The 124,309-nt window shown below is 38.6% G+C and overlaps 2 protein-coding genes and 2 long non-coding RNA genes across 17 annotated transcripts; 3 read left to right on the plus strand and 1 right to left on the minus strand.

The window, feature by feature from the left end:
• LOC110400469 lies at positions 8,311 to 38,876 on the plus strand. 4 transcript variants are annotated; one of them, XR_002439873.1, is made up of 7 exons: positions 9,317 to 9,545; positions 12,498 to 12,751; positions 19,841 to 19,923; positions 22,199 to 22,246; positions 23,077 to 23,139; positions 27,561 to 27,652; positions 37,863 to 38,876. It is a non-coding gene; the product is annotated as an uncharacterized LOC110400469 (long non-coding RNA). The 4 variants fall into 4 exon arrangements; XR_002439872.1 differs by lacking the exons at positions 27,561 to 27,652; positions 37,863 to 38,876 and adding an exon at positions 8,311 to 8,424 and having other exon boundaries at positions 9,427 to 9,545; positions 23,077 to 23,200; XR_002439871.1 differs by lacking the exons at positions 27,561 to 27,652; positions 37,863 to 38,876 and adding an exon at positions 18,597 to 19,742 and having other exon boundaries at positions 23,077 to 23,200.
• On the plus strand, positions 53,546 to 56,674 carry ATP5G3 (ATP synthase, H+ transporting, mitochondrial Fo complex subunit C3 (subunit 9)). 2 transcript variants are annotated; one of them, XM_021398164.1, is made up of 5 exons: positions 53,546 to 53,705; positions 53,778 to 53,859; positions 54,731 to 54,793; positions 55,169 to 55,362; positions 56,429 to 56,674. In XM_021398164.1, exons 2-5 carry the CDS (start codon positions 53,821 to 53,823, stop codon positions 56,541 to 56,543), a joined length of 411 nt encoding a protein of 136 aa, XP_021253839.1. In that variant the 5' UTR covers positions 53,546 to 53,705; positions 53,778 to 53,820; the 3' UTR covers positions 56,544 to 56,674. The 2 variants fall into 2 exon arrangements, with proteins under 2 accessions (XP_021253839.1, XP_021253838.1); XM_021398163.1 differs by having other exon boundaries at positions 53,547 to 53,705; positions 54,731 to 54,808.
• LOC110399455 lies at positions 58,861 to 60,063 on the minus strand. The gene is made up of 2 exons (XR_002439213.1): positions 59,912 to 60,063; positions 58,861 to 59,049 (listed from the first exon to the last, which is right to left on the minus strand). It is a non-coding gene; the product is annotated as an uncharacterized LOC110399455 (long non-coding RNA).
• Positions 60,074 to 109,393, plus strand: ATF2 (activating transcription factor 2). 10 transcript variants are annotated; one of them, XR_002439212.1, is made up of 14 exons: positions 60,074 to 60,208; positions 64,328 to 64,374; positions 70,758 to 70,832; positions 71,511 to 71,580; positions 73,947 to 74,043; positions 76,594 to 76,712; positions 78,760 to 78,888; positions 84,652 to 84,830; positions 85,135 to 85,249; positions 85,414 to 85,500; positions 93,821 to 93,970; positions 94,959 to 95,165; positions 95,582 to 95,654; positions 101,674 to 101,779. XR_002439212.1 is itself a non-coding variant. In XM_021398153.1 (14 exons), exons 4-14 carry the CDS (start codon positions 71,533 to 71,535, stop codon positions 106,827 to 106,829), a joined length of 1,464 nt encoding a protein of 487 aa, XP_021253828.1. In that variant the 5' UTR covers positions 60,074 to 60,208; positions 64,328 to 64,374; positions 70,758 to 70,832; positions 71,511 to 71,532; the 3' UTR covers positions 106,830 to 109,255. The 10 variants fall into 10 exon arrangements, 9 of the variants coding, with proteins under 9 accessions (XP_021253828.1, XP_021253833.1, XP_021253834.1 ...); XM_021398153.1 differs by lacking the exon at positions 95,582 to 95,654 and adding an exon at positions 106,603 to 109,255; XM_021398156.1 differs by lacking the exons at positions 60,074 to 60,208; positions 95,582 to 95,654 and adding exons at positions 60,317 to 60,464; positions 106,603 to 109,393.

Consider the following 124,309-nt stretch of genomic DNA (forward strand, 5'->3'; position numbering starts at 1 on the left):
GTCAAGATAAGGGATGGACGTCTGAATTAATGCAAGACTTGTTGCATGTTGTCTGTAACAGGCAACCTGGTGCTCTGCTAAAGCAGACAGCAATGCTTCTGCTTGGATGACTTTCTAGGGTGTGTAACTGAAGGAACCTAAAAGAAACTTGAGAAAACAAATACTGGCCTTCACAGTATTCCTGGAGGCAACTGCTTTGGTTTCTTGATGGTGCCGTAAGCAGTTCCTTAGGAGCTAGGAGGTGAAATAATGTAAAGGTCGGATTCTAGAAGAGTTATTGGAAAAAGACATTAACCCTAAGAAGCCACCTATGGCCTTCCTAGAATGAGGTAGTCCAGGAAGAAATCACTGTTGTCTTTGTGGTGAAAAGGCTGCGTAGAGGTCGTAAATCAGAAACCAAAGCTGTGATGCAGATTTAGGTTTGCCTGGGCTGCATACAGCAGCACCTGAACCTTTCTGTTTGTGGCTAGCACTTGGGTTTGCTGGACTTAAATGCATTAACCAAGATTGTCTTAAACCTGAGCTGCATTTAGTGGTAGACGTGTACCAATTATGGACAGTGGAATGGGAATGAATAGAGCTGATTTCAATGGGTAAATAAGCTTGGCTCAGTGTCTGAGAAATTAAAATTAGTATTCTTCTGGTTAGTAACATTTCAAAGAAGTCACTCTCCAGTGCACAAACTAAACTTCCATGAACATGTCATTTCTAAGTGGAAGAGCATGTCTATCCCGCTTTGTTCTCCGAAAATTCTAGCTCATTATGTTTTCTACTTGTGCTTCCTCTCTCTGCCAGAACTGTATTTCTAACACACAGACCTGCTGCCAGCTGCTCGTCTTGCACCATCACATGGAATCTCTCTAAGTTCTTTGTGTACTCCCCCTATTCCAACAACTGCAGGGTTTGGAGCAGAGTTGTTTGCCAACTGGATGCCTTGGTATCCTTGTGCAGGGTTCAGAGCCATTCATGCACCCTTGACCACATCACCAGGGCACTGCAGAGCCCCCAGGCTCCTCGGATGTTGGAGCTGGAGGCTGGGAACACTGAAAGCAGAACTTAAATGTCAATCATAGTGCTTCACCCATGCCATGACCAGCTTCTGCAGCCTTGCGGTGATTGTAAGAAAGGAGTACTGTAGTGCTAAATGTATTTAACTGCTAAATATTCCACTGAATTTGCAGTGGTCATGTACAAACACAGGCAGTACCTGAGTTACGTTTCTCCTAACTTACACTCTTCACAGCTGAAAGCAGGTGAGCTGACTTGCTAACTGGTGCCGTAATTAATCTTCAAGAGGGTAGAAGATACAGCTCTAAATTGGAGCTCAGGTTACAGAGAGGAAATCAAACGAACAAGTTCAGTGTCTCTAATATCGTACCACTTACTCCACAAGCTGTCTCAGTACATCAAGAGATTTAATTAATTCTGAGATCCCCTGATCGGTTGCAGAAAAAAGACAAAACACAGTGTATGGCAAAAGAGCCCTAATCAGAGTGACCTGCTATGTGGTACCAGAATTATCAGTGCACCGTACATGCGCGGTGTCGATGATAGGCTGTCGGTGTGCCAGGCTGTGCGGGAGCACAGGGCTGAACCATGAGCTCCTGTGCTCAGAAGGGCACTGGGAAGAGCATGAGGAGGGCTTAACTGATCGATTTGTCAAGGAAAATATTTCACCATTACACTTAAATACAAAAAAGAGTTTCTGGCAAGAACAAGGCTCCTCCAGCACATGCAGCTGGCTTTTTCAGATTAGAGTGATTTCTGTGCTGCCCACCCCTTCCAGCACCTCTCAGGGACAGACCCCACAGCTCAGGGCTGGAGGAGGAGAGGTGGCTTCTGCAAATGAGTGGCAGGATTTTCCAAGGATGTCGTGTTCAGAGAGAAATCACCATGTGGGGCAGGCCTTGTTTAATTCTCTCTTTCTGTGTAGCAGCTGGGCTCCCTGTCCCATCTAATTTAGGTAGGAAGCTTGTTTTTATTCCATTAACTTGCAGTATGAATGTCACCAGCCCTAGCTGATAGCAGTGACCACTGCCAGAAAGTCATCAACTCTTTTGTGCCTGCACATTTGCAGCGCTCCTTATTATGCCTGCAGACCACATAGCAGCAGGCCTGCACAATTTATTCTAGAGCAGGAGGCACTTAATGCTGCACTATGTTAAAAAGGGAAAAGTGGGAAAAAATGGATCCCACCTCAACTGTTCTGACAGTGGCCATCACTGGAGAAGGACAAATTCAGAGCCCAGGGCAGGGCTTTCTGCTGGACTGCTGACACACCAGGGTCCCCCATCTCCAGTGCATGAGTAAGCAGGACCCTATGTGCTGAACGATGCTGGGGCTTGTTTGCGATTAAGATGGCAAGATGACAAGATTGTGATCTAAATTTTCACTGATCTTTTGATTTTGGAATTGCTGTGGTAGCTCAGAATTTGTCCAGGTTTCTACATGATGTCGGTTGCCTAAGGACCAGACAGAATATTGTTTTCTCTGTAGAGGTTGATAAGTTCAATCCTCTGAAGAAGCTGTTGACTACCATTAGTAGTGGGTTCATTTGTTCTCTGCTGGACACTGTCAGCCAGCAGGGGTTTAGGCTGTTGTGCAGCTCCCAGCTCAATTATTTCTGAGGGCTCTTTGTTTAATATAATGGGGTCAAATTCAGACTGTAGGTGGCTGATGATTTTTGGTCCAATTTAAAATAACCTGTCTGTGAGCCCACCTTGAATGCAGTTAATCTCTTTTGTGAAAGAAAGTGAAAACTCTGCAAAGAATTTGGTGTTTCAATCCAAAATTTAGTTTTTATAATGTGGGCTGATTAGCCATTTTTCTGCTCGGAGTGGCTCTGACTATATTCTCTATGCAGCTGTGATGATAAACTAGTTTTACCTTTTATATTGTAACACACTGCCATGGAAAGTCTTTCCACTGAAAGAATGCAGAAATGAAAATAGATTTAAAACTCCAATATCTACCATTACTTTTCTATGAAACTGAAGTTCACAACAAACTGAACAATTCTGGTCACAGTTAGGAGCGTGATTTGGTCTTTAGGAGGCCTTTAGTGGCTTGGCAGCGTATAGGCATTGTAGACTACCAGTTGGCTTTTTAGATCCTGCATTAAATTGCCACCTTGGCTGACTCTCAGCCATTGGGCTGGGCCGTGAGTTTTCATGCTGCAGCTCAGCCTTGATATTTCTGTCTGAAGAACACAAGGACTTCTGGGTGGCCATGGCAGGCAGAGTGGGACTCACTCTGGGGACCATGCGGAAACCTTTGCAGAGTAAACTGCTTCATTTATCTCCATTTTTTTTGAAGTGGCTGAAACAAAAGTCCTCAATCTCACTCTACCTAAATACGGTTCTGGTGATGGTATTGCTTCTCTTCTGCTGGATTAAGACCATAATCCTGACTATAATTCAGTGCAGAGAGATCCAGGGATCACTTAGTGTTTCATGATTTTAATACTTGGGCAAATGGATGAGACGAGGAGAAGGTCAGTGATGGTGATACAGTATGTGGGATGCACCCCATATCCTGATACAAATCTTGGTTTTCCTACAACAGCAAAATGAGAGTTCAGAGACAATTTATGGCAGATTTTGTAAACAGACCTATTGGCAGACAGCAGTTTGCAAAGAAGAAGCAGGAAGGATGTGCAGTTTTCTGCAAAGTTTTCTGTAGCACCTTTCACTCTTAATCAGTGTTCTTCTCTCTATCACAGTCAAAGTAATAGAGACAACATTGTACTACAGAGACATCTCTGTTTAATCTGAAACTTATCATTCCATGCTTTGTATTGTATCTATTTCGACCCACACGTTTGTTTCTTTGACGCACGTGCAGATCCATGAGCACTTGCATGATACTGCCAGAGACTCAATGGCTATTTATTGTGGTGCCTGAGAAAATGCTGGACATTCTGCTTAAATTAAAGCTATCTGCGTTTACATGCTCACAAACAGAAAGGCTTAATTGTAATGGTTATGTCAGGATCTGTGCGATTTAGAGATGCTTTTCAGATATAAATAAATGAACAAAAACTGTTACCAGAATAACAGAGTAAGTCAGTTACAATGTAAAGTAAAATAATTAGAGAATTCTAAATATGATTGAATTTGTGATAAAATGAAGGCCCACTTGATGATTCTGCGATTGGTGAAAAAGGACAGAAAGTATTTCCTCTTTATTTGTCTTTGTAGGCATAGACACAAGTGTCGATTTTTACTCATGAGATAAACCTTTGTTGCGGCAGAAATGTTTGCAGCTTGCAGCCAGGAAAGGAGATAAGAGGGGAAAACACAAAGCTTGTGATTCAGAAGGAAATCTAAAAGCAATATTTTATCTTTGAAAGTTATCTCATGCTGTATAAATAAGATGTCAAAACAAACTATAGTTCTGGGTTGGTTTCTGTTTGGTTCTTTCTCAAGAAAATTTAATAAAAAGTTGAAAAGGAGTGTGTTTAAGTTATCAGAGGGCAGCAAGCTTGGAAAAACACTTGAGAAGTTTTTAGGTGACTATATATTTGATATTTATACTTTATGTTTCCTCATTTCTTATCTTAATTTATAACCATATTCCTTACTTCCACAGTTCTACCTTGAGCAGTTGTATTTGAGTGACACTCAAATTTCAGAATTTTGAGGAAACAGTATTTCCTTCCTTTCTTGTCCCCCCCCCCTTTTTTTTTTTTGTCAGGTGAGCCTGCATCTGTTGTCCTCTCACTCTGCTCTGCCACAATAACTAAAAATGCACCTTTACTGAAACTGAAACCAAGATGTACATGCAATCACAAACCCTTAGAAAAATCCCAGGTTACTGCCAGAACAGCTCCCACTGTGCAAACATGGGTAAGCATCGGCACTGAAACTAAAGCAGAGCTTGTTAGAGTTTGGCTGTTTTTTTTATGTGAAGGTTTACGAGAATAAAATGCAGTCGTAGAAGCAGAAAACAACAAGGAGCTGGTGGCAGGTAGAAATTCCAGTAAGCAATGCACAAGAAGTACATCAGAGCCTTAAGAAAAGTTGAGAATGCCTGAAAAGTTGTGTGCAACTGTGAGTAAAATGTCTGGAATACACACATCAGTTAAGGATTTGGTATGGTACCTCAGACAGACTTTAGTTAATATTGCACTGGAAAAGGATGATAAGCTGAGCAAGAGCCTGGCTAAACAGAAGATGATTAGATGAGAGGTATGGGGAAGATATTGGAAGGATGGTATTGATAAAAAGTCTGCGGAAATTTGAGAAGCTGAAACAATGTTTTCATGATGACCTTGCTAGAAAACAGATGTGTTAATGAACTCCGCAGCTGAAGCAAATTTGGAAGGGATTGCTGATTTGGAACAGGACTGGAATATTACATAGGAATAATTCGGGGGGAAAAAGATGTAAGATTGAAAACTATTAAAAATAAATGTAACATTAGAAAGAATTCTGGCTACTAACTGGAATTTCATCAGAAGCCTCAGAGGAAGTGAAAGTCATCCCTTAATCAGCTGCCTTATACAACTTTCAGCCACCTGTACTATGGATCTGGGAAGGAGGTAAACAGTTGGGGCCATCTCTAGGTTTTGGCACCTCATTGTATTTCAGAATATAGGCATGCTGCAGGTGTACAAGTCTTGGTTAACCTGGTAATAATAAAGCTGAAAAGGGTGTATGTTGTCGGCTTTGCAAACAGCAGAGAAATAGAGAAAAAGCCATTCTATTTAAAGATAGATGCTAAACAAAAGACCATTTCAGGCCAATCTAAAATTGAAGGGGCTAGTTAGAAGCCTTTTTTTTTAATTGTCAGGCACTTTGAAAAAATAAAAAGCTGTCATTCATCTGAAGCACTGAGTCATCCTTCAGGCACTCAGTGGAGATAAACTCTCAACTGCCAGAAAAACTGCTGGACCTTTTGGTACAAAAGATCATCCTCTTAAGGATACTTAATGGCTGGGTAGCAGTCTCCTGTGTAAATGTATCCTAGTAATTATAGCTTGAAGTTGTACTAATCACTCCTAATAGAGATGGACTGTTCCTCCTGCTGTGTCCCTCACAGCTCTCAGATGAGAACTATCCCAGCAATTTGGGATTAGCAAAAACACTTGTTATACTATTAGCTTCATAACTTTATTAATCTTTGATTATGGAACAGATGGATCAATCTTAATCATTCTACAATGGAAGATTAAATAGCTTAAATTATATCAATCATATTTAAGTCTTTACTTAATAAAACAACAATTTAAGTTGGGTCATCAGTAAGGCTTGAACCCAGGGCCTTCAGATTAGCAGCCAAGACTTCCTCCATTAAAAGAGTAAACCCATTAGCTGCTCGCTGTTGTACACTTGTATCTATGTACACTGGCCATTAAAAGATATGACTCATGCTGTGCCAGTGGATTACACATTGAATGTTGGGATTAAGAATTCCTAGGTTCCATTTGTGCCTCTCAGAAGGAGTTTTGTCCATGAAATAGAGTGGGCAATGAGAAATGGGTCAGCTGGTGACAGCATTTAGCTATCTATTTACGTAAAGTAAGGGTTCTTATATCAAAAGATGTTCTAAAGATGCCTGATTCGGGTTATTTTTGGTTTAAAGACATGTAAGAGCCAAACAGTCAGACTTGGTGCATGCATTTTGAGATCCAGAAGAAAAAGAGAATTATAGACTCCTGATTCTGTCATTATAAGACTGGTGTCACTGTGGGAATACAGTAAACACTGCAGGGATTGATAACAGTTTACTTTTTGTCATCTATTTCAGGTAAACTGGCACACTGTAAGCAAGATGTTTTAGAGGATTTTTTTTTTTTCTCTGCATCGTTTTTGCTGTGTTGCCTAAACCTCAGGTAACCTCAGACGTTCTTTGTGATGTCACTGTGGTCAACACTGATTTGTACTGACCCAGAATCCTAACTGTAGCTTATCAATGCCCTCTATCTGCTGCCTTATCGGAGACAACACAGAACTTTACTGAAGGTGGAAAATGACATTGCTGACTGGAGATAATATGTATTATACTCTGAATATTTAATGAAAGATCCAATGGAGAATGGCTCAACAAATTTAATGTGAAAAAGAGATCCTCAGCCTTAACTCTAAATTTGAATGCACTGTGTTTATAATGCAATCCTTCTGCAAGCTGCACTTCAGTGACTGCATGTAGAGAATGGCTTTGCTACTATTTGCAAAGTGTTGGACTTACAAAAATGAACGGCTATTGCTTGAAACTACCAATTCCTATTGCATCTTTTGGCTTCCTCAGTGGGTCTGAAGTCATGGTGAGCTCTGATTAACTCTGGAAAATTTCCAGCAAAAGGCACAATTGCACAGTAGCTCCACAGCTGTAAAGTAAGTGCTGTAATTCTGCAAACTTTGCAAGCTTACATATCAGTCTTCTTCAAAACATTACCTACATCCTTAAGATTAAAATTTTATTTGGAGATGTCATTTCATTTTGCTGTGAATCAGTACATCAGCTCTTCTATAAGTGCACTCAGTTGCTCCCTGAAGGGAGAGAAACTTTCCAATGGTGTTTATATTTCCTGTTCATTACACTGTGAAAACCCTTGGAGAACTGATACATTGATTAGCACAAGTCAGAAGTGCATCTTTGACTTGATCAATACATTTGTGTGTTGCAGACTGGCTAATGGCAAGTGTCAGAGTGCCCACCTGTTTGAAATAATTGCAGGATACAAGCATTAACCTATTGAAAGAGCGCATTTATTGGGTACAAAGAAGAATTTATGACCTTCAACTGCAAAGTCTGTGCAATAACAGTGACTGCCAAGTCGAGAAGAGATAGTTTAGCTATATTAAAATAGGTAAATCTGGAGTCTGGGGTTTGCTCCAGGTATTTAAAGACCTGAGCAGAGCGTAATGAAGGAACAGATGTACCACTTGAAGCCAGTATGGTACATGAGTAGCCTCAAAGGAGCGCTGGAACATAGAATGAGAAAAGGTACAACAGTGATCAAAACTGGATATCCAAATGCTCAGAAAATATACAAGTCTGCTTACAGACACCTCTCTATGGAGTCTCCAAAGCATGATATAGATGTGCCATAACTTTACTTCATGTTGCTCACTCAAGATAGGGTACTTTTTATGCCACTGTAAATGATTTTATTTTCAAAATAGCTTTTCCAGTTGACCTGCAATGCTCTGTGGACTGTTTTTAAGTACTCTGGTACTTCTGACTGGCAACGTTTTTCATTTTAAGGCCACAAAATCAAAGAGGAGTTCCTTCTCCCACTTTTTTTAATCCTATAAACTAGTAGATAAAATTATCACTAGAGATTAAGTTAGGTTCCCTTGTTGGCATGCAAGAATGAAATTTTTTTCAGAAAAGCACCGTCTACCATTGTAAGAAGATGAACTGTTTTCTACTGCTGCTGATGTACTCCAAATAGCATGTTTCCATCAGTTACAGGAGGTAAGTATTGTCTGGTGTTTCCACATCTTATTTGGTAATGTTCAACTCCTCATACTCCAGGGAGCAAATATGCATGACTTTCAAAGCAGAACAAAGGATGCTCAGAACAGCAAAGGTGCATGGAGCCCTGAGGAGCATAGCAAAGCCAGACCAGACCTTCTCACTGGCCTTGCTTGGAAGGGAGAAGAGATGGTCAAATGTGTCCTGCCACATGGAGATAGAGAGGAAATGACTTCCAAAAACAGCTGGCCTATGTTGGACTGAGCTACCTTAGATAACCACATGTGGTTTTAGGGCTGAGTCCTGAAACTCTGGAACTGCCCAGGCTGAATCACTCAGACCTGGAAAACATAAATTACAGGAAACAAGTCACTACAAGGACGTGCATGATCCAGTGCTTGCAACCTGAGTGTCCTGACATCCTTCAGAGGGCTCTGACCCCAAAATGTAGAGCTATCTGATCTGAATTGACTCCATTTTTGTTGCTGCAAGGGGATCTCTTTCCATTTTGGAGTAGCTAAGCTACTTTCTTTCTGGACTCGTTCAAGGCCTGGCTCAGAGACCATAATGTTTAGTTGTTTTCTGTCTCAGTCTGCTGAATCACACTGCCAGTGTAGAGCAGGAAGACTAGGACTTACCTAATGGTCTCAGTTTTCACTCTGATTAGCATCAGAACTTAGCACCTAAATTTGTCACGTGCTTTTAACACAGGAGTATTTGAGGTCATTCTATAGAACTTAATGTATTGGTATTTTGTACTAGTTCCACGGAGATGGAGGTAAAACCTGAGGTTGAAAGGAGCCCTCTTAATTAGAACTTAAATGCTACCACCTGACTTCACATAGCACCTTGATTTAGTCCTTGAAATAAGGCTAAATGAGGAACAGCAGTCCTAAAATCTTATATAAGAGAGGCTGGTCAGAGGGTTTGGTCTTCCTATTAAAGTGAGATAGCAGTGCTTTAAAAGTGTAATGTAGTCTTTTTCTTGCTCAATTTCTGCAGTGCTGAGCATGCAGAAAAGAGAATGCGTTCTTCTGAGGAGCCTGGGAAGTGCTTTTAAGTGTCTTTCTAACGTATCTGGAAAAGCCTGAAAACATTTTATTTACCAAGGACTAAAACTGGTAAGGGTGTTTTTGGTTTTTAACTTCCATAAATAATCTAATATTCTTTTAAAAAAGTATATTAGCATATTATTCATTTTTAAAGTTTGTTATCATCTTACAAAAGCTAACTATATCAAGAAACAGGAACTGACCGTAATATATCCTCTAAAAATGTATTACAAGGCACTAATGCTGTAACACAAAATCAACATAGTGCCATTATTAACTGTATGTGATCTTGCAGTGCATGATTTTTTAAGTCTTTAACGATGATTGAAGGAGAGTACTGAACTGATAAAGCTGCAAAATGATTTTTTCACTCCTTAGTTCTGCTGTTTGCGCGAAAAACTTCTTAAATACCAGTGTTGATCTCATTTTATTTTCTGTAGCTGTAGGCTGTTGTATTCATTATTAAGCAAAAGCCATCCCTCTTGGAGTGCTGTGGCAAGTGCCCCTGTTAATTGAAAAGAGTCCTTTGGGTCTCATTCTCAGTAGAATACCAACTGGCTGCTCATGATACAAAAGGTTTTGAGGTGTTAAGTGTAAAAATGTTTAGGAAAGTGGTGATAAGTAGCCCAGAACAGCATGTTCTGGTCTTCTCTACTCATCCTCTGATCCATGCTAAGAGGTTTTCCTGTGGATCCAGGAAGAGCAGTGTTAGGTAAGACAGTGGGTAATGTGGGCTCTGGGAGAGCATTTTAGATTCTCTCTTTAGTTAGTGGATCCTGGTGAAGCACTCAGCTTTTGTCCTCTTAGTAGTGCATCTAATACATAAACTGTAATAACAACTTAATTATGTAGTTGTTTATATGTACTTTTATGTTTCTGTTTGGATTTTCTGCCTTATGCTCGTAACTTCAGATGGGAGATTTGTTTTCCCAGTGGACATTAAATATGTGATGCATCTTCTGCACCACAAATTTATTTAAAACTGAGAATGGTTACAGGGGTAGAAAGCTCTGAGTTGAGAAGATGGAATTTGGGGTATGGTGTTTAGTTGCAATGTGCTCACTCTTTCCCCAAATAAGAGGAGCTGGATGATCAGTTTGTCATGTACGTGATTCCTTGGTTACCTCCACAGTTTGGTCTGTGCACGCTGGCCTAATGAAGACCCTGATGGTCCATATTGGGAAGCAGTTAAGTATCCAGGGAAGTGTAGCTTAGAAGCTGAGTTTGGACCAAACAAGATGTAAAACACTGAAATGCCCATTATACTGGTGGCCATGGGTAATATCAGCCCAAGGAGAAGGCAGTCCATGGGTGCAGCCCTTTATGGGGGCTTAGGGGAAGAAGGTGGAAAGGGTACTTGCAGCTTCTTATCAAAGAATCAGAAAAGCGTTGTCTGCTTGGTAAACACTGGCTATGGAAAGGCCTGTTATACACCATGAAACTCTTACGATGATATCTATACTCCACATATTGAGTGTTTGTCTACAGTACTTAGCTGTTCATGTGTACCTGAAATTAGTATACCCAACTGGGAGTTGATGACACTGTAAACTTGACTTTTTTTCAGCCTATGGAGTGTTAGAAAATCTTGCATTACATTGTACTTCATGACACTTTCTTACCTACCTCTTACATGAAACTCCAGTTTCACTGGATGGACAGTTCTTGGGAACCAAGCAAATGCTTAGCGTCAGCATTTAGCCTCACTGCTCACTGTGTGAATCAATGTCGGTCTGCCTGATGTTCATATCCTGGACTGAATGAGGTATCGCTGCCATAGGGGTATTACTGCTGTTATATCCATACTGTAAATCTGATACTTTGGGGCACATCCTATATTATAGAAACTTTGACTACGTTCTCACATAATATTCACACTGAACCCCAATCCCAGTGGGTGGATGCTTCCCAGGAAGTGGAGCAAGTGCTTAATGAAGGAATCATTGCCATCAGAGTTTTAAAGAGTTAGAGCTTACTGTCATTAGAGCACTCAGCTTCAAAATTGCCTTTTACTGTACATGCAGGTAGGCTAAAAGAGAGAGATTAATTTTGAATGCTTCAGAAAGCTCATTCTTAGGAAATGTAGAATGCTTCTCTCTAGGCAAACCTTTGGAAAGACTTAGCCTGTTTAAAGAACTGCTTGAGAATTCATTATTTAAGCTGCAGGATACTCCTGAAGTACAGGTTCATAAGCATTATTTTTCTCAGTTTATATGTGAGTACAAAAAAAAACACTGACTTACTGGGAAGTACACAATAGGTACGCAGCAAAAAGCTCAAAGTTAAAGTTGAGGCCTCCTATTCCTGGCATAGCCTGCGCTTCTTGTAGATCTTTTGGCTCCAATTGTATGTGTAGCTATCACCTTTGGAATCTGCACTATTCACGAACTGGAAAAAATGAAAAATGATTAACAGCAATTTGTGTTTACTTGTGGAGAGCTTTTTCTCTAATGAGTCACTTGCATTGTTGTTGAGCTGCTCCATCTCAGTTTGATGATTTTGTCTTAACTGTGAGACCACGTTCTTCAAAATTTCTCTAGAAAATTTCATTTCTTATGAATAAGTTTTTCTCTAAATGTTGCCCATTGTGCATTTCTGCAGAGATGTCTACCATAGGTCATGTCTGTAAGAATATATACATTCACACTTCCATATTTTTTAAGATAGACTCAAACAGTGCTTCACAGCTTTTCTCTGTAATGATATCCTCTAGGTGGGAGCTGAAGAAAATAAGAACTGCCAAATTAATTACTGTTAAATTCAGTAACCTGTCTCTAACAGTGACTGATAATAGATGCTCAAGGCAGAAATCAAAGAAAAAGGACAGAAATAATCTCATCTAACAAATCAACCAGCACAGGAACTCCTTAAAACACATACTTCTTTGATCAGATACTGCAAAATTCAAAAGAAAATTCAGGTGCCATCAATGAGATCATTTCTCTAATGTGTGCAGAAGTAGATATATCACGTATAAATGGTTTTTTCTCCTGATTTCCATGTTTGTTTGTTTTTTTTTAGCTTCTGAGCCTACAAGTGGTATATGCTTATTCTGAACACGAGGCATGAGCTCTTGGTCAGACTTCTAGATCTGAGGTGCACTCCAGCAGTTACAAGTCCAGCATCCCAAACTGCCCTGAAGTAGGTGCTTTGCCTCTTCTCACTCAGCATCAGTTGCTTGCGTCTTGTGGAAGATGCTGCCTGGGGCCCAGCAGAGCTGGAGGTAGTGGAAGCTTAACGCAGAGGGCCATGGGGTTTGTGCCCTCTTTCACCAGGTGAGCTGCTCTGCCAGGTGCCATGTGATGCTTTTAACATGGATGAGAACAATCTCCCTCAAAGCTGGAGAGTGAAGGAAGTGGGAGGATTTCTTTTTCAGACAAAGATCCTTTTGAAGTTTTCCCTCCTGGTTTTGTTTCCTTTTCCCACAAGGCCATTTTCAATCTAACCTTAGCAACTACAGCGTAAGCTGCTTGGAAAATAGATGATGGCAAATGTTCTCCTGGATAACCTTGGTTGGAGATATAAATTGGCAGTGCTGCTCATGTTGGCAGCATTTCCAGTTGGTGCTTGCTATCGCTGAGAGTTTTCCCCTCAGCCATACTCCAGTGCTACATTTAGTGCAGTGGTAGAGCTCTCAGCTGCAATACTATTTCCATTTCTCCCCAGCATGAGAGAAACAACCAGACTCCTAGCTTGCAATCTGTCTCACTAATGCTTAAGCCGGTGTTCACAGCCCTAAGGGCCTGTAGGCAATTTAATTACATTCATTCCATAATTTCAAGTGATGGTATTTTGTAAACATTTTTAATGTATCGTCATTAATATGCTAAGGAAAGAAATCTATTTCTGCCAGGAAAATGGAAATAAATCTTCACTATCTCTTTGGTCCACTAGTTTACATTTAGAGTAGAACACCTTTTCTGAAAAGCTGTTGGAAACATATGCTCCCATTATTATCTCACAGTGATTTATCACTAACTCTAAAATAAACACTATATCCAAGTTACCCGCTTCCTACTGCACTTACTGTGCCATTTCAGAATATCTTGAAGGACCAGCGTATGAACACTGCTGTGGAATTCTTGTGTTGTTTTTTTTTTTTGTCCACACTGAGTTTTTGTACTTCTGCCATTTGTTTCATTAAATTGTATTAAGAAAAGAGGAAAGCAAAAACAAAACTGCCAACTGCCATCCAAGATAGAGAAGGTGAACTGCTGCATGGAAAGCAGTTCTGAAATGGCCTGGTTAGAAGGATGCTGATTCAAAAAAAATGCTCGTGTTCTTGGGGAAAGGGAAAACTCACTGAATGAAATAGCCTTAGCATAGCACACCTAACAAGGGGACCTTCTTTTCCTGTGTATTTGGGGCTGGCTAAGAAGTCTTCTGTAGCTTGAAGCAGGTACGGTCCATGGTCTAATCTATGATTCTGCTGTAAGCTGCCCAGAACCTCTGTGTGTGATCTGGAGCATCTGCTCTGAGCTTCCCATCCACTTCTGCACATAGTGAATAGCACTGTTCCCAGCAGAGTTGAGAAGAAGGCATTTTCTTGTAGCAGGAAAACTTTAAGTGGAGGTTAAGGAAGAGTGTAGTGAAGAACAGTGAGAGGCTGAGGGAAGCTATACAATTACATGGATATATTTTAAAAGAAAAAAGATGACTAGAAGTCACTTGAGTATTTTCTGAAGACTTAATCTTTTGATACTTTTTATTTTGCAAGTTCTATGAGACAAACCTTCTAGTTCTTTCACCCTGTACTGAATTAAGGTGCAGCTAAGGATTTTGGTCATGAGACATGTTGTCATCCCAACCTGAAAGATGAGGGGAAGCGGGGAGAGAGAAAGGTCACTCCCAGCTGTTCACTGCTATACTCTTTGCTCATTTGTTTCTAGTGATCACTCTGATTAGTAGCTGCAAGAGGGAAGCTAGCCAAGCTGGGGCATCTCTGCTCTTTCGCTAAGAATTTCATCCAATGTCAGTAATTTTCCTTTTGAGCCCTCTTGTTAAATGTCCTTGGTGGTGGATGAATCCTGAGCAATTAAGATAACTGTCTTCCTCTTGGAAAAGCTGCTTTTCAATCACAAATATTTGTCATTGCACAATGCTATTAAATCCCACTCTTGCTATGTTCTGTGCTTCCCGTGGTTGTTCTGAGATTGTGCAGTGGCAAAACTGTACAGAAATTATGGTTATTAAAAAGAAATTAATAAAAAAATTATCAGGTACAAAATGCTCATTGTCTGCAGTGTGGAATACTGCTTTAGAATGATGGAGTAGCACTTCTTGGTTGTGAAGTATTAAGAAAGATTGATTTTTTTTTAATTGTCCATAAACTGACATGTGTAAATTCACAACCTTAAGGATTATAGATAGTTGCTGAATACATTGTAACTAATGTTGCACGATTCAAGAACAACATTGTGTCTTACGCTGTGGAAATAAGCCTTGCAAAAATATTTCCTTCAGATTTCATATTTTTCAACACAATCTCTCTAGTTGATTTTTACTTGGTAACTTTTTAATATAAAACAATGACACCTAGTGCAGACTACCGTGGTATTTTTCCTGACAAAAATATATGTATCCTGATGGAAGAGAAGAGCTGAGCTTAAAAAAAAAAAAAAGCACGTGGCAGTGTAAGATTGGGGTTTGGGGCTCTAAGATCCATTCTAATTATTCACTAGGCCACTATGCTTCTGTCATCTTCACCTATTCAGAATAACACTTGGAAAAAACAAGTGACCCTCACTATCATACATAATGTGGCAGCTTAATTGGCAAGAAGGGGGTGAAAAGTAGGCTAGGGAAACCCTTTGAGACTGATGGAGCGTATTTCAGTGGCTTCATCAAGGTAATGTTCCCCAGGTGATTGGAGGCAGCAAATATTTCATCAGGAGAAATATATAGAGGTGCTTTAGCTACAGAACACAGAACACGTTATTACAAATACACTTTTTAAAAAGAACCTTTCATGTGTACTGTGTGTAGAGGAAAAAATAGGAAAATTGAAAGAATGTTAAATTTAATACCTATAGTTATGGTGTGAGTGTACCTAAAATAACTTGTTTTTGCAGGAAGTGAACTCAAGTAGGTTTTTAGTTGTAAAATGTATATTGAATGCCTCCCCCCGTTGACGAAAGTAGATATGTATTTTTTTGTGCATGTTCATACGTTGCAGCATGCTGTTTTGCATGTGTGCCCAAACGAGAAACAATACTGATGTACCCTTAATTTCCTAGTCACAGAGGCTATTTAGATCCATCTGGCTCACAAAACCTCAAATTTATTCAACATTCAATTTAAGAAATGTTTATAGAATCTAACTGTAAAGTGGAAAGCAATGTAATTGCTGTAGGAATAATTTTGGATGAAAAGTATCTCAAATTGAATAAGGACACTTTTATTTTCTGTTATTGCTGATTCTCTGGAAGGCATACTAAAACCTACAGAAAAGGAGCTTCCAGAACAAATGTCCTCACTCTGTAATGTCAAAGCATTAGAATCAAGAACTCTTAAATAGTCAAAACTTTACTCTGAGGTATCTGTTTTGTACATAATCCATCACTCCCAATATTATGTGTCCCCATGTCAATGTGATGTTTTTTTTCTTGTTAGTCTTTCCTCGGGAATTTTCAGATGACTTCACTTTTTTTCCCTAATGTTATTGGTGCATACCTTGGCAATTAATACAAGCTTCTGTTTTGATCTAACAAAATGTGTAGGAACTGGAAAACATTCTCCTGCCATGATCTGGGCACAAAATATAGGCTGTTATTACCAAGTATCCCACAATTGCATGAACAGACTAGATGCTCTAGGTTAACCTGAGTACAGTTTTAAATTAATCATATTTGAAATGGAAATGTGCTAGTGGTGTATTGGCAGTTAAACCAACTCTTGAGCAGCAGTGACTGAATATACATCTTTGAGGGTAATGGCGTTAGTTCCAGTCTTTTGAACCGTGTGTTCACATCACAAACTCGAGTGTCCTTAGATACCTCCTAAACAGATGCAGTTCAGCAGCTGAATGGGCTTGGCCAGGGTATTGCTTGGTTTCTGAGACTGGAGTGTGGAAGACCTGAGCATGGCTACTGCCTATGCTACTGAAAAAAGAGGAATCTGATCACACATCCATGGAGAAAAAAAATAGTTTATATTTAACAGTAGATATTTAGGAGCGGTGGGCCCAGTACTCGTGTATCAGAAATACAATATTTATGCCTTTTATGACCGGTTGTCATATTTTAATACCCAAAATTTAGAGCTGAAAGAGAGTATAATTACAATGGGCCACGTAAGATCAGTGATCTCTTCCTAGGGTTTGTTGTTCTAGCAGTTGATAATGTTCATTCCTGAGTCCAATAAATAAAAAGCACAAGGGGATGTTTCAATTACCCTAGTCTGTCAGACTCTACAAAGAGTGTAACATTCCTTAAACTGACTGCTGTACTATATGTTAATTATTTATCGCCAGAGAATGAAAGGCTCCATTAGTAGGCAGGTGCATGTGAGATGATGCTAAAGGAGTATATATGCACAGGTTCTTGAGACTAACCATCTTATTTGCAATCTGTTACTGATCTGGAATTTAGTTAAACGTCTTGAAAATGTACAGGATAGCTTGTAGAGGAGGCACTGGCTCTTAAGTAATTGGCAGCAACTCTAGCTCATTAGAATAGTCTCTTGTCTGACATGCCAAATGTGCGGTGTGTTGAGCTGTTCAATAATCAACAACCAATTGTTTCTCTTCTCACATCACTCAGCATGACAAATCAGTGATATTAACCACATGGGTTAAGGCCATTGCCAGTCATTGTTTACATCTCAGGTTAGCCAATTCTCTTTCAATCAATACAATGTCTCTAAGAACACGTTGCAAATAGATCAGCATTGTAGTCTTCATAAAAATCACATGACTTCCCCCACATTTTAAAAAGGAAACAGTAAAGTATAGTCAGGTGATGCGCATAGTTATCTGAAACTAGTTGTGTGTTAGAATGGGAACTGAGCTGTTGAAAGGAACAAGCTGTGTGATACCCCACCTGTAGGGGATACCAAACCAAGTTTCTGTAAAAATGTAATGATGAAGAAGTGAATGGTATTCACTGAAGACACAGAAATCCCAGATGCTCCTTATCACTAGTTTTGTAAGCAAAACCACTAGAAATCTAGAAAGAACTGTGGTTATCACAAAATTAAAATGCTGATAATACACTTGTATGTGCTAAGCATGTTAAATCCTGCTGATTCTGTTGGTTTGTGAAGAGCTTCAGGCCAAGTGGAGCAGTGTGACACTCTGAAGGTATCTGAAGTGACATCAGTTATATTTTTAAAGAGTGAGGCTGGAGAAAAACTTAAGGAAATATAGCTGGTAATATTGGACAATTCTTGATTGCTCTGCTCCTAAGCAAAATGTAAGATCTGACAAAGAGGTGTTTCTCTTGCTCTGCACAGGACGTTTGCTGATCTGCCAAACTGTGGATCTTGTTGCTAAAGCTTGCCTGCTTCAGTCTTTCTCTTTGCAGCTAAAGATATATTTTGCTGTAACTGCAACTGACTGACTGATTAATTACTGGGAATCCCTCACTGCATCTTTGTCTCTCACTTTTCCCTATTCCCTTCTTTTCCGTTATGTACAGTCAGGGGAACTTGATTTCAGAAGTTTTGGTAACATCATCCTTTGTCTGAATCTTGACATTATCTCTTGCTTCATTTGTGGCACTTGATTGTTTTGTTACACTGCTTTTGGCCACTGGATTTATCTTACACAGAAGATCTTAAACATCTAAATATTATATTTAAATTGTACATATTTCTATACTACGGATGCTAGATAAATTAGGAGGCAGGATAAGCAAGATTCAGTGCTCAAAATATTCAATAAATAAGCTTAGTGTCAGTCATTAACTCTGTGTTCATCCAGATTCCCACTGGTCTGTCCAGGCATGGCTAGGCTTTCTTGTGCAGTACGTGCTGTACTTCTCTGGGCCAAAACAGTGGGGGTGAAATTCATCACTTACGATAGGAATTGCAAAATAATTATATCCTGAGATAGTAGAACAGATATGCCCATGCCTTGGCAAGCTTGCTCATTTGAACGTTTAATTATTATTTTTCTTTTAGTGGCTTATTTTACATACAGTACATCATTGTACCACTGACCTTCTCTGTTCTGCCTTGCTCTGATGACATCACAAGAATGGCAAGATTATCAGTAAAGATGGAAATAGGTGCTTATCATTGTACAAATAAGGAGAGGACTGGCAGCTACTGGAACGTGATGAGCAACTGAGTCTGCTTTAGTACACGTGAAGAGACTGCATCCCAACCAGTGAAAACTGGCGATCAGAATTCAGCAACAAAAGGCTGCTTGCCCAAGAGCTGCTCCTTGTATGGAAGTATCTATATGAAAATGTCTAATTACAATCTATTAAAACATGGAGTTAAAACTACTACGTAGCCAATATTTAGCAACTTTGGTAGATAAACAGTATGTTTGGAACAACTAGCTCCTGTTTTAAATGTAGAGCTCATTAATATTTTCGAGGTTATACTTCAGTAATGACTTCCACATAACAACCTCTCCACTTACTTTAATTATTTTATTCAGTTTTACGTTTATAGTAAGCTCTGACATGCTCTAATTGTATTTCACAATGGTTTTAAACTTCTAATAAGCACATAGAGCTTTTATGCTATCGTTTGAAGTACACTGGTATTCCTGAGACCTATAGTGAGTCACAAGTAATACTATTAGGCCTGTAGCAAAGCTTATTTAGTCGATATATACATATTTAAAGTTAAATGTGTTCTTAGTACTATACCGCCTTGGGATTTTGGGTGAATAACTATGCTGATTTACTAGGACAGAGCTACAGATTGACTAAAATAGTTGAATGGATGTCAGCTAGGTTATAGGTATGAAAGATCACGTAGAAATGAATGCTTGTGTAATCACATTGGCTATTATAGAACTGAAAATGATATTTTGGGTTGTTTCTCATATAACTAAATTGGACACTTTTCTGTTTGCAAAGTTGTTTTCTGTCCATTATCAGAAGTTTCTGGTAACTATGCAATAGACTGGGTAGAGATTAGAATACACTGGGTTATTCCAGGACCAGTCAGTTGTAGCAGTCAAGTTGTGATGACTGTAGGTGAAAAAGTAGGTTTTGCTTTTCTTAATAATGACATCGTAATGTTGTTGGGTTTTTTTTCTGGTGGTTTTACACCTGCTGAGAATGATGGATTTTTGCCATTCATGGACAGGTAAATAGCTCTGTAAAATCTAAAAAATAAGGTTTCTCCTTTACAGTTAAGAACAGAATAGCTTTCTTTTTTTTTTTTTTTTTTTGGTAAACCTCAAGACTCAGGCTGATGGATGGAGCACAGGCACAATCATGCGCACAGTAAAAAACTTTGCCTTGGGAAGTCACAGAGTAATAATAAGGTGCGTATCCTTCAATGTGCATTGTGACTTTAGGGGAATAATTCTTCAGGACCATCCCAATTGGCCTTGCATTAAAATATTCTGTAGCATTATTTTGATCTGTGTTCCCACTTCTCTTGTGGATTATGTATGTGGCATTAGCAAGACTGATTGAGTTATTCTGGATAGCTTAATGCTCTGTCTTAATCATCACAAAAAGATGGAAGAATGGAATCTGCTTCCCTGACTGCAAGCATCCTGGTGCTTTATCTGTATGTACATAGCTGAAGGCTATGCTGGATCTCTGCTCTTGTGGCTAATTCCAGCAGCAGGTACCTTTGTCAGTAATTTATATCTGGGATAGTAACTATGATTCCTCTGTGAAGAGGGCATGTCCATTACTATCCACAATTCTTTTACCCTAATGGAATTACTGGAACATGCTTAAGGCGTGGCTTGGAAGCTACAGACTAGTTGACAGCCTTCATACCAGTGTGCCATGCCATGGTTTTCCTGCTGCTTCTGGGTCTTGCTGTAGATACCCAAGGTAATTTATAGGCATCCTGCTTGATCTACCTGGAAGGTAGGTTCATAGCTTCTTAAATTTGTAGACGTATGCAAGGAGGAACAGAGCAAAGGGTTCTTTGGAGACAGCTGCTTTAAAATAGGGAGAAACACTATTTTCTCTCCAATCAGTGAAAAAGGAGATTTATCCTCCAAATTCAGATCCTGTTTCTCAAGTTGTGAAGCAACTGTTACAGGAGTCTCAGTTCCTCCTGAATTTTGTATTTTTTTTTTTCTGAGCAGGAAGCTAAAAATTAGCTAGCTTTGCCTGTGCAAAAAACAATGTATATTATTATTGTTAGTCTTTTTACTAACAAGACTAGTAAGACAAAATGGAATTATCATGAATCACCAGAGTACCACAGCTAAATGCAAGGTAATCCCCAAATACCCCAATACATGATAGCTAATAACTTTCAGAAAATGAGTTCAACCCTGCTCTTTCTGAACTCAGTCAGATTTGCTCTTGGTTAAGGTGCTCACATTTGCATGTATGGAAATCTAATGCAGAGTGCTTTGGCTTCTCGTTCTGTATGTAATGGGAGAAATTTCTGTTTGTGTTCTTCAGCTGACTTAGGAAAAGGGTGGATGTGCTTCTTATGCCATCACGCTCCATCTGCCTTGCTTCTCAGGATAGCATTAGGCTTGGAGATGTCTTGTATTTATGTCTAGTAAAGATTCTATTGCACTGTCAGCACTTAACACCAGATAATAATTCTGGAGCCAGACACTCCCATCATAGGCCAGAAGTCACCTCTATTGATTTCAAATATAGTGCTTATTTTATCTCCACTTCATTCAGGAAAAAGTGTGGTTGGGTCATCCCCACCATATGTATATCATTTGAGTAATTCAAGAAAAGCAACCTACTAAAGGAATATGTAATATGAAGTAACATGCTCGTATGGAGGCAACATTGCTTTAAATTCTTAGAAAGTTAAATGGAAGCCCCACTGAAATGATAGAGATATTGTTACCGTCTTAAATGTAGGTGGGAGATCATACATTTTTCTGTTCAGTTTGTAAGTCATCTGAGCAGCTGGTTAATAGTTACTACCATTCATTAATAGCACCTAGTCAGTTGTTACATCTTAGCCCCAGATTAACTGTATAAAAAGTAAGCAAACAATTTCAGTGAAGACCGACTCTAACTAGACTAATTTGATCACTTAGTAACAAGATTACACACCATGACATGAGTCAATGTGAATACTGAGGAGAGCAGATGTTAGGACTCTGCACCTAGCTTGCTTTTGAACAAAGCTGCATGCAATATTTGATGAGTATTATGAGGGGGATGTTATTAGAATGAATAAATAAAAGCAAACAGAGAGATGTTATTAATTGCATCAGTCAAACCTTAAGTCGCAGGCAGACGTTAGGCATGGCTGCTCGTATCAGGACCCAGATGCCAAACCAGAAAACACTTAAAGTGCTTCCCCTAGCAGCATCTGGCTTTTTGGCAGTCTGCGCACTTGGGCACTGATGACTCTGGATTTGCTTCTTAGTCTTTCAAACTGTTGGACTGCAGCAGCCCTGGGCAAAACGGCAGAACCTTTTCCTCCATAGCACATTACTCATAGCATTTCTCTTTTCCTGAACAAATTTCCCACTGTCACATAAGTAAAAATAAAACTGCCTACTTCATTAATACAAAAATACTTTAATATTGCAGAAAATCAGAACCTTAAATGCTTGTTCCTGTCTTTATTTTTTTGTGTGTGTGTTGCAGATCAGCCACTGATCATGACTGTGTAGAAAGATTTCGGAAATGTCCAATGTGAGTATGCCCTGCCTGTAAATGAGGAAAGGGCTCAAAGTGCATACATATTCCTGCATATCCTTAATGGATTTAAGCTAGTAGTATGTCAAAGTAAAATACGTTACGCTGATATATAATGAAGCTCTCTCTTAAAGCAAGTTACAGTAAAGGAGGGAATTACTATATTTTCATTCTGTACCTTTCACCAAAGGCTTTTACAGTGATATTAAATATTAACTCTGTATAGGTTTAATCCCAAGCCGCAGCAGCAGTCTTAAGGTTAATAGTCCTTTTAATTAAAGGATAAGTCAGTTATTGAACACAGAAGCTAATCACAAAAGGATTACCACTGAAAATGAACATAGTCTGTGCAATTAGTCTGATAATTAAGACTTAAGTACTGGACAGAGATCAAAGTGCTTGTAATCTGCAATAAAGTTCCTAGAGTTGTAAGGATTTTCAAAATGTTAGCTTGTGCTTTATTGCACCTTCCATTTATTGTGTACCCATGATAGCAGCAAACACATTTTCCCAATGGATATCAGCATGTATAACTGCAACAGCTGTTACTACATAAGCCTGGTGTTTCTCACAATATGATTACTCTGTCAACGACTACCATAAAAGGTGGCATCTGTATTCATCAAACAGAGTTATCAATAAATGTAAAGCCATACAACAATTAGAGATCTCCAAGGAAGAACAAATCCAACAAAAAAAATGTCAACTACACTATTTAATTACTAAGATTGTTAATCAATAAAATGCCTTCATAACTTTTAATTAAATTTTTATTTGAACTGGATGTTTAGAGAATCTGATTCTTTGTTTTCTTTTTTTTTTAACAGTTGCACTCCTAAAGTACTGGTGGCATCTGCGAGCAGCCATCCTCGAGGGGACACTTCATGTCTGTAATTGCATTTTGTCACCTACAGAGGGTGTTAAGAATCTTGTTAAAAATAAAGGAAATAGTTAAGAGACATCTCACTGTAGCCATTACTATAGTGCAAATTACCAGGTAGAGCAATCCAGAAGCTGTCAGGAAAGGTTAGTAAGAAAGAGTGTCAGGAAATCAACCATTCAGCAATTCATCATAGCCTAACAGTAGCTCTAAAATGAAAGCTTTAAAATGGCATTGTTTTATGAAGTAACAGACATTATCTTTTTTTTTTTATTTTGAAGCAGTGAATAAAGATAACAAGGAGAGTGGTTCTCTTATGAAAGATATAAAGACATAAGGATGAAAAATGTAGATTACTTTATTGCACAAATTTGCAGGTAAGGTAAAAATGAGAGGGAGGTTGTTAGAATGGAAGGAGGCCATTGCTGTGTTTCATCTCTCCTTCATTTTTGTTTTAATTTTGGAATATGAACCCAGTTTTGCAACCTTTGCTCAGGTGAAAACTGGCAGGTTTTCCAGATCACCAGTCTGGTCTCTGAAAGCTCTGTAAGACATGATGAAAACAGATAAAATTTGCATTTCAGGAAGTCTTACAAGCATAGTCGTGGTGCTGGTTGTAACACAGATTATCTTTGTTAGGAGATACTGCAAGAGCTTGTTAGCATTTGTCTTACTAGCAGATAAGTTGAAGGAAGAGGGAGATAACATTTCAGGACCTAGCTAGTCAGTAAAAATCTTTTGATGTTGGCTAATGAAGGTGGTGCTCCACACGTCACTGGAGCTGAAATCAGTACAGTGCAAAAGCTCTTAACTATTTTGTGCTCTATCAATGTGCCTATGTAGAAAGATTCCATGTTGTGGCTACTGTTCTGCTGGGCTTGTGGAGATGCTGTATGTCCACCGTGAAGTGTGAAACTGTCAGCCTTGGACACTGAACTTCCTTCTCATTTCTCCAAAGCAGCACTAAGGTGTTGAACAAAGCATGGCAGAGCCATATGAGGACAGCTGTGATGCTGCTGTGGCACTGTCTTTTCTGTTTTACATAGCTGTTGGTATGATGTGCTCTTCGAGGAATACCACTGCTACTGGTTTGGGTTTTTTGCTGTCTTGTGTTTTGCTGTAATTATGGAAAATAATGGAGTCAAAGAATTTATGATTATGCATGTACAACAAATTCAAATTACTGAGTCTTTATCAGCATCAGAATGAAAGAAAGGAGTGTGTTTTATTACATTATATTGCTAAAAGGCTGAAAAAAAGAAGATAGATGTAATTAAGAAATTCCAATAAGGCCATTGGTTACATGTGTAGGTGTCTGCTGGATTCAGTCCTAGGAACAGATAGAGTCCTCAAAGCATCCTTCCTGTGGTAGCTCCCAAATAGGAATTAAAAGCAAACAGCGGAGCCTGGAATGACGTGATGATCCATAGGGTTACTTAGGAAAAATCCAATTTGCTTAATTTAGTGAGGATAAAGACAAAACAAAAGTATGAAGGAAGCAACTACAGTCAGCAAGCATTGTGCTGAATTCCTGAAGGAAAGAAAGTGGCTGAATTGGTGGGAGAAAGAAATCAGAAGTTAATCAGTGAACTGTTTTCATATTTCACAGGGACCTTATGCCCCTTCTTCTCTAAATCTGTTCCTACTGTAGCCACAACACCTTGCCTGATGTATAGCGCAAATGTAAAAATCTAAACCTTCCGTGAATAGAATTTTCTGAACATTATAAACATCAGAATTTGTAGTATCTTCCTTGTTTTTCTCAGCCCCCACATATGGATGCAAAGGGTGAGAACATATTTGAATCATGAAGTCAGAAATGCCTTGTAAATTTAACTATCGTATTTTCTTGTATGTCTGAGGATATTCACCAACATTTGATATTCTGTGGAAAAGCAGCAGTTGCTTGGAAATTTCTTAGTCCTTTCTCAGAAACAAATCATAGCACTTAGCTAATTTATAAAGTTGTTTTTTTATTGAACAATAAAAACATGAAAAATGTTTCATTACTATTAGTAGAAAATCAATCAAATCCAAAAGCAAAATTATGTGGTCAATGACTTGAATTACACAAATTAAATTAGTTTATCTCCTGATTTAAGATTATATGATATAAAAGTACTCCTAAGTGAATATACACACACGCATATATCAATACTTTGGGAACAAACAAACTTTGTAGACGCAATATCTATGGTCAGCTGTATGGTGTTTACTTAAGTTACTGTGACATGAAAAAATGTTACAATTGCCTACATTGTTTATAACCTAGTTTTATTGTTTCTGTGAAACCGAAAGGGCATCACCTTAAAGATAATATATCTCAGTTTTCTACTGACTCAAATGGCACAGTTCCCACTCATTTCAATGGTGGAGGGCTGGGCTCATTGCCAATAATTCTGTTTTGGTTTTGTGGCCTAATCCAGCTGCCACTGAAGTTGATGACAAAGTTTTACTGACATCTAGGGGAGCAGAAGTTTAGGTTAAACGCTGGCAGTTGTGTAATACCTGTGCTGAGTGCTTCCTTTTGCTAAGAGAATAAGCAGACAAAGGCAAATTTTGAATGCACTGCTTAGAGACTTGGTTATTTGCCAACATTCATATAGCTCTAAAATAACTTGTTATATGAAACTTAAGAAGCAGAACCTCTGGCAGAAAAGGTGACTGAAAATGTGTCCTTATTTTCCATACAAAAATGTCACGAGGACCACCAGCAGAAAGGTATTGCACTGGATTTCAAAGATAAGCGATGAAAGAAAGTTGTCTCTGATTGAGGGCATCCTGTAACTTTGTTGGCTGGAAGATCTGGGAAAGTAATAGACAAATACTAGCAAGCAAAAGGTGGAGTAAGACATCAGGTTGAGGCACTCCACACTTAGCTGAAGTCTCTGAAAGCTCTTGGTGTGATTCATTGTCCTGTGCAAAATGTTGTGCAAGAAAAATGTAGCTATCTCTTGAGTTTTTAAAACAGACATGATTGTCTGATGTTTAAGTGGCAAGAGGTTTAACACAAACTTGAAGCAAGTTGGTGCTGATGAAAAAGGGTTGTATTTATACCTCACCTTCATGCACTACTAAGAGCTACTGTTTGTTTGCAATATTAGTCATATTCACTGAAGACTTGTCAGAATCAAGCGCTCGCTTCTCACAGATACAAAAATATCCTTAAAAACAGATAATAGCATCAATCACTTTTAGTATTTGGATGTCAGGTGTGCATGAAAACCCTGCTAACTACCTTAAATAAAGAATTTCTGAAATTACTCCTCAAAATAGATATACATATATTTTAATTCATGGGAGGACAGATTAAAAGCATGCTCTTTCCTTGACACACTGGCTGAGAATCTGTCTTGTTGCAATGCTAAAAATTCTCTATCCGTCAATTAAATGCAGATTCAGAGCACCATCTCATATTTCCTTGTCACATAAATAATGTCTTACATCAAAGACCACACAGATTCCTACTCAACAAAACAGGAGTATGTCTGAGCATATCATAAATGTGAAATATGAAAGAGAACAAAATGAGACAGCCAATAAAATGCAAGATTTGTTAGATAGCGTATACCTTAGAAAATAGCGTTACCAGTGTTCTGAATTTGATTAAAGAAATATTCTTAATGTCACTAATTTGCCCCACAGACTGAAGATTTTATTACATGAACCAGCAAAAATCTGTGAGAAATGAAAAGAAGATAAGTAGAAGATGTAACATTTTTAAATGTATACATTCCTAGCATTAGGAAAAAAACTTTTTTTTTTTTTTCCTTCTCCATCTCTTCTCTGTAAGATTTGAATTTAGAAAAGGATGTATCATGTCAAATGACAAAGTTTGAAGATGATATAAAATTTTGCAGGGTAGTCAAATCTGAAGCCATAAGTAGAAATTGCCAGTGTGTCCCCTAATAACTATCTGGGTAATAAAATTGTAACAGATATTTGCATTTCTAGGGGAAAAATAACATGGTGAAAATAAGTTTATGGAAAAATCAGCTCTGAGCAAGCTACTACCACTCAAGAAAGAGAATTCAGACTGATTATATTTATTAGAACACGAACCCAGTTGTCCTCAGTTTCCATAAAGTGAACGCTGTCAAGATTAATTCAGAAAGAAATTTCAAACAAAACAGTGAATGGATTGGAAGTCTGATGTGCTCACAATTTGGATGCAGCTGATCGTTCTGGTTAGAGTACAACAGAAAATTAGTGCAGAATTAGAAACTAAAGGAAGTACAGCAGGATGGTCAAACACAGTGAAGTTCCATGCGTTCCATGCGAGTAACAGACTAGAGGGGGACTTCTAAAGAATTTAATTCTTTATAAAAGTTTTCTAAGTTGCCTTAAAAGATGACTGAAGGAGGTCTGAAAATTGATTATGTGCACTTTGCTTCCAGAATGAACATTGCTCATTTAGTTTTCATTTATTAGGAACTCAGCGTACGGAAGCAGCTGTTGCAGAAGACGACTCTGGAGAAACTCTATCCAAACAAAAGAAGCAGCTAGGAGGTGACATTTCTGAGGTAGATAAGTAATTCTTTTTGTTGTTGATGATGATGATGATGTTCCTTTGAGGGTGTTTGTTTGTTTTTACTATTGTTTTAATGGACTAAGCCATATGGTGCAATTTATGGATGTTATCTCCTGCCAATAGACTTGCACATTGATGTTAAGAATAGATCAGCATATATCTCATTTTCTGATTCAAAAAGAAGCTTTACTGGCTATAACTGACTCAGCTGTTCATTCAGAAAAGCCAAGAGACATTCTAAAAATCTTTTTTTAAATCTCCATATGGATAGACAGTCACCAGTTCATTCCCTAGGAGCTCACTCTTAGCAATGACCACAAGCTGCAGCAACCCTTCATTGATCTGGTATCACATATCCTGAATGAAACAGGCAGGAGAAATTCACCTCACAATCCAGGAAACAAGCCTCTAAATTCTTGGTGTGCTACTTTGTTTCTTTAGACTGACATGGAGTGTGGTATGAAGGAAGTTCTCAGATGCAGATGAGTCTGCCATGTGGAAATAGTTCTGGTGGTTAAGTACCCTGTGCATGTTCTTCTACCCTAAGTATGTTTTCCAGTCATTAAATCTTCCTATGTCTCTGTCACTGGCTTAACTGGTTTACAAGTAGCAAAATTCTTCATCTGTAGGTAACTGTGGAGCATGATCTCCAAATTTCTACGGAAAGGCAGGCTACTCCTTCTCAGTTTTTTTTTGCTCAGAGGTTTTCTGATATGTCAGCATATTCTCAAAGTGTGGGTGCACCCCACACTGAACACTCTGCCTCAGAAATAGGCTCAATGACATGTCTATTCCTACTGTTGATATCTCCTTCATTTTTCTCTGCATTTTCATCTACATCTTGAAGAATGACATTAGATTTTCTTTTCACCGTTTCCTTTGCTTTCATCCCTTATTAGTCTGTATATCAAAGTAAAATTAAATCAGAATGTGGTATTTGGCCTTACTCATTGAAACACAATCAGAATTTCTATCTACCTCCACCACTACAGCAATACCTTCCAGCTGAAAAGGAATTACAATACAAAAAATACATCACGAGCTGGAAAAAAAAACACTTCATTTCTTAATTACGCTGTGAAGTTTTTGCAGTTGACAATTCTCCTCCCAAGAGAAATAGCTTGCATAAGACAAGCTGTGCCTAGCTAGATGAGCAAACACAGCACACGTACATTTACAAACATAGGAGAAGCATATGAATTGTAATAATTATAGTGGCAGTGGGAATATAAAGGGGATAGCAGTTCACGACACAGATTCATTAATCAAAACTGGCTGAGCTCATGTCCGTGGGAACTTGCAAAATGTAGGCTTCTTCTGGCCACCTGATTTTAGTATAAGCTTCATGTAAGAAATGGATGAACTGCTTTCCCCAGTCTGATCTCAGACATCATTGATAAGGATTTTTCTACCTTTGAATAAGGCAGTTATTAAATTAACATGAGTAATGCTGTGGGTCATAGTCACAGGGACACATGAATGAAGCATATTGGAAGCATTGTGACACTGAGGGACATGGTTCAGTGTGCATGGTGATGGTGGGTTGATGGTTGCATGAGGTGATCTTAGCAGTCTTTTTCAGCTTTAATGATTCTATGATAAATGGTTCAGCAAAGTACACTATGTCAGCTTGGCATTTTCAGTCATATCAAAATTTCAAAATTTTTTGCCTTGGAAGACAGTAATGCACTCTCAGATGTGGCAGAGGTGAAAACAGTGGGGTGAATAGTTACAGCACTTCCAATTTTGTTTATGGCATAATGCACATGTACAATTTTAGGAGCCGGCTGCCCACTGGTCAGTCAGCCAGGAGACACCATGTTCTTTCACAGTGGCTTTATTTCTGTTCCATTGCTTTATCTCTAATCTGAAGTTACAGTCACCATGCTGACAGAGAGAGACATTTTCATCTCTGTTGGGAACATATGAATAAAAGCATAACAACCTTATCATGACTTGGTGAAAACCCTATCTCATCAGCTGTACGTAAAGTTAAGCTAATAAAGAACTTTTACGTAAAAGGAACTTTTCTCCAGCTCTATAAAGCAGGCATGGGGCGAGCCCCAGCAGCAGCACTGGCAGGCAGGCATGGCCTGGGCCATGATGGAACTGATGGCTCTGCCCACAGCACTCCCAGCCTGCACGCTTGGGGTGGCCGTGCTTTCTTGACCGCCATCTTGTGGCATTGCCCACCAAAATGGTCGAGCCTGCTCAGAACTTACCTCAGTCATAAACCAAGAGGAAACCTCGTTACTTTTCCTTTGTCTAGTTAGAGTGTCTATGCACAATGGGCTTTCATTGTGAATTCGCTAAGAGAGCTGAAAATGAAACAACCTTAGCCGTTTGTACGTAAAACCTCTGTTTTGAAATACTCATCTAAAAATTTACATTACCATCCAAACCAAATAGATCCTTAAATTGGTTTTGAGTACTTCTAACTTCAATATAAATACAGTTTGTGTTCCATGTGGAGTCTGTCCTGAGAAGAGAAAGGTCTGGCTGCTATGCTTCCTACTTCTGTTTTTCCACCAGAGCCATAACCCTTCTTTCTGCCCTTTCTTTAATTGCTAAATGTCGTATTACTGCTGATCATTTTGTTCAAGTCTTAACTAGAGAAATTAGCAGAGAAGTTTTAGAAGTAGCACAAACACTTTCTCTTCTTTTTAAATTTTGTTTACTCTTTCTCTGTCATGCATATTTGGTCAACTTATGTAGACCGAGAAGAATGAATTTACATTAAAATCTGCTGAAATAGCATCCCAGAACAACCCAGATGGGCAATTTGGCTAAGTCATAGACAGGTGATGTTTCCTAAAATCTTTCAAAACATCCTCTCTTCCTCTTAAATTTATAAGGTCTCTGGAAAGTATAGCATTGACCCATGAACACATAACATACAAGTGAAGGCGAGAAGAAATGTCCAACCAAATGGAATAGATGCTCTTTCTTTCTGAATAAAATCATTATTTCTTTCTAGGTAAAGTTATACATTTAAGCTTGGAATTCTTTATTTTTATTTTCCCCTTTTTAGTCTAGAGATATAAAAATAATGTAATATAGTGTTCCTATCACGTAGTGCTGAATTGTGGAATAGCAGGAATAGGAATGAACTATCTGGATCAGGGATCAACCTTGTTGAATCCTGACTACTCCTAATTACTTCTTTATCATTAATAAAAGATCAAGTAGATTAAGAAGTCTGTGGTGAAATAAAATGCTAGTACTGTTTTGTCATCAGTTTTGCAGAGTACTTCCATCTCTGTATTGATGCGAAGGTATCACATAGGGAGATTTTCTTTTGGTTGAGTATGCACCAAAGAACATTGACCAAGCAGATGAATCAGTTACCAATCTGTGCTTCATAAGGTCTTCGGGAGAGTGTGCCATTGTGTTTTTTTGCATCAGTGTATACCACATAAGTACATTGAACCATGATTATAGGCATTGCTGAAAAATAACATTGTAGGCCTGCAGAGAACTGATGTATTCTTGCATCATGAAGAATGAGTGCCACCAGCACTGTAGGGCAGCATCTATGTGTTCTCTTTATCTCTCTCTCAGTATCTGGAAGTTTAAAATTGTGAAGAGATGGAGGAGAAAATATAGTTTTGAGGATTAACAGATTACTTGTAAAAAGGTATTGTCATTCTACTTTTTACCAGAGATCTAAAAGGGATATAATGGATCACTAAGATTCAGGGAATTGGGATTAAGAATTTCAAAGAAGCCAAAATTTTTTAAAGCCTAACTCTTTGGGGCTCTTTTGAAAATTCCAGCTCAAGAAGAGGTACAAATTCCATTTAATGGTATCTCTGGTAAGTCCACATGCTTGATTTGATGACTGAAATGCGGGTATACCAACAGTCCAGCACACTAGAACTTTCATCAATAAAATAAGCACCATTCTGTGTAAGCTTTAAGCACCCAAAAATGTATCAGAAGGCTCTCGGAATCTATTGCAGTGTGCTGAACTAACCACTTTCTGATTAAGTTCTCTGTAGCTTGGCTTTAGAAATCTATCAACAAGCATCCTATAGTATTCACTAGAGGCAATTTTTGGTTTGGGTTTTGCTGATTTTTATTTGATAAAGTGTGATAAGAGGATTAAGTGGGATTTAAATAAATTATTTTAGCAAGTGAAGATGACTAATAGTTGAAATTGCAAAGCAGCTTCCTTATGTTACACAACACTACTGTTGCAGAATTATTTTCACAATACATTAGATTGGATTTTTCTGCACATTTACATTAATGACAATATATCTGTCACCAAAGTTGCTGTTGAAAGTAATCTGAAACCTGTGACATTTTTGCTGTATTAAACAGGAGTAATATTATGTTAAAGCGACTCCACCACCTGTGGATTCACTGTAGACCACTGTCCGCTCAGAATTAGAGGACAGTGAGCCACAAAACTAATAATAATTAGGACTCCTAGCCGAGGTGAAAAGCTATTGCCTCATGGAACTATTTTCCAATCATCCTCTTTCCAGCTGAGCTGGACTAGTGACACTATAAACTGGCAATTAAAAGACTCAAGTTTAAAAATACCTTCAGCTTCCCAGGTTCCACAATGGCAAAGGTTAAGTGGATTATGTGGAGATAATTCACTCAGCTCCAAGGGGAGGGTGCTGATTGCCATGGCTGTTGGTTACCTCCCTCCTCACTTGCTGAAGCAGTGGTTGTAACAGTGGTGTTAACTTTGCCAAGGTAAAAGAAAGGGGAGAGGAAAGGCCTTGAAAACTTTCCCAAGGGATGCAGCAATTACCAGCAGACACCAAATGATACTTGTAAATTTTACTTTGATATGGCCTTGAAAATTGAGCCAGGAAGTGGTCAGTACTCCTTGGCTAATATCTTAATGTTGCTAAATGTTGACCGCTCACGTAGATCTTCCAGTAGATACTCTATTTGTTCAGGGGAAAAGAAATATGAAAAAGATTGCTAGCCTTAACATGAACAGCTACCATCCCCTGTGCTCCAGCTGAATTAAAACCACCAGTTACACCTCTAGTTGTGTGGCAACACCTACACGGTGTTTCCAATTAACTTTGTAAGTTTTTAATCAGTGACAAATGCATTTTTGTAAATTCAATTTGCCTTTTATTGCAGCACCTATAAAATGTCTTGCAGCATTCCGGAACTTTGTGAAGGTTTTACTTGCTACTGACATAACGCAGCTGTCGGACCTACAACAAAGGCTAAGGTTTATGAGCAACTTGAATTAGGATGTAGGTTAAGCAATTAAAGTTCAAGGAGGGGGAGGGGGAGATAACTGTACAAAATTTGCACTTGCCAATGTGAAAAAGCACACCAAAAACAGTCTGCATGCCAAGACAGGCAAAGCTAAAGTGGCCAAGGAGGCCATGCTCTGCTTTAAGCTTGCTATTTCGAGAGAGTTCCTTATGGAAAAGGTCATGAAGATTTCATTAAAAAAAATAAATAAATAAATCTGCCCTGCTATTTGTTTCTTTTTTAATCAAACTCAAATGCATCCTGTTAAAGGACTGAGTGATTAGGTCGTAAATCTGAATGTCCTTGAAGATGATGAAGAAACTGCTTATCTGTAAAGCAATCATCATACTGCCAGTTCTATCATTTACACATTTTTACAGGTGCGGGGAAAATGGTTTAATTTTATATCATTTGAATAGCTAGGTAAGAAAAGAGTACTCACGGAATTTACAGTTAAAAGAGCAGCTGGGTTACTTGTGACATATGGAAACAACCCATTACATCTAATTTTCTGTTGCTAAATTCAGAGTATTAAAACAATCAACATTCAGAATAAACATGAATTCATATTTCATTTAGTATAACAACACTCAGTACATTAATTTCTGCTTCCAGTTATATGATGCAGCACTCCTGAATTCAATGACTCTGAAATTAGTGGGTTTTAATGGGGCCAGAGCATTAATTTGCCTCACTAGATTTTAAAAATAGAGCCAGTCCAAGTAAGATTACTAACTCTAATGCATGGAAATACTTATTCTGTGGGGTCCAAACCAGTACATACTGTGCTAGTTTGCTTCTATCTTCTATTTTTTTTTCTGTTTTATTTATTTCTTGATTTTGCTTAGTTTCTCCAGTGTTGTTTATTCAGTATTTTTGGCAATATATTTATCTGCTGTAAGCAAGTTTAGGATATTGCTGCAACTTCTCTGTGCTTTTTGGGTTGTGCAGCTTATTTGTCACTTTGTCTGAGACCAGACTGTGGACATGGCTGTGGCTAACACCAGCAGCATGTTTTGCTGTTGCAGTGCTAGAAGGAGATTGGGAAATTTATGTCTCTTTGGAACTTTCTTAAAACAGTGGATGTGGAAAATAAGTTTTGGAATTTGTTTGCATTCTTACAAAAGGAATGAGATATGGAGCAATATTTTGAGGTGCATAAAACACATTTTGCAATTTCTTAGCTGACTGCATGACCTTTTTTCATTTTAACCCAAATCCTTTCTAGTTTGATTAAATAAAGGAGTTTTGATTTCTGGAGACTTTCGATCCATACAAGTTAAGAGCTGCAAGGTACACCTACATGGCACCAAGGCTTGTGCCAAAATCTGGCTCAGTGGAAATGATTTCACTGACTTAGCTCAATGTACATTATCTGATGACAGTGGAAGTGTTGCATTATTTACTGCATAGAATGTCCACCCTTCAAAGATTTATGTGTTTGTTTAACTTTGTTCTCTCTGTTTAATTGATTGCTGTGGTACTCATATGCATAGATTGAAACATCAGTCTGTTTTATTTTCAACATGTATTTATTATTACTTGCTAGATGGTTCGCTAGTTGAAAAGGCATTATGATGAACATTTATTGTACTTTACAAAGGTATAACGTTTCTGAATTATGTTTTCCCAAAGATCCTAGTGAACAGAGGGACTAAAAGCATTATTAAATCAGATGCCTGAGGTTTTTTGCCTGTTGCATGATGTTACGGTATGGAATACTGATAAAAGCAGGACATTTCATATGATTTTCTTTTACTGACATTTATAAACATTGTTCTTATTTGTTCTGTTGTAGATCCTGCAATCTCTTGCTCATAAACACAAACAGGAGCTTAAAATTGAGTTCAGTGAGTCAGTTTTGAGCTGCGTGTAGAGAAGATTAAAAGAAATAGTACCAAATACTCCCCTGGGAAAGATCAAATGGTTACTAAAATGAAAACATCCTAAAACTGGAGGGTTTGGCCCAGTGGGCAGAGAGGAATTGGACATTTAGCTATAATTAACACCTTCTACTTAGAATCTCCAGTGTTCCTAACGGATTGTTTCCCACTATGTGGGAAAATGTTTTCCAAAAATTTGATTTTTGGAAGTCTGAAATCACTTTGAATTTAAAATAAAGGAAGAAAAGTTGCTATCAACTAGTATAGCTATATTCAAGGGTTCTGCAATCTTCATACATCTATAGACGGACATAAATCCTTCAAGTAGTAATACGTGTGTAAATATATTATTTCTATATGCTTGTGTGATTGCAAAGAAAATCAGATTCTGCCCTGCTTCCTGAGGAACTTGTACTGAAATTTTGCTTGGACCAGGGCAGTATCAGTTTATCTGAAATTGAGATTAGCAGCTTTATCCAGGATAAATGTCTGTAAGATTTCTGGTGCTATTTCTTCATTCCTCCATTATTTCAACCAATACTTCTTAAAAAAGAATATCTCCAAACAGCTGCCTGGAACACTTTGAAAGATGTAGCTCTTCTTTATTTTTCTTGATAAAGCACAAAAAGGAGAAAAAAAAAAACTGAAAAGCTTTTTTGGCATTCAGGTACTACCCCGTGTTTTTGGTGTATCGCATCCTGGAATCTGAAATACAGCTTCTTTCTGCTCCCTCTCTCTCATCACTAATGCATCCTTACTAGGACGGTGACCACAGATCATTCAGTCCCTCAGACCATTCCCACAAAATCCTTGCTGTTTCCCCAAACAGTAAATACGTTGCTATTCTGTATCAGCTGATCAAAAGAAGGATATTTAATGGCTTTATGAACTTAGATTTGTATGTTGCTGCTACTGCACTCCTTTGGCATCTATAGGTTCATATCCTATGTAGGTTCATATGCATATCGTTCTAATGCATTGCAGGTTGTTAACATACTTCTTAAACTTGGGGAGATAAACACAGGTAGTACATCAATAAAAATAAGTTCTGGTTCTTATTGTATTAAAGAAAACATAATCTGTGTATTCCAAGATAACAAGACAGTGGAACTGACTTTGAAATCCTCCCCTGGCTGCAGAAGTGCCTCAAGATCACCACGTTCCATTTTGCTTTCTCACCTTGTGGCATACAAGGAACCTTAAAACAGCGAACAGAGAACAAATGCAGCCTTCTGAGTTCTCTGCTCACCACTGATCTACCCCTGCACAACCTATCTGGTGGTTCTGTTTTATGCATACATTTATGCACATACCCACTTCAGATTCTGAATGTTTTCTCTGTGTTAGGCTAAGAAGATCCAGTATGCCGAGAGATCTGGGGGGATGTGGAGGGTATTGTAGAATGGTTTGAATTGGAAGGGACCTTTAAGATCACCTAGTTTCAACCCCCATGCTATAGGTAGGGACACCTCCCTCTAGACCACGCTGCTCAAAGCCCCATCCAGCCTGGCCTTGAATGCTTCTAGGGAAGGGGCATCCACAACCTCACTGGGCAACCTGTTCCAGTGTCTCACCACCCTCACAGTAAATTATTTCTTCCTGATATCTAGTCTAGTCTAGGTATGGAGGATTAGCAGATAACACTTCAGTCCTTGATTTCAAAGGTCTGCAGTAGTACACCATCATGTATTTCAGTGTGTAAGAGGAAATATGGTGTTCAAGAAAGAAGATTCTAAATCTGAGATTGTCAGATTAGGTCCTTTTTTCTCTGAGATCTTGAGATAATTGTTTCCAGGTGTTGATTTGTTTTGTTTTGTTTCTAAAGGCTGTTTTGACTATAAACTCATTTGAAACAATTCCTTCTGCAGATAAAGCAAAAGCTTTCTGTCTAACTTGTTCTTTCATGCCTAAGGGTTGTAACACATATGGTAAGTAACAATAAAATACTGATCTGACTGTACAACTTTATGTAGGGCATGTGTGACTAAAACCTGAGCAATAAAATTTCCTTTCCTGCTCAGACAGAATCGTATATGCCTGTCATATTTTATTGGTTGTTAAATGGCACATACACTTATGGATCACAACAAAAACCAGACAACCTACAGTATCATTCTCTATTTGTTATTTTCAGTGAAAACGTCATAGATTTCCCGCTATTTGGGCAAATTATGCTGTAAGGAAGTAAACAATCATGTTGCTTATGCATATTTATGTATGTAAACCACAAGTAAGCCACACTAACTATTCTGTATTAGAGGCAAAACAATGTTTCTGATTTAGCTAAGGAGAGCAACACATCCAGTGATCAGAAAGCAACGTTGCAGAGCAGCACATTTTAAGGAGAAATAATTACCATATCTTTTTGGAATGCAGACAAAAGTAGCTTACAGATCCAACCATACAAACTGCTGGAAAGAGAAGCCTATTTTAATTACTTTAGTAAATATTGTGTAATTAACATCTAGTGACAGGAGCTAATAGAAATACTCAATATTTAAGTTACTCCATTGCAATACTGAGCCACTCACTTGGTTAGCCATGTGAATTCTGAAACTGTTGCTTCCTTTCCTGTGTAGTAAATAATTTTTGTAAATGATAAAAATTACTTATAATTTTTAACAGGAATCAAATATAGCAAAATGAAAAATGCACGTGCCAAATATACAATGAAAGTATGTTCAAAATTCCTTTTCAAAGAACCCGGTGACCAAGTACTCTCGAGTGTAAGTGAATAATGTGAGTTAATGATACTGCACACTACAAACCAAACTGTACTGTTGTTTTCAGAAAAATCTTTTTGGGAAAGTGTGAACATTTCATTAGCTAGGCTAAGAATGGGAAATGCAGTAAAGGTGATAAACAGAAAGTTTATCCTCCAGTCTCATTGGCAACCCATCCTCTGCCCTTTCCTCAGAGCTGGCTAAGATGGTATTTTCCTAACAGAAAATAGCTCTGTGCCTTTTGCTTAGTCCATGTGGCAGCACAGCACACTGAATAAGCCTCTTGGCTGTAGTGATGTTGACCTTTCTCAGAGAAAATTTGGTGGCAAAAGATATGAATATTTGAGTTCTTTCTTTGCAGGTACTGGAAGTGTTTGACCCCTCAACCACAGGAATCACTGGAAAAAACATGCTCTCTGGCTAGCAAAGAGTGCTTTGTCATTCTGAAGTCTCCTAAAGGAAGAAGATTTGATTTTGTCATATTCTCAAGAGCAATCAGTAAGAAAAGACTACAGTAGTGACGATAGCATGTAAGCAAATGGAGAGTGAATATGTGGACTGGTTTTTGGTGACTGAGTATAATTTACTTACACAATACTGGGACACTTCAGATGGCTTGTGTCCACCTCCAGCCAGGCTTTTTAACTGGATCCTTAGCAGGCTATATAGGTTGACTGAGAGTAGCCATCAGTAGTGTTTCTTGGGGCGCTTCCTCTAAAAGCTAAATGTGCGACACTGTAGCACTGGAGAAGGCAGACTCTGGGATCCCTCACTTCTTTTCAAGCAAGACCAACGGCAAAACTCTGGATCTTGTTTCTGCCTATAATATGAATTCCCCATAACTGCCATTTTCCCTGTTTTGCTGCTTTGAGTTCAATAGAAATCACAATTAGGTTTTCAGTTGTAGACATCTGTCTTGGAGATGAACTGAAGTGCTAGGTTTGTTTTAGATGGAATTATAAGCAAATAAAGAGAGAGGGGATCTTCCATAAGGCAGTTAGGGCTGAAGGAAAAAGGTTTCACATGCACAGACTCAGGAAGTCTGGAATGTCTTTGTTAGGGCGGATATGTTGGCTGAGCGTATACATTGGCTTAGCTCTGAGATTCTTTACTGTTATGTTCTTCTGCTGTTCTGAAAAAAACATGGGAGAACAGGCCAAAATCCAAGTCGATGTAAGATTTTTTGTGCATGTAGCTGCGTATTGCTTTAAATGAAGTGGCAGCAATGTAGATGCTGGCGTGTAGTAAAGACAATTACTTAAATGGGTAAAACCTTACACAGTCACCTAAGAAGTTCTCTGGGATATTAAGACTCAGAGATTCTCTGTGTTGCTTTCCTCTAGCAAAAAGGAAAGGATGGAGAAGATTGCTTGGAGATGAGCTAGACTGCTTTGTATCTTCCTTTACACGTTTTTGCAAGAGCTGTGAAGTTCCTTTTTAATTTTTTCTGGTACGTTTGACTGAATGAAAATTCTAAAACATCTGAGACTTTTTAGTACTGGCTGAAAGTCAATATGGGATGTTAGACGTGCACAATGAATGGTAACTTCGAAATGCATTCCAACATCTTTCAAAATCTTAGCTTGAGTAACTTTAGTTTTCATATTTGAAGCGTGTTTTCCCACAGAACTGTGGTTTAAATTGCAAAATAAGGAATAAGGTTCGCTAAACATCTTTGGAGCGTGCCCTCAGCCTCCAAAATGTGCTGACTGTGCTTTGTGTAGCCAGGTCTCACACCTTGCTGCTGCATGGCACTTATTTTCCGGGTGGGCAAGAGTTCAGTCTGAAGGATGTATGGATACCTGGCGGCACTCGAGGCCCGCTCCTGGCCCCGAATCTCTTCCTCCGGTTGCGGAGCGGGGAGCTGAGCTGAGCCTCGGGGCTGGCGCAGCTTTGTCCCTGCTGCTCCCTCTGCTGGTCGTCACCGAGAAAAAGTCAGATGTCAGTCTACGCCTTGGGTTTGCGAGTTTCATCGGATAAGAGAACCTATTCCAAGTTCATATACATAAGGTAGTTAACACCCATAGGTTTTTGCATCAAAATGAGCTCTATTTCATCTGACTTGTTCAGTGTGGCATAGCTACTGCCATGCTATCTATTTTCAAAAGTGATTCTTTCTGTGAAGTACCACATTGCTTCACGTAAAAAATAAAAATACAAATCTTTACACTGAAGCAATCACTAGACCGCATTCCAGGAGGGATTCTTCCCAAACCTGTGTGAAGGTATGGCCCATACCCTTTTCCCAGCAGAAATTACTCAAGGTACAATATGTGAAACAAATAGCTTACTCAAGTGATACATGTGCTGTACTGCATTAATATGTTTTCTTATCGGAGGCCATTCCATGCCTTCTGTTAAATCTGCCTTTACACCATAGACATTCTCTTCTGCTTAAAATTAATAAGGTAAAGAACTAACGCACTAAATTACAGTTCAGAAGAATCCGATCCTTTGTTTGGTGTTTAGCGCACAGCTTGTAGCTGGACACTTGCATGATGTGTTTATGGTATGTTTTGGTCAATCACACATCAGTTGTAACTGTGTTGCCCAGTCACTATCCTCTAAACAGGAGAATATATGTAACTACAGCCAAATGCCTTCAGGTTTCAAGAAAACGTGTTTCTCCTTGTTTTGTTTTTCACAGATAGGAGACCTTTCAGGAAAATGTAAAAGCAAAGATAAAACTAAAGATATGAGTCTACTTAATCCATGTAAGTGAAATGGGTTTCTTGGTTTCACATCAGCGCATTTCACAAAAACATTTCAGCTCATTAGATACTCTCTATTGATGATGAGCATTTTGGACTGAAACAGTACATAGATCTACATGACTAAACTACTTTCATCTCTAAAGATATTAATAGTTGTGATCTATCAAAGGTACAGTTAAAGTGGCATGATAATAGGAGTGCAGACTACACAGTTACAGGCTGGTACCTAAGGAGGAGCCAGTCTTAGATCAGTGATCAGAGCTACTAACAATAAAATCCAGTTTTCTAACATACACAGAAAGACTTTCCAATGACTTGTAATTCTTACAGTAGTACTCAGGCACAAAACACCACCAGCAGCAGTGACAGCATTTTTGAAAAGGAATGCAATGGAAGTGATGATAGCATAATTCCAGTTTCTCAACTTTTCCTCTAATAAAGAACAATATGAGCCTAATTCCAACACAATTTCCATGTCAGCAGTGATCCTCCAAGGGAACATTTTCACAATCACAGAAGAATGGCAGACACTTAAAACACAAAACAAACAAAAACAATGACAACAAAAGTTTAACTGAGTTTAAACATTTAGCATAATGACAGTTCATTCATATAGTTTGGGTTTTTTTGGCAAAATATTTGTCAACAAAAATTCAAGACTACTCACTCCTGTAGCAGAATTAAAGTAATAAGAACTTGGAAACAATCCATTTCTATGCATTATTTATAAGTGAAATTTAGGGGAATCTTCCTCAATCTGATCATTCCTGTGTAATACAAAGAGAGAAATACTAGTATGAAAGCTATGTCTCCTCTGCTGCACTCTGGACTAAGATACCGCTTTACTGCAATTCCTGTTAGGTAGAGTTCGTATTTTTGCCAATCCATTAGTTTATCTCACTGAGGGAAAAAAGCCTCCTTCCCCATAAATCTTCATGTCATGGAGCTTTGCACACCTTAACTCTAATTAGGTGTCAATCTTCTATGTACTTTTGTAAATGAATAAATAAAACAAATTTCTTTACCACACTGAGCAGTCCACCACATAGTAGGAGACCACCTTATCTCTTAATTCTGGAGGTATCTTATTTTATCTCACAGAGGAAAACCATGAGAAACTGGATGACATATCCTCCAAAAAAAAAAAAAAAAAAAAAAAAGTAGAGTATTTTAATATTGGAGACTGTGTTTTCAAGAGCATGTGGGGAAATCCCACATATCAATGAAAGCTGAATTCCTTGGATTATTAACCCTTAGTGATGTGAAAATCAACGTTTTATACAGCTCATGAGCAGCAAAATGACTCATGAGGAGATTGATTTTGCAATGCACAGAAATGTGAGTTACGATCAGAACCTCACGCTAGGAATAGGAGGAGCAGGATATTTTGCACTCCAGGAATGATGCTTCTGAAGATGAAACTTTGGGATTGAGTATGTTCCAGCTGTAATCCCACTGAGTAATATTTCCTGAGTGAGGTCATGGTATTACCTCAGGGAGAATTTTGGCCCTGGAACTTGGTCATTTTACTGTTTTAAATTAGATGAACCTATTTCTTTAACACACTTCTACTGCTGTTTACTTGCTTCCAAAATGTGACTGCTTAGTTACTTCTGGCATTTACTAAACGCCTGTTTGTAGTTAAACTAAATTTTATATTTCTTCTGTATCGAGTTATCATGGAAACATATAGGGAAAACAGCAGAAAATGTCAGAGAGATGGGCTTCTCTGTAAAGAAGCAGCTAGCTACATGCAGTGGGAGAGGGAAGGCTGGCTCTGTTCTGACTCCAGCAGGACGGCAAGCCTCTTGTTCCTGTACCTGCTCGGTCACAACAGGTCTCCCTACGTGTCCAGAGCCTCCCAGCACTCAGCCACCTGCGCAGCATCCTGCATGTGCCAGGCAGCGCTCCTGCTGCACAATCCTTATCTGCAGAGAAAACAAGAGCAACTAATTTCTCAAAATGGAAGAAAAACTTGGCTTCCCTCTAGGCAGGCACCTGGGCCAAATTTAGTAACTGTGTTTGCGATTTAGCAATTAAATTCAAGATGATTCTGTTGCATGACACGCAGTTTAATGACTTCAGCTTTTTTTCCACGCTACATGGATATGTTTGGTGAAGATTTTTAAACACCGATAGCTTCTGCTAAACATTAAAAATGCAAAGCGTGATACAAGGATAACAGGTGCAAAAGCAGTTCTTTAATGTTCTTATGCGTTCTTCATGAGCTAGGTGTGTGCAGTGTAATCACTGTCTGTGAGCTCCCAGTGTAACGCAGCAGTGTGACTTCCCCTCCTGGTCTTTGGCAGAAGCAGTGCAACTTTACACCGCTACTCATTTTTCTCTGACATTATTCCTTCTGAGAAATCTGCCTTGCTACGTTCCTCTTAGCTGGTACTACAGCTTGGGTACCTGCTCCTCAGAAAAGCCTTCTGCTTGAAAATCAAATGCAAAAGGCATTCTGATTAAAACTATTTCTTACTGGTACCACTAAATAGAAACATACTTTGTAGTATGGAAATTTTTTTTATATTGGACCTGTTAGTCTACTACTAGTAGTTACTGTATAAATTAATATATAAATTAATATTAGGTTTTGGTTTGCTTTGTTTTTTAACTCTACCAGTGTGCTTGTTTATTGTATGCTTCAAAAGAATGTTTCAATGATCTACAGAGAAATGAATTATGCGAAGACTTTAGGCAGTTATGGGCAGCCAGAGGAGGCTATGGCACGTCACTGAACTCCCAGGAAAAGTGTATAAATAGAGATACAAATACATTTTTTTTTTCATTTCAGTGTTCTTTAAACCCGCATGTTCTCTAAAAGTCTAATGTTTTTTCTTAACTTTCTAATTCGTCAGTAGTATACTCAACGCTTCCCAGGACTTCTTCCTTATCTTTAACAACTTTGTGAGGTTTTTCCTAAGTGGATGTTCCTTAAGGATGCTTCTGAACTCAGACGCCCCACACTTAACCATAAAAAGAATAGATTAAAAAATAATTCTGAATATTTACACAACGCACAATTGTCCCAGGTCTCTTGCCTAATGCAAAAGTGCATGCTGGTCCTAAACAGTTTGTAACAGAAGTGAAAACTTAGAAAGGAAGACAGAATGTGGAAGGTAAGCTAAGCGACTGCTTTGTGCAGTTAAATGAGATCGCCAAATTAGTTAGTGTTTGATTTCCCAGTCTGATTATCTTAAGTATAGATTATCCTTTTAAAAAGATTTCAGGGCTGGAAGCTGAAACAGAAAGAAATTTAAAGCATCACAAGTTGAAATTCGATGCTGTAGATGAGAAGGAGCTCACTAAGATAACAAAGCTAATGCCCAGTACTCAGGAATGAAATTATGATTTCTTGTAACCACTCCTTACCTGTGAATATGCTAGAAGCTGGTTAAAGAAAAACAGAAAGAGCCTACTGTTAAAACTGATAGAGTGTACAAACTGATGAGGAGCACTTCTGGATGGCTATTATTAGCCTCTATTTTTCCTAATACTCTATAGAATGTTTTAAAGAATAAATACTAATACATGCAATAGAAACATTAATGTGCAGTTCATGAAGGACAGGTTCTAAAAACATGAACATGTAGACATATATGGTTTTCCATTCATCTTGCAGCACACATAAAAATCAGTTTCTAAATTAAATTCAAAACCTCACTTAGGAATTTCACTTTCTATGAAAACTATTAAGAATACTCATGAGCTACATCTGTAGCTTTCTTCCAGCACAGAGCTATAATGTAAAAAAAGTTTCCTCCCCTCTTCAGGGACTGGTTCTCTCCTGAAGCCTGGAGAAAATCACTCTGATAGCACCTGAAGGATCAGTAGAGGATAGCACTTCAATTACAGACAAGAAGCCGGGCCAAGAAGGAGCTCTCGTAATGCTCACGGTGCTCATTACCTTTGGCTTTCTGCCTTAACAACTGGTGTGTGCTATATCAGGTGTATAAATGTTCTATGCGGTTGCTGCATATTCTCCATGCTCTGACTTGGCAGTCCTCTACTCCCTCCTATGCTTCCTTTAACCTTCTGAAATCATTATGGCATTTACATTCATGTAAAGCAGATCCACACTGCTTCTGAGTTACAATTCCCGTGCATGGCGCTCTCTTTGCAAAGGTGTCAGTAGCTGCACCTGAGGCAAAGATACACAATAGAGATTTCTGAGCTGTAGTTGTCTCAGGTTTTGTAGGTTGATGTTTTAACAAAAGTTGTGCCGCTAAAGCAAATGCCATTCAGGGCTCTCCACTGCACTCTTTGCATGAGCTTATAGAAATGACCTTTGTGTCAGTTCACCACTGGAAAACATTTCTATCTATCTCTGAACAACACAAATCTGGAGAAATCCAAAGGATAAATTCAAACAACATTCTGCTTTTGCATCTGGCTTGTGCTAGTCAATAGTACATAATGCGACTGTATAATAGAAGAGCGTATGGAGAGATTCTAACACTCAGCTACCACATCTGTCTCTCTACATTATCATCATTAGAGTGTTTAGATGCAATTCATCTCCCTTTCCATGTGAAAGATTCATGTTCCCTCCTATGAGCTGGGCACCAGCCCAACCATGATGGGTTGTGTCCATGGGGGAACGCCTTCACTTTGACACCTGCTATTAGCCATCATCAGCCCAGCAAGCTCTATTTTGATCACTTGTATGTTTGCAGTCTTCAACCAAGCAGGGAAGGAAACAGTGAATGTTTTTCTGATGTGGAAATAGGCAAGGGAACTAAGGGAGAAAAAAATAAAGGTATGTCCACTTTTCCACAGCTGACAGATTTTACAGCTCAGACATATGGAAATTCAGCAAAGCTGGACTCTGCTGCCATTTTAATTAAATAGAAAGAGAGAAGAAGGATGCTGCTGGGGTTAAGGCCATTGGCTAAGGCACAAGAGATCAGAAGTGAGTCACTAGCAACTGCCACAGTCTGACACTGGGCAAATCAACCTCTTGTGTCCCAGGTTTACAAAATAGCTCAAGTATTTAGACTTCACGTTCCTCTGCACAGGGACTGGCTTTTATGACATTTTTTCCAGCATCTAGTACCCCAAGGCCCTGATCTCAGTGAGGTCATCGGTTATTATCATAACACAGTCCCATCTACTCCTTCACTCTCTGGCTTAGATCTTTCCCAAAGAAGCTGCATGTAAAAAGGAACCAAGGAAAAATACTTAGCTGAAGCACAGAAAATTTTCCTTTCAGGTCAAAATTTCAAGTAAAATGTCATAGCTATTTCTGTTAAGCTAGAACTACTCACTGCTAATGAAGACGTAACAGGAAGAACTGAAGCTAAAGCAACTCCCTTTGTTGTCCGGCTTCCAGGTAATCAGCACTAAGGAGATCAGAAAGTCCTTACAATTCAGTTCCCTCACTCCCATTTAAAACACTGTGTGCGCTATAGTGCATACTTTGTCATATCCAGTGCCTTGTCTTGGAGGTGGCTCTTAATACATCCTTTGGCAGAAGATGCAAGGGCCCCTGTTTTTTTCTGCCATCCACCAGGGAGGAAACTGCAAGGTGCTCTGTACTTTCTCTGGGTCATATTCCTGAGGTGCATCGGCAGTGTGAAGCCTGCAGCGTGCAGGCATTCTCACATGAGCCCTAATCCAGGATGTCCTCTACACTGGCCACAGTGACACATCCAGTTGCAGTATACACAGATGCTGGATACAAGAGAAGCCTAATTTGAATCAGGAGATCTGGGTTCTGTTAGGGGCTCTGCTACTTATTTCCTGTATTGCTCTAGGCAAGACATTCAGGACCTGATCCAGCCCTCACTTAATTCAACAGCAATCCTTCCTCTGGCAGCACTGTGAACTGGATTCAGCTTCTAGCTCATCACTTTCCCAGGCTCTCTATATTCCTCAGTGGTGCAATACTACCTGTGCACTCCATAGGTATCTGATATGACTTAAACCATTTGCTTGTAAAGCAATTTGCTACTTAGGCATAGCATGAATGTGCAATTGAATTAAATTCTTGATTCAGCAAAATGCCTGAACCTCTAATAGGCTTAAGTCAAGTAAATATATACTGGAGAATTTCAGGCTGTGCATCAATAGGTGTCAAAATGTAGTCTCAAATGCAGAGGAGGTAACTAACTTCATGGGAACTCCTTGGGGACCCAATGTGAAGCACATGCCAAGCACCTTGTTGGAGACCTTGTTACTGTTATTGGTACCCATCTGCTTTAAGCTGAGTATCTGCATAAATGCATTGCTCAAGCAATCCCTAAAAACATAACCTTCATGCTATCTAGCACAGCACATACAAACATGGCTGCCTAGAAAATACTAAAGGTGATTTGCATTTGATTATATGGAATGTCACAAATTAGTACTTTTTTTTTTTTAATACCTCTAAAGAAATATAGAAAAAATAGAGCTGTGTAGCCCATGCTAATTTCCAGAAACCTCACCTACTCTGTAACCCTTTACTTTTGCATAACACTGAAATCACAGCACGGATGTATATTTTGAAGTAATTGTGTTGGTGGTCCCTTCGTGCTTTCTGAACATCTAACAGTTAGCTAAGCAAACACACGTGACTGATTAAAAGAAGAAAGGGAACTATTTTTACAGGGACCATTAAACTTTAACTACCATCTGGCAGGGAATGATTAGAGAAGATCAAAATTAAGGCAGTCAACACAAATACTGTGTGGATACCTCAGGGAATTAATGTGGATGGAAGACGGTGAACTTGTGGCTATGTTAAGAGACAGGCAGAGAAGGAAGTGGTGAACACATCCTTTATGACTGCTGCCTTAATGGCCACATTCACAGCAACAGGAGCAGAGAAAGAAGAAATCAGGAGCACCTGGGAATAATCAGACGCTTGCTGTCATAAAAGAGAAAGTTAAAGCATTATACAAGAGCCGCACCATTTTTGTTCCCCAACAAGTCAGGAAGGAAATTTTTATTGTGGAGGTGTGTTGAAGTTGGCAGGTAGTTAATATTCAGATTAGCCTAGTATCTTTACACAGGCATTTTAAATAGGGTCTGTAATAAATCTTTTAATTGAATGACCTTATGGAGCACAGACCTGTGGTTGATCTGACTGAACACTGGATGTCACTATATATACACGCTATTAGTCATTTTAGAGGCATTAAAAGCACTATCCAGCCATGAATCTGTACAAGCCAGCCATGTCTTTTTCAAATTAGCAAGCATATGTATCTCTAATTATTGGTGTTCCTGAGATAGTAGTTTCAACAAGGCAAAGCTTGTGAGCTGTAGGAACACAGGTTGCTTCTCCCAGCAGCTCCCCTGCTACCCAGGGTTGTGATGCCCTTCGGTGCTCCCTGGCTGGAGTGCCACAGGCCACCTCGGTTCTAGTGAGAAAGATGAGGATTGGATGGAGGGATAATGAGCTGGATGCTCACTGCAGCCCTCACAGCTGACACTTTACCAGGCAGCCATACTATCATTCATTTGCTGTTATGGCTGGTGCTATTCCATCAAATTACAGCTCACCCAAAACTGCAAGAGCCCCCAGGAGCCAGATCTCACACACAGCACAGTTGGTCTCCAAGGAACGCAATAGCCAAGATCCTGGATTGGGCCCTGCTGCAAAGACCACTTTCTAGCTGTGATATCAGTATTATTCCTCTAAAAGAACACAAAATTAACTGGTATGTGAGGCAACTGGGAATGCTAACAGCTGTGTGGAAGTCAGGCCATTAATAGCACTATGAGGGAATGCTTTTAGGAGCTAGGGGAAAGAAGAAAAGTAGGAGCACTTCTGAGATTGAGTGGCATGGAAAACAAAACAGTGCTCTGGTCCAGAATGCTAGGTGAGCTGTCAAAAACTAAGGGAAGAAGACAGGTGAGAGGGATAGATGCTGGGAGCAACTGATACAGCAATGTACTAATGTGCTCTGAAATGAGATTAGCTATTTTCATCTCTTGAGACTAGCAAAGTATTTTGAAGTTTGACTTTTCAGTATCATAGGAAATACGTGTTAAGTATGCTTAAAAGCCTATGAAGTCTTGTTAACTATACCTAGTTTCATAAGCCTACATAAAAGAAAATAGGACCAGAAATATACATTACTACCCTGAATGTACACTTAATACAAATATTTTGTAACTTCAGACCTTGATTCTCAAGACAATTTTCCAATTCTGGTGTCTTCTTGTTATTCTAAGCCTTGAAAAGCCTAACACCTTTAAAAATGTAACTCTTCTACACACATTTAAATTCAATGGTGTTTCAGGGAGATGTAAAATATAGTTAAAAAATAGCCTTAAGTGCTTTGATAGCATTAGGGGAAGTGGGTTTTTGGGTTTTATTGTCACAGATTCTGGCTGGACAGCAAAATGTCTAAAAGTCAGTATTTAGTACTGGAGAAGTCTGCCTGGAAAATACCCGCACCAAATCTTATTCAAAAAATTCCTTTTGGAGAACTCCGAGCAAAATATTCTTTTGCTTATCTGTAATGTTGTATTTTAAATTCAAGCACCGTTCTCTGTAGATGTGAAGCCCAGGAACAGATATTGCACTTTCCTGAGCAATTTCTGGCTTCATAGAGTAATTCTGCTAACACGAGTAACATGTTTAGGGAAGGAAAAAGGAGACAGGTGAAGCTATAAAATAGTGCTACAGTGTTAATGCTATAATATATTATTATAGTATTTATAGGTCATGTGCAGACTCCTTACATATAATATACTGTTTACTAAGCAGCGTTAAATTTGTCTTATATATATGCTGCTTTGGAATTGGGTAGGGCTCAGATATGCCTTTTGCAAATTTGTCCAGAATCTGGAAAGGCAAAAGCTGTAGCGCAAAAAGTCAATGCTCTGTCATCCTGTCCTCAGGCACAAAGCAATCGAGGGCTGCTGGAAAGAGCAGTGCAGCTCTGCTAAGCTCCTGTAGTTTGCTGCCTCTGCTTTGCTGCAGAGCCCTGCTAAGACGGCTTGCAGTACGCAGTACATAGCAGCTGATGGCTCTCTCCTGTTAACAAGGCACAGAGCAGTCACTCTCCACATGCTAAATTCCAAGTGCCATGCCAAACTGAAAGAGAAATACAGAAGACGTTTGTTGATTTTTTTTTTTTTAATAATGCCTCCAAGCATCTACAGATGCTTCATTACAAGGGATCACATGTGGCCTTAAGCTGGAACTATTTGCAAACAGCAGGATCTGCTGGCAAAAGGGATGGCTCTCACTGCGCTCTGAAAGCTGTCCCTCTAAAGCCATGTTTGGTTAGCACCTCTGCCCTGCTGAAATTGGCATAGCTAATTCTGAGTGGGAACAGGGCCAGCACGGCAGATGGGGCTGAGCACAAGCATGCCAGGGACTGGGGTGCACCTCAGGTCTGAGCACTGGGGGCAGGATGCAGGCAGGGCGGGCTGTCCGAATTCCTGTGCTTTAGGTACAGGACATTACAATATACGATCTCTTTTGTAGCTGTGAGCAAAATTAATTACAGCAATTTAAAAATAGCCCGCCTGAGCCATGCAAAGTACGGCAGTTGCCAGCTGAAGTGAACAACTATTTCCGCAGGCTCAGACTGGCAGCGGCATGGCAGGGCCGGGCTCGGGCTCGCTGCCATCCTACAGGCTTTCTGCTGGGCCATCAGACTGAGGGCCTTGGGATGTTAACGGATGTTCTGTCTTTATCGCTTCTTTTTGGGCAATGATCCCAAAGCAGTTTGCGAGCATGAGAGAATTGAGACATGTACTTGGGAGGTACGCCATTTACAATTAAGCAGGTGAGTCTTGCATGCATTAATGGCTATGGTCCCATCTTCCCTTCCACCAGGGTCTATAAACTGGATATACACTCTCTGCAGAGAGGGAGAAACAGCCCAGAGTCACTTATTATATACATTATAGCTGTAGCAAGTTATTAAAAAACTGATTTAATCCCTAAATGGAAATCAGTAATGCCTATGTTTCTGAGAACTGGGCAGAAATCTTTTTTGTTTTTCTTTTCACCTTATCAACAACAAAAATATAGTCCCTACAAAGACTTGCCCAGAGCCAAATGATTTCAAGAAGCACCAAGAACAAAATCTTACAAACAACTTAGGTACTATTGTTAAAAACTATGAATCTAGTGTTGCCATTCTCCCTGCACAAAAAGCCCATGCTTCCAGAGGAGCCCACTGATGGAAAGAGCCCACTGGTGAAACATCCCTCTGTTCAGAGTGTCTTCAACTTCAGCAGCCAAAGTTGATGGGTACTTTTGGAACTACTGTCTCTACTATGGCCAAAATCTTGGCTGCCTGTGCTGTTTTCTGGATCTGTGGTGTAATTGTGTTGCCAGCTTTGTGTTCTAAACCTCGCAGTTAATGTTGCCAACTTAGAGCTGAACTGTTTTTTTTGTTGTTAGAAAAGATGTTTAATGCATTGCTGGACTTATTCTAATTTAATCTTAGTGACATGCTGTAAACTAGCAATGTATCTGTGTGTGCTATCCAATCACCCAAGTGACCATTTCAGGTATGATCTGGGCTTTTTTTTTTGCAGCACAGCACAGAGGCAGACTGAACCAGCTATGGGAAACACGTGAATCATCCAAGGAAAACATTTCATTTATGGGAGTTCTTGTTCTAAGAGGTACTTTAATAGCATGGATTTTGAATTTTCTTTGTATTTATAATAGATAATTTGATTAAACATCAGTAGATTATTTTTTATGAAAAGCAGTAACAAAACAAATTCCAAAAAAAAATTGGGTAGATACTTAAAAACAATGTGTAAACGCATGAAAATGTGACCTGAAGGTGGCGACCGTAACACACATGGACTAATAGATGGAAACATAAAGTGAAACTGTTTCTGAACCTGTTTAGCATTTTGTATTGCAAATACAAATATGTAATCATATTATTATTTTAGAAAAGTGATAACTTTTCTTGACATAGAAAATGAATCTGTGAGGTCTTCCACCACATGCCACGCTGGGCTCTATAGAAGGGCGGCTGCATTACTGAATATTTTTACGGGGGTACAGCATTCTGAAACCAACCAGCAGGATGTGAATGCTGGACAACAGGGCTTTGTTATCCAGGGTGAGAGTGATTCTACCCACCTTTCCTGGCAGGGCTGCTTTGGAACCTTGGTCTCATTTTCCAACAGAATCCAGTAGCTAGGATGAAGGTGAGAACATCTTCCTTTGCTCAGTTGCTGCTGTAGAAGAGCAGTTTTCTTCTTGACAACACTTCATTTTGATGTGTAATGGCTATTGTAGTAGTAAACCATATACATATAATCATTCCGTAATTTAATGCAGATCTTAGAGACCCCAAAATGACATAGCTGGGATTATCATGATTTTTTTATTCAAATTGTACTAGAGGTCTTAATAGGATTTGTACACATCCAGAATCTTGTTAAGTACAGGCATGGTCCGCTGTTTTTTTTTTCTGTGGTTCATACCGTCAGTTTCTAGGGCTCTGGTGTTAAAATAATCAATGAATGGTTGAGCAGAATGCTCTATAGCCTAAATTAGTCCTACATTGTTAATTGCCTTCAGCTCTTCACTGAACAGAGCTGTTGAGACTAAAAGAAAACAAATCTAAGCAAAAAAAAAAAAAAAAAAAAGCTTGGGTAAGTACTCTGGGGTACAAAGATCACTCAAGAAAGCAGATTCTCCCTTTCCTCTGTTAAAAAGAACTTTACAACGATGAGAAAAGAAAATAACTTCTACTGTCTGCTTTCCTGCAACACATCACTTCCAATTCAGCCAAGTCAGCAATTAAAACTTCCTGCACTGCTTATGGCAAGATTTGCCAACTACTGATAATCAACAAAGCAAAGAGGTCTGAAGATCGTACTACCAAGAGAAATTCTACTTAAAGCAGAGCCATATAATAATGGCTTTCATAGCTCTGGATAGAAGGAAAGTCAGTTTAAATATCCCAAAACATATTAATTCTGCTCTATATAGCTTCTTCCCACAAGCTATTGCTCTATTTATCTGCTAGCTGTGGTTGGTAAGAGTCAACCACGCAGCAGTGAATGGGAGAGGTGTGAGATACTCAGTACTGAAATGTGGGCCAGACAGTGAAACACTCTGACTTTGTACATCAATAGCAATCAATGCCCTGCATAAATACAGAAGCTCTGGACAGCTAACCCTGAGGTAGTAACACCATTCTACATTTTAAAGCATTTCACAACTGTTATGACATTGTCAGGAGGCTTTTCATCCAATTCTACCCTTTGGTGTTCTACCAGCTGGTAAGGACTATCAGAATACAGTGGCTTTCCAGACACATCTCTTCCTCAAAACAGATTTTTTTTTTTTTTTTAAAGACTAGTGCAAGCGTGTGACATGCTTGGAGGTACTAATCACCTGCTGGGAGGTAAAAATTAACCTGAAGGAATAGGTGTTGATCTAGGAGAACTATGTACTTGGACTTTAGACAATGGGATTTCTCCTGACCGGACAAGATTTCTCCCTTACCACATATAGAACAGACATTCATCTTTTATAAGTTATTAATAATGAATGTAGGATACTGACAGAGCCTTTGGTGCAAAGCACTCTGGACACAGCCATTTATTTGACATTGTACTGCATTTGACTTGTTGAATTTCTAGATGCATTATTCTGAACCACTCTGCAACTGCCAACATTTGCCTGTGTCTGGAGGGAAACCAGCCGACACACCCCACACAGAAATGCCAGCTCACAGGTACTATGCCCATACCAGATCAAAATCCCTGTAGAACTTAAGGGTTTAAATACATGGTGAGCAAAGAGAAATTGCACCATTCTCTGGCATGCCACTGCGCCTCTTTGGGGACCTAGCAGCATTTTATACAGATAAGAAACAGAGTGAGGTTAACAGAAGTCTTTTCTAATGGAGACCTGCTTGAATTAAGCTGAATGTGGTCCCTGGAGATCAATAACTGCTCTTCTGACCCCTCCTGAAAGCAACAGCTGAGCTGGGTGTAAAATGTAGTATCAGCTGTTATGCCTTAAGTGCAACAATAAACAGGTGCTTAATGGTGGTGTTGATGTTGCTCAGACCAAGCGGCTTGTGAAGGCGCTTTTGCACAGCATTCCAGAGTGGGAATCATGACAGAAAATGCACGGCACCGGTGAGACTGCGGCTTGGTTGCAGGAGCTGACAGAAAAATACGCTCGGTGTCAGCTGGGGGATGGGAGAACAGCCCAGCAAGGATGCGGGAGGCAAATATGAAACGTGCTGTCCTGTTGCTGAGACCTCCAAGGCAGATAGCACGCACCCAGCATCCCCCCTCCCTGCAGGAGGGACCTCAGCGCGGCTAGGGGCGTGGCTGAAGGTGGGGAGGCCGAGTAGGGGGCGTGGCTAAGGAGGGGGCGTAGCGAGGCTCGCGCCCCCCGCCGCTGCCAATGGCGGCGGCACAAAGTGACCTTGGCGCCGCTCCCTCCCCTTCCGCCGCGCCGCATCCGGGCGCCCGCCGCCGGCCCCGCCGCGTCTGCGCACAGCCGCGCTCAGCCCGCCAGCCCCGAGGAGCGGCAGCTGCAGAGGGTGAGCGCCGGCCGCGGCATCCGCCCTCATCGCCGCCGCCGCGGCCCGCTCACCCTTTCGCTCTCTCCGCAGAGACACCGGATCGTGGCCCCGGGGACGCCGCCCGCCCGCCAAGATGTTCGCCTGCGCCAAGCTCGCCGCTTCGCCCGCCCTGGTGAGTGGGGCGCCCCCGGCCCCGCAGGCGGGCTCGCTCCTCCCCGCCGCCGGCGCTGCCGCGGGGTGGCGGGGTTTCCGCGGGGCGCCCGGGCCGGGCGGGCCCATTGGGGCGAGGCTGGGCGGGGGCTTCCCAGCCGCGGGGCCGCGCTCTCCTTCCCGCATCCTTGGTGGGGCCCTCGGCCAAGGTGAGGGGCGCGGAGGGTCGGCTGCCGTGCTGCTGGGCCCGCAGCGCTGCTCTAGGTCAAACTCCAGGCCGAGGCCCGGCCCGCGCGGGGCTGGGCCTCTTGCCCTTGGGAGATGAGGTGCTCTTCTCCTTCAGAACGTCCTCTCGCGCTGCAGAACGTTCCCGCTCGCGTGGTGCGGGCAGGGCTCTCCCTGCGGGAAGAGCTTTGTGTGAGGGCTGCTGTGACCTTAGAGTGCTGGCAGCCCAAGGGCACGCGCAGGCCTCTTGTGAAAGAGCCTTCATTCATTTGCGCCTCGCGGTGTTTCAAAGTCTGGGCCGCGTCTCTGCGTTTAACGGCTTGAGAATTAATTTTGATGGCTTTTAATTTTCCATTCTAAAATGTACGTCACTGCCTGCCAATCTGTTTGGCTCTCATTTGGTTGCTGATTTGTTCCCTTTCCTGTCAGTGTACTGCATACGCAGGTTTACTGAGTGGTTTAGCTATTCGTAGTAATGGCTTTGGAAAACAGTGCTATCAAACTGCATGCAGAGTTTGCTTCTATGTGGTCTTCTGTATATCCGGCTATGGAAAGATTGTTGTCTTTCTAATGAAGCAAACAGCTTAGCAGATAATAGCCTTAAGAAAGATCTTATGAGGACAGCTGTAACTAAGTACTTCATTTTAACTTTTTTCCTCCTCTTGCAGATTCGCGCTGGATCAAGAATCTTGTACAGACCAATTTCAGCATCTATGTTTTCTAGGCCAGAGGTCAGGACTGGAGAGGTACCTTATAAACAAAATTCTGTATCTTCCTAAATTACCTGGTGAGCCTAAATGTTCTCAACCTAGAGTTCGCTTGTACTAACACAAATATGTCTGCTCTGAGGCTTGCTTTAAATCAAACCATTGATAATACTTGTTGCTGTCCTGCTATCTCACTCAAGAGAAGTCTTTTGCATTTAATGTTCAACAGGTAACATTCTGATGTCTTTAACTCTTATAGTCTCATCACTTGCAAGAGTAACTAGACTCTGGTTCTAATGAAACTTTTGTAACTATGAAATAGCACTGTATCGAAGTCATTGTGAAAAATAGTCTGTGTCTGAATATAATGTTTTCTTTTTTCATGTCTTTTTTTCTTAGGGCAAATCCACACTTAATGGGGCCCAAAACACTGTCTCCCAAGTAGCACTTAGAGAATTCCAGACTAGTGCTGTCAGCAGGGACATTGACACTGCTGCCAAATTCATTGGTGCTGGTGCTGCCACAGTAGGTGTGGCTGGATCTGGTGCTGGTATTGGAACAGTCTTCGGTAGTCTAATCATTGGCTACGCCAGGTAATCAATCTCTCATGAAAGTGTTGAATTACATGCAGTTGTATCTTGATGCAGCATTCCCAGTAAGCTAAGTTGTAGTAAGGATGATGGAGCTGTAATAGATTCTGTTAATAACTGCTAGTGCTAAACATGGTTAAATGGAATAGTATGAAGCTGCGGTATATTCAGTGGGATGGCTCTGTTAAGTTCAGGACTTGAGACAGCCTACGTGGAGAAGAAACATGAAAGAAAAGAGATCGTAAGACTTGGCCAGTGCTTTGGTCACTGAAGTCCAGTGTTCAGTTCCAGAATTGAATTTGAAATGTAGCCTAGATGCTCCCTCATAAGCAGGGAGATGTCCTGAAGAGGAACTGTATGAAACAGGCATTAAAAAAATATTTACTTCATTATTCTTTCTAACAGTTAAGACCTAAGTCTTTTGTCTTAATACAGATTTTTTTTTAAACCCTACTGAAGACAAGGAAATTCACCTTTGGCTTGAAGAAACATAAATGGCTTTTCATACAGAATTACTGTCTTCTCTTTTGTAATTGGTATGAATGTGTCAGTATGAGTTTGTGGACTATTACTTCATTCTGCTATGCTGAAGAGTCCTCCCCTTGCCCTGGAATAATGCATTGATTTTTTTTTTTTAATAACAAACTGCTGTGTACTTATTTCTTTCATCTAGATGGTTTCAGTTCCTGGATTTTTCTGAGAGCTACTTAATATTTTCAGCTTCCTTGAAATATAGTTGTAGTGTCACAGATTTGGAATAAACTTACAAACAGCAGTACTAAGAGTTCCCATATGGGAGGAAAGTAAATGCAAAGAGTGGATATAGTCATAAAAGCTATACTCATTTGGAAAAGGCATATATAATCTGCGTAACTTGTATCTAGTCTTAATAGACAGGTCGCTTGTCTTCCATGAAATCCTTGCTTATAAAAAGCTTATGCTTGGATTTACTGAATTTCTTGTTACAAAATCTGTGTAAGAGAGAGTATGAGATTCTGAATCTGTGAGAAACATTAAGCTGAGTATGAAAAACTTCTTAAAAAGATTTTACACCTTTACTTTCTTCTAGAAATCCTTCTCTGAAGCAGCAGCTGTTCTCATATGCTATCCTGGGATTCGCCCTCTCTGAAGCTATGGGTCTCTTCTGTCTGATGGTTGCTTTCTTGATCCTGTTTGCCATGTGAAAGATCTGCCTGTAATATTGGCATTGGAATGTAATTCTGCATATTTTATGGGACTCCTAAAATGTTGGTGTCATGGAAATTGATGCTATTTCCAAAGTCATTTCATTAAAGATAACAACTTTAACTGTCAACCTGTTGCTTGCATTTATTATCTTTCTTATTGGGATATGACTTTATCTTGTGATAATGACATTCCATTAAAACAATGACTTCAAGCCAAGCAAGTTTTTTTTTTAAAAAAAAAAAATACTGGTGGTAGTGTCACTTGTTTGGGAAAATCAACGTGACTAATCTTAGAAAAGTCAAAGGATGCATTGACAAAGTGAAAAGTTATACTTCTGGCCTTGTTCCTTTACCTGTTTCAAATTTACGCAGAGCTGTTTCTGTGCACAATTTCGTGTTGTTCCCCACCCCCTAGACTAGCTGGCACACAGGGTGTTTTGGCACCCCGTGGGTAGAATGAGCTAAACAATCCACCATGATAGAGAAGTACTCTTTGCATCTGTTGTCAGTTCCAGTACAAATTTTGATCACCCTAGCAAAAATTTTCTGCTTGGTTCTGACCAATATCCAGGTTGAACTAAACTATTGGTTGAAGTTGGTTCAAAGCATTTAGTTGTGGCACATGGACGCATACTCTTACTTAATTACAGCATTCTTGGCATTACCTAACTAAAAGGGAGAATGTCCAGCTTCCTAATTTAGTAAAGACTTCTATTACCTATCTTACTTTTTAATAGTAGGATCAAAGCACTTCTAGTAACAAAACGCCTGCAGTGCAAGCTTTGCTTCTCATGGTTTCTAACAGCATAAATGTATTTAAGGTGTTGACCGCATTTACAGCAACATACTGTGTGCTACTGTACACTAATTTGCTGGGGGCTTTGAATATTAAATAATAGATCTGATCATTCAACAACTATGAACTGACCTTTGGAAGAATGTGACCAAGTTAATGTGCTTCGCTTTCCTGCTGTTACAGAATTAAATCTAGGGAACTATCTACTATTAGCTGTAAGTAGCAAGTCCTCGGGTATATGGAGAAACTGATTTATGGCTCTCCGATGGGTGCAATATGCAGGTAAAACCTTTAATCTGAACTTAAATACCAAATAGGTATTCACTTAGCCTAATTTGAATGTAGCCTAAGAAGCTACTTTCTCTGCATGTTCTTCAGAGGAATTAGTCATCTTTGCAAAAGGATTAAAAGCTGGTTTGTAAATGTGGAAAGCAACCTTTGTTTTTACTCAGGCTTGAGTGTAAAATATGTTGCACCTTCAAACATTCAGATCTAGCGTAATGTTAATAGTGCCCTATATGACTAGGTGTGGAAAGGATTTTCTTTGGAGGTTTGGAAGGATAGCAGGAGGTAAAGCATGTTTTAGCTGTCTTCTGTGGTCTGTGCTCACAAAGTGTTGTTTTTTTTAATGCACTTACTATCATCTGTTCTCATAAGCTGTAATAGAGTTGGCATGCAGTGTATTTGCCTTGGATGAAAGGCAGATAACAACTAGAATTCAAGCCTAAAGCTCATCTGTGCTGCTTGTTTGCCTATGTGAGACTTTCTTGAGGTTTAACTGTGTGTTTAGTATAGGGAGAAGTTCTGGCTAGCTGTTACTCTGGAGCTTTAATAAGAAAGCTGTCAAGAGTCATGGCAATTGCTGAATGTACATCCTGTCTTTTCCATTGTGGTTCACCCTGTCAGCATGATCCTGATGATCAGCCTTGTCTGAAAGGCAGCATGCACTTCACATGTGAAGCCTGTCTTAATAGTAGCATCTCCCCAAGTTTGACAGATTTTAAATCACTCCTGTACTGCTGAACATGGTCCAAAATTGCCGTTAAGTAATGTCAGATTTGGATGAATAGGATCTCAGTGTTAGACAAATAATGGTCTTAAAAACGTGGAAACAAACATTCATGCAGAAGGTTATCTTCCTCATAGACAATATTGTCCTCACTGACAATATAGTAAATGAAAGATAGGTGGATTTTCACACCTGAATGATCCCAGGGCACATGGACTCCCTCTCTCTATTTTTTTATTCCTTTGTTTTCCCTGTTCTCGAAAACAGCTTGGTTTCACTGGTTACTTGATCACTTCAACAGTTCAGTCAGTTTGGTCTTATAAAAAACATGAGGTGTTCCTCATGCTCTCAGAAGAGACAACTATAAATGTGTGGATAAATGTGTCATTGGCTTCTTTTGATAATTTTTGTGCTGTGATTGGGCAGCAGTGAGCTATCTGAAAGGACTTGATCCTCTCTGTAAGAGCTTACATTAGGAAACATTTTCCATAGGTCAGAGAAACTTCATATCAAGTGCAATGCTGTAGGCTTTAATCTTCCTGAAACATGTCATGCTTTCTTCTGACATGGGCTATGCTGACCTCAGAGACCATCAGTTTGGGAGACTCCTGTCCATGGTTCAGTGTTGAAGATGGAGTTAGCTGGAGCAGAGATCTGTGTAACTGCTCGGTCCCAGTGGGTCAAACATCCTTCCACCTCTGAAAGTGATTTGCAAAGGCGTTGTTATCCTGATGTTACAAACATTCCTTCTGCTATACATGAGTTATGTTTTTACATTATTGCTGCAGGTAAAGCAAAGACCTTACATCTCTCTTAAGTTTAGGACTGATGACGCCATGTGATGGTAGATGTGAATGTGAAGAACACTTCTTTCCTGTATGTCTCTTAGTTGCTCTGTGAGGAAAGTTTATAGCTGCATAGGATCTCTTCCTTTCTGCACTATCTCACGTTTGAGCCATTTACAGCACTTAGTTATGAGTAATTCTGCCTTTAAGTAAACAGTGTTATGGGGATTTTTCTATCCCACCTTATCTTAAAAGATTTTCAGTGCAGTACAGGGCCAACAAAGCAATTACAAGAAACAAAGCATCCCATGTTTTCTTGTCCAAATTCAGGGAAACAGATGGAATGCAATTAAATGTTGTAGAATTTGCTTATGCTACTGGAGCGAATAATTTTTTTAAAGAAGTTTTTTGTTATTCATAGTATTGGGTGCCGTATATGGTTAGAATATGTAACTTGAATAGAGCTTGTGCAAGGTCTGGTTATCCCAAGGCTTGGCTGTGACATGCTTGGAGCACTGTCACTGAGCAGAGCTTCTGCAGCAGTTCCCTGCAGGACAGGACTTCGGGGGTGAGTTTCTGTGGAAGTCCTCTCTGAGCCATGTCGCCAAGTGTACCGGGCTATGGAATGAGCACCATTTAGCTTGCCTGTCCTGGCGTGTGTGCTGTCCAGACGTGGCCACTGGAACGTTAAGCTGGCCGTATTCGCTCAACATCCTTAGCAAGAAAGAGTAGGGTTGTAACTGCTCTGAACTCTGGACAGAAGCATCGAGCCTACCTCCACTTCGGAGCCGCCGCCGTGCTCGGCGTGGTCACTCATCCACGCGCTCCCCGAGCGCTACCTGCTTAGCCGCAGCCACACCCAGACACCGGCCGCTTCCGGCCACACAGGCACCCGCACCCGCCCCGTCGGCGGCGCCCAATCCGCAGCGTCTCCGCCCTTCGCCCCGCCCCTCTGCGCCACGTGACCTGCGTTCCACCGGGGCCGCGGAGATGTCGGCGGTGCTCTCGCGAGAAGTGACGGAAGCCTGTGGGGGACCCGGCCTTTCATGTCCGGCGCGGCCCGCGTTCCCGGGTGAGTTTGTAAACAGGAGCGCGGCACGGCCGGGCGAGGTGCCGGCTCCGCCCTCCGCGCTGCGCCTGGGCCCGGGCCGTGGGGAGCGCCCCGAGGGCGGAGGGGAGGGAGCGGCCCCGCCGAGCGGTAGGCGGGGGTTCCCGGGAGGCGGTAATATGGCGCCGCGGCTCCGCGCCGCCGCAGCCCCCTCCCCCACCGCGGCCTGCGGCTCCCGCCACCGCTAGAGCCGGGCGGGAGGGCGCCGGCGCCGCCTCAGGTAGGGGCCGAGCGGGTGGGGGCGGCGGGGCGGGGGCTGCGCCGCCTTTCCCCTCGCCTCCGGCAGTGACCGCACCGCCGGTGGCTGCCCCGGGGCTCGGCCTGAGCTCCAGCCCAGAGGAGGCCTCTCCCCGTCGATCCGCGGCTCCGGGGGCCTTGGGCTGCGCCCAGCGCCCGGGCTCAGCGGTGAGGAGAGGGGGGGGCCGAGCGCCTCTTCTGCGGGTGGGGCCGCGGCCTGTGCCTGTGCCTCCCGGGTTGTCCTAATGAAAGGTCTCTGAAGATGTCAGAGGATTAAAAACAAGCTGCACAGCGCGGGCCCTTAGGCGCTGCTGGTTGCACGCTGTTTCAGGCGCAAATATTTCGTGCCCCCGTGCTGTGTGATTGTGTGGTTGGGGTACAGGTGCTATCGTGTTGCTGCAGCTTTGTTCATGCTGCAGTCTTCCAGCACCCCTGTTCTTGGAGGGGGTTCCATCAGCCTGTTTTCTTGTCCCACCCACGTGCCTATGTCACTCGTTTGCTTTTCATTGCTAGTTTCTTCCAGAAGTGATCTTTTTCTTCAAATGAAACTGCTGTTGCCTGCTTCAGAGTAGGATAAAAAACTCTACGAGAGCTGGAAATTGTGAATCATCTGCTGCTTTGCAAACAGCTGATGCAAAGTGAATTTTCTCCTGCAATTTTCACTTGTGCCTTTTAGAATATCTTTGTCATCATCTTTTCACTCTGTACTCAGAGCTGTGAGTGTCTTCTCCCAAGCTCTTGCTGAGTGTAAAGGCACATAGAGTTGATTTAAAAAAAAAAAAAAAAAGGAAAAAAGCAAGTATGTCTGAAGTTAAATAACTGCTATGCCTGCATCAGATGCTCCGTTCAACTGTAGTTTATAGAATGAGGAAAACTTTGTGGTCCTAGGCTTCCAGTGTGGTAGATGTGTTGTCAGCCTCCCACTGAAACGTAAGTTGCTATCCATTAATGCAAGTCTGGCTACAGGCATCGCTTCAGAGGCGCAAATTAGTGAAGTGTGGCATTTGCTCAGATTCACTTGGTGTTTTTAATTTGCCGATCGAAGCCTTATTGAAAAAAAACAAACAGCAGCTTTGTCATGAACCGCTTCTTATATAATGCATCAAAAGAAATATGAAATAAAAAAATTACTTCATGGGCACGTGGGGTGAAGGTGCTTTCAAAAAAACTTGGTGATGAGTTTGTTTTTCAGTTGATGTTACATGCTAACACCTAATCAGCTAGTTGAGCCTTTGATCTTTTTCATTGTGCAGTTGTATATCTATCCTGACTTGAATTCTAGAAATACAAACATTTTTAGTACATCTTTTTCCAGAAAATTCTTGACTGTGCGGTACGTAACATAAGGTGCTTTCAGGTCCTGAATTAATCATGCATAATTTTATGAATAATTTTTGTTTTCATGCTACTTCTCTTGAGGTTTTGTGACAGCACTGAGCAGCCTGAAATATGGGGTTCTTTTAGTCTGTCAACGGTTTACGGGCGTTAGGCCTGATTCCGTGACAAAGGGGACGGGGGACCCAAGGGCCCACGTCCCGGGAAAAGGGGAAAGGGGAAAAGGGTAGGGAGATGGCCCTGAGAGCAAAGAACAGCGGCAACAATCTGAGGAGAAACAAACTAATTTACTAAATAAAATATCGGAATGCAAAACAACACACTATAATACAATATAATTACAATTTAAGCTGATAAATCCAATACAGAGAGAGAGAATGTCCCAAAGTCAAGGTAGGCCTTACTCTACTACCGACGATAAGACGGCTGGAGAGCGAGGTGCTGCCAAGACGAGAGACGGCGGAAAAAAGGGACGAGGTCTCGTGATCTGCAAGTTTTTATACTGCGAGCTTCTATCTTTTCCCTCCGGCTGGAAAATGGTAACAAAGGAGCAAAGTACCGTGGGGACTGTAGTAGTCCTTCTCTTCTGAGAACTAGGTATGTCCACTACATGATGTTATGATGTGGAATACCAATAACCGAAAATCACAAAACCATGACATAGTCTTATTAATTTGGGTGCATCTATTGCCTAAGATTCCTTTTGTCAGCTATTCTTTATTTCCCCCCACCATTAATCATTTTAAACTTACAAATGCACATTCAAAGCTCCAAGAAGCTTTACTAACATGTAAAATTTATCTATTATTTTTGCAGTGTTTAAAGATGATCTGGAATTTCTGTATTAAAATAATGCACTGACTGTTTTTAGAGGAGTAAACATGATTCAGTAGCATTAACTTCTTTTTGTAATAATGAATAGACTTCAAGTTATCATGTCCTCCTGCATAACTTAACTACGTTTGTTTCAGATCAATAGGGTGCACTCTGAGACATTGAATATAGCTAGTGATAGAAATAGGAGTCGATATTTTGTAACTATGCAATAGCTCATATTTTTGTTTCAACTTGATGCCGTACTGTATCCGATTGATTTTTGTGTCAGTTGCTGTTTAGCAGGAGCTCAACCTCGGAACTTTTCTATTAGCTCTAGTTCAGACTGGAGTTTGTCTTCAGTGAGTTAATGGGAACAATATAGCGCGTTTCCATTCCTGGATAAATGCCAATGGTCATTTACCTTGTTGCTTATAGGAAAAAAATACATCACTCCATTTTAATGAGCAACGAGAGTGCTTCAGTGGCATAGTCCTCGGTACATTTAAGGATTTTAAATCAAAACCTTAATTATTGCGTGCAGTTATGTACCCAAAGGATGCAATCTGTGAAAATGTAAAAATGAATACCTTTGTTAAGATTTTTTTAATTTGCTGAAAATAAACTTGGAAAAGACTGGATTTCTAACGTCTGTTAGGTTGATGGACAGTATTATAACTTTCAAACCTAGGTAATTGAGCTGGTGAAGTTGTAAGAGCTAATACCTTGCTAAGCAAGTTGCAGGAAGATCTGGGGAATGTGAACTGCTGTATATTTCCCCTCTGAGGTTCCCTGGCTTTCTACTTGTCTGTAGGAGCTGTATTCACTTAGCACAAGCTTCCACTAATCCAAGCCCCTCTGAGAAATATCCAAGCCGGGGAGCTGACATAGGAGCTGTCATATTCAGCCACCAGGAAGTGTTAGGTCTAGGAGCATTTCATTTATTCCATTGGTGCTCCTGATTTACCAGAATTGTCCTTTCTTTTGCTGAAGGAGCAAGCTTTTCGCATAACCGAAGTAACTTCATTGGTTTGTTTCTGTGTATGTGACTATCTGGCCAGTGGATTTCTTGTTCTCATTTGAAATTAAGTCAATCATCTTCACTTCTCACGCCTTTTTTCTCTTATCCAGATGTTCTCCCTCTTATTTATTTGAATTGAATTCTATACCTTCTTCAATTTGTCTTAGACATCAGTTATAGACAGGTAACTGACAGCATCAACATTAGGCTTATTTTTAAAAGAAGAAAGCTTGATGCAACAGGCATTGCCTTCTTCCTCCCCAGAACTCTCTGAAACAGACCGCGTGACTTCAAGGAAGGGGAACAACTGCTCTAGTAAGGAGTAGAGTGGCAGTGTTGAAGAAGGAGCTCCCCTTTTCCTCTTTGCCAGTTTTTGAGGTTTGCATCCTTTAAGAACTTGGGACTACAGCCTCTAGTTATCTTGCAGAATCTACTGAATCTGTTGCAGAATCTACTTTCTGGTGATTCTGCTTCCTTCATAAGGAGGAATGTTGGTATTTTTTTCAATTTTTTCCTCCTTCAGTCTCTTCATTTTTCAGTTTTAGTTTTTTTAGGAATGTTAAATTCTGTGGTGGCAGTACAGAAATGCAGTCAGTCAGAACACTTCTGAAAGTGGTCTGTAATGGTGAATATTAATTACACCACTTCTGCTTCACTTTTCTTTTTTTTGCGTACAGGAAACTGAAAAGGGAAAAAAAAAAAGAAGTTGTTCCGGTCCTTCTAGGTAAGTGAAGTGGTGGCTTTTCTTCTAAAATACTAATGCTGACTTTATTTTACTTCTTAGTAAATGGTGTATTCCACACACAAACATCTGGTTTCTACTGAAAGCAAAATTTGCAAGTCTGATTGCCCCATAGAAAATTTTAGAACTTAGTATTAAATATGGGAGGCAATTAAAGTTTATGCCATTCGATGCCATTGTCAGGTATTGAAAGTATAAGAGGTACCCTTTGTTTATTTTGATTTGCATTGACTTGCTTGGCTGCATGAGAGCCAGCTCTTTTAAGTTTGAAGCGGTTAAATTTGGAAAACAAAACCGGCTATTTCTTTTTTTCTTCTGAAGAAGCTTCTCTACTAAAATTTTTTTGTGTAGAGCCAAGCAAATCATTAAATTATGGTCTTCAAGTACCTGTTAAGAGAATGTTATTCTTTACTGTGCAAATATATTCAGTTCACTTGACTTGACTTCAAACGTGAACAAAGATTTGAAGTTACACACCTCAAGTAGAACTCGTGAATCGATAAAGACTTCGAAAATTTTTGCCCTTGCCCTTTTATGCTTCATTTTTCTTTTATAGGAACTTTAAAGTAAGATCTTAAAACCCTAATGTTGAAAGCAGTTACATGCTATGATGAGATCTACGTTAAAGGTTACTAAGAGTTAATAACTCTGTATACAGTAAAAGTTTATTGTGCAGTAAAAAGGGGCACAATCCCAGATCAAATGTAAAGAATGAGAAGAAACGTTTAGTGTACGTTATTAGTCTTGAGAAAATGCAAATATCTGTAGAAAAATACATCTCTGATGCTTTAACTTAAGTACTTTGTGAGGTACAGACTTAGGAGAGCCTTAATGCTGACAAACTGCCATAATTCTGATACGTGACAAAAGCCTATTTTGTATTTTATCCACCTTTCTCACTTTTTTCGAACAAGAATGTATAGATGTTTCTTGAGTTGGAGCCATGTGCAAGTGGTCAGCCTAGCTGCAAAACTTGGGTTTGCAACACATGGAAGCAGTGGTAGATTAATCAGCTATTATAGTAGCCGGTAGGCTCGGATTGTCCTCTGTGGACTGTCCAATTTAGGAACGGGTTGACGCTTGCCAGCATGTGCATTTCTTCTTGCTTTCTGTGCAGCAGAGGAATGGTGAAATAGTGTTGTTGGGTTTTTTTTGTCTTCCAGATTTTGTTTGTGTATAGTTATAAGTATTTATAAGTTTGTTTATAGTTATATAGTATATAGTCTGTCTTCTCAGCGGATCCTATCCTTCTGTATTCATTTAATTTTTGGTTTGTGTCAGCTTTGAAATTACAAGAGAGCAGTCTATTGCTACAGGATTTAGAATAAGAAATTGCAGGGTAAGCCCGCATAGCTGATGAGCAAATTAGGGCATAAGGGTCTTCTGGCATCCTGCATGCTTGATGATGTTGCTTTAGCAGCAAGTCTGACAAATCTTTATAGGTATGTGTGAATGATTTTTCTCAGCAAATCTGGAGATATTTTTGCAGGGATTGTTAATATACATGTATACATTTTAAACAACTATTTAAATGTTTGATAGAAAAATTTTGAGTTGAGGTGTCAGTTGAGTTTTCCATGCTCCCGGTGTATAGGAAATTAAGAGAGAAAACCAAAGAACCTTTACCACTAAAGTAAGCCATCAAGACATGATTCAAGTCTGTGATTCCCTTCTTTTACAAGTCGTCTACAGGAAGGTATTGTACAGGCAAGCCTCAGAGGATGCAATAATAGTTTCTTGAAAGTGTACTTCAGATATTTACTTGAAATCTTATTAAAAATTCACAAATGATTTTTGAAGCTATTTTTATGATGTTTAGATTAACACCGGTTTGATATTTCATAGAAACGCCTGTATTTTTTAAATAAGCACGCTGTCTTAAATGTCAGTAAATTTTTTGTAAATGTTGCTGTATTTATTTTGCTTTGTATTAAATGCACTTTAAGCAGTGGTATTTATTTTCAAGTATATATTTTACTGTATTGCTTGCTTTTCAAAAGTGATGAGACTTAGTGATGTTTAAATACTTTCACATCATTCTGGTTTATCTTTGTGTTGAAATGTGGAGCAAATGAGCACCAAAAATGGGAGATTGCATTCTGATTTAAGTACCAAAGTTGTCTGTATTGCTGAGATTATTTTATGCTGTTCCTATGTTCATCTCTGATACTGTTTCTCACTGAGAATTACGTTGAGAATCTACAGGTTTCTCTATGTTACTGAGAGAACATAGGGTAGGAAGGCTTGTAGAAGAATGTTGTACTTCTGTGGACTGTAATAAGTATTATTTAATTGAAGTGTTTGGTTCATCTGAAGAGTTAAAGTTGAGGCTAGAGTTTCAAATTCAAATTGAATCACTTCAAGAGCTATCTTTTTTTTTTTTTCCGTGTGACAAGGTTTTTTTGCTTGTTACATGGCTAACAAACAGAAGTGCCTGTAATTCATCTCAAGCCATTGGGTTTGAAGCTCACATATTTTATTCCTCATTGTGTTGGGTGGGAAACATTTTTGTCAAGGTGGCGTGTAGGTTACTCTTTCAATATTCAAGGAAAGAGTATTTTTTAAATTCTCTCTTTTTTTTTAATCGTGATGTTCTCTCTTAGAGGGGTCAGTCTCCAGTAGCCTTTCGAAATCAGGCTGCACAAAAATCCAGAAGAGAGTAGGCAGGCAAAGGATGTCTCTTGTGTTGTTGGGTTTTTTTGTTTGTTTCTTGTTTGTTTGTTTTAGCGTAATATCTACAGTTTCAGGTGGTAGGCCATGAAGTTAATCACTTGGAGTTTTCTAAAGCTGTCAGAACGTTACTCAAGTTTGGATCTCGAGTCTCATTCTTTTGTTGTACACTACCCAGAATCTGGATCTGTCCTCTCTGTAGTAGCACACTAGGTAGCATAAGAAAGAAAGTAGATCTTTCCTTAGCCTTCCTTTTCCAGCTTCTTTTTACTGTTCTTGTATGTAATAATCCAGCTCCATAACTGTTTTGTTGGGGCCCCTACTGGTTTCTCTTTGAGTTTGTAATCTTTCTTGCTTTTAAGGGCTCAAAATTGGACACAGTACTCCAGCTGCAGCCCCCTGAATGCCGAATAAAGGAGAACAGTCACTTCCCTTGATCTGCTTGCTATCCTCTTTCTAATTCAGCCCAGTACACTGTTAGCTTTTGGTGCTGCAAGTGACTTGCTGATGAATTGTATTCAGTTTGTTGTCTACCAGGAGTTCCTGGTTCTGCCCCAAAGCTGCTTGACAATCGTTTGGCCCTCAGCCTGCAGCGTTGCCTGGAATTAGTTTGTTCTAGGTGCAAGATTTGCATTTGTCTCTGTAATAGGTAAATACAATCCTTACTGATGTGGCTAGACTAATGAATGTGAGCCCTTTGTTTTCTCATCCTGTCAGATCCGGTTTCTGTTTAGATTTATAACATCCAAAGTCTTGCTGGAATGGATGAATGAACTTCTTTTCTCTTTTAAGTTCTAAAAATGTAGCACTTCAAGGGACTTTTTTTTTCCTTAGATGTTAGTTGGAATCTCTTTACAAAGGCATTATCTCCCAGAATTCCTTGTAGTTTGCAGACAAGTAATAGAAAGTTCAGAATATGAATTTGTCTCCAACTTTTCTCCATGAAGTTATTCAGGAGGACAACGTTTTGTTTTCTTTATAAACAGGGTGTCAAAAATTTCAGGCTTCGCAAACTAAAACATGAAACCAGGTAACTGCTTAATATGCAAATGCATGCTTTGGTAAAATTCCTCTGAAAGTGAAAATAGACAGACAGGACGAAAAATAATCTTTACAGCTTATGACCTAAGAAAAATAATAACAGTGTGGGTGTAGTAGATTTTTGTGACTAATACTATGCACTTTCAAAGACTTGCAACAAGCTATATTAACAGATATAATGGTGTGTATGCCCCTTTGTTAATCAAAATCTTCATCTTTTAGGAAAAAAAGTACACTTTCAATCTGATATGGAAATAACTAGTCAGTTTATAATATGTACTTGTGTGTATATTACAGTCATATTCAAGTACGTGTTGCCTCACGATCAAGATTTAGTAAAGCTAATTCCTTTTGAGACCGTAAAGAGACTGTCCCTGCTGGTTTGAACCCGTAATAAAACCAAACCTGCTTTACATTGCTGAACAAAGGTACTGTGTTCAGGGAATGGCCTTTGACTGTCTGTTTAAGTTCCAGATAATATAGAGAGGAAATCCTAAGGCTTCAGTGAGAACAACCTTAATCGTGAAGCCTAAGTCATGAATATTAAACTTGCCCATGATGTTGTTAATACTCTTTAATGTTGATAGTACCATGTTTGTAGTTGTAACAGTTCAAGAAATATTTCACCTCTTGAGAGACTTGAGACAGGTTATGAACTCTTTGCAAAGAATGGCAGAGCAGTCTCTCTCTGTGATTTGCTTTGGCATCTTGTCTGTAGGACATAAATGTTTCCCTGAGTTCTCAGTGCCAAAGAATCTGAAGTTTCTGGCAGCCATTCATCTCTTCTTGGCTTGTGATCTCAGTCTCAGTATCCTCTTTCTGTTGAGCGTATATATTTAGAAGTGGCACTGAAATCTCTCTCTCTCCGAGTTTTACTTCTTTCCTATTTGGTGCCCATAGCCAAGGACACTGGGCTCTCCTCCTTAAAGTAATATCCAAAATTCCATGCAGTAGTTTTTACTCTTCAGTCTTAGGCAAAAGGATCAGATAATGTGTCCCCTGCAGATACGAATGTCTCAGGTATTGTCTTAGATGATTTGCCTTGGCTTGCTTGAACTGTTTTGTCTCTAGTGGTAAATGGTATTCTTAGGATAGTTGAGCAGCTTCCAAAGTCTTGCACCTTTTCATGACCACTCTTCAGGGGGAGAGATGAATTTATTCTGCTTGTGATCTTAATCACAAAGATACATTTATTCATCAAGCCAAGCAGAGGTCAGAACTAACGTTGTTAGATCTTCATACAAATAGCCATACTTAAAGATGAATGTGTTCCCTGTAGGGTAAACCCACAGAAGGGCTAAGAGTGCTTGTCATCTCCTGGCTAGTTAGCTACATTGGTGCTTTATTTTTTTTCTCCTCCTGTTACTTGAACTTAAGATAAGGTAACTTTAATAATGAGATTAGTTGCTCATCACTAATCTCTGATGTGATAATATCATATTTTTACATGTTCAGTGTACCTGAACTTTTGTTACTTTCAGTCGCTGGTGTCACAACATCCACATACAGATCTTATGCAGTGTCCAACACGGGTTGGCCCAATCCCATGTATGTCCCTTCTTCCCAAAGTGGAGTGATGCCACCTTGCCTGTAGAATGAGAGTGTAGCTGAGACATGTACTCTCTCTTCTCCCACATACTAGTGTTCTTCCGTAATGCAAAATACAGTCAGAGCAGACTTACCATGCCAGTGGATTAATTTTGCTTTGCTACAGCCCAGAAAGGAAGGGTCTGAAGGAAAGGCTTGTGCTGAGGTCCAATAACCAGGAAAGCATAAAAAGTAGCGGAGCCCAGAGTGAACTTGAGAGAACTTCCAGCCAAATGATTCAGGAGCAGAGAGTTCATAATGATGAGGGGCAGTTATACCTGCTGTCCACACCTTATTAAAACCATTGTGACCATTTATTCCAAAAAGTCAGTGCAGCTTTGTTGATGCTTGGTGGAACTGTAATACTTCTTTGTACTGGTAGCAGTGAAAGATTCAAGTAGGTCGCCACATTTGCTTCCAAGTGTATGGTAGAAATGTCCTGTTCATAGCAAGGTGGGAGGGAGGGTGTGACAACAGATCTGTCTTAAATTGTTCCCTTGTTCTGACAGGAGAACAGACAATGTGTTTCTCTGTATTCTCTGCTTTACCTAAAGCTTCCTTGTGTGCTTTGGAATATCTTATCTTAGAGCATCTGAAATGTAAAGACCTTCTTTGCTTGTAAAACTTCTTTGATGCAAAAAATGTGTTGCAGACATCCAGCTGTGAAAAAATAAATTGGAAAAAATGTTAGTTCTTAAGTATTTTAATTCTTCTCGGTGCTCTCTGAAACTATATTAGGATTTTTGTAGCTTTAAGGTTAATTTGAGGACTGATTTTTCCTTTTGTATGAGAGTTCTCACTTCAGAAAAGGGGTACTAGCATTTTTTTAATGAGAAAAATATGAATCAAGTTGTTTGTCCAAAAATGTTAATTGTAGAAGCAGCTTTTACTGTCTGAGAGAAGGCAGAACTTAAGAAGTGGATCTTTTGAGGTAAACAATTTATTTATTTGGAAAAGCTGTAGTGTTTCTTGGTTGAATTGTAAATAATGGACATTATATCATTTATCTTTTAAAATTGTGGATTATTGCATATTTAACAAGTATAGCAATGAATATTTTCTTTCAGTTACAGTTTGTTGCCATGAAAAGGAGGATATGATAGTTTGCCCTATGAAACAGATTTATATGTGAAATCTGACAGGTATGTGTTTCAGTATGCATGGTGAGTAAGCAAAACAGCACAAAATAGAGCAGTGTTAGTATCCATTATTCATTGTTAAATATTTTTTAGCCTCCTAGTAATTCAGTCGTATAGCTGAGATGTTACTAGAGTATATGTATGTTTTTGCAGTTATATTTGTAAAAGAGCACATAATGGGCTATCTGCTAAACTTTGCTTTGCGTGGAAAAAAAAAATACATGATTATGAAAAAGTTTACATGATTAGATAGTTTTTTCATAATCAACCGCTTTCATTTGTTGGCACTGTGGTTTCGAGTACTCGTTATTATCTGCTGCTTTGTTCTTTTCTTGGCAGGGGGTAGAAGGAATTGGGTAATTATTACAGGATATTTTTGTTTCAGTAACAAACTGTCTTACTATGTTTTCACACGCCTTTTGCAATTGATCACATTACGTACAAACACTTGCCTTTCCAATTGAGATGCACATTTAAAATCTCCAGTGTTTCTATTTGTTTTTGTGTGCCTTACAGAGTTTGTAGTCCAGATGCTACTCACATGCTGGGTATATAGATTCTTAGTGCAATCAGAAGGCAGAAATTCTTGCTCATAGAATATTAAAATTTTCCATGGATGTTGATGTATTGATAACTTGTTGCAATATTTGTAAAATGCTTTCCACTGTCATTTTAATACAGGTAGCACAACGACCTGTGGAATATGAGTGATGACAAACCCTTTTTATGCACTGCCCCTGGATGTGGCCAGGTAATGGTCTGACTCGAAGTTATTAACACTGATTGAATAAAAGTAAAACAGTGAAATGTATTTCCAGAGACTGAAGAGAAGAGACTTAATTGGTAGAAAGTACCCATGTTTTCCAGTTCTGCTGAAAAGCAGGTGGCAGCAACAATTTCTGGCATTTAAATTGCCAGTTTATTCAGAAAAATACTTACCATATAATGAGGACAGTTTCCTTTCTTAGCCCTGTCTTATTTGTTTTCATAAAAAAGTCCGTGTGTATATAAATGTGCAGGTAACCTATGGTTTTCATTATATTTCGGTGTTACTGGTGAGCTCACTGTGAAACTTGCAGGTATTCTGTGTTTAATAAGTCTATTAAAAATGTCAATTTTCTTTGACTTCACAGTACTTTAAGACTGATTAATCTTCCCATCTATGGTAATTACCAATATTTTGTAGAATAATTTTTTTAATGTATTTTTTTGTATAAAGGAAAGTGTTAGCGTTATGCATGCCACAAAATATGGTTCAAATAGCACTTCTAATTTATTTTATTAAATAGCATCGGTAGATGTAGCACTAAATGAGCAGAAAAGGAAAAAAAATTGTTATTGAATGCTTTAATAGGTGATTGCTTAAAATGAATGTGTCTTAACGCTTAATTTAGTAACCTGAAAATGAGTTAGTTTACATTATCTGCTGCATGAGGTTGACATTCCTGCTGTCTTTTTGTGGAACTAATTTCTTAAACCAGCTGCATTTCTTCCATTCTGTTGATGCACTTGGATGGATTTGGATTTTGAGGTCAAAATATTTTCATTCTTGTTCTGAAAACTTAGTTTTTGTATGATGACTGACAGCGTTAATGTTACATTAATGGAGCATTTTGTATTTAGAGTGGGAAAGGACTCAGGTTTCTTTTAGTGTCTAGTATGTTCAGAGACATTAGAAGCAATAGAGGATGAATACCTTCTCCTAAGCAACATGTTTGTCCCCATCCTATCTGAATCCCGTTTTGATGTAAGCTCCATCAGAACTAAATCTCATAGAAGATGCATCATGGGGCTACTGCAATCCTTTATTCAAGTGAAGGAGAAGTGGGAAGTTTGTGACTCAGAGAATGGGCAAGGCTTCTCCAGATGCCAGATTATGCTGTGGAATAGAGATCTTGTTCCCTCCAAAGAAGTTTATCTGTCATGTAGTAGGACGTAGAGATGTGTTTGAGTCTTAGTACGATAGAACAACCGTATTTCTGCCTTAAGGTATATGTAGAGATAAGACGTGGGAGCTACGGATAGCGGCATTTGGAGCCCTTGGCAAGCGGAGTTCTAAGAAAAGAAGAGCCTGGCCTGCATTACACTGTTTTTCAGTAATCTCGCATTCTTAAATCCCCTCTCAACTCCACATATGCATGTCTCTTCTCACATAAGTGTTCTAAAGACAATAGTTGGAGGTCAATTAAAACCTTATGGTTTTCTGAGAAATGATGCTTGATGAATATCTCTTACAAATTATGTGGAGTGACTTAAGCGACTGGGGAAAAATCAGAAACGTTATTTGGGTCACAAATATGTTCACAAAGAAAAGTAAGAATTAGAATATTTCATAGAACGTGGAAATGTGCATTTTGGGAAGACTTTTCTTAGATTGTCTCAGTTGAATCGCTAACTTTACCCAGAATCGGAGGCATAGCAAGTTTCAAGTTAATAAAAATATCTGTTTTACAGCATGTCGTTTGTCTGCTTGCTGCTTCCTTCATAGAGTATACTCTAAATTGTGGAAAAGTGTGCAAAACACTGCTGGGATACTTGTGAAAACTTGGGAGCTTTTTAAATTGCTGATAAGTTTTGTTCATTCACGGCCTTTCAGTGGTTTGATGATACAACAGTATTTCCCGTCTGCCTCACATCAGATAGTAACCTGTCAGGGGCAGGAGTTACGTTTTATTTTGTTATTACACTATTAAATACAGTAAGTCTGTGTTTGTGATTACGGATCAATTTTCATTACTGTGATAATACAAACAATGCAGATATCAAATAGTGATAATCAATTACTAAACATTGTCAAGATCCATTAGCATAGCAAACGGCTGTTTGCTAATGGTTGGTGAAGTCTGCGGCACTCTGAAATGTTATCATGGACTTTTGATGAATGCAGGTACTTATACTACCATTTCCCTGACGCTGTTCATGTTTGGTTACTGTGAACATTATTTGAGTTTTATCATGTTTTTTGCCTGGTACTGTTGACCAACAAATAAGATATTCCTAAGAGTTGTCTGTTAAGTTAGTAACAAATTTTTTACATGTTATTAAAGTGACTTTCTGTAGAGTTGTATTTACTGTGTTCACATTCAAAATTACATTTCTTAAAACTTTCTGCCACAGCGTTTTACCAATGAGGATCATTTGGCTGTCCATAAACATAAACATGAGATGACACTGAAATTTGGTCCGGCTCGTAATGATAGTGTCATTGTGGCTGGTTAGTATATAATTTTATAATTAGTTTCTTCATTTTTCTGGTGGAATGTGCATACATTTTGGTCTGTTTTCTGTACTTAATGCATAGACGTGCATTATGAGACTATGAAATATTTTCTTCATTGTAGTTGTCTGCAATGTGTTTTGTAAATGTTTTCCTGCATTATTAACTTTTGTTAAAATCTATTTGTAACTTAGATCTGATACACGATTAAATATTTTTCAGATATCAGTACTTAATAATTGATTAAATTGTGTAGTAAGTGTTCAGTAAGATCAGACACTAATAAAGGCGATGTCTAACAGTTCCGTCACTAGGCTGTACCATATTTATGGCTTACAGTTTAATTGGGATTACTTGTCCCTGAAATTTAAAATACATTGTTTTTACGTACTGTAATGATATTAGAAGGATGAGTTAGTAACTATAAGAAAGATAACAATAGTTTTAATTATTTGAAGTATTTTTAGTTTAAATTCCCACTACTTTTATTGTATTTCCACCTCTGAATTCATGGCATGTTCATGATCAGTTGTAAGTAAATTTTTTTGTTTGTGTGGGATCAGAAGTAATCACCAATGGATTATTATATACTTTAAGTCTCTTCAATGAAGATAGTACTTGCTAATTATGCTGAAGTTATAGTCAGAATGCTTTTTTTTTTTTTTTTCCAGTGGTAAAACTGGAAGAAAGTGTAAGAAAATGTTATAAAGACTTTCAGGCATTTTCAGAGCATTTTTTTTTAAGAAGCTAACTTGTTAGGACGAACAGACCAAAAAAGTTGCTCTTACGCTAACAGTTACATTTTAAAATTCTAAACACTGTCCTCAACTATTAAACCATCAGAAGGAGAACCTGTCTGTTATCAGGTGTGAGAGAATGGAACTACGATGTCATTCTGTCTCTGTGCAACTACATTCCAGTGCATGAACTGTAGTCATAAATGCTAGGTTATGTTAGTGAAGATGCACATAATAACACTAATGATGTTTCAGATTAAGTTGCTTTGTGGCAAATGACCTGGTAATAATAGTGAAATAGAGGAATATACACAGTAAATTTATAGAAAGACTCTTTTGAAACTACGTCAGGCAGTAGTAAGCAGGATGCCAGGAGTCTTAGAGTTGCAGCTCAATTGTACAGACATCACAGGAGCCAGTAAAGTCTTGTGTACAATATCACATCTCGTATTATTGCGCTTCACACACATGGTATTGATTACTCTCATTTTATTTATTTTTTATAAATAAATATAAATATAATTATTTTATTTTACTCTCAATATTATATCAATATTAGAAGAAAGAAAGAAACTGTGAGCTGTGAATGCACTTTTTTTTTTAAATTAAAGCTTTTGTGTAGGTCTTGCCTTTGAAACTAGAGCCTACTAGCTCACCAAAGTGATGTGCTATGCTAGACTGGCACTTGAGAAAAGCTCCCTCTGGTTGATGGACGTGGACAGAAGAAATCTTTAATATCCTTCCAACACTGTAAGGGATTAGTGGTCTGCAAACTTGAACTACTTGTCTCCAGCAGGTGGAGTATGCCTCATGGCTGGTTTTCCTGCAGGACTGAAAGGAGTGCACTTTGAAGGCAAAACAACGTTCTTAACCATCTATTCCTTTCCCCCATCTGTATTTTTCAAAATGAAACAGTTTTCTCTGTTTCTAATCAAAAGTCTAGTTTTCTATGAAAATGACAGTGTTGGCTTACAAAAACCAAGCATGTTAATGTTAAATGCCATATGTTACTAGATTTTGTAATGCAGCTGCTTTTTATTAATATCTATGTGGTGTTGGCTGGCAAAGAATGAGGAGATAATTCTGTCTGAAATGAGCAAATTCTGTGAAAGGCTGATAGGAAAAAAGAACTGCCATACAATTACAACCATGAGATTTGGGGTTTATAGTTTCCTTCCAAGTAGGTGCACTGAAGTACTTGGTATGAATGCACTTCTTTGGCCATTCCTTTTGTTGTGTGCTTCATCTTCTGAGAGTGTTACTAGAGTATACATCTTGCAAAAATCAACCCAAATCTTTAAGGTTTTCTTCTTTTAATCAGTCTTCAAAATATGTACCTACTTAACAGTTTACAGGCATCTGAATGAAGGAGCATCCTAAACATACAAAAATACCCTTGCTTTTCATGCATTTAGTTTTCTGAACAAAGTGATCTTGGAGTGAATTGCTAAATAACTTGAAGTATTAATACATTCATCAACTATAAAGCTATTTAAAATAAATAACCCTATTGGTATCATCTTTATGTAGGCTAAATACAGATTTCTTAAATGTATAGATTACCTTGGTATCGTCCTGTTTTTAAGTTAGAAGAAATCCTTTGTAGCATGAAACCCACTGAGGCTCATGAATAATTATTTGAATAAATTCAGATTTGTTTTAGTGAAAGTTAAGTATTCATATAATTACAAATCAATATCTTGACGTATTGGTTCTGTCTCCTTTTAGTCTGAAAATCATTTATACTGCATGTGTTCTCAAATAGTATTTTAAAAGTAAAATTTTGGGATTTGTGTAAACTTTATTTCAGATCAGACACCAACACCAACTCGATTCTTGAAGAACTGTGAAGAAGTGGGCTTATTCAATGAATTAGCAAGTCCTTTTGAAAATGAGTTTAAAAAGGCTTCTGAAGATGACATTAAGAAAGTATGTTCATATGTTTTCTTTTCAGTCCTGCTGTTCAGTTGAGAAAAGCAATTTTGAATTTATGTATTACCTTTTAAACTATACCAGTAGTCACTGGCCAGCTGCTTGTATGTCCTCTGTGGAGAGAATACAAAGTTAAGATAACTGTTCTGAAAGTTAGTTTACCTCAATTTACATAAGTAGAATGGACAGTGGAACACACTGACTTTGTCTGAATTCTTTAAGTATCTAGCCTATATCTGTTGAAGTTCATCATTAGCTTGATAGAAATTTCATTAGGCCCCAAATAATTTTTAAAAGTCTGAAAATTAATGAAGTTTTGCAGAAAGAAAAACATTTGAGAAGAAAGAAGTGAAAATAATAGTATTATATGTGTTATTATATGTATTATTTTGAACCTGTTTAGATTTAAAATAACAGTGTTATTCTCTGTGTCAGTAATAATAATGAAGTTAAATACTTTAGAAGTTCGGCAAAATCTCTAAATTTGGAGATGTTGGTAATTGGATTATAATTATGTTCCCTTTGTCAGTTAAATAGTCATTTTTACCTAGAAATTACTGATCGCAACCTAAACATCTACAATGCTTTTTTACTGTAGATTAAAATCTAAGCAGAATTTGCGCAGTATCTGTTCAGCAATTTCGTGTTCTTTTGTGAGGAACTTGTGAGTTTGAATGTGCTTTCTTCTATTTCTTTTAGAACTTCCTAGTCATAACTAATTTAGGGCCCAAACATATAAGCAGCTCTCCAAATGAAAATTTTTATTCAGTGGCTCCTTTGAACAGTGTTACCTTTGACTGATTGCGTACTTTAACTTCCAGAGGCAGTGACATTTTTAAAAAGAATGCCTTTTTTATACACATATATTCAGATTTTAGAGTCAGTGTCTGGTTATTCTGTTTCAGTAAAGATTTTAGTAGGTGCTTGTGAATAGGACTCATTCCTATGTGTTCTCGATGAAAACTTGCCTTTGCTTTGCTCTCACAACTTTGCCGAATCTTTTTTTTTTTCTTTTTTAATTGGTGCATGGTAACTTTTCTTAAAATCATACATGTGATAATACCAATTCTGGTATCAGTACTCCATTTTCTGTGTAATTCACTTTCTTGGAGGAGCTTATAGTTATCACAAAGTATTTAAAACATTTCAACAACTTAAGAATTGATATTAATTTTCCAAGCTGACAAGAAGAAACACAGTTGTGCCATGTATCTTTGATTAACATAAATAAACAGGAATGGCAAGGGGTAGAAAAAATTACCCTAAAAGCATTCTTCCTAAAGTTTTTTAAAATACTTCTGCTTTTTCTGTGGTGTTTCGTATTCAGCTGTAGTGTGAAAAAAGGTTCCATCTTTGCATTTTTTCCTTCTCTTGAATAACATATTCAGTAGGAAGACTAGAAATCAAATAGAGAAAAGCATGTGGAAGAATATAAATGGAAGATGAGCTCTGGGGGAACTTTCTTCCAAAGGTATTTGGACAAGCTAGACAGCAGTACGGGCTTTCAAATCAATACATTGCTTTAAGTTTTTTTGTAACTTAATTTCTTTGTGGCATTTCAGGTGTCCTGGGGACTTTTATCTGTGTAGCAATATAAAACTTGCTTTGTCAATAATTATTAGCTGCACTAAGTTTGAAATGACAAGTCCACAGTAGCCTTTTTTCTACTTTGAAAATGAAGTTGAGATTTTACGCTTTGCGGCATTTGATATAATTTGTAGAAGGATGGTATCTTAAGTGTAACCTTTAAGTGTAGTGCTGTCCTTCCTCAATAACTTTCCTATGAATCTTGGGAAAGAAAAACTTCAGAAGAATTTTTAACCTGGCACTGGGAATTGAATCAGAAAGTCTTACTGAAAATTGCTATTTATACAAATGCTGGAAAAAAATAGACTTGACTGTTAACACATCTGCATCAAGATCTTCCAGACATCAGCACGTCACTGTTGTTATTATAATAAGGCTAATGTTTCTCCTTAGTTACTTACATTTTCTTGCATATTTTATTTTTTAGTGATTTGATTTTTTTTACACTTACTTTTAGATGCCTCTAGATCTGTCTCCTCTTGCAACACCAATTATAAGAAACAAAATTGAAGAACCTTCTGTTGTAGAGACAACTCATCAAGATAGTCCTTTACCTCATCCAGAGTCTACTACCAATGATGAAAAGGTCAGGATTTTTTTTTTTCTTTTTGGAGTTCATTATCTGAATCTTCTGATGGTCTTCAAGTTTCTTGTACATGCATGCTACTTAACTGGTTGAAAGTAAAAGACTTCGTTAACCGCATCTCATGGATACATACTTAATTTGTTCAATTCTTTGGTTAGCTTTGCTCAGCGCATTTCTCTGTTTGCCTCACGCTGATCATTCAGTAAAGCTAGAAATGAAATCAGATTTAGTATTCTTGCTATGTTAAAAAAGTCTTACTTGGCTTTTTATTTCTTTTTATGCATCATAAGGTAGTAGTCATGAAAAGGCAAATAAAGTGTAGTTCGAGACTCCTCATGTGTACATTTTTGTGTTTATCCTGTGTTTTCACATAAATTGTTTTGTGCAACAGCATGGGACGTTTACTAAAATGTACAGGGTTTGAATGGGCAATCTTTCAAAATTAAGCAGAAAAACTTTGTTTCAAAATCCATACCCTTTCAGCTACATCAGTACGTTTAAAAATGGTAATCTTGGGCGGTTGTTTGTTTAGTGTTTGCCTGAAGGCTGGATTTGTGAGATACTGTTTGTCTCAAGAGAATATTGCAATTAAATCAGTTTCAGAACTGCTGCTCTGGTAGTGGTGGGAAGAAATAGTTTGATAATAGGATTGATACGTAACTGGCAGTGTTTTCATCATATGAAGTTCTCTTGGAGAGCACAAAACTGTGCAAAATTAATGGAATGAATTATGTGAATGAATGGATTAATTGTTTCTACTTCAGCAAATTAAAACATAAGGAGAAGAGCATAGTAAGCAACGTGGTTGCTGTAGTCACATATGTGCATTGTTAGTGGGCAGTCCGCATTTGAGGGACTTAGATACTTTATTTCCAAAAATTAGCAGACTTTTTTGAGATCATGAGGTAATTCGTATTGAAAGGGACCATAAGATGTTTCTAGTCCAGCTTCCTGCTCAATGCAGGGATTAGATCTGAGACCAGACCAAGAAGCTCGGGCCTTTATGCAATCTAACCTTGAAAACTCCAAGAAAGGGAGAATGCAGTGTCTCTGCTTAGCATGTTCCAATGCTAGACTGTCCTTGTGAAGGAAATGTTTTTCTTTGTATCCAGTTTACTGTTTCCACTGGCACCGCTTCTCTTGTCCTCTCAACAGACACCGTGTGTGACAGAAAGTCAAGGGAGTTTCAGTAGAGATTTGTCTTCAGAAGGCTGTGCTGTGTTTTATAAGTTAGCAAAGATGAGTAATCATGGCTTATCGAAGTGATCATGTAGTCAAAAATAGTAAAACTGGTTTAAAAGAATACATGCAAAGGGCTGCTTTGATCAAGGAAATCATAGTCCAAATCTTAAAACTTCTTTATTTCACAGTTTGGAGAGGTTAGTTTGTTTTTCTCTGCAAATAATTATTCTAAGTACTCAAGTTTTGTCAGGAGAAAATATTAATGTCGTATTTTACAGTAGTGGTTCAGTATCTCATTAGTTTCAATACAAGTGCAAATTGTATCTAAATGCCTGGCAGTGCTTATAAACTTATTCATTATGTAATTTCAGTGTTGTCAGTGAAACAGTGCTGAAGTGAGAAGCTGCTGCAGCTTAATGTTATTTTGATGTCTGATTGTAGAGACAGACTGAGCAAGGATGAGGGTGCTGCTTGGAGTGTGCTGCTGCTGAATGTGGCCTGCAGAAGTTGAGAAATGTGAGCGGAGTGTTGCTGTTTTCTCAGTTTTTTATATTCTCCTTCTATAGGTGTATTGAAGGAGGAAAGGTTTGTTGCTTTTTCTCAGGGCACAGCTGGTTTTAAAATCATATATGCCACTGTAACCATCTCCTTGGCTTGAATATGTTTTAGTAGTCTTAAACTGTCACAGGCTGTTAATGTACGTGTAAGAAGGTTCTCATTTTCTTTGTAGTTGTCAAAGGAATTTCTTAGAGACTCTTGAAAATTATGCTTCATGCTATTTTTAGTATTCTGGGAGAGTTTTCCTAGTTCCATGAGGCTTCAATAACGGTTGTTACTCTATGTAGAATAGACTAAGATATCACTAGAAGTACCTAAAGCCTTTTAACTGTAAAATAATAAGCAAATAAAGCTTAATTTATTATTTCAGGGTTTCCAAGCTCATTATAGTTTCTTATCAATGATATTTTAAATGAGAAGCTCTGTTGAGGATTTCCAAGTTGTTCCTCTTGTTGTTGCCAGGTAGCTAATTCCCTAAACTAATTATTTCAAAACCAATTGTTTTCTTACAGTGCTAATCAATTACAGCAATAGCTCTGGCCATCTGCCTTTCTGTATAAAGAATTCTAAGTATTCTTTGATTGCATTAGGAAGTTATTGCATGATATTTGCTTTTAGATTCAAAATACTTGCAAATATGCATCTCTGAAAACAAATCAAAAAAATGTAATTATCACCTTCTGTAAAATATTTTCTGAACTTCAGTGGTTCTTAGTTTCAAGAATAAAAGGAACAGAGAGGTCCTTTCAATAAATCTTTAATATCTTCATATAGGCTTAAACTTCTCTTACAGGTGGGTAAAATATCTTCAGGTCATGATTCTGCCAATGTATCTTTGTTTTTCTTGTCCTCGTTCTTTAGCAAGATTTACTAACTGTCCTATTTTAGACAAAATTTACACTTCATAAGAACAATTCTTTGGCCAATGATTATTTTTATTGGACTGGCATGCCTGTGGGTTTCTGTATGTTCATAAAACGACAGTTTCCTGTAGATCCAATACATCTCCAGCTTATGTAGTAGGTCAGCTGGAATGGGCTGTCCCTGGAGGTGGTTGATTCACCATCCCTGGAGGTGTTCAAGAAACATTTAGATAAAGTGTTGAGAGACATGGTTTAGTGGGGTTATTGGTGGTAGGTGGATGGTTGGACTGAATGATCTTGTAGGTCTTTTCCAACCTAGCTAATTCTATGACTCTATGTTATTGCAGTGTTGTTTAAGTAATTATCACATGCCTATGTTTTCCAGAGTTGAGCATAATCCATGTTGTTGTGAGAAAAGGAAACTGAAAATACCTTGTTTTCAACTGAATAAACTTGTTATTCTTTTAATGTTTGGTGATCATTTCTGTTCTTCTAAACAAAGCACTCTATTTAAGATATGCTGTATTTAATAGAAGGAATTGTGTGCACGTGAGGGTCCTGTTTTCAGAATTCTATAGAATTAAGTTACCTTACTAGATTAATCTTCTGACAGTCGCTGAAATACATTTACCATGGAGTACTTGGTGTGAAAGTTGCGGATTACCTTTCTCCAGGTAGAGGATCAAGCTAGGGAGAAACTCAGTTTACAGTCAGGATTTATTAGGATGCTCACCAGTTCTGCCAGTATTCACACAGTGCTGTAACTTACCGTGTTACGTAGTTGAAGCAGAAGTTGGGAGGCCAATCCCAGCAGCTTGCTCAGAAGTGGAAGGTTGTAGGGTTGGAAGGTTAGTTCTAGGTGGGTGTTTGGGAAGTCCTTTAAGGGGGTCCATTCTTTCTTCGAGTGCATATGTCCAGTCTTTGCTTGCACATAGCAATCGCCATGTTTGTGGACGCTATCTGAATCATACAGCGTGTTAATGTCAGTGCACGCACTGGTGACCATGTGCAGATTCAACTGCTATTCTGAGTTTATCCATTGTTACAAATTCAACAGGGCTGTTTTTCTCTGGAGTTTATCAGTCTTTCACATGCTGCCTCTGAGTGCATGCTTCTCTCCTTGGACTGTTGTATTCTAGTAGCTATTGCCCCATCTGCTCACACAGACACTTAGAAAACTGCTCCTGCAGACCCATACAGAAGGGTCTGTTATGGCGTTACTATTACTGAGACTGTATGAATATCTGGTTAATTTGCAGTTTTGTCTTAAAGCTGTAACACGCGGCTCTGTGGCTGTAGCTACCTGTTTGGTTTTTTTTCGCTCTCTTTATAGAAAGTAGTATTACTTAGTCGTGGGTATTCATTCTGTGGTGTTTGTGTATCTCCATTGATACTTATATACACATGTATATGTGGTTGCTGTGTATGAAGATGTTTCTGGTGAAAGAACAACAAATAAAAACCTCTTAAATCTGTTGGTTCTGCTAGGGGCAAAGATGGGTGTTACTGTGTCAGAGCTGAAACAAATGAAGAGTAGCACAATACTAATTTTTCAGTTAACACTTGCTAGATTCAGTGCAAATGTTCTCCCCTTCTGCTTTCCTCTAATTTCTCACAGTCAAGAAATTGTCTCCTTTATGATTTTCTTGTGGCTCTTCTCACAGAGTAAGGTCTGTACAGCAGTTACACCAAATTCCTTATTTGTAAAGAAGTGCTTAATCCTGTCCTAAGAATATGCCTCTTCCTATTTCTTTTCTGTTTCTGTAATCCCATACTGTGCTTCTGTCTTCTTTGACTGGACACTCATCCATGATCTTAGGTACTGTGTTCAAATGTTATAACATGTATAATTTCGCTAGATAGATATGGGTGCTAAAAAAAAAAATACATATTCTTGGCTTCCTCACTATAGTTCTGTTATTCTCCCAAAATTCAGTCTCTATGAATGGGATCTTCTAGGTCCTTTGGGAAAAAAGATGAATGAACAAATGAATCCTGATGTCAAATCTAGCCTCTGAACTTCAGAGGGGAGGAAATTTCATCATCTAAAGTACCTTAGTTTTTTTAAAGCCCACAGTTTGCCAGCCCATATACCATTCTGTAATGTGCTGAGAGGAGTGTGCTTATTTTCCAGTGGGTGTACAAAAAAAAAATCCCAAAAAACCCCCATGATGGCTAAGACCCTAGTACTTTAAGCTGTGTTGATAAATATTAATAACTTGAGTTGAATTCAGAACAAATGATAATCAATATAGCTTATATGACACAGGTGTGAGAAGTTCTATTTGAAATGCAGAGCAACTAAAATAAGCTAGTCTCAAGAGTGTAGCTTTGTGCCCTTGACTGTAGAGTTAGTGTCAAAATACTAAATAACTTGGAAAAATCCAATGTAAAGATAAATCTGAAGTCTGAACATATGAAAGCTTTTTTCAGGAGGAAAGCATTGGTTTTGGTAAGGCATTTCTGGTTTCACTGGGTTACTTGTACTACATTCTAATTCATAATACGTATTACCTGATTGCTAAGCAAAGAATTGTAGTGAGTTTTGTCTACTGTCTAGTTGCAGCTAAGGAAATTAAATTCCTGTGCTCAGATAATTTCCTCTGTGTCAGGATACCCAAATATTTTACAAAGCTATCCATGTAACATTCCAAGGAGTTGTTACTACATACCATTCTATTTATAAAGTATATACAAGTCAAGTGTAAAGGATTATAATTTTTTTTTTCCTTTTTCTAAAAAATAAACCGATTTTGTGTTTGTTTAAATATGCAGCAGTGGGCTGAATGTGAAATGTACATAAGGACACCATGAAATGTTTTCTTTATTCATTGTGGATACAATGGTGCAGATAGCACCATGGATTTCTTGGTATAAAATTATTTTACTAGTAGTTAGATTTGATCAGATATTAATAGTAACCTTATCATAAATTGAGGCAAGATTGGTCATAAAACTAAAGTAACACTGGAACAACTTCATTTTAGTGATTTAAATGATGAATCCAAAGGTTTTTTTTAAATGTACAACTGATTCTTTTTGCTGATTCAAATGTTAGAGAACTTCTGATATGTTCTATTAAATTATTTTCCTTTTACGGTCTGAATTAATGGTGTGTGACTGTATTTTACAAACTGAATGATCTTTGATTTCTCCTCAGGAAGTGTCACTGCAGCAGACTGCGCAGCCCACGTCAACAATAGTTCGTCCAGCATCGCTACAGGTTCCTAACGTACTACTTACGAGTTCTGACTCAAGTGTTATTATTCAGCAGGCAATACCATCACCAACGTCTAGTACTGTTATTACCCAGGCTCCATCCTCTAACAGACCAATAGTGTAAGTTACATAAATCTTGATGTAGTGCTTTCATACAGATTCTGAAAAGATTGTCTTCTTAACTATCAATTACTGTTCCTATGATTATTACACAACTTTTAGATGCTTGGGTAAAATGTGGTGCTTCGCTACATGTGAAATACTATTCCATGATCTTCACATCACCAAGTTGATATTTTTAATCTCTAAATATTCTAATGTCTCAATGTTACATTACAACTGCTTATATATATATTTATACAATGTATAAGCTTGTTCTCTTGTCAGGATAAGTTTTCTCTAATGTTCATAATTCCTTTTTCAGTCCAGTTCCAGGCCCGTTTCCACTGCTGTTACACCTTCCTAATGGACAAACCATGCCTGTTGCTATTCCTGCATCTATTACAAATTCTAATGTGCACGTCCCTGCTGCAGTTCCAGTAAGTAAGCATGTTGTTATATTAATTTGAAAATGTAGCAGGTTTGCATAAGTGCAGCATAAACTTTAAACAGCTGTTTTGGTTTCAGAGGGTAGTGGTGTCAAATACTCTGTATTATGATAACATACTCAGGCTTTCTTCATTTTTATACTTTATCTGGTCAGCTTGTTAGACCTGTCACCATGGTGCCTAGTATCCCAGGAATCCCAGGGCCTTCCTCCCCACAGCCAGTGCAGTCTGAGGCTAAATTGGTAAGTGAAAAACTCCATTATTCCTCAAGAAGACTAGCTTGAGAAATTGATTAAATTTTATTGCTTTTTAGAATGGCTTTAGTTTTCTTTTGTTAGTCTAAAATCTGCAACTACAAATTTAATGAAAAAGAAAAATAGCTGCATTTGGATTATAATTATTTCACGTTCCAGTGTATGTCATTCTTTTAAATGGTCTTTCTCGCTTCTTGTATTGGAGGATAAGAAATGTTAGTAGTTAAAAGAAAGACAGGTATAATAGCTTGTCAATGGTGAACATCACCTTCAGAGAAGCAGAATATAGTTCCTCCTAAAAGCTGTGATGTTTCTTGGTTTAAAAAAAGAAAAGTCTAGGAAAGGAAAGTATTGTGGTAAAAATGTTTCATTACAGTCCAATTGGCAAGTTTTTTAAATATGCATTGCTGACATACTTTAGAAGTTGTATTGTGTGTTGTCCGTTGTGTGTGTGCTGTTTTGTTAAGGGGTTATTATCTGGGGAAATTATGAGTAAAACTGGCAAAGATTTAAAAAGAAAAAAAAATTTAGTAATCAAGTCAGGGTTTTTAAGTTAATTCAAACTACCACTATCTGTTGCTTTGCTGTTTTTGCTGGCTTTTTCTTATTGCCCCGACTATTTTAAAAACATATTATTAAAAATAATCAACCTACTTACCTAGATATCAACAAAAATGTAAACTGCATTTGTCTTGTGAGGTAGTGTTCCTCTTTTCAGGAAATAAAAAAGAATCAAGAGCACCTGCTAGATTTATTTTATATTTTTGTACGGAAATATTATTGAGTTGGGAGGATTTTTCTTAACATTCTTTGTCTTATTTCTCTTTACCTTTTCTTACTCATTTTCTCTTCCCAATTCTGTCAGGTTATCCATTCAGTTTCATTAAAATAGTGTAGAGAGGGACAGAAAGGATAAAGGTCTCTTTCTGTATATCCTTATCCCACTAGGAATGGAATCATAGAATCACAGAATTGTTTGGCTTGGAAGAGATCTTAAAGCCCATCCAGTTCCGTATGTGGGCAGGGTTGCCACCCACCTGATTGGAGCCCAGGCCCCCATCCAACCTGGCCTTGAGCACCTCTAGGGATAGGGCATCCAGAACTGCTCTGGGCAGCCTGTTGTACCACCCTTTCAGTAAAGAATTTCCTCCTAACATCTAATCTATATCTGCCCTCTTTTAGGTTAGAACAATTTGCCCTTGTCTTATCATATCAGACCATGTAAAAAGTTAGTGTCCCTCTGTTTATAAGCTCCCTTTAATAACTTGAATACTCTTCTCCATACTGAGCAAGCCCAGCTCCTTCAACATTTCTTCATGGGAAAGGTGCTTCAGCCCTCTGTTCGTCTTCATGGGTCCTATTCCCAACCTGTTTCAACAGCTCTACTTCTTTCTTGTGCTGGGGGCCTGGGCCTGGTAATGACTTCATTGTTAGCAGGTCTGATGGGATGAAATTTATCTTAAATGTGGGAGAGAAGGTAAAAAAAGTGAAAATGAGATATTTTTTCCCCACAGATATTGCACGTTTATAGGTATTGGGAGACTCGTGTGTTAAGTTTTGTTTTGTGAAATAAGGAGAAATTATTGCCTAATGTGTATTTCTTATGGTTGGGCAGGAAATTAGGTTCTTAAGCATATTACTCTTGAGTGATCTGTCCTTATGAAGCTTTAAAGCAGGGGAGAAAATACACATACATAGTGAAGATTTTGATCTCACGTTGGAAGAAGCAATGATTTGGATGCAAAGAAAAACAAAGATCATTAGACTTAAAATTTAACAGTCTCATTAGTCTTCTCGTTAGAATTTAGCTAATATATGCACTTCAGTGATTGCCTATCTTTTTTTTTTAAATGAGACTGTAAAAAGTATATTTGGAGTTATTCTTTCCTTCCTTGTTTCCTAATACAAAGCATGAGCAGAATTCAAGAATATCAGAATCATGTATATTTCTTATGCTCATTTACTTTTATATAGTGCCTATTGACAAAAATAAAAATCTTAATTTCTTATCGCTCCTAAAGTAAAGGCAGCGTAATGAGAAATTTGATGTTTATGCAGAAAAGCTTCCAAACGGAAGGCTAACTCACTGTGCCACGTGATGCATTGTTGACAGATATGTTACGGTTTATTAACTGTAAAGTTCCATTTAATTTTGAAAATCCAAACCTTTTGTGATGCCAAGTACTTTTTTTTTGTTTGTTTTACACTTGTCTTGTATCTAATATTGAAAAATATTTTTGCTTGCTACAGACCAAATTCTTCAAAGGTATAGTATCAGTTTTATTTTTCATTTTTGTTCCTGGCTAAGCCACAGGAGGACTTAATATCTATTTTTACAACTACTTGTTTTCTTTTTATTGATAATTCTCTTGAAAGGTGAAATACATGTTATTCTATTGAGTTAAATTTAATAGCTGAGCAAATGATGTATGCTTCATCCAATAAAAGTAGACTGCAATTTATGGATTTATGTTTAAATAAGCAGAAGATAGGAAAAATTCCTACATCTTTTTTGTACTGTATCCACTTCTCTGGGATGAAGTACGTCAGCCTACTATTCTTTCTGTATTTTAAATGGAATACTGAATGAAGGGGGGCAGTTGTGATGTTGCTCTCTCAGCAATCAGGGCGTAGGAGTCAGGATTTCTATAGATCTCTGCAATTCTCATCTGTTGCTTTTTTAAAAAAATATTCATTATTTGGAGATGTTTTTGTTGTTCTTTACAGACAAGTTTTGCAGTCTCAGACTTTTTTTTCATATCGCATTATAAAATGTAGGTACAAAATACGTAGCAAATATTTAAAATAAATAAATGTTTAGATGTCTTCCTAACATTGCATCTACTCTGCAGATATTAAGGTAAGTTTTATAATATATGGGTTATAATATATGGGTTATATATGGGCAAAATGGGGGAAATTCAAGTGTTTAATGCAACTCCAAATGGCTTTGTCATGTAGGCTTTTGGCCATCATTGCTTCAATCTTTCTTTTATTTGAAGAATATACTTTCCTGATACAGCAGTCTGCATTTTCTACTGTCCATATGTATGACAAAATTATTTTAAGGTATTCTTAAGACAGATCTACCTGCTTCAGAGATTCTAAGTAAAATTCTTGACGAAATGTTAGAAGCAACTTTTTCACTTGAAGATGCAGTAGCCTCATATTGCGGAACTATTACCAGGGACAGAGCTGTCTTGTGTAGCAGGCACAACTCTGTATGTTTTGGATGAAATACTTGGCACAAAGCAAGGGGTGGGAACCAGGCGCTTCCTTTCATTTATACTTAATGTCTTTCTTTACAGAGGCCATTTCTGCTGTTCTTTTTCTGCATGACGTTTCAAGGAGCTGATGTATGTTAGAGTACAATCAGAAAGCGTGTTGTGCTCTGATTTCATTCCCCATCTCAATTACTCATTTCTCTCTTAACTGTTTACAAAATGGTATTGTTACATGTATTTACTACAAGTAATGCAACTGCAAAGCAGACGAAATAAAAGCCCTGAGACAAAAATTTTAAATTGTTCTCGTAGTGATCCACACCCTTACAGTTGGTGACCTTGTTGCACAGTACTCTCAACTGAAACAGCTGAAATGTAGTGGAAGAAGAATGTGCTGAGGGCAGTCTTACGTGTCTGCTTCATCACTGAAACCTATGCAGTGTTACATATATAGCACTGTATATGTTTCAGTGCTATGGGATAATTGTTGCAATTGGATTGCATTTTTGTTGTACACTGTTAAGCTACTGTGGCAAACATGTATTCTGTTCACACCTGTAACAGGCCTGTAAACCACTGACACATTGTTACTGCAGTTTTGAATATGGTTGGTTCCTGTTACTCTTCTTGCTTGCAGAATTGATTGAAATTTGACTAGAGATTTCATTCAGGCACAACCTTTTGTCTTCTACTGGTATTCTTTTGAATGTATCCTTGTAAATGCACTGAGAATGACACTTGATAGGAGTGAAAATTAGTTTCAGATTTCTGCAGCACGCTTAACGTACATTCTCCACTTTTACGGCATGATTTCATATTTGTTGTGCTGAGGAAACTAAATGCTACATACTTTAGTAAAATAAATGTACAGATTAGTCTTGTGGTATTTTAGAGAGTCTTAGAAGTAGATGTAAGAGCTGTTAAAAAACAAACAAGCTTCTCAGGTAAAGGGTGCGCCCGGGAGTTAACAAGATGATGTTAAAGATTCCTTCCAGCTCAGACCATTCTATGATAGGAATGCATAATTCTGAGTACTACATAATTGCTTCTGATCTGTTTGCGAAGCGATCTGAAACTGTATGCCTTCAGATATTAAATGTGAGCTGTGATCTGTCCTGGTTGTAACGCATCCCTTTTTCTTGAGTGTATGGACTGTGGCTGCAAACTTAATGCTCGTACTTCTGCATGGATTGCAGAAGTTTCTCAGTAAAAGAAAAGTTGTTCTAACTTTTCCACTGAATGATCCCTCCTCCCCCTCCCCATGTGAAGTCTTTTGTCACAAACTGAGAAATACCTTGCACACAGTGGGCAGCCAGTAGGCTTTCTGCAGGAGGTTTCTACCGAGAATTGACAGGGCAGCTTGGCAAATGTTCAGAAGCCTGCATTAACTTGCTTGAGCCCGGCATGGGACCCTGTGTTCAGCAGAATTCTTCTGACCTGTCTCTCTGCATGCCGAGCTAATCAGCAAACACCTAATGAGCCTACTCTAAAGAAACAGACCCTCTCACAAACTACTTCATTTTCATATGTTCTCTGGGGGTGGAGAGACAAGTCTTCATAAGGACTGATGATGCTGCAAAGACCACAATAATGATAATTAACTTGCTGAATTTAGAAGATTATGCTGTTAATTAGTTGCAAAATAAAGATAAGTAATAGAGCAGCAGATGGTAGGATAACACCCAGGAGAAGGAGGGTTATTACTCTGATGAGCTTTTGTGGCAGATATGAAATATGGATCTAAGTTTTTCATGAATTGTTTCTGGAGAATATTATCTTGTTTCTTTGAGCTCTTGATGAAATGATCTAGTCCTACCAAATTTTGACAGATGCGGTGAGGATTTGTTTTCAAAGATATATGTGAACAATAAAATCTTGCTAATAAAGACTTTAAAAGCAATTAAGCTGTTTGAAAATACCACTTCTAGTTTCCCTCTAATAAGCAAAAAATGTCAAACCCAGGTTTTTATCAACTTTCCCCACACATTAATGCTTACGTGTTTTTATTATAATATTTGTTTCAATGTACTTGATTTTTAAAACTGAGATTCCCAAGATTCCCATAGTATTTGATGTCTCACTATTCACAGGAAGTAGAACATCCACGTAGTATTTTGTTCCAGCACTACCTTCTGAGATATGAAATGCTTAAATTGGATAGTTCATTGGGAGAATGTGTAATAATATTTGTCTTTTGTATTATTTCTCATTTTTTTTATAGTTTTAATCATAACTATTATTTCAACTTTGAAACTGTGATATAAAGCTAAAGCCAATGACTTTGCATTTCTTTTCCCAAAAGCCTCTACTCTAATTTAACAATGTAATTTTCAAAAGAAGTTTATTTACTTAAAAATGTACAAAACTATAATATTTAAATCTTAGCATTACAGTATTGAAAGCCCTGCTTAATTTGTATATCCCTATGCCTGTATGTTTTATAACATAATAATAGTTCGGTATTTACTTCACTTTTGCCATTTTCAAATTTTATGGACAACATGTGAATGTAATAGCATTAGCTTTTAGTTTAACTTTGCAAACATGTCTGTAACGCACAAATGAAGAGTTAAAGTATGAACCTAGACAATATTATTTGCCTTATGTGAGAAAAACAGCAGAAAACAAACAACAAAAATCAAAACCCATCCGAATACTCATTACTTTCATTTGATCTCCTAAATTTTCTAAACTTAGCCAGTCTTTCACTAGAGGAGCGGATATGTTAAGTGAAACTTTCTTAAATAGCTAGCTTTACACAAATGGTACAAAGTGTTTCTAACAGTTCACAGAGGGTTGGTTTTTTTTTGTTTTGTTTTGTTTTTTGTGGTGGATACTTACATCAAAGTTTGCTCATACAGCCCCAAGCAGAATTGAACAGTCACGCTGACCATCCATATACTTTTTAAGTGTTTATGTAACACTGCCATAAACATTAGAATTTAGCTTGTTGTTGTTGAACTTACGTATCCAGATAGTTGAGTTGGATGAATCACAGTGGAAGAGGAAGATGGTAACACCTGGAACAGTTGGCCCAGCAAAGCTGTGGATGCCCCATCTCCAGAAATATGCAAGGCCAGGCTGGATGGGGCCCTTGGTATCCTGATGTAGTGGTTTGAGTAAGAGGATCATCAAATTAACATTTTTATTTTTATAATTAGATCATGGAGTTTGTTGTAGTAGTTTCAGTTAGAAAGTACTTGGGGCTTTTTATTCTTGTTTAATTGGAGGCATGGACTGAGATTTTTTGTTAGCTTGTGTTTCCAAGGTGAGCTAGGAAGGTAGAAGTTGGTTGTTGTCAGTTTGCTTTACTGTTGTAAAGAAGAAGTTAAAAACTACTTAAGGCCTTAGGATTTTCAGAGTACTGTACACATGCTAAGAATTGTGGACACGTTATCTTTAAAAATGGTGTCATCGTGCCCTAAAGCCTGCATCATTATGCACAGGTAGTGTTCATCTGTTCCCTTTTCCAATGTATGTTAAGTACCAACCAGCATTAATTAAGTTTTGGCAAATCTGTAGACTGACATCTTATCGCAGTAATTTTACCACAAAAAATGAAACCATCCCAAAACTTACTGTCAACATATTTCCGGAGGTTGGCTTTGTTTGTTGTTCATGCTTTTTAATTAATAGTTTAAAAATCAAATTGTTTATAATTTGAAACTACCACAATGCATAGATAATTTGTGTGCAGCTGTTAATTTTGCAGCGTCAAGCTTTTGAATAACTCTATTTTCCTGGTGTATAATGTTCTGTATTCTTAAAAAGATGGAAATGTTTAAAAGGTCCCACTTAATGATTCCAGTCCATGGATTATCAGCCAGAACTAGGCTGTTAGAAGCCAACTATTTATCTCATGAAAAAGTGTATGAAGGTATACAAAGAGTGTCCGTACAGAGCTGAAGGGATCTCTTCCATTCTTTTTTTGAGAAGTGCATTTGGAACTTGAGTGGTCCCTAGGTGGGGTGATGTGTGCTGTTGCATTCAGTGTAGAGCAGTCCCTATAGAAGAGACTGTGAAAGAAGCTTACTACGGTGATATACACAAGTCAGTGAGTGAAGCTTCCTTAATAGCAAGCCAGTGAAGGAATGTTAGGACTTTCTCATCTTTCTAAGTTCTCTATATAGTCTACAAACAGGGTATCTGCTGCTGCTGGTTAGATGCTACAATCAACTATATAGAGGGTCAATTTGCTGTATCACAGAGATTTTTTGCAGTTTTGGCAGAGGTGGATCTGCAATCTGATGCTTGAATGTAGAACAGGAGCCAGGAAATCCTATCAAGGAAGAGGAGAGCTATTGCTATATTCCAATGGCTTAATCCTGAGAGGCATTGGATACTGTAGCTGATACGAAGTATCTGTCTACATAAATAGATGCAAAATCCTGTGCTGCTTTGGGCTGGCCAAATGCAGCCTGGCTCCAGCATTTTTAAGACATTTTCTTAATTATTAGTACTTATTGATGTTTAGTTCGTATTCCAAACCATAATGATACAAGAATTAATTTTTTAAAAAATTGAATGTTGTTAATATTATACACAAATGTATTTGGCATAAGGAATATGTTAGAAAAATGTTACTTTTGTTAAATTGTCAACATTTAAAATAAGGATTCAAAATGGAAATTTATTAGCCAGCTTCAGACCTAAGTATTGCAGCTGAGTACTATGCCAGTATTCAGGCTTCTGCGTATGTTTTTGCAAGTGTAATATAATACCAGTTTCAACAACTATTTCTTCATGGCTTTCGAGTCATCTCTTTGTGGGAACTACTCATCACCAAAGAGGTTTTTTGTTTATTTCTGCATGAAGCTTAGAGTCCTTTCTGAGATGCTGTTACGATAATTGCAAGAAGTTATGGTTGCAAGTAGATATATTCCTAGATTGCTGTTGAAAGCCTGTAAAAAAACAAACAAACAAAAAAAGTCCAGTAGTGATAGAGATGGAGCTCCTGTTTGCCAAGTGTAGTGGAACTAACTAATGTAAATCATTCGTAAGTTCTCAAGTTATCATGTGATTATGTAATTATGTTACAATATTTCCATTATGTTGAGAAGGAAAAAAGTTTCGTTTTCTTTCAGAGATTGAAAGCAGCCTTGACCCAGCAGCACCCTCAGGTAACAAATGGAGATACTGCCAAGGGACATCCAAGTGGGTTGGTTAGGACTCAGTCAGAAGAGCCACGACCGCAATCACTACAGCAACCTGCAACTTCAACAACTGAAACACCGGTATGACAACAAAGTGGAAATGTATTTCCTGCCCCACTCCTTGTTATATAAACACTCTTTTTTTCCCTTACTGTTGATTTACAAAGCAGAGATTAACAAGTACTATGGAATACTCTCAGAGCTAGAAGTTTGAGGGAGAAGCGGACTGCCCTGATAAAATGCTGGCAGAATCTTATTTTATATATATATATATATATATATATAGTTATGCACCAGACTGCTTTTTCTAGATGATTATATGTAATTTTGCCAGATTGCTATGTCTGTACTATATGTATTTTGCTGTCATATCAATATTTGTGTAGCAATAAAGTGTTTTTAATGATGCTCTTTCTAAAATGCATTATTCAAGATGATAATTTCAAAATAGGTATTATTTGTCTGTTTGGATTTAAAACTAACTCCTGATTTCTGGAGTGTGCTAACAGGAATTTTTGTAGTAACTGAAAATTATACTGCTGGTTTATATATAAATGAAAACATCAACTTACTTTATTTTGCATTTATATTACATCTCTCTACTGTATTTCGTATCTTAAGCACTCTTCTGAACTTTTTAACTGCATCAAGGATAACACTTGTTAATTGCTTTAAGGATCCTTTTTGGGCTTCCACAAGAAGAGTTTCAGTACTCTCTCATTCTGAGCACTGAAAGGAGGTTAGTGAGCTTAGAAGTGGTAGTATTTTCCTGTGGGGTGACAGATGAAAACAGGAAACAAAAGGACAAGAGCTCCAAGTCAGACTAGAAGTGCTGCTGAAATAGGTGTTTCCAAAGGTGAATCCAGGACAACTGCCATTCTGCTTCTAAGAAGCCTGTTGGAAAAGCAGTTGCTTAAGAAAATATAGATGACAGTGGAAACAGTCACTATCCCTAAACAGAAGGCCAGTGAGACAAAACTTCAGTGTGTTTTAGGGTTGTTTTCTAGTGCTTTTAAAAACCTAAAAGTATTACACTGATAACTTCTTTAATACTTCTTGCTGTTTTCAGGCATCACCAGCTCAGCCTACACAACAAACACCAAATACAGGTGGTCGGAGAAGAAGAGCTGCTAATGAAGACCCTGATGAAAAAAGAAGAAAGTTTCTGGAGCGAAACCGAGCTGCTGCATCCAGATGCCGACAGAAACGGAAAGTCTGGGTACAGTCATTGGAGAAAAAGGCTGAGGATCTGAGCTCACTAAATGGCCAGTTACAGGTATACTTTTTATTTCAAGTAAAAATGATTAAATAACTCTTGGACAGTGTTTCTGGATCAATGGAACTTTGAACTTTGCATGAAATCTGAAATATGAACTACTTCTAAATGAAGTCCCAGGTCAGAACTGAAAATCCAGTATTGAATTGCGTATTCCAGCAAAGTAAGGGTATAAAAGAGTGTTCTGATTTTAAGATGTGTAAACTTAGGATCATTCCCATTTGTCCTTTGTTCCATTTTAAATAACTTTCAGACAGTGATACTAAATGACTTTATATGTTGGAGTAAAGGCTTAATAGCCTTACCTTAAAAAACGCCTTGCCCTTATCAATTTCTATCACAGTCTGAGTTATTTAAATAACGTTTGGTTTTATTTCCTTTGGTTCTTTTTAACTTCACTGTTTTTTCCTTTAAAGTGAATGTAGTGCTCGTGAAAGGTGCCAGATTGACATCACTGGAAACTGAAGGCCTCTTTTGTCCACAGAACAGGTACAGCACAGGCAGTGTCAGTGCAAACTTCACCACACTGCCCTCCCAGTGTGCATAAATCTTAGAGGGAGAGATGTATACTGTAAGAGGGTAGTCTAGTATATATTACCAGTTATTTCTCCACCCCATCAGAGGTTACCAGTCGTTGGAAAGTTGTCACGTTGATGCACTTTTCCCCCTTAAACAATCCATGACCCTTTTGTTTAAGTTGCTACTACTGCTAAAATATACTTTCTTAATCTTTTACAGCAGCACACAAGAATTGGCGGGAAGTATTGTTTCAAAATAAAAAGTCTAAAAGCATTGTTTTAAGAATTACGGAAAGGAAAGCTTGATGTTGTTTCTTAAATGAAGCATTCATTTAGAAAATGTAATAAAAAGTATTTTGATCTCTTAAACTTTATCTTGTTTCCTTAGAGTTGTTCAGAGAGTCAAATTCACAGATCTTTCCTATTAAAACTCTTATTTGGTGCTATTGATGAAGATGTCCCAGCTCAACAAACGGAATAATATGGCATGTTTCATCTTGTAATCAACATTAAAAAGTACCAGTCATTTTCAGTTTCCTGACTGGAACAGAACAGTACATTTAGAAGGGATCTACAAAGGTCATTGAGTCCAACTGAGACTGCTTCAAGGGTAACCAAAATTTAAAGCAAATTCAAGGTTATTGAGGGCATTATCCAAATACTTCTTGAACATTGACAGGCATGGAGCATCGATCACCTCACTAGGAAGTCTGTTCCAGCGTTTGTCCAACCTTAAAGAAATTTTTCCTAAAAATAAATAATATACCTAGTCTGTCTTTGAAGATTCTCAGCATCTTAGACTGTAAAATGTAAGAAATTTATAGCTAAGCACATAATGTAAAACTGTTACTTGTGTTCTAGAATCACTACCTGCCATTGTGACATTACTTAAATTACTTGCAAATACGTAATCTTCTCATACCTGTTCACAATCTGAGGACTTGACTTTAATGTAGTCATAGCCCTCACTGTAAATCCATTAATTGCAAAATGACATTTGGCACTATAGTTTAAAGAATCTAAGAAAAAAGTGCAGGTAGAATATATCTTTCTTACAGGAAGAGAAACAAAGAACAAAAACAATTGGCTGTATTTCAGTTTTCTTAATGAAAATAGCTTTTGGTAAGATATGAACTGTCTTATCCATTTTTGGAAAATACAAATCCATTTTTGTAATTGAAAACTATGGAAGTACCATATTGTTATTGGTAACAAATTGTCCCAGTTGATTTGAAACCAATAACGAAAGTTGTCATACTGTTATATACACACACACACACACCTTATTTAGTATAGCTGCTACTATAATACCAACGTTAGTATTGTATAGTTATGAAATAACATAGTAGTCTTTTGCTTATTAGAGAGCAATCCTGGTTTCGTTCTGTGCATGTTCAAACACCTATATAATAGATAAAATGTAGAATCAGACTTGTTTGCAGATATTTTAATAAAAATAATGCATCCATGTAAAGGTATGCAAATATACTACCTGATGATGATATGGAAGAAGGCTAATGCTCTGTTTAAGAAGTGCCCCATAGCAGCAGTAATGGTACAGGGGAAAAAATTAAAAAGCTTTGTCTCATTGAGAAGGCCGCAGGTTTTCTCTTCTGTAACAGTTGCAGTTTTTCTCAATTGCTGTTTGTAGCATGATGTAGTTCTTGTTAGAAACAAAATTAAGAATGAGAACAGAATCTGAAGTCACAAAGGAAATCAAGTTTTACACTTTGTTTTATGGCAAATGCTAAAACGTGTTTCATCCTGGGACTTTGTCAGTGATCTTAATGTCTCCTAATCTATTAGTATAACTGTGGCTACCTGTGTAAAATATTGTTGTGTTTATTTGTGTGCATTGCTTATAGTTGCATCTAAATCTTGATTGTGGTTTTTAATTGTTTGTTTACATATCTGGAAACAAAAACATTTCCAGATTTCCAGGCAGTAATTCTGTAATAATTCAGGAAAAGTGAATTCCTTAGTTTGCCAAAAGCAAAACTGTTAACTGTGAAGAACAGAATGATTTGAAGAGTATTGAATGTGAGAAAAATGAACTATTATGTGAAAGCACTCGTCCATTCTGAATTTCCATAGTAAAATTTTACTTAATAATCTAACACAGCTGATCAGCGTTGAGGGCAGAAACAACCCATGGTTACTTACGTTATATTTAATAGAAAATTAGTTACATTTGGAGTTTTGCTTTAGTACAGCTTTATGGACTGAGTGGTAGGGTTTAGTAGTTTTTCTTTAATATCTAAATGACCTGCTGAGATGTCATAATTACAAAATTAGGTTAATACCAAAACGACTAGAAATTGCATTGCAGTGCTTCGCATAACACTTTCAACTTCTTTCAACACAGTAGTTTTCATTTTACGTTTTTGTCAAAGATTCTAATATAAATGTTGAGATTTTTAAAACTGGGAGCTCTCTAACAGTACATATAGATTTGAAGAGCCATAGTTGGTTGATATATGTTCTTTTGTTCCACAGTTCTCAGCTTTCTGTAGATGAATTTGCGTATGAGAATGTAATTTATTCAAGCTTTTTTTTTTACTGAATTGAAGATTTCAATGAAATCATGTGAATAACATATATTAAATTGGCCTTTATCAGTCTATACTGTAGGCTACATACGTTATTTCATGCTTCCAGCTTTTTAAAGTATATTTATTGGGATTTTTTTTTGTGTTTTCTGCTCGTATGTTGACTTGTTTAATGATCTGAGACTTGTTATACCTTGTGTTGCCTCTGTGCCTTGCCTGGATATGGTTTGCCATGTAACATGTTCTTAAGGAACTGTTGACGATGCATGCCCAGCGGCCACTCAGAGGTATTGGAGTGTCAGATACCAAAGTCCGTAGCATGTTCCCTGTTTGGTCCCTATCACTTAAAAAACTTCACAGGGCAAAGAATTAGTGAGTTTGTGTTACTTCTGTGTCGTAGAAGAATGGTCTGTCTTCCTTAGGAGGTCTTTCTGGGCTTTAGGAGACGTCCATTATCAGCAGTTGGTGGTTTGTACTAGTGTTACAGACACTGCCTTAGGAAGGCTATATAAAAAATAAATGCACAATCCACTATCCCTGTAACTGCCACGTCTGCCTGTCTCTGGTAATAGGCCTGGTAAATATACCTCACTAATGTTGCCTAGCGCCCTACTTAGTAAGGGTTAATCTGGTCCCATTACTACACATGCATTTTGAATCCAGGGAGGATAGGCAGATACAGAAGAACATATTGTACACAGTGTTATATACCATGATAGACAGAAGGGGAAATATCTTTTGAAAATGGAATACTGGTGGAAATAGATGTGCTTTCCTCCAGAATCCTGCTTTCCCATGTTAGCACACTTTTGATGTGTGTGAACATAAAAATTCTTCTAGGTAGTACGTGAAGTGTATTTTATGCTTGTTTAAAGAAGCACTCATACCTGCTCTTGACTTGATAAATGAAGGGGGCTGTTCATCTTCTATGTGCAAAAACTCTCAATCTTTCTTCATGCCAACTGTTGAATTGTTTGTTCTATGTGTTTCTTCTTGTTAGCCTATTTTCCGTAAAGGCCACCTGTTAACATATTTTGAAAGAGCTGGAAGGATGTCATATTGTCAGATGCATGATAAGAAAACTGCAAGGTATATAGAAGTTGATTCTAACAACATGCTTTTATTACCAGTCCAAAGTGGCTCTTACTAGTAGCATGTAAATGGCAGCCATTGATTTGTCTTTCTGTCACATTCCACATACCAAGTGTGTCTGGGGCTTATTCTCTTCTACTTTCAGGAATGGTTTGTAAATTGAATATGATGCTATTGGCACAGTGTTGACGTTACTAACAGTGCTAGCTATGTTTTCAGGGAGTAAGCCTCAAGTTTTTAATTTAGTATAGGAATGCTCTTCCATTTTTTTCAAATCTGCTTTAAAATAAGATATTTTTTTAATATTCCTTTTAGCAAAGCACCGCCTTTTCAACTATTTTTCATAAATACTAGATTTATTTACACTGGTAAACAGCTGCTTCATTTTTATATATGCTGTTTGTGTATAAAATTCTTCCTTAAGTGGGGGAGATGAAGGTAGAAACTTTCTGAATACTTTTTCCTGATTTGATCGTTTGTTTTGCCAGTGTTCCTTTAAACTAACAGAAGTATGATTCATGTTCCTTGGACATTGCTGCTTCTGTACATTATCGAGAAGTGTCTCAAAACTGCATCAGCACTTTTCTGCATCAGTTCTGTGCAGCTGCCTGCTTGGCATCCAGGCATGTGGATCCTCAGTAAATAACATGGTGAACTAAGAGAACTGAGAGCTGGAGGCACAAGTAGAGAGCTCTCTTTACAGCCCAGGATTTCAGGACATACAATTCCAGATGGTAGAGCTTTTGTAGGTGATATGTTTTTTTCTTTTTTTTTATTGCAACCTTTTTCTTTGTAATCACAGTTTTCTTTTATCAGAAACATCAGTGAAGTCAAATTTCTCTCTTGCAGCTCTTGTTTTTGTTTTAAAGTTTCTGCAAAGGATATTTGGCACAATAACATGACTGAACAGAAAATTAGTCCTTAATAGTTTTTAAGGAGCTTTTGCAAATATAAACTTTTAAATTGGTTTTCTCATTAGGGGAAGAGGGCATAGAGAAAAGCTGTGTCTTACAAATCTGATATTTTAGGTACAGTATTTTTAAATTATATTACTTAGTGTAAGTAAACCAAATAAATTCTGTTCTTGAAAATGTTTTCATTACTTTAGAATCCTTTTAGTTATCATGCATCTCTTCTGACTGTACTACCTTAGCTTATAGGGTCAGATCGACATTTGCATGTTGTTTTTTTTCCCACATAATTTTATTTGTAATCTAATTTTCCTATGTCTGCTTTTCTTTAAGTTGCTTCCAAATGCATAAACATATGCGTTCATGGGTAATAAATATTTTACTTATGTGCACAGGTTCGTGTAGTTTAAATAACCTCAAGTATTTCGTATCAGTGGAAATTTTATTTAAAATAAACTAACCCCTGAAAAGCATATAACATATCAAGATATGAGGATCAAAAAGCATTACAGATAACCTGATTCTGTAGATACCTACAGGTTTTTCTAACGTTCTAAGTGAAAATGAATCTATCACCATGCCACACCGTTCTTAATTTGGAGTGTCAATGTAGTTATGTACCATTTCTCATCCATAGATATCAAATTGTTTTTACAGGGAAGGTAAGTATCATTGTCCTCCATCTTACAAATGGGGAAATTGAAGCGCAAAGAAGAAAAATGACCTTCTTCAAGGTCACCCAATAGTGGAAAGGCACAGCCGGGAATGAGCACTGTCTCTAGATTCTGCAAGGGCTGTCTCCTAGATTACACTCCACTTTAACGGTGTAGACTGACACTTCAGGTTTTGTCAACATTATTAATAATTATGCCTTCATACAATACTTGATTTATACATGATTGTTAAAGAGAGAAGAAATGTGAAGATCAACAAGACATTTTCTAAATTATTTTTCATTATGTGAGATTTTTAAAGTCTGAGTACAAATATAGTTCCCCAAACCAGTATTGCATAGGCTTACTTAAAAATCTATGTATTATTGGCTGTGGCATCTGTTGAATGTGGGTAGCTAAATGTAGATTTACTCTGATTAGAATTCATAAAACTCTGTAGATAAAGAGTCTTACAGTAGCTGGATCATGTGAATGAGACTATATGTAGACTCTGCATCTGCAAACTGAAATACATGTTGTATTTTCCATAAGTGTTTCCTAATTTAAGAAAATCATAAAATAAAGTTAGTCGAGTTTCAGATAAGATTTAAGTATTGTAAGATAAAAATGCGTACATTTTTGCTATATATACACCAAATGGAAAATTCTTGTATTTTATTTACCCTTAAATGAACAACTGAAAATCCTATAAAACTTAATACTTACTTTCAAAATGCATGTAGCTTGAGCTGGTAAAGTACATACATAACTTTCTTCTTCTTTAGAATGAAGTCACCCTGCTGAGAAATGAAGTGGCACAGCTGAAACAGCTTCTTCTGGCTCATAAAGATTGCCCTGTAACCGCCATGCAGAAGAAATCTGGCTATCATAGTGAGTAATGTTCCATTACCTGTAGCCTTAGTCTGCGTCAATGAAATACTGCCAAAGTGAACTGAATCAACATTAAAAATAAGAAGTGCAGTTCTAATATTACATTAAAGATTTTTTTTCAATCTCAAAGGTTATTATAAGGCAGGAATGAATATGGAATATTTAGGAATATATTTTTAAGTCCTTTCAGTTGAATTGTTGCATAACATTGAGGGTTTTATGTTGGTTTAAAAAATGCATATGGTAATTAGCATATATGGACTGTAGGCTACTACACCTGCTTTGAAAAACATAATTAAAGTATTAAGAGCACGTGATAAACCATTTTTGTATACTTTATCTTAGCCTGGTACAGAGAAAAGTCCTTGTGGGTTTTTTCTTTATCATAATGAGATTTCTGTAAAGGTAATATAACAGCTGTCCTCATTTACCATAACATCCAGGATCAGTCAAGCCGTTAAAGTAATCAGATGCAGGTTTGTGGCTCCTACTGTACAATGTCTTCTAGGTTGTTTTGATTTCCACTTTAAACAACCTCTTTTAACAGGGTATTTTGAAAAGCGAATACAAAGGGAATACCAAGAGCTTCAGTTCGCATTTCTTTTCTAGTACATATTTGTACTGAAAGTTGCTCATTTGATTTTTATCCTTCCAGCATTTTAAAGGTTAATTATGCTTTCCTGACTTGTAACTTCATTTTTGGATATGATACACGGTGCCAGAACCAGCTGCTGCTGCTGTAGAATAAATGGCCAATTTTGTCCATTGTACACAAATTTGTTACAAATAACTGAGCCGGGAATGCATTAGGCAACATTCATAATATATAACCCACAGCTTTCGTTTTTATGATTTAGTGATATTTCAGGATATTTGTAAATGTGAAGATTGTTTCTGCCATATGTAGCCACTTCATTTTAATTTGCCAGTGTCAGTAATTCAGGAGAATAAAGGAACATTTTGTATTGCATGCAAACAGATCCTCAGGTGCTTGCGATAAAACTTAATGGCCACCATCTTTACTTGTAGTCATTGTAAGCAGTTTCATCAGAATGGGCAATATTTTTTAATTTAAAAGATTCAGGAGATTTAGCAACTCTCTCTTGCCACGTATATTTAGAATACTGATTTTGTCAGTTTTGAGCTTATAAATCTTGGTCCTTTGATCTCCAGTCATTTTGACAAGACAGAAAATAGCATCTTGGAGCAAATTGGAAGAGTATGGAAATATGTTTGGGATTTATATTAACAATGATTGCTGCAGGGATGAGGCCATTATGGCTCCCATCTGACAGCACAACATAATTTCATACAGAAGCTACTAGGGGATAACATTACGCATGCAAGATCTTACTGAAAAAAATAAAAACCTAACAATCCCCCCCCCCCCCCCCCCCCCCGAAAAAAAGGCAACAACTGTAGGTTTCTTGAATTTTGAGGGTTTGAGGATATGTGTTTAAATATTTTTGATGCAAATTCAGGAATGTAAGTCTTAAACTGGCAAGCTAATTACATGCTAAAGATTTCTTTGTTGAAGTACTAATGACAGACTTTTTAGTAGTACTGTGTATTTTCTGCCCTTTGAAAAGGGATTATAACATTCGTAATTTACTAAAGAAAACAAAATGAATATGTACTGCAACCCTAATCAGCGGAAAAAGACTACGTTTTAGAAAAGGCTAATCATAGGACAAAAATGGGCGGTATAGCTCACTTAGGTTCTTTTGGATTCTTTTTGTTTGTCTTAGTTTTGTTTTTTAATTCTTTTGAAAGTCAAAGTTCAGCACAAAGGATGGTTGTAATGACATCCCTGTGAAAGAATTTTGTCACATTGTCTTCATGTGAATACTGTTAGGAAAAGATGTTGGCTAACTGATTTACCCATAGTATAATTTATGGGTGGGAAAAAATAGTTTCAGCTAACGTACACATTCATGAAAACAGTGTTGACAAAGTACTTTTAAACAAACATATTACGTGCATCAAGTCATGTAAGTTCAATTGCTTAAGAACATATTGAGTGGTTTAACAGTATCTCTGTGGAAGAAACTGAATACACCAGATTACAGTGCTCCTGCAGTGCTGAATATTGTGCACTGCTGAGATGGTGCTAGTTTATACGAGGCAGGCTGTGTTTTAACAGCTAAGCCCACAATTTAATAGGGTTTCACTTATGATGCAGTTAAATAGGCAGAAATAATCTATTACTTTGCGGGATGTTTTTGACACCTACTTACATATCTTGTAAGATCTTCTGGATTTTCCAGGCACATTTTTGCCTTTTTGCGTCAGGGCAAGTGAGAAAAGCATTACAGTGAAGATATCCCTTCTCGGAAAATTGCTCTTGAAGTCATATTTTCATTATTTTAGAAGTCTTGTGTCTACTTCAAAAAGACAGAAAAAAATTATGATGGTGCTTTGAGGTATTGCAGACAAAATTGTTTCAATTTTCGTGTTTTCAGATGTTTTAAGCTTTTTTTTTCCCCAAGGAAAAATAGTACTGTTTCTGAATTTATCTTTAAACACTGGGGAATTGCAATGTATACAAAGAATCTAAGTGCTGCTCGTACATTTTTCATTTTACTTCTTCAAAACCAGGTTATTTCTACAAGTTTTCTGCAATACACAGATATTTTCTATGTTATTTTTTTCTGGAAGTAAAGCAAGAAGGTTAAAACTTGTGAAAGGAAAATGTGAAAATTCCTGTTGGAGGAAAAAAAAATGTTTCAGATATTTTTCAAAAGGATGGATGTCATAGTCTTCAAGAGCAGTTGTACAAAACTGAATATAAAAAGATAGAGACTGTAGTGCAGGTGGTCTGAAATGAAATTTTCGCGTGTGCTCTTTCTCAAGTTAGTTTTAAAGAAACAGTAGAATGTGACTAACCAGTCACTCAAATGTTCCTGCAGCCTGTTTTGTATTGGCGACAATCCTTCAGTAAATTGTGAATACGCCTTTGCAGGGATACAGCCAACTCAAGCCTAGAAATAATAATTTTTCAGTGAGTTCCTCTGTAGTCCCTCTGTAGTTGACAGTTACCATGAGGTTTCCTTTCTAGAGATCATCAGAGGACTAGATCTGGATATGGGAATTATTATTTGGGTTTTTATTCTGAAGTTGCAACTCCCTTTTTGCTTACATTACCGAAAGCTGCCTGTAAGCAATGGTAAGATGTAAATAGTAGCAAGTTTTGACTACTGTACAACGGTACTTTCTATACCTTTGTAAGTCTTCTCTGTGTTTTGTTTGCTATTTTTAAAAATCTTGTCTACAGCTCAGTCTTGCCCACCATGCGGTCCATTACCAAAACACTTCTTTGACCTTACCATTCTTTTCTAAAAGTGGTTGATAATAAACAGTGACGAGGAGCGGGTTCTTAGTATGCATAGGGTTGCTTCAAAGACATTTATACTGTGGACTTGACTTGCTAATTTACTGAATTTTCTAGTAGTCATATAAACCCCAGTACCTCGTAAACTTCATCGTTGTTTTTTCATGCCTTGTTTTCATTTTAGTTACTGCTGTTACCCTGGTTTTGTATGGTAATGAGGCTATGGTATCTTTTATTGTTAGTGTCATCTTTTACCATCTCTTCTTCGCTGAGTAGCTCAACTTTGTAGGCCAATCTCAAGCAAATCTGAAAAGGATTACAAAAACAAGTCTAGTGAAAATCAAGCTTTGTTCCATTGCTGCGCTACCAGCAATGGTTCTTGCTGTTTCTGTCTTTGTGTGTCCATGTTATTAGATTACAAAATGGTCAGTAGTGTTTTAAAAAGGACTTTCAGTCTTCCATCTGTATGTTCAGTTTAAATATTTTTCACAAAAGCTTTATGCAATGACTTGAAAAACAGTAAGTAGCACAAAACGATACGGAAGAATTATAATTAAATTTGATCTTCACTCAAAAGTGTGAACAACAGTAGATTTATTTTCTCTTTGATTTTTAGTCTTTAACTTAGCTTTTTACTTGACAATGTTTGCATGATGTCTTGGCTAACTTTTGAAATTCTGGGGAAAAATAGGGTAATTTTGGCATGGCTAGGACATCTGTGTGAGAGACATTTTAAATCATGCTCACTTTTTAGGTTCTAATTTTGCGTAGTAAGAATTTTTTGAATTTTTACGCTCTTCCGTGAGGGAAAAACAAGGCAACTTTGTGGCAAATTCACTTTGGTGAAAGTGAATTATTCTTGAAGATACTAAGAATAAATATTTTTAAAGATATTATAACTTTTATTTAAAAAATAATTCTAAATCCTAACGACAGACATCTGTGTACTAAAGAAGTTACTGAACTTTAAAAGAATGAGGTCTGAAAACTTGTGGAAATATTGTCTAACTAATATAAGGTTATAAATGCCACCTTTTTCAGAGGGGGTATTCATGATCATTGATCACAGAACCAGTCTCTTGACCACTGAGCAAATGAAGTAAATGGCACCTGTTAAAAACATAAGGCCAATTATACAGCAGCAGCAGACCTGGTAACATTTTCAATCTATTGGTACTGCTTATTGACACGACGTGAGCACTGTACCCACCAGCTCATTTACTAGGTGGGAAATCAGATAGCATTAATCATGATTTTGAAGATGTGAAAATGTTCTTATTTGCTGAATACTCCATAATGCAATCCGTATCTTTGCCTATGAAGTAGTGTTTTCTCAAAAAAAAAAAAAAGTAATGAAAACTAGATTGTTTTTGCAATTTGCTGTGCTATGTGATACCATGAATGCTAATTGTTTAGGAGGGGACTGCTGTCGTGTGGGAAGTGGTTTTGTGTTATGAGGGAAAAGCATGCTAAACAGGTTTCTCTTCTGAAGCTGCAGATAAAGATGACAGTTCAGAAGACATCTCAGTGCCAAGCAGCCCGCACACGGAAGCTATTCAGCACAGCTCTGTCAGCACTTCCAACGGTGTAAGCTCCACTTCCAAGGCAGAGGCGGTGGCCACCTCGGTGCTCACGCAGCTGGCGGACCAGAGCTCAGAGCCCGGGCTTCCCCAGGTCGGTGTGGTGCCGCCCTCCCAGGCGCAGCCCTCGGGAAGTTGATTAGGAACTTGGTTGCATCCTTTTCTTAGGTATTCGTTTGTGACTTTAAAGGGAAATCAACGAAAGACCAGTCTCCACCTAGGAGAAACTGTAGCTTAAAATTACTTGGTTTTAAAATTCAAACCTAAATTTGGCTTTAACGATTGACAGGTGAAGGTGAGACAGAACACCAATTAAAAGTCTCTTTGTAAAAGACTTTTTTTTTCTCTTAAGTGTTAGGTTTACTAGTTATTTTTTGTGCTTAATGTGTAAAGTGTATGTACAGTACAATGTGGTTTATTTCATTTTTAATTTGGTATTATTTCAACAAACATTGGGGTGAGTTACTAAAGTTCATCCCCCAGACTGTGATAGTAATATTATGTGACATTTTATACCAAAGTTCTGCATAGTCCCTATTGACTTTGTAACTTGAGCAAGGTCATAAAGCACTAGGCAAGAGAAAGACAGTAACAGTAAATTTGCTTTTAGTCTTTTTGCCTTTTTGTTGTTTTGCACATTATGAGAGGAAGAACATTGGGAGAAAAATGTTTGGGTTGTTTTATATATAGCATTTTGGTTGGCTTTTTAACCGTTGGGTTTTTAATTTGTTTAATAGGGCCAGTACAGTATATGAGATACAGTACTCTTATGCACATACCTATCCTAAATGAGGATCATTACTAAATAGATTTTTTTTTTTTTAATTTGTCAGGTGTTTTTTTTTCCCCCTCCAACACTTTCCTTATGAGGGGAGGAGAGCTTTATTTCTCCAGTAAGCATAGGTATCTGTAACTACCCTTTGTTGTTTGGCTGAAACTAGTAAGCATATTGTAAAATACGGGGTTATCAAGTATGGAATACTTAGTATTCCAAAGTAGGATGATATTTTGTGGGTTTTTGAGTCGCAGACTGAGTTTACTCATGGTTTTGGACGCCAGAAAAGCCTAAAATCCTTCAGACAACTCAAGACTTTTTTTTGTCATTGTCTTGTATTTGCAAGCTAACTTGTACTTAATTCTTGTGTAAGCACTGTCATCTTTTAGTAGCAAAAATTTTGATACCTTTCTTGTGGAAAAAAAAAATCAGTATCTACCGTATCTTGGAAACAATGTAATTATAATGTGGTGTGTGTGGTGTGTGCGTGAGAATGGTTCAGTAGTTAATGCCAGCAGTCTTTTGCTTGAATGTTTAAAGATGCCTTCAATGTGATGCTGGCTGATAGGTGATTGCAGTTTTAAAATGTTATTTACTGTGCAAACTTGGATAACTAACATTCCATGATGTAGTTTGTTTCTGATGAAATGATTGTAGGTACACTTTTTCTCATTATCCAATCATCTGTAGGATACTGAGTTTTTTAAATGTGCCATTATCTATTTTGATTCTGTACTCATGTTCAAAATACAGTACAATATTTTACAATAGATTAAGTTGTTTAAAAAAAATATAGATGTGTGCTTTCAGGTCGGAAAACTTTGTATAATAGCAAAAACAGATGCATAGTAGCAACTGGCAGTAAAGCAGGATTCCATTATGTATATAACAAAGATTTAATGCGTTTATAATGGGTTGTGTAGTTCATTTGCTCTTCCTTCTCCACGCTATACTACGTGTTTTTAAGTGTCAGTGCCATCAAATTTCTATTTGATTCAGTTTAAAATCTAAAAAATGTAATTGATCCACAGGAAAATCATGATTTCTACAATATATATACAACCATACTATACTGAAACTGGACAAAGAAATATCTAGGTCATATATATATCATTGCAGGGCTTTAAGCATGCAAATAACAAGGATTCTAAATATTTTTTATTGTAAACTAAGGAAGTTCAGTTGATAACCTCATGTGTTTAGAAGTCTTACTTTCCCAATTTCAGGAATAAACAATAAGTTATCATTTCCAGGATGGTAACATACAATGGACATCTTATGAGAAGGAAATGAATTGCAAAGGCACAAAATGTGAATTCTGCAGGAAAGCTATACAGTCACTTTTCATTGTAGTTTTGGTGGACTTGGTGAGGCCTCATTGATTGCGCTATAATTTGCTCTCCTAAACACAAAGGCTTTTAAAATCATATTTATATAAGTGGAGTTTTTTTTTAATAACAACTATCACGCTTGTAAAATAAGTCTTCATAAGTGTATAGGAGACATGTAAACAGTTAATGAGTTTAACTGCGGGGCTGGAAAAAGAACCATTAAAAATCTGTGTTCAGCAAATAGAAAACAGTTATTAGCTCTACTACCATGGATTCTGTTTGGAGACGTATGTCACACTAATTCTGTACTTAGCATTTTGGGTCTTTACATTTGACATGTTCACAAACTGTACTGTTTTCTTTTATGTGCAGTTTGCATGAGTAAATCATCAAAGAGAATAAAATCTATCTTTAAGTTATGTTCCTATTTTAATGAAATTATAATTGTTCTAAAAGGCAGCAGCGTCTTCGAACTTATTTCTTTATCACTGCACTGATCAGCATTTTTTTTGGAAGTTATTAATGTCAAAGTAACGTTATGAAAATAAGAATGCATTCTGTTCTTTTGAAAATAAATCAAATTCCATTTGCAGTTGACACCCAGCACCTTTTTAGGAGTTGGCCACGTATCCTTAATTCTAGGAGCCTAAGTAATCCACAGGAGGAGTTCACAAGTGGCTTGGTGATCATAGGCGTTGCTCAGCCATCTCTGGTTGCAGTGAGTGCTGCTGCAAAAGCATTGTGTGTAATCAAAAATTCTGGCTAAGGTTCAGGTATCTCAGTCTCATCTTAATATATGTGAAGCTAAGAAATAACAGATGAACTGCTAGTTTTGTTGAGGGAGGTTGAGAAGAAATCGCACCCTCATGTTTGTTTGCTACCATATGAAAAGTAGTTTGGTCTGATTTATGAATGTTGGGAACATGATGGATGGGGCGCCACGTCCTGTTATTGTTTGAAAAGCTCTTGACTGGACTATGGTATGGAGGCATTGGGAGGAAAAAAGAAGTAAAGCTGCCATGCACTTGAAATTATCACATGTTCTGAACCAAGGGAATTAAATTTAAACTGCATGCAACTTTGAGCCCATTGTAAGAAGAGTACACAGTGCATCTTCGTTCTTGATCTAGCTGTCAGCAATCCTGGCTGCGGCAGGGGGCTGGAACTAGGTGATGTTTCAGGTCCCTTCCAACCCAAACTGTTCTGTGATTCTATGATTATGTTCTTTAACTGTGAGTTATGGTCATCATTTCAAGGAAGAATCATGAAGACTGTGTGACAGAGGGCATCTGAGGGGAAAAAAAAATCTTCTCTTTACTGTCTCCACTGTAAAAAAGAAGAAACAAAAAAAAACATTATTCTGATTTTGCATGTAAATATCGAATCCAAGTAAGCTTTTTCTTTTTTAAAATGCTAATATAGGCTGGGCAAATAAAGATGTGAAGATATTACACTGATGGAAGTAAATGACAAATGTTGGATGAGTGGTGATTTCAGCTACCGGAATTACAGAAGCAATTTGCCTAGAGGCAGATACAAACATTTTAATTGGTCATCATAAATGATAATGAGGAGAAAACATGGTGAAATTAAGTGCATCCTAATAAAGTAAGGTATGTTAAATTGTGCTGAAGGAAACTCCAGCAATGCTTCTTGACATGATTAATATACTCATGACAATGTGTCTAATGAAGGTTGTTTGCATTTATGTGCTGCCTGTTGCCTCCCTCAGTAGAGATAATTTGGACTGAGCTCATTTACATTGCAGAGCATGAAGTGTAAGATAGCTTACAGTAGTATTTTCCTTTACATTTATTTTTATCCACTGTGTCAAAAGTGATGCAGGTAGGATTTATTTAACCGGCCTCATATAACACTGAGAGGGGTAGGTCTAGATGACACCATCAAGAAAAAAATTGGATTTTTGAAGTTTTTTATTCTTAAATTAAAAGAACATTTCTTGTCCTTTTAATTCCAGTTTTCAATGTGACTTTTAAAATTTTTTTTACCTCCCAAAATTTATGACCATGACCTTTCTTGTTTTTCAGTTTCTCTCTCTCCAAAATATTTTTCTGAATGATAAGCCCATGAATGTGCATGTATATATTTAGTGTGGAATTTCTTGGTTTTGCACATTGCTTCTTCCCTGGCTATATTAACTCTATAGCAAGCTTTTATTTCAAGAAATTAGCAGTCAGGAAAAGGAGTAGTTGCATGCTGTGTGTCTCATCTTTGGCTGAAATAGATAAAGGAAGCGTATGAAATCTTGACATCTTTCCAGAAGGAGGTATCTTACAAAATGTATTCAAATCTGGAAGGAGTTCCTGGGTTTCCAGCAGTGAGAAATTCTTAGTTTTGTAAAAAATGTCATTATAAATGCTCTGCAGAAGTCAGGAGCTCTAGTAAGGAGCATGGGTTCTATGCTTACGGCTTCGTAATTGTGCCAAGTGCAACCAACTTCAAACAGTTTTCACCCCCTAGGCATGGGTTAGTTATAATGATGGTGTGGTTGTTGGCAGAACAAGACACAGGTAAACTTGATCCAGTTCATGTAATTATTTTAAACCTTGCTTGAAGTCCTCTCTGTCATCTCTTACCATTTTTATAATGGTGTGTGTTTTTCCAAGCACTTCTTCCTACTCATTTTTGGGGGAAGAGGGGGAAAAATGTTCTTAAGTTTTTAAATAAACTACATGTAGCAGATTTAATCTGAAAGTGAATTTTAATCAGAAAAGTGTTGTGAAGTGATTATTTTAAATATCCCTAGCACACAGAATAGGGAGCTGGTAGTATTCGTTGGCTTTGGCCAACAGGGCCTGATGGTGCTCCCAACTTATGATTAATGAGCTTAAAGGATAGCACTGTGCAGCTTAGGGAGATCAGTCAGATTTCAACTGAGCAGATGAGCTTCAGGAACAAGAGCTGTCACGTAGATGGCTTCGGAGGAGTAGAATTGCAGGGAAGCAAGTTTTCCTCCTGTAACTCCTGCTTGTGGTGAGCTTAATATATCAAGGTGCAAGCATGACCTGTTACACATCCATCTACTGCTGTCTGTCCCCAGGTGGCCTGAATACTGTGATGTGTGTCTTTTGAGCTACTCATAAAGCAAAAGTTAGCTTATGTTTTCTTTTCACTATCTGAAAAGTTCTTTCTCTTGTTTTGCAGCAGGCTGCTATTTGTTTGGTACATAAATAGTATTTCCTTCCCCGTATCTGAGCCACTCATCCTAGACCATTACAGAGGCAGAATACTGTCTGATAAATCCCTGGGCTGATACATTTTTAGAAACTGAACAATTTAAGAAAGCTACTCATTTGTTTTGTTATCATTAGAAGTGAAATGAAAAATCACATCTGGGTCATACATCTCGGGTTCTCACCAGGAGAAAAGGGAGACGAGTGAAGAGAATGAGCCTTTGGCATTACCAGCAAACACAATAAATTGCCTTTCTGAAGGAATTGCAAAAATGAAATGGAGAAAAAGTCATTACAACTTACTAACTATTTCCTGTGGACAGAAAAATAGTGTTTCACTCCTTGCTTATACCAGTCTTTTCCTCTGATTCTAAGATACTTTCTGTGATTATTTGTTTCTTTAAAATGTTTATAATGTTGTTATTAAATGTTTTGATCTCACTTGGGGTAAGTAGTAAGAACATCACGTTACTCGTGACTGCATTGAGCAAGATGCTCCTAAAGGTTACATAACATATATATAGTACAGCCATTCTAGTTATCTATCAAGTGCCAACAAACTATAGTCAGCATGGCTATGATTGCAAAACCAGGCCAATATTTTAGTTTTCCAGTTTTCTATATCCCTTTCACCAGAGTTATTTTAAAGAGCTCGTGATTTGCTGAAAAAAAGAAACAGATAATCCTTGTAAATGAAGAACAGATGCTGTATGTTTCACTGTATGTTTCACTGTATGGTATGAACATTTTTAATGCTTGATCATGTACTGAATGTCAGGATAGTAAGGTCACAATTTATGACTTTCATGTATGTGTGAATACATAAAAGTTTTTGTTATGCTGTCTCTAACAGTTTACCCAAACTTCCTGGAGCCCTTGTTCTAATAGGACTTAACTCCTTTTTGTTCTGTAAACTATACAGCAGTCTCCTGCATGCTGCGTAAAAGTTGTTATCCAAGGATCTGTTACAGCTCTGCTGCCAGTTACCATGCAACTGGTGTGCAGTTTGAGTTGTCAGCATAGCTGTGGTTGCTGTTTCTGCCTATCGTATGTCACAGCATTGGTTTCCTTGGGATGCTTCTCTTCTACGTTCTCTTTAAAGCACAAGTACCAGCTTGTGATAAACTCCAGCCTCTTCCTTGCTCTGGATGTCTGGCAAAGCTGTTTTGTTGCAAGGAGGACGTGCACAGTCTGCCTGCTCTTGTAACTCCATGGGTGGTTTTTGTGGCATTTTTTTTGCTGCTGTTTTCACCTATCAGGTAAAGGGGCACACACCCAGTTAACTGAACTGGCTGACAGAATAGGCCAGCCACTAAAAGCATAAAATACTGGGGATGTTGTCTACCTAAGAAAATGTCACTGCTTTGACATAGTTAAATTGGTATAAACACAAACCTTTAGAGAATTTTCTTTCGATGTTTGCTGATTTATTTCAGTCCAGCACATGTTGCTTGAGAATAGACTAATAGTATTAAGCTAAAGTTAAAAGAAAAAAAAAAGGAAAAAAAAAAAGAAAAAAACATATGTCCTTACTAAGCCAATACAAAAACACTTAAAATTTTGCAGTACAATGTTTTTAAAACTATTTAACTTAAGCTAAAGCAACTTCTGTAATCAATGTTTCCCAAATAAGAGATCAGAACATGATTTAACCAGTTGCTAATCACCATCTGTGCTTCTCTCTTGCTGGTAAACAATAATTTAGTAAAAGAAAATCTGAATGTAAGGGAGTTCTGTATATCACGGTCCACTGATCATGTGTCTTCTTTCCTTGTAACTCCATATTGCACTTCTTTCCTCAAAGTCACTGATGTACAGAGCTCTGTCGTGGCTCAGTGTAAGCAAGGGAGCCTTTTCCTAAATATTTTCTCAATTTAGATCTTCAGGTGCTGAAAAATCTACAAGATGAGCATTTGTGGATTGAGTGCTGCTGTAAGGCTCCACCCTTAAGGATTTTGGTACCTTCCCTTGTCTGCAGCAGCACTGATTGCTGTGGCTGCTGGAGCTGAAGAGCTGGCGTGAAATGTATGCTTCAGATGCATTGGGTGTATACAAAAAAAAAAAAGCCTGAAAGTTAAGCATTTCTGAAGCATGTTGGAATGCAGTTTTACATTACTTGGCAGGGGGGTTGGAACCAGATGATCTTTAGGATCCCTTCCAACCCAAGCCGTTCTATGGCTATGATTACACCTTATTTGCTTTGCAAACAGCATGTGTGGAATATCGGTTGGGTTTTATTTTGGGATTGTTTTTTCTTTCAGAATTCCAGTGGAAAATTAAGTTAACTGCAAAAACAGTGCTTATCAGAAGACAATTGTATGGGCTAATGTGCAGCCCTGAGGAGGGACGTTGGATGGAAGGGGGATATCAGCCCCCTCTGAGCAGGTCTTATGTTGTGGAGAGCCGAGACTTTGTTCTCTGCCATAGAAAATAATTTATGTAGTAGACAGTCTGGTTCAGGGATTGCTTTTGACCTGAAATGCTTTGCATCCAGGAATTTTAATTTTTTCCCTAATTTTGCCTGGGAACTCAATGCAGTCTAGCTGACTGTGGGCATCCAGAAGGCAGCCCTTCCTTCATTCCTGTCCCATGTAGCATTTCTTTCCTTCACACGTCCTGTGGTGTTGCCATATCAATATTCAGTTGAACAGCAGTCAGTATCCAGGCTGCTGAATTTCACTGTGATAAACTGTTAACAAATAGCATGTAGTGCAGTGGTACTTACGATCATCTAATGAGAAAAAACATCCCCATAATATTGCATAGATTTGCATACAAGCAACATTAAATAATGTTTATTGATGCTGTTTTGACATTCCACAAGTAAGAATTAAATGCGATCTAGTCTTTCTCCTTCAAAGCTGGCAGTTCACCTCTTGATCTTACATTTGTCCGTACATTAAGGGAAATCTTGTTTTCATCTGATACTGAGCAGGCTGTGGACACTGAACAAACCACCCCCATCCCAATCCAGGGTGTGCAAGGTACAACTGCACTACACCTCTGAGTGTGGTGTGTTTTACCACAAAGTATATACCTTTGAGATATGTATACCTCAAGCTATAATGTCTGTAACTGGGGCTTGTAACTGCTCTAGTCCTAAGTGGGAATTATTTTTGTACTGCAATTTGTGTTGAGGCTTTATCCAAAAATAACACAGGAAATGCAGTGCACAGTTACTGGAGCAAAGCATTTCTGGCAGATGTCCATGGCGTGCTCCAAGTCTGCAGACTGGCTTACATTTGTGTTTCATTTAAAAACGTGGTAAAGATGTTTGGTAAGTGCTGACTGCAGCTCTGCTCCTCACCTACCGAGAAGAGGGAGCTGGAGAGGAGCTGCAGTCGATAGTTAAAGGGGATTTATAAATTTGCAAGTAAAATTATCTTGTATTAGTGATGTCTTCCTTATGCAAGACAATGGATAATAAATTATTAACCGAATGAGGTAAGTAATTTCATTTCCTACTATTTCCTGCTGTCTGTAACAAGTAATTCAAAATCTGGGAGTTTCTAATTTCTCAGGAACAAAATGCCATCTAGTGGTAACTGCTAAATATTTTTGAGCAAATACATTCTTTATATTATCATAAAGTTTTAATGTATTTTTCTGTACTTGAGAGGGCCAGAAGAAGAGGCTGGGGAGCAGCACCTATGGGGCAGTGCTGCCTGTCTCGGTGCTTCTGGAAAGTTCCTTCCCTTCCTTCCTCTGTCCTCCTGCTGCAGGTAGCTGAGCTTTTCCCTGCTAAGGGTCAAACAAGCTTTCAAGCACAGCTGGCAGGCTGCATCTCACTGTTACCTGCTGGTAACATACAGCGCTGTTAGTGTGGTCAGTGCTGTATGAAGAGATGCTGGAAGCCAATTCTGTGTCTCTCTCTGGGCAGGGAGCTCTTGGAAAAGGTCACTGCCATGAGCCAGCTGCTGGTATTGAGTAACTTTGCTGTTACAGCAAGAACAAATACTTTTTTCCTGAAATATATTGAAATGTATTTGTGACTGTAGGCTGGGGGCTGGACCCAGCAGTCACACCCTGCCTGAGCCCGCCCATGGGGGTACTCCCATGTTACAGACAGAGCTGCAGTGTTTCAACTGGTGGTTTTGCACTACATTGTGATAAGGTTTTTCTGCTTTCATTTATGCATCTGTTTTTTCCACGCACGGTTCGAATTTCTCCATCTACTGTTCCCGTTTTCCTGTTACCACAAGCATCACCCAGGTATGTGGTGAGAGTGCTGGGAGCGCCAGCAGGAGCTCAGCTCTCCTTGGGTAGCGGAGGAGTGGAGCCCGGTGGCTGGCAGGGCTGCAGGTAGCTCAGGAGCTCTGTGCGGGAGATGAAGGGTCATTTGATGCATTGAGGTGGAGGGTGAAGAGACAGAATTTTCTGCATTAAAAGGGCGTTTTGTCCTCCTTTTCCCTCCCTGTTCTATGCTCTTACTCATCTGTTTCTCTCTCCACCTTTGGTAAAGTTTTTGAGGGTGCAAAACAAACTGCATTAGAAAAAGCAGGCAAATGGCATTTGCTGGGCTCCTGGCAGTAACAGTTGGTGAGAGCCAAAGTCCTCAGCTGCAAGGGATGTGGGCCCAAGCCCCATGCTGTGTCTTGTACCCACGTGAGCTCTGCCATTACAGTGCAAAGGTCCATCAGGCTTCAGCTGCAGAGCTGACCTTCGCCCAGGTGCCACTGCCAGCACTGGGGAGGTCATCACTTGCTTGTGTGGTCCCTGGGTACCGCACCTGGAAGGTAAGGGCCAGACTTCTAATGCAACGCCATCTCCTATGGAAGAACAAGGGCAATCAGAGTATAGGATGGGTGCTGGTTCTGAGGCTTACATGTAGCATAGTGCATTGCTTTGGCACCTGGGAACAGAAACCCACTCACTCTTTTGCAATTAAGATCACACGCAAACCATCACAATGATAGCCAGCTTTCCTTGTGTCTTACAACAGTCTTGCTTTTCTCATGCTGCACAGAGTTGTCTAAATAACCAATACATTTTATAGTCTTATCAAGAGAATCAATAACGCACCCAGTCTTAGTAATTGTTTCTGGCACGGCCAATTTAGGGCCTGGATAACTGCTAATTTACTTCTGCTTTGTGGGGTACTTTCTACATGTCTTAGTGACAATAAGCAAAATGTTCACAATCAAGGGATGCACCTATTTTATTACTAAAGAAGACGGAAATAACATTCATTTCTCCCCTTTCTCTGCCCTCCTCTCCCCAGCAAAATGGTGACATCAGTTACGGAAGTTTCTCTCTGTGGAAACCACATAATAAATAATGCCTTTTGGCACAGATAAAAGGGCTTCAAAGGGATCAGATAATTCTGTCCCTTCGTAAGGAATCTTACTGCTGTAAACTTGCAGTTCGCTAAAACTATTTTGAGACTGGCAGATCAATTAACAAATACTGAAAATCTCAAATCCTAATTAAACCCCACTATTACTTCCAAGAGTGATTTGTCTCCTCTTTAGGAATAATACTTGATTTAAACAGCTTGTTTGTTTAACAGGAGAAGCTATTGATCCTTTCAGCAACACTTTAAGGTCATTATGAGAAAAACTTTACTCTGTTCCAGCTCTTTGAAGTTGCTTTGTTTAATGCCATCTCCCTGTGAGCCAGAAGAGCTAACACAGGTCTTGAAAGTTATTTCCAATGTTACTCTGTGCTTCTCCTTGTGCACTGCTGCTGCTAACCTGACTGCTTGCAGTGCTGCCTGTGGTATGTGCAGCAAAGCTGAAAGCTACTAGTGGTGTGTTTGCTTTTTTTGTTCCGTTTGAAAGGTTTTATGTTCTCCTTTGAAAGACTTTGAATTGTTTGAGTTGGAAGAAACCTTTAAAGGCCATCTAGTCCAACTCCCCTGCAGTGAACAGGAATATGTACAACTAGATTAGGTTGCTCAGAGCCCTGTTCAGCCTGACCTTGAATGTCTTCAGGGATGGGGCATCCACCACCTCTCTAGGCAACCTGTTACAGTGCCTCACCACCACTATTGTAAAAACAAAAATAAAAAACAACTACCCCCTTATGTCCCATCTAAATATTCCCTCTTTTAGTTTGAAATCATTTCAAAAACTCACCACAGACCCTGCTAAAGAGGGTCCCTTTACTCCTTACTTCTTCTAGCTCCCCTTTAGATACTGAAAGGCCTCTATCTGGTCTCCCCAGAGCCCTCTCCAGGCTGAACAGCTCCAGCACTCTCAGCCTGTCCTCACAGGGAGGTGTTCCATCCCTGGGATCATTTTTGTGGCCCTCTTCTGGACATGCTCCAGCAGGTCCACATCTCTCCTGTACTGAGGACTCCACGTCTGGATGCAGTACTCTAGGTGATGTCTCACCAGTGCAGAGCAGAGGGGCAGGATCACCTCTCTCAGCCTGCTGGCCACACTTCTTTCAATGCAGCCCAAGATGCAGATTCTTTCGATGCATTCTTCCTGGTGGAATGCATGGAAAACGTGGCTGAACTGCAAATCAGTTATCTAAGGCTTTTGCTATCTAAGCACTCTGAGATTTGGATTTAGAAGCATCTTCAGCTCATTAAAGTTCATTCTACAAGGGCAGTTGATGCGTTTCCACTTGACAACTAGATCGTAATTTTTCTATACAGTAGGAAATTCTCAGAACATTCGCAAAGTTCAGTTCTGACTCCCATAGTCCATTTTCTGCAATAGCATGAAAACCGCATCAGATTTGGGGGTGAATTTTGACTTAATGGGGCCTATTCACCCTTGTTCATATAAAGCAAAAGCAAATTGCTGAGCTTTAAAATATCCTTCAACATTTACTGTGCTCTTAAGCTTGAACATTCGTTCAAAGACCCTTAAGTGCCTAGGAGATGCAGCTCTGAGAAGCAAGATGTGTGAGTATTGCCTGGCAACTAATTCCCTGATTAAAAACATTCTGTTTTTATTATTGAATGGCTTCAGCAGCATTGAATTATCTAAGAATGTAGAAATAATTTTGAGGGATTTGCTATTAGAAAAATCAAATAATTGCACTAAGAGAGAAATATTTTTTCTTAAAATGTTGCCTTAAAGCAGTTAAACAGAGTTTTCCAGCACTTACAGGGAATAAAAACTTCCAGTTGAAGATTTAGAACATTTACTAGACATAAGTATTTTGTACTACACAGCACTTCAGAACTGCAGTTCTCAGTTGCTAATGAGAATGTTTAATACCTTTGGCGATTCTTCAAAGCCACCCAGTAGATCTAGAAGTGGATCTAGAAGCTTCAATTTATTGCACGAAGAACCAGCACCAATTCTGTGGCGTAGTTTATGGCCTCAAGTAGGAGCTCATCTGCACAGGGTTAAAGATATTTTCCAAAGTCAGGACTAGAAATATCTTGCAGATTTTTGAATCCAGCTTCTTCTTGGTTTTTAGTGTTTATAGATAAAATTGTAACAGTTTATTCCCAAGACTATCTTGCAAATGGTTTACCTTCTGTTTCTTAAATTGTAATTACCAATTTTTTTGAATGCATACAAGCACTCTTTCAACTAATGCCTGAATCTTTCTAAACGTGACATAAAAAGGAAATATGAAAGTTAAATAGAAGCTATAAGCTGCATTTTAGAGGTAATATAAACACACTTGGGTGTTTTACAGCCATCGGTGTTATCTCCTTTGATGCTTGAGGCTTGTCCCTAGGAGACAGAAAGCAGAAACTTCCTGGAATTTCTTTAATTAGCTTGTTCATTTCACTTAATAAAACAAGCAATCAAGAACATATTATGTGTTTCATATGCAGGACTCTTAAAAAAAAAATAAGAGAACATACCATTCTACATACATCTGAGCAAGTACAAGCAATTTTGAAATGTCCTCGGATTTTATTAACATCATGGTCTTGCATTAGACGTGTCTGCTGGTAAGATACAGTAGTGAGTATACACATGAGCAATAAGAAAGCTCACATAGAATCATAGAATGGCTTGGGTTGGAAGGGACCCCAGGGATCATCAAGTTCCAACCTCCCTGCCACAGGCAGCGCCACCAACCTCCAGATCTGGTGCTGGACCAGGCTGCCCAGGGCCCCATCCAACCTGGTTTTGAACGCCTCCGGGGACAGAGCATCCTCCGCCTCTCTGGGCAGCCTGTTCCAGCACCTCACCACTCTCATAGTAAAGAACTTCCCCCTGATATCCAACGTTAATCTTCCCTCCTTCAACTTAAAACCATTCCCCCTTGTCCTATCACTGTCTGCCCTTGTAAAAAGTTGATTCCCCTCCTTTTTATAATCCCCTTTTAAGTACTGGAAGGCTGCAATGAGTTCTCCTCGCAGCTTCTCTTCTCCGGGCTGAACAAGCCAGCTCCCTCAGCCTGTCTTTGTAGGGGAGGTGCTCCACAGAATGCAGTGCTAAAGTATATTCAGACCAGCTGCAAATAATTAAATTCTTTTGTAGCTCTAAGTAGTTTGGTTGCTTGCCCATCCTCATGCTACTTGCTCTCAGTGTTCCCTGGAAGCTGTTGTGGGAGGAAGCTCCAAGTCACACTGGCCATCCTGTTGAGCTTCAACCTCATTTCCGAGCTCATACCGTCGTGAAGATTGTGACCTAATGGGAGGCAAGTCTCACTTAGTTTTGGTCAAATCTAGCAGTTTATGTGATGATTTTCTCAAATAATTAAAAAATTGTATAGTTTTTCCTTTCATTTCATTTTCCCTTAATTTTCCAATCCTTTTCCAGCTCCTGCTCTTAGAAAAGCAGAAATGGTAAGAATTTCCTCTGCAGAGCTGTATTGGAAGTACCTTTAAATTCATGTTTGAAAGTATTAGAGGAGTTTTGATGATGTTAATTGAATAAAGGGGCCCAAAAATAAAGAGGCCATTTTAGGATTCTGCATCATTAATTCCTATGCATGACAGTCATCTTTAATCTCACCACTACGCTGCTCTTCAAATCAAAGGGACTAAAGGTGAAAGCTTGGAAAAAAATGGGGATGAGGCGGTTCTTGGTATGAAAGTGACCTCTGAACTGGAAGACAGGGAAGAGTCACTTACCTGAGAAGCTGAAAATAGCCGCCCAATGCAGAGCAAAAGGAGTTGTTCCATTACAGCCAGCCCTGCACCTTCAGCGCTGCGTGCATCACCGGTGTTGAAGCAAAGAGGGGGTAAAGGTGCGCACTGTAACTTGCTGCTGTTGTCATCTGCTGCGTGGGAAAAGCTGGCTGTGAAGAGTAATTTGGGTGCACGTTTTCTTTTTAATGGAAATTGCATCAAAGGTTAAGATAATTTTTCCAAGATCCACAGATAGTATTTACTATATACCACCCATAGTTCATGCTGTAATTCTTATCACGTTTATGCAGATGCCTTGGAAATCCCATTAAGAGGGAGCCATAATGTGAAAGCCCTAAGGAGGTGTTTTGGAAAGGGGTCTTCTCAGGCAGTGTAGAGGAGAATGAGCTTTTCCCTTTGATGCCATCAAAGCCTAAAAAGGCATCATGTCTCATAACATCAATCTAAATGGAGCAAATCACTTAGATGCGATTTGCTTGTTTTGACAGCTTGAAAAAGAAAAAAAGATTTTACTGCCACAAAAATCCCCAGACTAACACCAATGTGAGCAAGACACCAACTATGCCTGGTTTGCAAAGGTTGCTGATTGCTGCTGTACTTAATGCAGGGCTTCTGTCTCCCTCTGTGCCCGTGCAGAGCTGGATAATACTATGTTAAAATGACTCGGCCATTGGTAATGAATGACAGAATTGGAAAGATAAGTTCAAATGCCAGTTCTTTAATCAAAGCAAGAAACGTTATCCAAAATACTGGTAGCATGCAGTGGCAATTGCATATTTGTGATAGGCTTGATGTCATGTTGAAGTAGCTGCACTTACTGAACGTTAATTTTAACTAGAAAGCTTAAGAAAGCTCAGCAGTCAGTCTTCCAGCTTTTTATCGATGCCTTGTAAGTTAGGTAGAACCACTGAGTTATCTCACTGAGCAAGTGGTAGAAACCTGCCTTGCCTTTTCTGGGGAGGAAACGTTTCACTGCAAAGGAGAGGAGCTGTGGAGGCGCTGGGTAGTCGCACAGCCACCAGTAATTATGCATTAGGCTTCTGCTGAGCTGCCCTCCTGCTGCCAAGGGGGCAGCTGTCATGTGATGCTACCCCTATTCATCAGGTAACATTTCACCGTCTCTTCACTTCTACTATTCCCCATTAGTACAGGGCAGCTTTGTGTTTATTTTCCTTCATGTAATATTGGATTTACAAGCTGGAAACCTTTCTTTACAGTTGAATATAAATATTTACTAATGTCAGTGATTAATTTTAAAGTCTCATTTATCAATATATGATCAGTGAATCAGTTCAGGTTTGAAGAATGTCTGGTAATTACAATTACAGGGCCTCAGACAAGCAGATGGATCAAGGGAGGGCCACAGTGGATAGCGGGCTGTGCCCACATCAGAAGCAAGGGGCACAGGGGCAGGGGCCGCACTGGAGAGGTAGACGCTGGCAGCCAGCCCTAAACCCCGGTAAGGAGATTTAACACAGAGAATGAAGCAGTGGTAATTGCCATGAGGCTCAGGGGAGGAGGTGAGAAAGCCGCTGAAGGACAAGGAACAGAGCAGAGAATAGCATCCTGCGTCTGTATCACTCTTCCAGAGAGTACAACCTTGATACATACACCCTGAATGTTCCAACCAGGTGGCAAGTGTAATAATGCTTCTACAGAATGTGGTGCTAACAAACCCCTTCTTTAAAGGGGGGACTTCAAGGAGAACTAAATACTGAACTCATCCTTGCTTCCATGTGAAGCAAACTGCCTCAGTAGTGCTCGCTAAGGAAATTCCCAGAGTTGTTGTTAAAACATTATAACCAGTGCGCTGCAGTGTGCTGGCTCAATAAGGTATGACGTAATTGTAAGACACTGTTGTTGTTAAATGGAAATAGCCACGATGCTTTTAGGTCTGTTCAAAAAGCAGGGTGTGGGAGAGGAGACCTTTGCTTTAGAGAACTCTGGGCTGTTTGGGTGCTTCTTCCTTCTGATTTGCACCTTTGATTTCTTCCTGACTTGTCAGCGTATTGCTTCTCTGGACAAGAAAACATTTCTATGTAAACAAGTAGTCATTAGATAAAGATGTTGGAGTAGTGGAAGAGAAAAAGCTGGCTGTTTAACTCAAGGAAACCTGAGGGAAAGTTGACATTTAATCCCAGGAAACGTAAGAAAAAAAGTCTGTGTGAAGATCCAACTCCTTTCAAAAAGCAAAGCAAAGCACTCTGCACACATAAAGACTGAATAATGTAGGCAGAATGGCACAGGTTTGCCCTTGTTTCTTCCAACCCATTTTCCAGCTATTTTATTCTCATTTTAGTCCTGCAGTCACTGTATTATTTCACAGTAGTCCCATTGCTTCACAAACTTTCACACTTCATACATCCAAAATAAAAATGTTTGGTGAAATGAGGTCCACCATGCTACAATTCCTCTGTTTTATTTCTTCCCAAGAAAAAGAACCGCTCTTTAATTTTAAAGTTTGTGCAATAGGCAAGATACATCGCCATAAAAACATACGTTTTGAAATATTTATAGTCCTCGAACAACCTTTTAAGGTGTTTTTCGTTGTTGGATGTGTTCCACAGCCTTGCTGAGCTGTATTCACACCGCTGGCACCATGGGGTACAGCTGCAGCTCAAGCACGTGCCTGTTCTCACACAGACCGTCCTGCTGTCCTGTGCCCACGCGACCAGCACAGCCTGCAGGCTGCATGGTGCTCCAAAGCCTTGGTTTTGTGCTCCTCGCGCTCAAGGTGGATTTGAATTCTTGGCGCGCACAGCCTGCATCTGAGCGGCAAAGCGGCGCTGGCAGGTGGGAAGCCATCGCGTCACCCGGTTGTGTGTGTGCTGGCTAACCCTCTGCTCGAAGCATTTGTTCCTAGGTTAAGAAAGCAAGCGCTGTCAGCGAGTTAGGCACGGTGCCCTCCTTTCACCTAAAGGATTGTACTGCAGTTTACAGTGACAGCTGGCGGCAGCTGGTTGGAACTCCCCGCACCTGGGGAATTCTGAGCGGGGTTCCGCAAGGACCGCGAGGAGAACGCTTCGACGTGCATTGACCCTCGCGCTGCTCCAAACGCGGCGCTTTGTCCCAGGAGCGCTCTCGTCGGTGCCCGCAGCCACGAGGGCTGGCAGGCCGCCCCGTGGGGCCACGGCTGCCCGGGGCTCCGCACCTGCCGCCCGGCCCCGTCGCTCCTTTGTGCCTCGGCGGCGGCGGGGCGGCCGCGTTGCCATGGGAACGGCCCCGCCGGCTGCGGCAGGAGGGCGGGAGGCGGGTCGTGTGGCGGCGCAAGATGGCTCCCCGAGGCGGCGGGCCGCACTGAGA

The sequence above is a fragment of the Numida meleagris genome, chromosome 5 (assembly GCF_002078875.1).
Source record: "Numida meleagris isolate 19003 breed g44 Domestic line chromosome 5, NumMel1.0, whole genome shotgun sequence".
In the NCBI taxonomy this organism is placed as follows: Eukaryota; Metazoa; Chordata; class Aves; order Galliformes; family Numididae; genus Numida; species Numida meleagris.

Bases quoted from the DNA above. Each gene is read 5' to 3' on its own strand.
- ATP5G3 (XM_021398163.1), top strand. From the start codon at position 53,821: ATGTTCGCCTGCGCCAAGCTCGCCGCTTCGCCCGCCCTG. The intron at 53,860-54,730 runs GTGAGTGGGGCG...CTCCTCTTGCAG, and splicing joins TCGCCGCTTCGCCCGCCCTG to ATTCGCGCTGGATCAAGAAT. The intron at 55,363-56,428 runs GTAATCAATCTC...ACTTTCTTCTAG, and splicing joins CTAATCATTGGCTACGCCAG to AAATCCTTCTCTGAAGCAGC.
- ATF2 (XM_021398153.1), top strand. From the start codon at position 71,533: ATGAGTGATGACAAACCCTTTTTATGCACTGCCCCTGGATGTGGCCAG. The intron at 74,044-76,593 runs GTTAGTATATAA...ACTTTATTTCAG, and splicing joins TGATAGTGTCATTGTGGCTG to ATCAGACACCAACACCAACT. The intron at 76,713-78,759 runs GTATGTTCATAT...ACTTACTTTTAG, and splicing joins CTGAAGATGACATTAAGAAA to ATGCCTCTAGATCTGTCTCC.